Source organism: Bactrocera neohumeralis, chromosome 6, assembly GCF_024586455.1.
Source record: "Bactrocera neohumeralis isolate Rockhampton chromosome 6, APGP_CSIRO_Bneo_wtdbg2-racon-allhic-juicebox.fasta_v2, whole genome shotgun sequence".
NCBI lineage: Eukaryota > Metazoa > Arthropoda > Insecta > Diptera > Tephritidae > Bactrocera > Bactrocera neohumeralis.
The window spans coordinates 36038416-36182594 of record NC_065923.1 but is presented as its reverse complement, the minus strand read 5'-3'; the positions used below and the strand labels follow the sequence as shown (position 1 = coordinate 36182594).

The following is a 144179-nucleotide window of genomic DNA, read 5'->3' as shown; positions in this document are numbered from 1 at the left end:
CGTTGCTCATCTTCTATCGATACCGATCCTGTGCGCTTCGGAAATGAACGTCATTACCTTGTGCAATCATTCCTTTTAATTTTATGAAAATTCAATAAAGTTAACTCTAAAGGTGTTTACTATTTAATCAACAAATAATGTGTTTTCTTTGGCATAGTTAATGGTTCAATAAATACTAAAAATTAAGTGCTGGATGTTTCCCACTAAACTGGGCATCCAATTTATTCACGCATGATAAAGTGATAATCGAGATACTGTTATTAGCAACTTTTTTTGCGAGAGTATAAAAATGATGCCCTCTGAATTACATGAAAATGTCTGAGAGATTTACCGATATTTTCGGTGAAAAATTAGGTTATGTTAGGTTAGGCACTGAGTTCTTCGTGTTCGATATCAGGGACCTTGAAAAGTTATAGTCCGATCACGACAATTTTTCCACAAGGGTTACCTCAGCTCAAATACCATATTTGTGTAAAGTTTTATTCCGCTATCATCATTGGTTCCTAATGTACATATATTCGGTTAAGGCACTTTTAGTGATTTTCAACATTACCTTTGTATGGGAGGTGGGCGTAGTTATTATCCGATTTCTTCCATTTTTGAACTGTATATGGAAATGCCTGAAGGAAACGACTCTATAGATTTGGTTGACATAGCTATAGCAGTTTCCGAGATATGTACAAAAAACTTAGTAGAGTTTGGATGACATAGCTATAGTAGTTTCCGAGATATGTAAAAAAAATTGCGTCCAAAAAAAAATATGCCCCTTCCTAATGCGATCCTTTGTGCCAAATTTCACTTTAATATCTTTATTTATGGCTTAGTTATGACACTTTATAGGTTTTCGGTTTCCGCCATTTTGTGGGCGTGGCAGTGGGCCGATTTTGCCCATCTTCGAACTTAACCTTCTTATGGAGCCAAGAAATACGTGTACCAAGTTTCATCATGATATCTCAATTTTTACTCAAGTTACAGGTTGCACGGACGGACGGACGGACGGACAGACAGACAGACATCCGGATTTCAACTCTACTCGTCACCCTGATCACTTTGGTATACATAACCCTATATCTGACTCTTTTAGTTTTAGGACTTACAAACAACCGTTATGTGAACAAAACTCGGCCCACTGCCACGCCCACAAAATGGCGGAAACCGAAAACCTATAAAGTGTCATAACTAAGCCATAAATAAAGATATTAAAGTGAAATTTGGCACAAAGGATCGCATTAGGGAGTGGCATATTTGGAAGTAATTTTTTTGGAAAAGTGGGCGTGGCCCCACCCCCTACTAAGTTTTTTGTACACATCTCGGAAACTACTATAGCTATGTCAACCAAAGTCTACAGAGTCGTTTTCTTCAGGTATTTCCATATACAGTTCAAAAATGGAAGAAATCGGATAATAACCACGCCCACCTCCCATACAAAGGTTATGTTCAAAATCACTAAAAGTGCGTTAACCGACTAACAAAAAACGTCAGAAACACTAAATTTTACGGAAGAAGTGGCAGAAGGAAGCTGCACCCAGGCTTTTTTTAAAAATTGAAAATGGGCGTGGCGCCGCCCACTTATGGACCAAGAACCATATCTCAGGAGCTACTAGACCGATTTCAATGAAATTCGGTACATAATATTTTCTTAACACCCTGATGACATGTACGAAATATGGGTGAAATCGGTTCACAACCACGCCCTCTTCCAATATAAAGCTATTTTGAATTCCATCTGATGCCTTCTCTGTATAATACGAGTATAAACATTAGGAACCAATGATGATAGCGGAATAAAAGTTTACAAAAATACGGTATTTGAAAAATATGTTAATGACGTATTATGAAATTTCGATTATCATTTTACCATGCGAGAGTATAAAATGTTCGGTGACACCCGAACTTAGCCCTTCCTTACTTGTTATATTATACAATTGGATACGGTAGTGTGTTCAGATTTGGTTATAATTTTTTTTGGTTCATTCCAAATCTTAAGTGTAGTACGTAGGTTGCTATTTATATTTCTGACCTAATAATGTAAATAGGCATATTTATCAACGAAAATTTTTTTTTTTTTTTATTTTTTTTATTTTTATTTTTTTTTGTCGATTGCTGTTTTGTTTCGGGCTCATACGCATAGATCCATGATTCGCCACCTGTGACGATCTTATAAACGTCTTTTGAAGCACCGCGATCGTATTTTTTCAGCATTTCTTTACACCAATCCACACGAGCCTTTTTTTGAGCGATTGTCAAATTGTGCGGAATCCAACGAGAACAAACCTTTTTACGGCCAGGTGTTCATGCAATATCGAATGTATGCTGGTTGGAGAAATGCATAGGCATGCCTCTATCTGAAGGTATGTTACATGACGGTCTTGCATTATCAGTTCACGTACGGCATCGATGTTTTCTGGCACAACGGCTGTTTTTGGACGACCTTCACGGAATTCGTCTTTGAGCGAGCGTCGGCCACGATTGAATTCGTTGTACCAGTTTTTCACAGTGCTATAGGATGGTGCTTCATAGCCATATAAAGATTTTAGTTCATCGACGCACTCTTGTCGCGATAATCCATGTCGAAAGTTGTGAAAAATGATCGCACGAAAATGTTCACGAGTTAATTCCATTTTTTGGCCGAGATGAATTTTTTAATTCCCTGTAAATAAAACAATTCACGATTAAATGACGAAAAGTTTTGAGTGATGTTATGCTAAAAAATGTCAAACTTTCCAATGGAAATGTCAGATTGCACCTGGCAATACTTAGTGTTGCCCTAGGCCAGAATATATATAGCAGCCCTCGTAAATGGCATTTATCTAGTGTAGTCTAAATAATTATGCTAAGAGTGAGTGTTGAAGTAATAAAGAAACCTCCTTACAATGCGCACCACTATAGCAACTCTAAACTAGCCAATGGGTGTTATTGAGTTCATTACATACGGCAGTAAAGAATTACGAACAATCGGATATGTGTATATGGTTAATAAATCACTTACTGAAATGAATTCGCGAAAAGTTTGATATTCTCATAAATCATAGACTGTTATATTTGATTACATACGCACGCATGTATAACAAGAACGAGTTCAATCATGGCAAGAACCTCTGCAACATGCATAACTCGTAAAATATAAAATCAATATGACTAAGACTGATTTTATTTGTGGATTCATTCATTGTAACTATTATAGTTTATTTGTTTAGGAGTTGTTTGCCGATTCGAACTATGTACTTTATATTTATCTTTAATTCTTTAATTATAAGTGGATTACATAACTGACTTAAAAAAATTCAATATCTTTTTCCACTATTCCGATAATAGTTCCAAATTGTTTTTTCAGGCTGATGTCTTTACTGACTACAAAAATCATTATACATGTGTCGAGTAATCTATCAGGTAACTGTTGCATTTCAGGAGTTAGATTGATCTTTATATCAGCTTCTTTACCAGCTACACATTTTTCGTTTTGTCTAAGATAATAACTTTCAAAATTAAGTCACCATACTAGTTATTCATGTAACAGCAAACATAACTGAACTGAATTCACCTAAAAATTTCTCATGGCTTCTCATTACCGTAAATGATTACTTTAAAATCGACTTCTTCTCTACATTTGTTTTGGTAGAATTACGATAATTATGACCTACTTAATGTGTGTTAAGTGAGGTACATATAGTTACTTTCAAGAAGCTCCTTTTACCTTATATGGATATCGTTTACAGGCTATTTGCCTTGTTCTTTAAAGCTGTGACCACCGAGACTAGACTGCTAGACTTATACAATATTTTTTATCGAAAAACTTTAGGTTATAGCCTTCAAATTTACTTATTAATTAGGTCTATGCTGTGGTAAAATCAGTTCGTGATTGTTTCATATACACAAATTATATAAAAATACGCTTATTTATGGCTTGCAAATGCCTCGAGTTCCTCAGCATATAAAGTGCTTCCGGCCAAAACAACAAGTATTTCATTAGTTAGAATTAAACAAATGTTTCTAAATGACTTTTTTACCCCATGAAATTATAGAAATGTACTAACATGTATTCGCATACATAAAAACAGCGTAACAGCTTAAGTAGTAGACCTTTGTGCATAATTAAGTAACCAGAAACACGCAATGCCTTTTTCACTTTTTTTGAATGTTGTCTAATCACGAAAATGCTGAAGTCCTAAAATATGACCATAACTCATTGTAATGAGGGGGATGTCTACAATGGTCAATAACTACAGACATACATACATAAAAAATCTACCATACACTAATTGTAGTTTAATTCTTAAAATAGGTGAAGTCAGCCCTTGTATGTCTAATACAATATTATGAAAGAAATAAAATCGGTCTGAATTTATCTCCTCAATCTAATCCCCACAACCCTAATATAATTAGATCTCCTCACCTATCCAAAAGTTTCAACTTATGCCAAAATATTTGTATAAAAATTTCCGCCCATCTCTGCTCCAGGTTGCACACATACATATATGTATATATGGAAAATAAATATGAATGTTATTTATATCACATGTTACCTCATAGAGACATCTGCTTCATATTGGCGTGCATGTTTACCTTAACCTAAACGTGGTATAAATGATGAAGAGAACGCTCATAAATGTAGTATTATTAGTATTACGTACCGCTCACTATCAAAGCGTCATGAGAATACGTTTTGTCTGTTATGTAAATCAGTACCACTTGGTACAACAAACAAAGTCAAGTTTCAAAGTAAATAATGAACATTTCCTGGGTTACCAAAAGGTTACCAAAGGATTTTCGTACAACCCTCATCAATTTGTTGATCTTTCATGCTTTTCACTGAGCAGGATTTTAAGTAAAACGTTTTTATCTGTCACGTACTTGGGAAATGTTTTTGATTGTGTATTTTAAATTAGAACTCAAGTTTGTGATGAAAATAACACAGAGTGACGTCGGATGACAGCTTTTTTTATCCATGAAACTATGGCCGTTCCATAGTTTTATATGTATATTGTATATATTAGGGTGTACGTTGTGCCCAAAATTGATTTTTTTTACACACATCATGAATTTGCATTTTATGTCCAATAAAGGATCCAATATGAATAAACTTTTTCATTTCACTGTTCCCATATTTTTTGTATGGAATTTTTTAGGCTTTTGCAATAAATTTTTTTCTCCAAAGCACAACTTCCTTTCTCCAACCTACAACTTCGAAAAAATTATAAGCTGATATAAAATTTTCTGCTCCACAAAACAGATTCAAATGATTTTGACTAAAAAAATTTCTTCAAAAGTTGTACGCAGCTAAAGTTAAATATTAAATGACCTGATCATTCACACAAGTGTTGCTCATACGACATGGTGTACTGTGTTAATGCAATACATTCTGCGATGACTGGCCACATTAAGCTTAAGAGTTTTCGCCTTTGACAGATAAGGTCAGCAAGTAATGTCTTGTGCTATCTTCAGACTGACGTCCAGAGGCAGATTCGTGCATAAATACATATGTACATATATACATGAAGATAAAACGATAAGTGCTAAGCATACAACATACGTGCTTGCGAACGGACGAAAGCATGTGGTGGATTCGATGTGATGAGTGGCAGGTTAATACGTCAGGTGCACGGAATATAAATTTACACATGCAAGCTAGACTTAAGTGCAAAGGAAACAAGTAAGGAAGGAGTGAGTGGGAGTGAAACCGCACATTTATTACTTTGCAAGGATTAAACTAAATAACTTTCACTAAAATATCACACATACTCGTGTTGACCAATATGAACGTAGAGATAAGAAGAATAAACGAAGGTCTGGACAATGGCATTCGCTTTTAGCTTTTTAGCATATAGGGGAAATATAGAGTTAATTGCAAATTTTTAAATAATTATATTTAAATAATAATTTTTGGACACAACGATACACTCTTAAACGAGAGAGGCGCTTTCTGAAGTATATATCCAACTTTATCCATTTTTTTTCAGTTCACACTAATATCATAAAAAGATTCTCCTCATATGTGAATAAATTGTGTCACAGTTTAAATGATATTTTCGGTACAAAGTACGCTCTAGGATCCATATATTCGGTATTTGGTGTTTGAAAAGTCATTCTTCGATTTCGAAAATTTTTAGACGTAAGAGGCCATGCTCCAATGACATTCCTTAAACAAAAATTTTAATTATTTTATGTGCGAATAAGGCAAATTCTTTAGTTTTCACGATGTTACATAAAAATGTTTCGATACTGTTACATACCAGGGAGTTAACGCACTTTCAGTAGCTTTCAACAATATTTATACTTCTTGGAAGTGGGCCTGGTTATTATCATACACTCGTGGCCACGCAAACCTTACCACTATATTTTCTTAAATTTTTTTTCGATCTTTTTCGGTCTTTCAAGTCTTTATTCAGTTTAGCTTTTTTTATGTTTTTAGTAAGCAGAAGTAAACTAAATTATATTATCTAATTATTATTATAGGTTTCAATTTATTACGTTTAATGAGTAAAACACAAATTAGCTTTTCTGTGCTTATACAAAAGCGGCCGATTTTATTGATTTTATTGTGATACACAGACTAAACTTCGTATTTCAATCAAAAAAAAATAATAAAATAAAATATTAATTTTAAATAAAGTGTAAGTGAAATTAAGTTAAAAAAAATAAAAAATATCATTTTCAGTCTCTTATATTTCGAGCCTATTTTGTAAAGCTCACTATCTTTCAATTGATTTATCTATAGCTGAATGTGTTTTGTTTTTAATTTTTAATACTTTTGATTAATAACATGTCATTAACTTATTTCTAATTAAAAAATTTCTATACCGCAAAAAATACCGCTATAAAGTGTGGTCAAATATGCACAATACTTGAAAATTTTGAGTGGTAAGGTTTGTGTGGCCACGAGTGTACATGCCTATGGTATGTGCAAAGTTCACAGGAAATTTAAATTTTTTTTGTGTATATTGGAGCTAAGTGCAGTATTGGCGCAATTTTAGATAGTTTTAGCATTAATACATATTATTAACAGAAAAATAAGCTCTGTGATTCTCACTAAGATACCTCACATACCATCACCTCTATATAAGGAGTAAAAACAACCGCATATTTGAAAATTCTGATATTAGTTATATGGGGCTTAGGCAAGTTTTCACCTCATTTTATCCATACAAGTCAATCCATTCATACATACAAACAAGCACACTATTATTAGAAACGCATTCTTTCCAAATTTGAGTAATATATCTCAGAGCTTTATCATAATTTACGGTAAAAATTTAAAATTAGGTACTGAATACGAGAACGCCAATATTTTCTGAATTAGTTTTAGGTATTACAAACAATTCTTACTTGAATGAAACTATTATACTCTTTAGCTACATGTTCCGAGGGTATACAAGGATTGTTTATGTTAAAAGTCTTTAATGGCACAATTAGCCTCAGTGAGCATTGGAATGACTTCCTTCAGCGAATCAAATCATATTTGATGAACTTACAGTTACACGATTTTTCTTACCAGCCTAATTTGACTAAATATCCTGTCTTCAAGCTCCTACATCCTCCCTTAAAGTTGTTTATTTTTGCTGTTCTTTTGATTTCAAAAGTAATTAATTGCAATACATTCAATTTTACCACCCTCTTTCCTTCAAAGATCACGAATCAATTAAAACGTGACCAACTTGTTTTATGTCGCACCCTAAGTGTCGCCCTAGCTTTCCTTTATTTGACCTATGTATTTCGGTAGGTTTATTTTCTTTTTGCGGGTTTGTTAGAATAACTTTCGCCTAGTATTTGTTAAGACAAACAAAGAAAACACTTTTCAAAAGAAAGTTCCAAAAGCAGGTTGAAACTGATTGCCTGAAGCAAAACAGCAAAAGCCACCCACATAAATAAGTTTGTAAAGTTAACACATACAAAATTGCCGGCTCTTTACTTTGTGGCTTTCTAGGTGAGCAGCTAATCGATTGTACATAAAGCGGCACAGATTACTTTGTAGAAGCTACAAGCGTAGCTTTTTATTAAAAACCACAATATTTTGTGTTGTTGAAAAATAAGTAACTTAAGGTATGTATCAGTGATAGAAATAGATTCGGAAGCCAAGACCACGCAAAACGGTTACGCGTGCACACGCTGCAATGGTAAGAATGGTCAAAATGATGAACCAATATTTATCAATCATTGGGCTTAAAAATATCCTGCAGACTTGTCAACTCATACTTGGATTGGGTAAAGTTATTCGGGCATATTTTGAGGAAGAAACCAAAAATTTATTTTCTCTGGAGAGTATCAATATTTTGGATTTTCTCTGAAATGAATCCAATTAACAACTTATGAAATGACGTCAAGATTAAAAGAGCCATATTATTAACCATAAAAATGTTTGTATGGACTACAGTTACTTCAGTTTGTATATTATAGTAAAATTTGATATCTACATAGCTGTATGTACCAACATATTTGTAGAGTATGGCAAATCGAATTAGCTACTTATACTATATAATTTTACTAGCTTAATCAAATAGATATAATAAGAAAAGCGGTTATGCCAGACTTTGGATTGGTATTCTTATAAATTTCGAATAAAATTTTAATGAATAGCCCTGCTGCTACTGCTGTCATATGCTAGCTTGTTGATAAAATGAATATGTCCACTCAAGGCTGTGGAAGAATTATTATTTGCTCATTCAGAAATTTACTAAACATTTTTATAAGCCAGGTGCCATATTGTCTAGAAATAATGTCATTTTGGCACCAGTCACTTTGTAGATTACAAATCTATCTGCACTCCAAATGCAAAATATAACAAAGTTATATCAAACAAACGGAATATTTTGTACGTCCATTTACATATTTAAAGTAAAATTACGTCAAAATGCAAAATATACACAAAGTTATTATCAAACAAACGGAATATTTTGTACGTCGTTCATTTTTATAGTACAATTACACTATTATCTATTTACATATTTACAAGTATCGATTCCATTAGTCACTGCAACTACTTTACAATGTATTTCCTACATTCTTTGTGGGCAGTAAGCACTCAATTGTAACTCGCTTATACGAAATATATGTACTTACATATGTACTGTAGATTACAAATCTATCTGCACTCCAAATGCAAAATATACACAAAGTTATTATCAAACAAACGGAATATTTTTGTTTCCGAAGTCGTTCATTTTATAGTACAATTATCTTCAAAAAAGTAAATGTCATGAACCAATCTAACGTTTCAAATCAATGAGATTTTGCAAATTTTATGCGTTTTTTTTTTACAAAAAGTTATCAAGCTCTTAAAAAATCACCCGATATATATTTGGAGTAAAGTAATATGCAGAAAAATTTTATAAATACGTTGTACTCTTATACATAAATGTTTATTTTTACATTACTGGACAGTTTGGTTCAGGCATGAACAGTAATTCGATTCCTCTAGTTATCTTGCTCATTTATATTGCGTACATATTTTATATATTATATCTCTCTATCGATCAGTTATAGGTGTTATATAAAACCGTTAGTTAAAACAAAATTACTGTAATCTGTTGCAATATTGTTGCGAGAGTATAAAAATTGATGAATGGATTACAACTAATATTTGGTATCTCATTAACTTGCATTATAGGACGTTGACTTAGCTAATTTCTTTACTAAATTCTTTCATATCCGGGTAAATAGCAATTAAAATATACCCAAACTGAAATTAACCAAAATACTATACTCAAAATTTTATACCTTGTGAATGATGTACAAGTTAATCAGAGAATCAGAAATCAAAGAGATATAATTGTATCAATTTCATTCATATTCACATCTTAACCACCCATCTTCAAATCCAGCATTCATTACTGGATAATATTTGACCGAATAGACCACGTCCCGCACACAGTGAAAAAAATATAGCAGCCGTAACTGAGAGTGTACACGAAGACCGTGGAGAGTCGATTCGGCGCCGTTCGCTGCAACTCGCTCTGACGTATGGAACAACTTGGCGAAATTATCGAAGAAGTCGTCGAAAATTGGACTCAACCGATGGACCATCCGCTACCAACATTTGAAAGAGATAATCATAAAAAAATAAATGCCAAATAATGTTCTTTTGAAAGATTATAAACATTCACCATTAAATTTGAAGTTTCTGTATTTTTTCTTTAAATAGTAGGGAACCTCGAAATATATCACCTTTCTTTTTGGGAACAAGTTTCCACATGACTTTATGAAGATAACTCATAATGTGTAGTATATTGAAGCTGGACTAGTTCGTAGAGTGACTTCTCTTATTTTTGGCACTAAACTATGGTATATCCAAAACTATATACTCACCAAGTTTTGCTAAAATATCTAATAGATTAACTGAGATATATTGTTTCAGGTCAACCTTTAGTTTCAAAATCTACTCTTTTGGTGCTATATCTAAAATTAACGCAGTATTTAATTTCGTCAAAGTTAAAGCACTATTTCGGCCATATTTGGTCGAAATGCTTGAGGTGCTTTGTTCATCGTTTGGCGCTACAGCTCTTTGTGGCCTGTTGTATGAGTGACCTTCAAATATCTCGGTCACCTGTGATTTTTACCCAATATTTTTAACCAAGCTGTTTTCCTCTAATTTCTCATCCATCAAGACATTGGTCTTTATCTTTGTTTTGCATTGAACGTTTTCGGATGTGGAAAATTATATTATGTTCATGGCAATTTTAAACAGAAAAGGACGAAATATATATTTCCATGAAATTCATCATTTCAGAAAATTTAATTTTCTAATTTGCACACAAATCTGGCGAAATATTTATAACTGACTTACTTTGAATACTCGTATTACTTCCTTTTACACTTTTTTTATTCGATTTTATAACTGAAGCGAAACCAAACACTTCGCGTTTATTTTCTGCAAGAGACCTGGAGGTTAGTACAAAAGTAAAAACAGAAACAACCCAGTCTTGATTTGAAAGCGAATCACGCACACTCCGCAGCATTGGTGGCAAAATTACGCAAAAGTTCATCGAAGCATCGATTTTGTATCGAAATTATGACAATTTATAAACTTCAGTCGTTAAGATTATGCATGTAGGTGTATGTGAAAGTTCACACGAAGGACAATAAGGAATACACGGAAAGGATGTAAATAAGATGGGCTTATGTAATGTTAACACGATAATAAGCCACAAATTAGCATATAGGGATCCTAATACTTGTGATGCGTTAATAGAGATGAGTTTATGTGCAGGCTAACCAAACAAGAATTAATAGCCGCCCACAGGGAACACATTCCCTGTTTGTGCTTGCAATTTGTAGTATTAAAATCAACCCTGCGGGAATACTTTCGAGTGGTACATGGGATATAATTACACGTCCATACACCTTCATGCATTTGTATTTGTTTCTACGCGGAGGGTATTTGAAACATCGCTATGCCCAAAACATTTCGTTTAGAAATACATAAAAAGAGCTATAATTAAGCTCCAAATTAAACCCGTCTTTTAGTATAAAGTATGAAAATAGGTAAATCAGACTTGCACGAATAGTGAGATATGTAATTGAAATTCATAGAGAATCCTTTCAATACCTAAAAAAAAATTTTCGAACTTCCGGTTGACTTCATAACGCATATATCGGCCAATATATGTATTATCTTAATAAAATTCAGAGAGTTTGTTTTACTGACATTTTTGTACCTAAAATAGATAAAATTGGGTGAAAACTTGACCTAGCCCTCATATAACTAATATCAGATTTTCGAACATCCGGCGGACTTTACTCCATATGAATGGTTATTGTATGAGTGTTACCTTTATGAAACCCTGGAAGACTTGTATTAGGCTGCGGAATATTAATTGTACATCCAATATAAGTCAAGAAAACACCAAATTTGATTGTAATTTATTCACGGCTTCGTCGAATAATAGTAGTCTAATTCCTTCCTGAAGGAATTTCCCGGTCTTTGAACTTTGCAAGTTGCAAGTATAAAATGTTGGGACACACACCAACTTAGCCTTGGTACGTAAAATGGATAAAACTGGTCAATACTACAACCATAATATAAGTATTATTGATTTCGGATTTTCCATCTGACATTAAAGCGTGTGATAAGTGTGATATTTTAGTAAAACTGAGTTTCCGTATTTTCTGAAAAGTAATGTGAATCAGCGCTGAAAATGATTAAATAACGTGCATAGATCATACATTTTGGCGTTGGTGCCATTTTCTCATTGTTCGTGACTCAATTTGTACATATATGTATATGAATGGTAAATTATAAGAATTACATACTTATGACCTTAATTTCAGTATATATTATGTGATATTGGAATGAGTATATGTATGTGAGTATATAAGCTGATATAGGTAGATAATCGTGCTGTCAAAGGGCGCCGGAAACTCTGTTTCTTAGAAAAAAAACGCAGATTTTTGGATTACTTGTAGATGGACGCATCTTAACATGCTAATTATTTCATGAAATTAACTTCTAATATGTTAATATTCCCAGAATATACACCACTTAATGAAGACGTCAGTGACATAGGCAGCGAGCGAACATTCTTGTTAACTTAGGGTTGAATTAAAATTATGAAATGAAGTGGGCGGCGATGGGAAACAGTAATTTTTGTTAATAATAATATAAAATACTTGATAGAAACTGGCATCATGAACTTTGAATTTCTCTATAAAAATCAATAAAGGTAGTTAACCTTTATAAAATGTGCTCAGTAAAACTGCTTCGTAATCATTTTATACATACTTATTTAGTAAATTATTGCTAGAATCAATAGTTCGATAACGTCTCAGTCTCAGTATGCAACTATTAAAATGGAAAGATACCTTTATTTTTAAATATTGCAATTTTCTTCACTTTTCTGGTTAGTTGTACACCGATTTAAAAAACAAACTTTGCCATTTAAGCCAAAAGTGAAACAAATTATGTCACACGTGGAACTCAAACAACAAAATCAACACAATTTCGCTTCGAAAATAATTTCAACTTTGACATTTGTAAATGTAGGTATGTAAGGGACTGATGCTTAGATATGTTATTCATACTTCATTGATGGGGGCGCAGACGTCCAAAACCGCTGGCGGATAGAAACAGAATTGCAATTTCCCAATTTTCATTCGAAGAAAGCTATTCACATATGTACATAAGGGTGTCCATTAAAATTTTTCTATCAAATGGCCCCTGAAATTTTAGTTTTGTACGAAAAAGAATACAAAGTAAATAAGCTCTTTATTTTTTATTTATTTTATATGGGATTTTTTGACATTTCGTAATAAGACATTTCTCTCCAAAGCAAATAAATCTACAGGATTAAAAATGTGATACTCGATTACAAAATTGTATGCCCTACCAAAATTGTCTAATTGATTCTTTTCATACGTACACATGCATTCTTCCAAAAATTATGCGCAGTTAAAATTAAGTATCAAATGTAGGACAACATGTCGTATGAGCAACACTGAATGTATAAATTGCTTGTATAAATGCTCAGTTATTAGACGTATTACTTAAACTGCATGTAACTAATAAAAGAATGGTTTCTGAAATTTTTGATATAGATTGTTTGCGTGAGAATTTCATTATTTCAAGGTTTTAGGTTTCCTTGCTTCATGAAACGGAAAAGGAATATAACTTAAGCAGGGTTTAAATTGAAAACAAATTTTTCTTTACGATAGATCCTTAATTTTGGAGTAAAAACTGAAACTTGAAGGTACGTTTGCGAAATGATAAATAACTTGAGAAATAACGGACACCCTAATGTACATATGTACATATTTCGCATTGCAATGGAGAGAAGGGTGATAGGCAATCAACATTTCATCACAAAACTTGGAATGACTAAATAGAAAGTCTATCGCCTATTGCAATTAATAATAGCTGCATAGTTGAAATAACTTCTGCTGATGACTGCTAAGACGTAACGAATTAAATATTTAAAATATCAAATGAGTAAGTAATAATTAGAGAGCTACGAGTATATACCATGTGTGCGATATTGTCTATTCAATTACATTCTATAAATGTATAAAAAGCAAACTAAGAATGGCAGATTATTTGAGATGTAGGCCAGGATAGAAAATTTTTGAAAGAAAGCAAAATTGCGGTAGATTGAAACCCATTGAAAATTACGCCAATTAAAAGAAAAATAATTTACGTACGTTCTGAGCACTGGAGGAGGAAGGCTGAATTTTCTAAGGTTATAAACGGTTTAACTATCTCATTGGCAAGCTCATAGCCTTTACAGATTCCGGTGATTGCGCTGTGATCAAGCGCCCGCACAAGTCTAGCATGGTTCTTCTTTGATGCTAACGAGGTCATGACAAACGGCTATTGTAGTGACTGTCCACCTCTCTGAAGAAAACTAAACTTAGGAATAGTACATCAACTGATACTTTAAATTCAGCCACCTGAAAAACCCCTACCCTTCATCTTAACTTCTTTTCCAACTTACAAGTCGCTAAAAAAGCCGATTGCATTTGTTGAGCATAATTTGCTTCAAGCATATTGTGAGAAGATGTCGAGATCGAGATCGAATATGTATTCGAAGTATTCCAAACTTAAACGCGTTTTTCTCAAAATGGTGTTTTCAAGGTCGGTGACCAACATTATTCAAAAACGGCTATACTGATTAGTCTCAAAATTTAACACGAGCTTCTTGAATATATTTGTTAGTACCTAAACGAAAATTAAAATCACCGATCAATATTTTTTTATAAACAATTTAGGTCGAAATTTTGGTGAAAAATGGATTTTGTCAAAAAAATGTATATTGCTTATTGATTAGTTACTAGATTTAACATTATATTAACGAAATCTGTTTAGTTTTTTAATTTCAGCCGATCCAGCTCAAAGACATAGTGGACACCGCAAAACGTCTTTTATGAGAGGAGCTCACGGTAATCAGCTGTAGTTCCTTTCCAAACAAACATCTTACTAATACTAAGTCATAAAATACAGCTTAAAGATACCGTAATATGTGTGCAAATTAAGCAGACTTCTACGAATGCGCTTGCTAACATTTATTTTTGTCTGATTTGGTTCGAACCATGCGGCGATGACGACTTCTCCTTTTATACTTACGATTTTATTAATCTTGGACCCAAAAATTTAAATTTTGTTTTTCATTTTCGATATTGGGATTAAAAATTGAAAATCTAATTTCATTGAGAATTAAATTTAAAATTTCAATCTGGCTGTGGTCACATACAGTCATAAGGATCCGTTGATTCGTTTATATAGTTTTGTTTGAGGACTTAAATTATTTTCTATTCTAAGCATACAAAGATGATTAATGAAAACCCGATTTTAATTATGATGCCTGGTGGCACTCTTAAAGACAACTGTGGAAGAAATACCATATATAACACAGCAATTCTGTGTTAAATTCACCTAAAACAATTCTCAAGTGTTAAATATGCCAGCGGCTGTCTTAATATCGACATAAAAACTTAGAGAATGGACATAAATTACTACGTATGAAATTAAGAATATTCTGAATCTAATATTCTGCACCATCATTTTGCAGAATCTATGCTTATTTTCATAACTTTCATTAACTACTGTGTAGCTACAAATCTTAGATTAATTTCTAGTGTTATGCAAGCAAATACCAGTTTCTTCTCGTGTTGTCTTAAAAATGCTTAGGTAAGCAAAAGAGTTTATATACTTTCTCATGGCGACCTAAAAAAATAACCTTTTCACCCTTTCGTCTTACTTTTATGCCTTTTTCCCATTTATTTTTATAAGTTCATCCCCCCAAATAAATAAATAACAAAGGCTTCGCCGCCAGCGATTCAGCGAAAAAGATCTGAAAATCGATTTAGCAAAATGAAACGGTTAATATTTCATACAATAAAACCAAAATGAGTATAAGAAATGTACGTACAAAACTTGTTCAACGCCTCTTTGCTACAGAGGAAAAATTTGGCTTTGCCATAATAAAATAAATCCGCTTAATTTGCGCTGTTGACCACTGACCCGAGGTTTTCTCAGAATTTTCTCTTTTTCTCTTCGCTGAATTCCACAAATTATTAATAAAAAATATCCTCTCCAGTTTCGGTGTAGTCATTTTTTGGCTGCCAATACGCTATAAGCGCCAGTTTAAATCTAATTCAGTATGCCTTTTATGTACTTGCGTAACTTTTTTCCTTATTCGAAGGGATACCAGGGCAACAACGAAACTACTGTGAAATCAAGGATTTCTGAAAGGAAATTTAGTGAAACTTGCTTTGCTGATCCGAATTTCCTCAGTTTTTGCTTTCTTACTATCCAGACCAATATATTCAGCAATTTTTTTCTGAGCGTGAGAGTGTAAAATTTTGTGCAGAGGTTTTTTAGACATATTGTTTTCATGCGGAAATAATACTAAAAATGTAATGTTATGGAAAACTATTTAACTTAATTATAAAGAGAATGCCAAACGCATTATGTTTTTAATTTCATTCGAGAGGCCCGCTTGTTTTTACTTTCCCAAAAGTTTCCTTCAATAAATTGATTGCTGTCTTGGCTGTATGACAATCCATTTGAGTCTGAATAAGTCATTATTATTGGCTTCATAGCGTTCCAAATTGACTGTAACGTTAAGGGTAGGCATTAATTTTCATGAGATATACAGCAATGACACCCTCTGCTCATAGAGCACACCAGACATTGACTTTTTGAATATCAAAAGCACATAAAATGCGAAGTTTATTTTTTTAACGTATCCACTCTATAAAAGTGAGCGTCACCATTGAAAAAAGGATCTTATGAAAATTGGGATCGGTGGCCATCTCGTTTTGAGATCACTTAACGAACGAGTGACGCGCCAGATGGTCGATCGCTTTCAATACTTGCATGAGTAGGATTTTGTTAGCCCGTAAACCATGGCCTTTCCGTAAAATCTTCAAATTGTTGCACACGTTAGCCGATATGTTCATTCGGGTATTTTTCTCTACGTATCTCCGTAATGCATTGGAGTTAAAATGGTGCGAAATCGAAAGATGTTTACCGACTCTGCTCAGAGATTATGTCAACTGACTACTGGACGGAGCTGGCAAACGTTATTCCAGAGTAATTCTGTTCCTTATGAAATGACAAACTAAACTGAATATAAATCAAGTATCGGCTGTCAAAACGGCCAACTCCGAAGCAAGAATTGTTTCATTGAAAACCATTCTTTACCCGATTTTTTTCTGCGTGAAAATATAAATTTTTTGTCAACAAAATAACGAGTTTTTCAATAGGAACGCTACAGACCAATAGGGACAGGAAACAACGCCATATTTTTCCTTGATCTTTTGATATTTCTCTTCAGGTTTGCCATTTCATCATGGAAAAATATACGATCCAACCACTCTTCGAAATTAATAAAGTTTACTCTCGAAACTCGGAGTCAATGGCCTCAACTTTAAGAGCGCTACGTCCAATTTATGGTAGTCATAATCATCCTGTCAAATGAACAATTGAACGTCTAGTGAAAAAATTTTAATCCACAGGCACAGTACAAAATGTTCCCGTACTAGTGAATCAAGACAGTGCCAATAGTGTCCAAAATATTTCTACCGCTAGCGCATCAACTGAGGAAGTCCAAATCAGTCTCTCACACGTCCTTCTCAAGCGTCAATCTCTTAGTGTAGTGGTGGCGAGTTTTGCGAAAAGATTTTTGCCTACCACCAATCAATTTATCGCAAGAACTAAAGTCACTTGACCACCAGAATCGTCGTATGTTTGTGATTTAGGCTGAGCAACAACTTGAAAATATTCTGGATTTTCATCGAAAAATCATCTTCAGCGATGAGGCTCATTTCTGGCTGAATGGCTTCGTCAATAGTCATGAGTCACCATTGCATCCAATAAAACTAATACAGGGCGGTTATTTTCCGGCTATGTCGAGTATTGCTGAAAATGTGTACGGAAATGTTTGCACCGAAACTGGTTATTTTAGATTTTGCACTTTATGACCTACACAGTAGTAAAAATTATTTCCAACCGTACAGGGGAATTATTTAACTAATATTTACACTTGAAAATAAGATAATGATTATTTATAACAAAATAACGTTTATCAATAATTAATACTCTGAGTATGAGCATAAACATACGTGGCATTCGTAATTAAGGCAATGCGAATGAACATTTGAAGGCATGAATGAAATTTCAAAACAGCTGAGTGCTATTCAAATAATTGAGTGAGAGAGTGAGAGCAAACGCGCAAGGGAGAGTCAACACATTTCGAATTTGTCTCAATAAAAATGATGCTAACCATGAAATGCTACTTAAAAGCAATATGATTGAATTGTTGCAACTAAGCAGTGACGTCATAGTGAAAAGCACATGTCAACAGAGAAGAAATGCTGTAAAAAACATTAAGGTTCTTCAGTATACAAGGTGTGTTCAAAAAGTATCGCGAAAGTTTTGCTGACAGTTTTCTTCGATTACAGGGGCGTGGTGCAACATGAGTTCTTGCCACAGGGAAGAACGGTCAATAAGGAAGGAAGCAATCCGCCAGAAACGCCCGGATTTGTGGAAGAACAAAAATTGACTTTTGCACCACGATAACGCCCCCCTGCTCACACATCGTTGCTTGTGCGCGACTTTTTGGCCAAAAACAACACACTAATGATGCCGCAGCCACCGTATTCCCCAGATCTGGCCCACTATGACTTTTTCTTGTTCCCTAAACTGAAGAGGCCCATGAAAGGACGACGTTACGCTTCTCTTGACGAGATAAAGACGGCATCGAAGGAGGAGCTGAAGAAGATAAAAAAAAAGATGTTTTGAAGTGCTTCGAAGATTGGAAAAACCGTTGACACAAGTGTATAATATCTCATGGGGACTACTTTGAAGGGGACAAAATAAATATTCATGAATAAATCAATAATTTTTGAAAAAAACACAAAATTCGCAATACTTTTTGAACACTCTTCGTATGGCAGATACTTCTTTAGAATGACCGGAAAACTGCATACGAGGTGTGTTCAAAAACTAAGTGTAATTTTCAGTTCTTGAAAAAAAAAAGATGTTGTTGGCTTCAAAAAACACTCCATTCGATGGTAAGAACTTATAGTTAGTGCTAATTCCAATCGTTGAAACACTTCATAAACTCGTTTTTGGTAAAGTCTTTAGTCCTTTCAGCAGATATATCTTGTAAAACGATCATCTCTTTGAAGCTCTCTATATTTTTGGATATAGGAAAAAGTCACACGGAGCTAGTCTCAGCATGCGAACAGGCAAGATAGCAATATCAAGTTGAAAAAGAATATGAAGGCTTTCACATTTTTAAAAAATGTTTAAAAGAATTTCATAAGATTGTAATAAAAACAATTTTGAAGTAGGATAAAAAGGCGACAAAAACTTTCTGATGATTTTGATGTTAACATTAACGTTTTCCTGGCACATAGGTTTTCAAAAAAATTTGGTGGAATATTTCCAAAAGTTTATAATTGTTTCATTTATATATTTTCATTCATAGAAAGAAATCCTTTATTCGAAAGAGATGCTTGTTCGAAAACACGCTCGTACTCGCGCGTAATTTCTAGCTAGCGATGAAACCTCTATTGCGGTTGCGCTGTGCTCCAACAATGTTCGAGCAACAACACACATTCGTAGCTAAATGCCGGTGGTTAAGGATCTTCGAATTTGTATTTGTCATCAGTTGGCTTCCAACCTCCGACAGCGTCAGTTCGTTTGCGAACTGTGTGAAAAGCGAATTCGGACGCCACATTTTATTCGGAAATCTAAAAAAAGCACAAAAAGTTAAAAACGAAACGGAAAAGCGTCAACGAACCGAGTGCGAGCGGTAATGTGCGAAAGGCTACAAAGAAATTAATTATATTTTTGTGACTCGTGGTTTTACAGTCCGCGTTCGCTTGTGGTTTAACAGCACTGTGACATTTGGTACATGCTCGTATATAAGAGAAAATCGTAAAAATAAAACGAAATTGAGAAAAGTGATGCACCGCCGTAAGCAGCAAGCGTTAGTGTTTGTTGTGATGAGGGTTTATACAAATTTCGTGTGAAATGAGGAAAGGCCGTGATGGCGATCAGCTATGGCAGTTAATCCGCTCCTGAGTCAAGGGTACTCATTAGTTTTGTTTTGTGGCATGATTAATGTGTGGCGATGATAATATTGTTGCAAAGGTGTTGAGCGGTTGTTTGCACGCAAATAGAAAAAGGAAGATTGTTCCATATTATACTTAAATGTTCATAAATTTACACTTCAGTTTTTTAGCTTTCTGCTAAAATTATTTAGTGAAATTTTTATTAGTTAATTTTAAAAATTCTTTAATAGTTGCCATAAGGCTCTTATACTCGTACAACTAAAAAGAAACACGCCATAGTCTGCGGTATTGTGATATATGTATATATTTATTTTAATATAATATAGTACAGTATAATCTTGTGTTCATGGCATTGAGTGAGTTAATTAAAAAGCTACAAGAGAGTTCATCAGCTCTTCAACATACATACATACATATGTATGTATGTAGCATTGTTTGATGCATATAAGTGGATAAATATTTTTGAAGGAATATGTGCTCACACACACACCAGCATACTTAAATATACGCATAAAATTATCGCTGACAAATGTTGAAAAAATAAAAACGTGAAATGTCATGCGGCGTAAATAAGACAACAATAAACCTGAAATAAGACATAATAATTTTAAGCAGCGGCAGAAAATCAAATTAAATTAAATCTCATCCGAAAAGATATATTTACAATTATATATGTACATAGCATCTGCCCAAAGCATACATATTTACCATATATATTTAAAGTTTAAGTGTTACTATGCAAGTGTTCGAAATACAAAAAAAATATATAAATTTTTTTTAAACATATCTTAAATAAAAATATTTCGTATTTTAAGTTAAAATTCGAAAAATCCTATTTAACAAAATTTTTTGAATTTCGAAAATAAAACTTAGCCACAAGTGAATAAAATACTAAAAATAATGCAAAAATTTAAAAAAATGGCTGAAACAAAAATATTTCGTATTTTAAGTTAAAAATTCGAAAAGTCAATTTTTTAAATTTCGAAAAAAAAATTTAAGAAGTAATATAAAAGAATACAACAAACTTAAAAAAAAAAAAGCTAAAATAAAATTATTTCGTATTTTACATATGTTAAAAGTTAAAAAAAAATTTTTCAACAAAATTTTTTAAATTTTGAAAAAAAAATTGTCAGAAATATGTAATGAAACTGAAAGATAAACTAAAAAATTTTAAAAAATATGTAAAAAAAAATATTTCGTATTTTAAGTAAAAAGTTCGAAAAATCTTTATTAACACAGTTAAGTTTATTAACACAGTTAAGTTTCGAAAAACAAATTAAACACAAGTGTTTAATAACACTAAAAGACTTTACAAAAAAGAAAATAAAAAATATCTAAAATGTAAATATTTCGTACTTAAAGTTAAAAATTCGACAAATCTTTGTTAGCATAATTTTTTATATTTCGAAAAAAAACTATTTACAAATATGTTAATGAAAAGGTGTGAGTTAATACACTCATATTCAAGAGTACATAACTGCATGAGTGTTTGTTGTTTAAGCATGCAAAAAATAGTTGATCAGTGCAAATATTTGTTAATATATATCTACATATATGTACATAAAAGCAAACACACAACCTCAAAAAAATGTGTTTATAAATCACCACATCTCTATCTTGTAAACTACGCTAAAAAATTGTGTTTCTATTTATCAGTTCAAAATTTATGAAGCAAAAGCACACTAAAAACAAAACCAAAATAAATATAAACGAAATACTAAAAAATTACCGAAACAAATACAAAAAATCAGAGTGAATGTAGAGAACGCGCAACGGTGGAGCTTAGTGTATATTTTCTTTTTTTGTATTATACTACATACATTTCTATATATAAATATATATGTATATACATACATAAATTATGCAGTCTATATAATTACTAATGTTCTGAGTATATAATTAGGTAAATGTATACATATATGTATATACCTATACAATAAATTTATATTTTTATTCTGCTAACAGTGAACGGTGTTGAAAAGTGCTAAAGAAAGGCATTAGTACACTTGAATATACAAAACTACCAACACTTAAGAAAGTGTGCTAAAAGTGGCACACAAATAAATATATTAGTGATTGTGTTTCCTAAGCAAAAAACGAAATCAAACAACGAAAAAACGCGCGTGTAAAACAGAAACACAAGTTAAAAAAAAACGGTGAATCACCGTTAAGTGCTAATGACTTTCCTTGAGGCATTATTCTGTATCCTGCTTAATTTCATGTTGTTCTAATGGTGCTGTGAGGCCGCCATTGTGTTGGAGAGGCAAAAAATAATTGCAAGGTAGGCATAATAAATACCACCTCAAGTGCTGCATAATTACCTCCTGCTTCATTTGGAGCAGTTACTGGCAACTGCCGGACATTCATTTTTTACTATATTCGAAACGCAATACTTTCCGCCATATTTTGCCTCTTTCATACCACCATCTCAACGTCAACGCTTTCGTGGTGTGTTCAGTGGCAGCACCATATTGTTTCGGCGGCAAATTGCTTGTCATTGACAAGCTTATGCTGTCATTTCGAAAATACTTATGCACATTTGCAAACACAATTGCAGCTGTGATCAAGATATTATTCATTCTATCATTTCAATTTATTTGTCAGCGGAATATCTTTTTTGATTGTGAAAATCATATTAGGTTTCTATTTAATAATCAACTTTTTATGACATTATATTATATTTTTATATTTTTCCATTCGTAAAAGCAATCAATAGCTAAAACAGAAACAGGAAACCTTAACTATAATACCCTTCACAAATAGAAAATATTTATTTCAAGAACTTGATTATTACTTATAAGCTTTTGTGGCAGCTACATGAGACATAGTAACTACACTAGTTTATTTTAATTAATATAATATATAGAAGTCGCACGGGGCTAAATCAGATGAATATGGTTGTTGTGGCACAATATTGGATGAAAATTAATCGAAAAACTCACAAAGCATCAATGTAGTATGAGACGGTGCATTATCGTGGTGCAAAACCCAAGACTAGTCAGCCCATAATTCCGACCTCTTTTTTCGACTAGCCTCGCGCAAACGACGCATAATGCAAATAGTATTACTTAATGACAGTTTGGCTTTGATTTTTGACCTGCCTTGGCGTGATTTTTTCGTCTTCGGCTCACCTTTGCTACGATATTCGGTCAATTGATCACCTGTATACGGGTTGTAGATTTCAGGTTCTCATTGATCCTACCGATATCTCAACAATGCCAGTATGATCTCTGAATGTTAATTGTCGATTCTCAATTCCTTTACTTTATTGACATGTTGATCATCAGTTGACGTTTATGGCCGTCATGGATGTCGTTCATCGTCAACGCGTTTTCAACCCTCTTTGAATTATTTGTACCAATGAAAAACACTTGCTCGCACCAGAAATTTCATTCCACAGACAATATTTAACAGAACTTCTGTGTTGAATAATTTCAATCATCGTAAAAATCGCCGAATGCCTTTATGTACTTCAGAAAGACAAGCATATACTAAAAACTAATGCTTAAATATAATATATGAGTATAATATTTAGATGGAGATATATACTAGAAGGAGACTGAATTTCGTTTTTGTATTAAATTTTCTTGTGTTTTCTGTATTATTTATGCCGTTCTCTCGTTTTAATCAATAATAGTCATAAGAGAAAATTTGGAAAAAATATTTTCCTTATTTCATTCAACAAGAATTTAACAAAAATATTTTTCAAGTAATATCTGCTTTAAAAAAAACATTAATCAAAGCCAAAGAAATATTCAAGTGTTTAAAAACCTTTAAACTAAGCAAGGAACGAAAAACTAAGCTGGGGTGTAACCGGAGATTTTATTTTTCATTTTTCGAGATATCGATCTAAAATTTTGCACATATCTTTTTCTCCTTAAAAAGCTGTTAATTTATCGGGACTACCAGCATTGGACCACTACAGCATACTATAGCTGCCATATAAACTGATCCAGTCTTTGGCATAGACTGTTGTCCATGTCAACGATATACATAATATACTAAGAACGTGTTCAGATCAGATTTCTAAAGCATATAGCTCTCATACAAACTGACTAATCAAAATCAAGTTCTTATATGAAAACTTGTTCATTTATGAACAGTATTTTAGTTGCAATGCAACCGAAGTTAACGTTTTTCTTATTAATAGTTTCATAACCATTGAACAGTAAAATTGACTCCAAAGTTTTATATTACGGTTATTTGAGGCTTATTCCCGGTATACTGGCCCTTATTATGAGAAGCACCAATCCGTATTTTTTCATATATGTAAATATGTACCTGCATGTAATTGCCCACTTAAATATGATTGCATACATACATACACATTGTGAGTGTGTATTTTATCACACATATATACAACTACATGTAGGTAGTCGGACATATACACAAACATACATACATATATATATATACATATATATATATATATATATACATATATGTATATATATTTGCTTATGACATATGTCGCATGCTTTTATTTTACGCCCGATCGCCGCGAAACGGTGTGTCAACAGGCACACAAAAGCCAAAGTCTATTTATAACTAATTTCTGTGTTTCATATTCATGTATTTATTTGTGAATTTTTTTAAGTTATCTGCTCGATTATTTATGCTTCTCGCTTTTTCCCAAAACAAAAAGATAGACTGTAGGCAAGTGGCGGGTATATTTTTGGACAGAAGTGTGAGCCAATTTCGCGTTTATTTCAAGGAAACTAAAGTTTTCACATGCTAATATTTTATATTGTAATACCTATTGGCATAAATGCTCTGATAAGCTGCACTCACTTCGATTTGTGTACATATGGATTTACACTCGTGGCCACGCAAACCTTACCATACAAAATTTTGAAGTATTGTGCATATTTGACTACACTTTATAGCGGTACTTTTTGCGGTATAGAAATTTTTTGATTAGAAATAAGTAAATGACATATTATTTATCAGAAATATTAAAAAGTAAAAACAAAACACACATTGATAAATAATTGAAAAATAGTGAGCTTTACAAAATGAGCTCGAAATGTAAGAGACTCACATGCGATGAAAAAATTTTATTTTTTATTTTTTTTAATTTTATTTCATTTTCACTATAATAGAAATTAATATTTTATTATATTTTTTTTAATTGAAACAGGAAGTTTAGTCGGTGTATCACTTTAAAAACAATAAAAGCGGCCGCTTTTGTGTAAGCACGGAAAAGCTAATTTGTGTTTTACTCATTGAAGGTAATAAAACATAAAAAAAAATTGAAGAAAATCCCCAACGAACGAAAAAGTCCGAAAAAAATTTAAGAAATTATATTGGTAAGGTTTGCGTGGGCACGAGAGTATGAATTTGCAGTATATGTATTATATGTTCACACAGAGTAATAATTCTCAATTTTTTTTTAGCCATTTCATTCAGTTCTAAATGCATGTGCGATGGTGTGATTTTTCGCGTTCATGCAAAATTGTTTGTTTAATCGGTGCATAAATTGATGAGCAAAGAAGCTGTAAGTGCAATGTTTCCAATTGTTATGTGAGAAGTTCTGAGTTAAATCGAAACATGACGGAAAAGCAGCAATCAAAAGAAAAGTTCGATTGCACTTGTGCAGCTTTCATGCAATTTGCTTCTAATGGAAACTTCAAGACTTAATGTGAGAAGGCGAAACATCCCCTGCATAGGGTTGTGCGCTGGGCTTGGGACCCGCCACGTAAAAAACACCCCCAATGAAAAAGAAAACACAGCCTCGGATGAGAGACCCCCTTTTTACGAAAAGAAGAAACGACTGGCGCGCTGTTGTTAACTCGGCTATAAACGCGTAAGCGGTGTCTACGCCAATTAAGAAGAAGAAGAAGCATAAGTAAACTAAATTATATTATCTAATTATAATTATAGTTTTTAGTTTATTACGTTTAATGAGTAATACACAAATTAGCTTTTCCGTGCTTACACAAAAGCGGCCGATTTTATTGTTTTTAAAGTGATACACCTATTAAACTTCGTGTTTCAATAATAAAAAAAAAATTAAATTAAATTTTTGTTTCAGGTATAGTGTAAATGAAATTAAATTAAAAAAAAATTCAATTTTTCATCACATTTCGAGCTCATTTTGTAAGGCTCATTATCTTTCAATTGATTTATCTATAGCTGAATGTGGTTTGTTTTTAATTTATAATATTTTTGATTAATAACATGTCATTAACTTATTTATAAATAAAAAATCTATACCGAAAAATATACCGCTATAAAATATAATCACACAACTTGCAAATTTTTGGTGGTAAGGTTTGCGTGGCCACGAGTGTAGTGACATATCCGTGGCATCATAAGCATAAGCTATATGGAACTCAAAAAAACCTACTGAGGCATGATTTTTTTTAATTCGCGCTATATTCCAGCAAAATTCCCATTGCCAAAATTTCTTGATTCAGGTTATCTGGTGAGGTTTTTGACAATTCTTTGAATATAAAAAAAGATAAATAACTTCGGTGCATAAAACACTTCACAAATAAAAAAGTTTCTATTAAATAACTTGATTATGATTGGTCGGCTTGCATGCAATATGCCATATTTTTCCAATGTCGGTGGTTCCTGCAAATGCTGATCTTATTTCAATTTAAGTTAAAATATCTCTAACCTCAATCAAACACTCTTACTTTTAAAAATCACATTTATTTAAGAAGTGCGCTTTATGTCTGCTCGAATCATTTTTTCCTGTTAATATAGAAAATATTTACACTTACTATCGTAAACTTTCTCAGAAAATTCAAAAACAAGACTTCACTAAACTTTTCAAAGCTGCTTTTTAATTAATCTATCAATTATTTCGTAGTAGCAGCTCTTTAGATTTTAGTTTTTAGTATTTAGTTTAGTTATTTTATTTTATTTTATTTTATTTTATTTACTTTAGTTTTTAATATTTTGTATTGTACTTCATCAATTAACTACTTTTGTGGTCGTGATAATGGTCCGATTTTTCCATCTGCAATACGAACTCCCACAGAGTGCGAAGACAAAGACAATAATGAATTTTGACGCAGTTTATTGCTTCCACTGATAGACAAGCAGCTGTATACATACATAGAACTGTTATCTGCACGTAACTATTATAAAAGCAAAATGAGTGCAAAAATCAAACGCTTTTGCAGACTAAGAGGGCAACGAAAGAGAAAATAAATTAAATGCTTATTTTACTTAATCAAACCTTTTCAGATGAACATTAATTGAATTATGAAGTCAACAGGTAAAAAGATTGTTGCAAATTTGGTGCAACGAATTCATAAAGGTGGGACACCTTTGGTTTGAAAACATTTGAAAAGTGGACGTGCCCGCGTCAGAGACATTAAATTTTACATTTAGGATGTCACGGGCTTTGAGGATCTGGTGTCAAAATAGGGAGCGACACCACCCATTTTTAGTTGAAATCGCATATCTAAGGACCGGCATATAAGATCCACTAAAATTCTTATTCAATAATTCGCTGAGCAGCCATATACTCTATATAAAGTCTTTAGATCTTCCTGGTGACTTTATACTGAATACATATTTGAGTAATTACATAGAAAATTAAAGGGCGTTTATTACTTATATCATATATTTTCGAACATTTGGCTGACTTTACTTTATATGATTGGTATGTGGCATAGTTAATAGATAAAATCGGTTCGGTACTACCCTAACTCCCATATACTTCATATATGTAATGATTTTATTTGTTTACCTTATGCCGAATATATCGGTCAGTGTATGAGTTATATAGAGTATACGTATACATATGTATAATATATGTTTGGATTTCGATCTTCTGATTGACGTCAGGTATTTTCCTTGTTTTGATTTTTGCAAGTTGCGAGAGTATAAATTGTTGGGATGCACTCCAACTTAGCCTTCCGTACTTATTCTACTAACTGTTTTTGGCATCACAATGATGAAAGTTGGTATATGTATATTGACGCATCTTTTCAGAAAGGTGTATGATCAGAGATTGAACTGTGCCATAAGTATCTCCAACAGCTTGCCTGAGTTTAAGAAGCTTTAATATACTTATAATAAAGGGTGTTTTTTGTATGTGTATACTTTTCAAGAAGAAGGAAAAAAGAATTTGCAGCTATGCTTTCAAATTATTGCGGGCAAGTGACGGCAGCGGCTGGCTATAATAAATTACAGAGGGCAGGCTAAATTTTCGACCACTTTTTGCAGCCATTGTGGCTGTATTTCAGCGATAACGTGCCGAACTTTCTTTTCCGAAAATCGGAAAATGCGCTCTTCTCGGCTGCAAGCGTCTACTATGCGAGCACCCTAACAGATCAATTCCGAAAAGTATTGCCTCATTGAAAACACTTCTGAAAATTACATCCGATAATGTACGTTCACTTAGTTTTGCTAACACATCTTACTTGTTGACCGATATACAGGTACGTACACGCTATAAATTCTGGCGGAAGTTTAAAACTCGTAGATCACATATGGCCTAGGGTTATTATTGTCACAAATTTATTCATTTTAGGCATAACAACACACTGTTATTAGATTTATTCAGACATACCACATTTTGATCGGTTGATTCGATATAAAGTTAACAGAAAGTTCGAAAATCTTTAAATTAGGTATGTGGGAGCTTTGAGAAGTATTGAGTGAATATGAGTATTCACAGATATATACGTTATAAAGTCAAGCGAAAATTTGAAAATCTTTACATTAGTTATGTATATGTGAGGAAGTATTGTCTTGATTTTATTCAATTCCGACCCAAGGGTACACAATTATCAGAAAATCATTCCCTTTAAATAATAATATTTCTCGCAGGTTGACAGATATTTTCGCTACAAAGTCAGTTATAGGTATTAGGGTAACTGGGAGTGTGGTCGGTTTTCGACTATTTTTGGGTGAGAAATGGCATATTCTGAAAGCATTCTGATATTCAAGAAATAGGCGTGGCTACAGCCCGATTTTTTCCATATCCATAAGCAAACCTTAGAAAGTCGAGATAATTTTAGGCACAAAGTTTGGTTGAAGTTGGTCTTCTCGCTCTTGAGGTATAAGGTTTCACCATCAACCAATTTTCACACTAGCACCTATAAAACCACTACCTACCGTAAGTGATAAATATTGAATTTTGAAAATTGTATTCTGAAAAGTTCCGTAACTGTCAATAGGAATTCAAGAAATTAAAAAGTTTTCTGAGTTCACTGATAAAACAAAATCAATAGCTTTTGCATTGGATTAGCATTAAATTGAAAGATCTGCTGTGGGGCTCTTAATGAGGAGTAAAAGCTGGACAAATTAACAAGAAATGGCTGCAAAAATGATACACAAAACTAACTAAACATATAAGTATAAATTTACTATTAGAAAATTGAGTTGTTAATAATATTAATAAAATGTAGCCTCACCCAAACTTTTTAAGAGTAAATAAATGTTTTCGTATAACCGGATTTCGTATATATTACTTACTCGGTCAGCGAAAATGCTTACAAATTTACAGGCGTTTGGCTACTTAACATTCGAGTACCATAGCAACCAAAATTTTACCACAATAGTAAAATAGCGCTGTGAGGCAAAATGGTTTGCAATAGCGTATAGAGTGTCAACGCGATAAAAGAAACAGTAAGCTTTACGCGAAAATTTTGTCCCTACATTTGAAAAAGATAAAATTTATTATATGTGCTTTTATCATAGGTCTACTTACTAGAGGTAAATAAATATTACTGTTAATGCATTTATGAGCTTGCTGACACCTGAAACCTGGAGGCACTGTTGTCATGAATGAAATTAATTCCAAGTGCATGCACACATAACTGTCTAGTTAAAACAAATCTATGCCATAATTTTGTATTTGAATATTTATGAGCATAGGCTAATATGAGTGCTGCAGGTAAATAATTATAATGGAACGTTGTCAGCTCTCTAACTCGGAAATGATGTCACGACTTCTGATTGGAATCGATGAATGTGTGTATTGATTAATAATACCCAATGTAGATAAGTCAAAGTAAAACACAGTTTAGGAATTGAACAAACACATATGGCATAGAATACAGTGATGGAGAAGACCATACGTTGATATATGGTATCTGTTATTCCTGATGTTTGAAAGGTTTAAGCGAATAATGGTGTTGATATGAAGTAGATTAAAACCATTGTATGATTTGCTCCAAAACCTTTTGTTTCCTCGAATAAAACGTATTAACACTTAAAGCTTTTCAAGTCTCAAAACTTTTGAACGTAATGGTCATGATTGTTATTCTGTTCAGCTAAATAGCAGCGGTTATAGAGATTGTGGAGTTATATAATATACAAGGTCTGTCGCAAAAGAAACAGAACTTTTTAAACATAACTGTTTCTGGTGGCGCCACCTATTTGTGGGTATATGAAAGAAAAAGTTTGTTCTCTTGTTGGCATTTCGTAAAAATTTTAAGACAATTGGATAACTACAATCGATGTTATCGATCAAAAAGTGACAGCAGCTTTTGGTCATCGGTCGTAAAGTGCATTTTGAACAAAGAGCGAATATTAAATTTTGTTTTAAACTTGGGAAAACGTTTGCTGAAACATTTCAAATGATGAAACAAGTTTATGATGATCCGTGCCTATCCCGTAGTAATGTGTATGAGTGGGTTAAGCGATTCCAAGAAGATCATGAGGACCTCTCTGACGATCAGAAGTCGGTCGTCTTCAGAAGTCAAAAATAAAGACAATGCTGATTTGTTTTTACGATTCCGAGGGTATTGTACACCGAGAGTTCGTCCCACCTGGCCAAACGATTAATGCTGTGTTTTACCTTGGTGTTATGAAGCGTCTTTTGTCACGCATTCGTCGTGCTCGACCACAATACCGAGAGGCAGGGTCCTGGCGCCTGTTGCACGATAATGCGCCGTGTCATCGGTCGACGCCTGTCACTGATTTTTGGACAAAAAACTCCATATTAACCATTAATCACTCACCCTACTTACCTGATCTGGCACCCTGTGATTTTTACCTATTTGGAAAACTTCATTTGCCCATGAAAGGACACTGGTTTCAGGACATTTCAGCTATCCAAAAGGCGACGACCGACATTCTCAAGAGCATTCCGAAAAATGACCCTAACCACTCATTTGAAAAGCTAATTGACCGGGCTAAACGCTGTATCGAAGCACAAGGAAACTACTTTGAATAAAGAAATATAACTTTTGAAAAATATTAATGTTTTGTTGTTTTTTTCAACATTCCTGTTTCTTTTGCGACAGACCTTGTATAATATATTAAAATGATCAGTCGACACAACTAGTAATTTTAATCAATTTTATATAGGTATACAACTATTTGGTTGAACCAAAATATTGTCCGAAACTATGAAAAAGAAATCCGAAGCCTTTAGGAGACCCATTATGAAACCACCGACACAATATTCTCTTACTTTCTCATGCCCTCTCTAAACCTCCCTTTGCAAATATATCACTATGTCCTAGAACCCATTCCAGGTTTATCGTAAAATCTGAAGTTAGATCCCGAAATGCTTAATATTGGTTCCAGTGCCATATTTGTCAGCATAGCTTCCTCGCACATCCACTGGCTCTGGGAATATTTCCTTCACGATCTCCGTCATCCAGCCCACTAATGATAATTTGTTTCCAGGCAACATCAGTAAACGAATTAGTGGGCACACAACCTCTGTCTTCGAAATTTGGCTGACGGCTTAGCCTTTTCAGCAGACCCCTGTTACTTGGCTGCTCCTGCTGGTGATTTGAGCTTAAAATTAGGTAGAAACGCTTTTGCGCAATCAAAGCATTATTCGAAGTAAGTAGCCAGCACGAGGCTTCTCGGCTTACCTTGCTTTCGCTGGGTCATGGACCTTAGAAATTATTTGGCAGACGCACTACGAAACTTGTGACATCTCCTTGCCTTACCCGGTTTGTAAGCATACCTTGGCTACAACGTTTGGTTTCTGCTGCCGCTGGTTTTGTTGCCTTCCTGGAACTAAGCTTAGCTTCGGCCTAAGATTTTAGCCAGCCCTTGCCCATGGAGCGAGCTGAACTGTTGTATTTGTGCCGGCTGATTTCGAACTCATTACGAACGCTACCCTCTTATCTAATTTCTTTATCAGGAAAACCGATCCTCTTTAGTTCTTTTATATTGTTGTTGTTCTGTTTCATAGCTGGCCCAACGGGCGTAGGGAAAGAAGATCGGCTTTCCATAGTCCCTGTTACGTAAGTCAGACTATCTTATTTCGGAAATCGCCAGGTATTCGTTAGCACCGTTCGTAACTCCACTATTTAAGTGCTGAGTAAAAAGTCAAACCTGAGCTATGTATACTAAACACCTACCAACTGCAATATGAGTATGAGCATATGATATTTAAGGAGACAATAATCGAACACTAATCATATTGTACAAGATCGCAATCAAGATCTCTCCCGTTAGTTGAACAAAAATAAATAAAAACCCAAAAATATTCGTTGGCAGTGAAGAAGAAAAATACTTGGCGGCAATTACAATAAATATATATATTTTTTTAATTTAAAGTTATTTTGACATTTGACAAGTTTAAAAATTCTACCTATAAATATGTGCATTTGTAAGCTGATATATTAATATATATGTACACCGGGTCACAAAAAAGTAAATATCGTTGTACTGATTTGTATATAAACGCATACATATATTTTGAAATGTGTTGTATTGATCTGGGTTGCTGTCAGTTAATGTTCGGCTTGACGCTTGGAGCCGCAGGTAATTTTAAAAATATTATATTGAGTCAGATTCGCTAGCAAAGTTTAATATTTGTGATTTCTATCCGCGATTGTCTGATAATTTCTCGTTAGCATTTTCACCCGTCTGTTGTGAACAGCTCCAATGTTGTGATTTTTTTTCTTATGTAAATGGACCTGAACTCAGAATGATGATTTCATTGTTATTACTAGTGTATTTGATATACATATGTATGTATGAAAGTATAAAAATTGTCAATTGGAATATGGCAAAATATAACCAATAGAAAAGCATAACGCATCAAAAATTCCATAGGTATATAATTGGTACAAATCCAATTTGCTCGAACTAGTTCTAGTTAAATCGCTGCATGTGTCTTCTTATAATTATAAATCGCTCAATGTTGTCATAGTGATAGCGAACACCAAAGCGACTTTCGGCGACGTCAAAAGGGCAAGCAACAAACCAGGCTGTGCGGTGGTTTCTCGCTTGAAATATTTTTGTTATATACCCAATACTGCAGGTTGAAACCAATGGATTTATGAAGAAACTCTTTGTAAAGTCATGTGATACGCACAGACGAAATTTCTGTTTTAATCAGTCTACCATTCAAAAACAACAAACAATAATGAATATTGCTGTTTCCAAATGGTAATTCATTGGTTTCAACCTGTAGTATTGGGCAAACTAGGTAGGCAGAAGGCATTTCATGGTCTGGGAATGCAACTTTGTAGTAATAATGTTTATACAACTGTCTAAGCTTAGATCTCGCTTTTGGCTCTTCTTAAATTTTCCATGACAGCAATATTCTGAGTAACAACAACACAAAGGCAGAAAAAACAAGTAAGGAAGGGCTAAGTTCGGGTGTCACCGAACATTTTATACTCTCGCATGATAAAGTGATAATCGAGATTTCATTATACGTCATTTACATATTTTTCAAATACCGTATTTTTTAAAGTTTTATTCCGCTATCATCATAGTTCCTAATGTATATACTCGTATTATACAGAAAAGGCATCAGATGGAATTCAAAGTAGCGTTATATTGGAAGAAGGCGTGGTTGTGAACCGATTTCACCCATATTTCGTACATGTCATCAGGGTGTTAAGAAAATATTATATACCGAATTTCATTGAAATCGTTCTAGTAGTTCCTGAGATATGGTTTTTGGTCCATAAGTGGGCGAGGCCACGCCCATTTTCAATTAAAAAAACAAGCCTGGGTGCAGCTTCCTTCTGCAATTTCTTCCGTAAAATTTAGTGTTTCTGACGTTTTTTGTTAGTCGGTTAACGCACTTTAAGTGATTTTCAACATAACCTTTGTATGGGAGGTGGGCGTGGTTATTATCCGATTTCTTCCATTTTTGAACTGTATATAGAAATGCCTGAAGAAAACGACTCTGTAGAGTTTGGTTGACATAGCTATAGTAGTTTCTGAGATATGTACAAAAAACTTAGTAGGGGGCGGGGCCACGCCCACTTTTCCAAAACAATTGCGTCCAAATATGCCCCTCCCTAATGCGATTCTTTGTGCCAAATTTCACTTTAATATCTTTATTTATGGCTTAGTTATGACACTTTATAGCTTTTCGGTTTCCGCCATTTTGTGGGCGTGGCAGTGGGCCGATTTTGTCCATCTTCGAACTTAACCTATTTATGGAGCCAAGGAATACGTGTACCAAGTTTCATCATGATATCTCAATTTTTACTCAAATTACAGCTTGCACGGACGGACGTACGGACAGACGGACGGACGGACAGACAGACATCCGGATTTCGACTCTACTCGTCGCCCTGATCACTTTGGTATACATAACCCTATATCTGACTCTTTTAGTTTTAGGACTTACAAACAACCGTTATGTGAACAACGTTGTTGCGAGAGTATAAAATAAGCCAGATGCGTGATTCGTTTCACTTTTCTTTTATTGATATAGAGAGAATGAAGTGTCTCGGCTATAAGCAACACTTGATAGCTTTAGTCAAAGCATTGCAACACTGGGAAGCAGTAAAACATTTATCTCCCATGATTAAGTGAATTTCTATAACGCTAACGGAGAACTTAATTGCCTTGCTCTTGGATGGCGAAAAACGTTTCAGCGAACCTATTTCCAAAGTTAAATTAAACAATAAATCTAAGCGCCTCCTACTATGCTCCATGTGAAATACTTTTGGTCTTACTATCGCATGGGAGTGTACGAGTATATTGTCTTACTACTCGCTTTGATTACTGTTATATTACACTACGCGCTTTTACTCCATTTTTGCTTCGCCGAGGCATGTTTTATTTGTGTGCTTTTGGCGAGGTCAGACATTTAATGGCCAGTCGGCAGTCTCTTCACTCCAAGTCACATCGAATCATCTTGGCAACGCAATAATGGGATAAAAATCGGCTAAGCCGAGGCGCGTGCACTGTCGAATGAAGTATGAGAGTTTATATTTGTGTGTAATATTGAGCTTGAGTTCCATAACAATATTCATTTGCTCCACATATAATTGAAGAACATACCAGTGGTATCTTTGTGTTTTGGGGCTTTGTATCAAAATATCTAATTAAAAAGCAAACTTGTCTAAAATATTGGGCACCGTAAATACATGAGCGTTTGATTTGACACCATTGAGGATGGGATTTACTTGCATCAAATATTCATTGAAGAATAATTCGCAAAATTTCCCCAAAAGGACTACTGGCGACAACGATTAACAAGAAAGAATTCGAATTTCGGTTACTCAGAAGTCGGAATACTCTTTACAAAATTTTCTTTGGAAATTGGCACAGGCCATTTGGGTTTAGTTAGCTAGCGAACTACGATCCTTCGGCAAGATCTTCCATAGAGTGCATAGCATAGATCTATTTGTTGTATACGATGGTTGATGAACTTCTTCGGATCTTTTTCGATATTTTGCTCCACAGCAATAGCGTCTCTGATGATGCACATTTAACACTAGAGTAAACGTGGTTCGAAACCGATTATAACGGCAGAATGATGAACGCGAGTGCCTATGTCACACGAACCGAACCAAATTTTGGCAATACATTTGCACTATTTATGAGCGTCTAAAAAATCACCCGTTATATTAAAATCAGTAAAGTCCTCACTTCAGTTTTGCCCTATAAATTGAAAAGATGACGAGCTTCTGTTTATCCCTTAATTTCCTTGTTTTCATACGTATAACATATTATAAATATTTATATTTAACACTTTAAGCTTTGATATTATTTTAACTGTATGTCAATTATTATTAGAAATGAAATTCCGCATTTACAAATATAAATTTTCTCCTTCCAAGAGAACATTCCAGAAAAGACCATTTCCTGCTGGGTATATTTATACACACAGAGGTACTCGTATATTCACATATAGAAATTTGTGTGAAGTCACGTTTGTTGACTCATTGGCGACCATTGGCTGCGGAAATTGTGACAGTTGGTCTTTGTGGCGCCAATAAGGCTGGGCACCGTTTTTAGTAATTGCCTGCAATAGAAAGTCCGACACCAAATCGTCGCTATTTATAAGTTTAAGTAACACGCGAATACCCTTAACGTGTTCTTATTTTGCTGTTCTTGCAATTTAGAGGCAATTACTGTGAATTTACCAAACAATTGGGTTAAATTCGAACACATTTGCGAACGTAAATATGCCAAAATTGACGCTGCGCCTACACAAGGCATTCCGAGTTTAACGAAAAAGTTTTACGTCACTCTAAATTTTCGCTATACGAACGACAGAACGTAAGGTTTTTGTGCGACTGATTAACACAACTGGCGCCCACTCCATTTAAGTTCCTTCACATACTCAGGCGCGTCCTCACACATAGCACTTATTCACAAGCGATGTTATCATATAGATGTAGGCAAGTTCAAAACCGGCATTTCATTCATAAATTTGTCAACAGATATCCTTTTATGATATCAACACAAGTATGAATGTGTGCGGTCGTGGTACAGACACGGTGAACCAGAGGCTTTCTGCACCAAGCATTCGCACGAGAAATAATAGGCATAAACAAGAAACACGAGCTATAAACGGAATCACTTTATTTTTTTCTATCATAATAATGTGCTCTTGTGTTAAAAATTAATAAAAGTCGGGTCACTGATTCACCTAGATGCCATAAACATAATATAGATTTTCGAACTTCGGCTTAATTTTACACATATGTTTCGGTCATCTTACAGTGTATACACACGCTTAAAATTAATAAAAAGGATTGAATGCTTCCCATTCATTGTCTCCTTGCTCTTATATACTTAATATTATATAAGTATTTTCATGCGGCTGACACCCGGATAATATGTTCGATTTGTGAGATTTCTTAAGGGGTCAGTATGGTAATCTGACCTGTTTTTTGACATTTTTTTTCATAGAAATTTTTATCCTCCAATAGAACTTTTTTCACATGTCATGAGGTATATCGTGGAGTGTATAAACAAATTTTTTCGGAATTTTTTGATGACATCTGTCGGAGAAAGGGCTGTGTGCATGAGATGCATTTTTTCACTGGCGGACACGATTTCTCATGTTTGGTTCATCTGAAACACAAAAATCCAATTTTTTCTTAAAATCATGAAAAAATATTGATAAATGAAAAAGTAATAAATTTTTTTTCCCCCATGTTTTTCACATAAATTTTGTCATAACTTTGTCAATAAATTATAAAAAATTATGAATATAGTAGGGGCGATAGCCAAGCGTTTTGTGAAAAAATAAGCAAATCGGTTGAGTAGTTCGGCATGAATCATGTCCGCCAGTATGCTTTGAGAATGCACTTTGTTTATTTCAAAATGACAAGCAAATACTTAACACTATTAATATTTTGATGTGACATTTGGTACAGATGTCATTGACAATCATACTAACGTAGAAAAATAATATTTCGAAGAAGGATTTTTCACGCCAAATTCACATGAAAAAGTCTGACTGTTTTTTGGCCAGCGTAATAGACTGAATATTGAACATTAAATAACAGTAATGATTAATCAAAGCTGCCTTTTTGACTTCTTCTTCTTCTTTACTGTCGTAGACAACGCTAATAGCATTGACAGACGGCAGCGTTAAACCAGATTAATTGCATTTTTCGGGATTAATTCAGGAGTTACCACAGCTAACTCCGTTGCTGAATCCAAAAATAACTCTCAAAATTTTAGGGAGTTTGTGAGATTTTCGTTGGCAACATTGTTAAAAATGGCCAATTTTCATCTATTGTGAATGAAATACAAGTAACCCTGACAGCTGTTTATCAAATTCTCAATATAATATCAATAAAACTTCTATGTTATGATGCAGTTTTAAAAATAATGTGTTGATATGTTTTTGTAATAAAAAATGGTTTGGTAAAAATTGGTCGGCTAACAACCGTAATGTTTATCTTCTATCAATTTTCATTGAAAATATTATAAAAAGGACAATGAGCTGTTTATGAGAGTTTTAAACTCGCATAGCTGCCGTCTGTCACCTACAAATTTGGATCTGATTAAGTGCGCAGTTAATCCGGATTAACGCTGCCGTCTGTCAAGGCTATAAGATGGTTACAACCGAGTTAGCGCTGTTGCCAGTCATTTCTTTTTACAATGTGGCGCCAAATGGTAATACCGAGTGCAGCCCGGTCTTTCTCCACCTGATCTCTCCAACGGAGTGGAGGTTTTCCTTTTCCTCTGCTTCCCCGGCGGGTACTGTGTCGAAAACTTTCAGAGCTTGAGTATTTTCGTCCATTCGGACGACATGATCTAGCCAGCATAGCTTCAATGAACTACAAGTGTCATACAGCTCATCGCTCCATCGAATGCGATATTCGACGTGGCCAACGCGCAAAGGACCGCAGAACCTTTCTCTCGAAAACTCCTAACGTCGACTCATCAGATGTTGTCACCGTCCATACCATATAACAGGACGGGAATAATGAGTGACTTATAGAGTTTGGTTTTTGTTCGTCGAGAGAGGACTTTGCTTCTCAATAGCCTAGTCAGTCCGAAGTAGCACCTGTTGGCAAGAGTTATTATGCGTTGGATTTCGAGACTGACATTGTTGTTGGTGTTAATACTGGATTCAGGATAGACGAAATTATCTACGACCTCGAAGTTGTGACTGTCAAGAGTGACGTAGGAGCCCAGAGGACGACTATTTGTTTTATGACAGAAGATATTTCGTCTTGTCCTCGTTTACTACGAGACCCATTTGCTTTGCTTCCTTATCCATTCTTGAAAAAGTAGACTAACAAACTAAAATACTTTTCTTGACAGTTAAGCGAATTTGATGAAACCATTGCCTTTATTTCATGAGGCAGCCACAAAACAACCAACTGTTAACTCAAGCAGTGTTTTTGGCATGTGCCTAGAGGTATCAGAAGTCTCGTCTCGTAACTTTAATGTTGTGCTCTAGATTAAATTCTTTAACGGAAAATTGCTTAAAGGATATTGTTAGTTTAAGTTATTAATATTATAATTAAATTTGCTTTTAAAACCAAATAACTAAAAAATCACCTATTTTATTTTTTCTATATTACATTTAAAAATTGGCCATAATTTAACATTGAATTTTATCATATTTTTTATTGCAGCTCGCGCTAACATAAACCTTCAATTGCCAATCCAATCCACCAGCATACTTGTGATACTTAAGTGGTTGCAACTACAAGTTTTCAATGCAACATACTATTTGAGTGCAGTGCACCATTTGGATGACGACTGAACAACCGTGGCGACAAGCTTTCCGAAATGGGGAAAAACTATCAGATCATAAAAGGGAAACGGTAAACCAAACTGACGCTGCTGACAAGCAATGAAAACACTACAGACCCGGAGACAAGTGAGAGAAATGCTCACGAAGAGACGTTGACTAGCGTCATATCCTTACAGTAAACCAAACTACAAAAAGCAACGGAAGCTAAAATTAAACTAAGGAAATACATACTTACATATGTACGTATAAGCAGTTTTACAGGGCGATTTAGTAAAAATGCAGAATCTCCGCTTGAAATCAGCTTGAAACGCACATGCACAGCATAATACTGAATAAAATAAAACTAATGGAGCGCGCAGAACGAGATTTTTTGGCGCAAAGAGAGCTGTGGCTGTACCGGAACTACCAACTTGCAATCGCGGGATGCAATGAAGAATGCTTAATATTGGTAATGCATAAAATTTTGAAATGCCAGAGTCAGACATGAAATAGCAAAGCTTTTGTAAATATATATAACGGATTTATTAAACAGTGAATTCGTCCAAATTCTTATTTTTGCTTACGAGTGATTGTTAAAATATATTTTTCTGGAGGGTTGTGAATAACTTTGAGTGCTTTTTAATGCTTCATACTTTGCGGAAAAATCTTACTAAGAAGTAATAAGAGGATACAGCAAGAGATTGACGATAGAAATAACTAATTGAATATTTAACGTTGAATAATAATTAAAAATCAAAAAAAAAAGAGTATGTAATTAAAAAGCTTGATTAAAAGTAGTAAAAATTGCTATAAATAGTCTTAAACGCTCCAAAGAAGCAGCTGTTAAGCATATAAATATTGTTGCAACTTTTTTTGTTAAAGTATATAAAAATAAGTGAAGAACTATGTAAATAAGTTGCAACAATTTTAAGCGCGTTATTGATTAAATACTGTACTCTAGGTTAAGGCCAGTGTTTTGTGATATTTTCAAGCTTTACTTGTATGCAAAAGATTGAAGTTTTGTAAGCAAAATTACAAAAATTAAAGGAGCTTTAAATTATATTTACAAAAACAGAAAATTTAGAAAAAATTAATAACAATTAAAAAAGACAACTGAAAGCGAAAAGAAAAAAGGTTAAAGTCTGGCATTGCACAGAATATAGTGCTAAGAGTTAAGACGGAAGGCGGTGCTGATGAACAAGAAGAAATTATAACTTTGATTTGAATTTAAAATTATTTATTATATTAAACACTGCTTACCCACAAGCTTAGCTCTAGCATAATTTGTAAATACTTAGAGCTACGAGCTTTTTGGTTCAACGACTAATAGAACATCGATTTAAAATATATATACTTTTTTCTTGCATAATTTCGCCAGCAGTTACTTTCGTTGTAGTAACTGTTTCTGTGAATAAGTCAGAACTTAAAATTAGCAACACTAACTGCTTAGTACAGGCGCGACTCGTTGTTTTGCCCTACTTACATCGTTTTAAGTTAGAATACATTCGAGTACCCAGTGCGCTTGCGGCCCCGCTTCTTATCGCAGACCGATGACTGAACTCAATGCGACGCACGGATTCGACCCGCACATTTTTCATGCACTAAAGTCATCTCCACGCATACAGGATCTGCTACGCCAAGAGCCCGCTTTGCTACCGCCCGCTGATGTTGTTGTGGATAGTTCGACGCATGATTACGATGCGGCGCCAATCAATTTGCAAGATTTCATACAGAGTGTGTCGGACAGCAACGTCTTCGTTGAGTATATTGCACCCACAGATTCTACAATATACTCACTCGGCAAGAGCGCTACAGACGACGGCACACTCTTTCCCCAGTTGACAGAGAATTTCACCTTCCACAATTTCTACAGCAACCAGTCGAATGAAACACAGTGTAAGGATGTCTATCATCCGGATGACGACACCCGTCTAGAGTTTTGGGTTTGTGGCGTTGTATTGAATATTGTCGGCATATTCGGTATTATTGGCAATATCATCTCCATGATTATACTGTCACGTCCTCAAATGCGTTCCAGCATAAATTATTTGCTCATTGGCTTGGCACGTTGTGATACGACTTTGATCATCACATCCATGCTACTCTTTGGCATTCCCTGTGTCTATCCATATTCGGGTTATTTCTTCTATTATTACAACTATATTTATCCGTTTATATCACCGTCGATCTTCCCCATCGGTCTGACGGCGCAAACGGCGAGCATATACATGACGTTCACCGTGACTTTGGAGCGTTATGTGGCCGTTTGCCATCCGCTCAAGTCACGTGCGCTTTGTACTTATGGACGCGCCAAAATCTACTTCATTGTTTGTTGTACACTGTCGTTGCTGTACAACCTGCCACGCTTCTGGGAAGTTATGACGGTGAGTTACCAGCCTGAGGGTAGTGAGATAGTGTATCATTGCTTACGACCGTCGCCTTTACGAAAAAATCAAACATACATCAATATCTACATACATTGGTGTTATCTGATTATCAATTATATAATACCATTCCTCACGTTAGCCATACTCAATTGCCTGATCTATCGCAAAGTAAAGCGTGCGAATCGCGAACGCCAACGATTGTCGCGCTCCGAGAAGCGTGAAATTGGCTTAGCGACTATGCTGATCTTCATCGTAATTGTCTTCTTTCTCTTAAACTTTCTTGCGCTTGTCGTAAATATCGATGAGGCTTTCTATAATAAAATCGATCACTCCCTAACGAAAATCTCCAATTTGCTGGTGACGATCAATAGTAGCGCGAATTTCTTAATTTACGTCATTTTCGGCGAGAAGTTCAAACGTATTTTCTTGTTGATTTTTTTCAAACGCCGCCTCAGCCGCGACCAACCCGATCTTATTCACTACGAGAGTTCTATATCGAACAACGGTGACGGCACAATAAATCATCGTTCATCGGGCCGGTTTTCACGACACGGTACGCAGCGCAGTACAACAGGCACATACCTAGTTACCGGCGGCGGCTCGAACAACAGTACTTTGAAAAATGTGCGTTTGGTGCAGACCGGTTCGCCGGGTGTGGTGAAGATCAAACGCAATCGGGCGCCCTCGCCGGGACCGGTCGTGTACTACCCGGCACGCGACAGTCAACGTACAACTGTTGTGACGCCGGTGGCGTTAGCGTCGAACAACAACACGGCACTAAGCTGTGATTGGATTGACGCCAAGAATGGACAAATGACGTCGGGGATCTGAAAGCATGCGATCAATTCAGATACGGTTGGAGGCGGCGAGTGTGTATTTGTAGCGAAAGGGTATAGCTGTAAAAGAGGTTTAGTTGTACACGTATAGTTTGGTTAAATGTCATCCGCTTGACATATACCAACTGATATTTTGACCAAGCGGTGTTATTACGACAATAATATAATTACTTTTGCAAGATTCTTTTCAAACCACAGATTTCTTTCTTTTAAACGGTAGTACAAGGCAGTTAGCTTCTGTATTTGAGACTTCGATGTGGAATTTTGTCCTGAAGAAACTGCTCATGTGTCGTGAGGAGCAGTCATCGTTTAATATGCCTGCGCTTGACGCGAATTTTTATAGACTCTGTGGCCTCATAATCCACAGCTCCTCCAGTGAATCATACCGTTGGGATCCCAGATGTTTACAGCGTAATCTTGCCAATGCGGTACAAGCGCGCACAGAAGATGCTTCGTTGTCTCCGTGGTGCGTTACTCTAGACATATCCTACAGTCTTCTTGATCTATCGGCCCCAATCTGCGGGCATCTATCGCCACCAGTTAGTGACTAGTTAGTATTCCGATCATGTGCCTACAGTCTCTTTAGTTGAGTGCAAATAGTAATTTTGTGTACTTCCGATCTATCGTTTTGCAGATAACTTTTGTAGTTTTGCACCCAGGTAGCTCGTTCCTTCGGGTTATGATTTTCTTTACCATACTTCTGTCAAGAGCATCGTATAGACAATACATCGGTTTCTCAATGTTTATCACGTTTTCGGTTGTAGTCGTACACCATACTTGGCAGTCTTGTCCACTCTTTCATTGCCCTCGATGCATTTGTGGCTTGGCACTGACTAGAAGTGAAGTTACTTGCTTCTGGCAACACTTTCCACTGCTGCCCTGCTGCCCTGCTTCCCAAGACACTTCTATTCGATATGCGTTACGAGGTTACTGTCTTGATTGCTGCTTGGCTGTCTACGTGGGTGTTGACTTTTTTCTGCACAACTTTTATTGTTAATTCGATTTATGCCTTCCATATTAATTTATAATTTCTTAGTCACAATTTTTTCTCCGAAAGATACTCCACAATAAAAAGAATTAAAATAAAATAAAATGTAATAATATAGTACAGGCTGATTGCTGAACGAAGCTTTTTACAACAATTTCTTCAATGTTATATACCTCATCTGAGTATGTATCTATGTACATATATAGATGTGAAATGCTTACATTTTCAGCAACAACTAACTGTTAATAAAGTGACGAATTTTTTCAATTTATCCGTGTAATATCTGCGCTAGCCAAGCGCGAACATGTGCATATGTGTATATAAATGCAAGGCGCTCGTGCGTAATGCGTATTCGTATACAACCTATTTACAGTTAAACAGTTTCATGCTTTATACACACTTTCGCTACCTTTGAATTTATAAATGTATAAATATGTATTTATGTATTTAACTGTATCTATGTAAAGGAAAAAAAATTGTAAAATATTAGCCCAAAATCTTAGACGTAAAACTTAGTATAAATATTCTAGTTAAATATTTGAATAGTTCAATCTCCAAATGTGAAATAATTTTCTGAATACACACCTATAAATTTACATATGTATATAAAAATATGAAGGACAAATTCTAGGCTAAGTAAACGAATATCAAAATGTTCATGTAACTATTTGAATTTTATTCAAGCGATATATTTATGTGTATCTATTGTTACGCTGATAATATTTAATAAAGAAAAAATATTAAAGAATCAAATAATAATAAATGATTGGCTAACTACATACTATTTATAAAATACAAGGTCGTGCAACTCGAGCAACAAACAAATGTCATGTACACCAGTCACATAAATGGTGTTTTTTTAGACACGCGGTTTTCAAGAAAAACTGAAACGCATAAAATTTAATATTACAGAAACGTACCTTCATTTTGAAAATAAATATGCGCGTCTTACAAATATTTGTCCGGAGTTAGTCTGTGCACTATGGAATGGCCAACCAAATCAAGTATAAACCTAACAACAACTGTCAAAAGAATCAAATCCGAAAACATACATATTGCCCGATTGAAAACCAGGCGTCTGAAAAAACACCCACTACGATAGAATTGATATCTCTTTGGTCGAATAGAATTACAACACGGCTGGAATTTGAAACAGCAAGCCACATAATGTATTTTGGTACTAATTAGAACAATAATTGTTTGGAATAATTAAAGGATACAAAGAAATCAAAATTAAAAAGTTTTTAATCATTTCAACGAATTATTATTATACACTAGACTGATACGAGTTTTTATGTTTTTAATTTTTTTGTATAATATTTTTGCAACAATCAGAATGGAGAACCATTTACGTCACAATATTTCGAATGGCATGGCCTTGTATTTAATGGACATTGTTAAACACAGAATCTTTCAGAATCTTTGAAATCAAACAATAAAACCTATTTTAAAGAAACCATAGTGTGTACTTTATTTAATAATCGCAATTTGGGGTGAGTATTATACTAACCGAAAGTCGATATCGATACCAAACTGAACTGGAAAATGGATATCGGAAAACGCATGAATGTTTATTTTTTGTTCCACAAGTTCATTGCTTTCATAACTCAGTCGGAAAAAATCAATTTAAAAGAAGTTTACATTTGAAAACTTTGAATTCACATATAAGTTCAATAATCTAAACTATCTCTCAACAAATTTTCTTAATTACTAAAGTGAAATGGAAATACTTGTATCTTGTCCCTCGGCGCTATGAGAAACTCTAAATTATAAACGGGATGAATAGGACCAGTGCCAAGGCCACAAAGTGTCATTAATTGAAAAGTTTTAAAGCAAGATAAGTAAGTTACTTGGATTATCGTTCTTCCTGATAGTTAACTGTTAGTAACAGTTATGAAACAAACCTCAATATATATTAATGTACATTAGAGTGAACTTTGTTAGTCATTCACTCAAAGTTTGTATATTTTGGTAACGCATATTTTTGTATTTAATATGCTGACGATAAAAAATCTATTACGAAACCTTCTCATTTGCTTTACTATTCAAGTATGGATCTTATATGGGATTTGATCGTCTGTTTTTTAGTTAGTAGAATTAAATTTAACACGTACACGGTTTGTCCAGATCGTAATACGACGACTAAAAAAAAAAATTATTGAACCAATCGTTACAATTCTTCACAAAATTTCAAAATAGAATCCTTCTGCGTCGATGCAGTGCTGCCAACGTGATTTCCAAGCATTGAAGGCGTCACGGAAGGCATTTTCCGGAATAGCCTTGAGAGCCGACATGCATGCTGCTTGGATCCCCTCTGTCGTCTCAAAATGCTTGCCTTTCATCGGACTTTTCAGGCAATGACACAAAAAAGTCCGTGAGGGCCATTTCTGGACTGTTGGGTGGCTGCGGAAGCGTTGGAATAATGCCCTTTATTAGGTAGCTGTTCACAGCAAAGGCGGTGTGAGCCGGAGCGTTATCGTGGTGCAACTTCCAATGGAATGCGATGTCTTGCCGGACCCGATTGATTCTTCGTTTGAGTCTCTTGAGGACTTCCACGTAAAACTTGGCATTGACGGTTTGTCCAGAAGGAACAAATTCATGGTGGACGACGCCTTTGATGTCAAAAAAGACGATGGGCACCGTCTTCACTTTGAATTTGCTCATTCATGACCGACCTCTTCCCGGCCGCCAAAAAAACATGGTGCCACCGAAACACACCCGTTCTTGCTAAACCAACATCTGGGTAAGCCTGCTTGATCATATCTCTGTCGCAGATTTACCGAGTTTCACACAGAATTTAGTAGAGCGCTGCATTTTAGTCTTGAGCCACTCACAAAAACACGTTGCGCGAAAATGTTTGTTCTGACTCTCAAGGTGTTTGGAGACAACCAACCGCTGGTTTGTTAGCTGGGAACCCCCTCTACCGAATCCCTTTAGGAAAACTTTTGCATGACCGCATCATCATTAAAATAAAGAGTCAATTAAAAATTCCCCGGCCTACCACAGTAGAATACTTGCTTTTGCCAAATTTGTGTTTTTTACTCAACATTATTTCCTACAAGGATGATTGATAACTGCTTACAGAGACCCTCTGACTGCTTCAAAATTGACCTCAGTTACAGCGAACCTTAGCCTGATGTACTCATTCAGTTCGTATCCTTAGAGTGCCTGTGAACTCGAACAACTTCACTTTACGGTCATTCAAAATTATTTTCTGGACTTTTTTGATGTTTTCGTCGGTAAAAAACTTTTTTGGGCGTTCACTGGATTCAAACCTTTTAGTGCTTATTTCGATATGTCTAAACTTCACATACCTGTGACTGATGGTTGTTTCCTTGGGACAGTATTCGGAAACTTGTCATGAAGCCAAGTTTTTGTTTCAACTGTATTTGTGCCTTTCAAAAAGCAATATTTTATCAACACTCGAAATACTCTTTACAATTTTTTTTCACAACATTCTTCACTATAAATGATAAAATTCACAAACCTATGATCCGACAGCTGTCAAGTTTATAACTAAATCATATAGATTTAATTCTAAGACAGTCATGTATGTGCCAGGCCGGGGCCTTTTTAATTTACCCTTCATTTTCTCTGTCCCCGTCGACTACTTCTACGAGCTATTACTCCACTAAACACTTAACTGAAAATTCTTCATCTGTGTTTCGATGAGTTCAACCTACTCTTACAATACAGCTGATCAAGTCATGCTTTTAAAATCTATTTAAGCACAGAAAACTTATCTTTTGTGTGTTTTTAATAACTTCACTTCTCAGTTCTCAGTGCAGAGCATAATATTGACGAAATTGAATCATAGTTGGATTGCAAGGAGAAATTTCGTTTTTTAGTCTTCGCTTTTCCTTTGAATTTTTGGATAATATATTTTTCTGAATATCCTTTCGTTTAATTTTTTTCGGTCTCCAGATGATTCCTAGTGAATTTGGTGGATAAATACGATAATAAAACGTAGAGCTAATATTGTAAGTAGATATGTGTGTCACTGGTCGCTACGTGGCTATTTATCCATGAACGATCAGTCAAAGGATAGGTACTTCTGCTGAAATGACATTTCATAATTTTCCATTGTAGTTAAATATTCATTATATGTATATTATTCAGTTAAAAGGAAACCAATTAATGCTCGATAATTATGCATAATTTTAAGTGGAATCTGGTGAGATGTGTGTTTATATTTCTAAGAAATATGTACTTAAATTAAATACCGTTGCCAGAATAGTTAATGCGTATACTCAGGATGAGATTATAACTTTTGACAATTTAATATGCGAAAATGGTAGACAACGATTAACTATTCTCACACTTTAATATATGTATTTGCAAATATACATATGTATTGAGATGTAAAGTACGTATGCATAAATAAGTATGTATATGGTATTAGGGAGTTCCAATTTATTTGGGTTTTTTTTATGCAAAGGCCCCCAAAGTTTCAGTGTTTGCCCTAAAAACCAAGATTCAAAGAGAATAAGTTCTTTATTTTCTGTTTAAATTTGACCTAAATTATATTTATTTTCTCACGGGACTTTTTGATTTTGTATTAAGCAAGTAAATTTATAACTTGAAAAGAGGGACACTCCATTAAAGAAAGATATATTATTCATTCAAAAGTTATACGCAGTTAAACTAACATTTATAGCACATTCTTTGTTACTTATACGACACGGCGTATCAAGTGAATAAAGTACATACCATATATGATGCAAACATTTAACTGCGTACAACATTTAGCGGCTGGTTTTTGTGAAATTAAGGCAAATTTGTTTTTTATTTTTAACTTTATAACTCAATGACAAACCATTTTAAATTAAAATTTACACAATTTACTTCAGGAAAATTTCTGTTCTACAAAAATGGTCTACATAATTTTTCGGTAAGGTTTAAGAAAAAATCTTTTTGGATCTTTTTAGAAGTAAATTCAGTTTTAAACAAAATCCACGAAATATTTTCTTCAAAGAGTTGAAATCGAGATACAGATATTGTTATCTGATAATAAAGAAATATTTATGAAACCATTAGGTTACTGGTACCTGTTCTAATTTATAGCTCACACTTGCAAGGCCTTTTCTAGAGATGCCCATCAAAGAATTTACAGCATGGATCGAAAGAAAACATGCGGTGTTTTTTTGACCCACTCTAATGTATACTCTTCGCAGAGAGTTCAGCAGTCAGTGTACACTTTATAATTTATGCAAATTGCAGTCGATAAAATTAATTTATGTAGAACTCATTATCAGCATAGAGACGCAGTAATGGCCTCCCTCAGTGATGGCACGCAAAATTTGTGGGTCGTGACTGATACCAAATACCCGTAATGAGCGCCTCAATGTACACATTTCTGTTTTCTATTATCTTAAACGTGCCGAAACTCATTGAATAGTTACAGTTAAAAATCTATTTTCCATCACCTTCATCTCGCCCTTTGCAAACACACACTCAAGTAATAATACACACACATATATACATAAATGTTTGAAACTACGTCATCGAAAGTCAGGTCACAATGACTCAATCGCAGTATTTGGAGACGACGTTTTTTGTTGTAATTTACCAGGTTATCCTTTTGCGTCACGTACCAGCTGTCAAGTTTCGGTGAGATTCTGCTGCTTTTGGCGCAGTCGAAGCTGTAGCACACTAACAAAATGTTTGCTTTTCAGTTTTTTGCTTTCACTTTTGGCGCCACTATGCTTACCACAAACCCCTTAAATGTTTGGCACACAATAGAAATATATAGTACATATTTTTAAAGCCACATAAACGAATGTGTGTGCGAAAAGACTCAAGAGATAAGAAAAATTATTGTTATTGCTAAGAATTTAGCTTTATTTTAAGGATAAGGGTTTGTCATTATGTTTTAAAAATTATTTTTGGAATGTGACTGCCGAGACTGACTCGAATAAATTCCAGTCGCGAGGTCAAATTTTCGACCACTTCTTATAGCGTTGACTCATACATCTTGTGCTTATCTGTGTAGACAAGCGACTTCACAATAACCTCATAGAAACGATTTGTCCGAAAGTGAATCGCCCTTATTTTGGAAGCTACGACACAGGCCTTTGGGGCGAGATAATACACCCACCAAAAGTTTTCTTGAATAAATTGCTTATTTGGTCGGTTGTAAGGCATGTAGTGCCATCTTGTTGGAACTAAGAGTTGTTCACATCAACATCCTCAATTCAGGCAAGAAAAATTCATTAATCCTGGCTCTATAGCATTCCTTGTTGGTTGCATGAGTTGGATTTTGTAAGCCCGCAACCAAGATCTTTCAGCAAAATAGTGATTTAAGGATGCACCATAGTAAACATGCGAAACCGATCCATGGTTGCTAGAATTTCCTTCGTAATACTTCCATACCAAGGTGAACTATTGAAAGGATGAGGAAATGAGCTTCATAACTTGTGAAAGTATTTCAGTGGAATATATTTTGTCATCAGGCAAACTATTCTAGCCATATGTTTTCTTACCCAAGTCATCATCTCACCATCAGTGTAAATGATGCATGAATAAAAAAGTTACTTTGCGGAGATTCTATCTTAACTCTACGGAACAGGTCAGGTGGGAACAAGGTGTTTTGGCTTCGTTTCATTTACTTTGTAATTGTTTACTCGAACTACCACGAAGCGTTACAATAGTTAATGAAGCCACAAACTACTTACACACTTATATAAAACGAGACAAGAAACTTTTTTTGAAAGAAAGCGTGTATTTACTGCACTTAAATTGCCTTATTGAGGTGAACTTTTGTTGCTCACAGTTCCAAGTAAGTTTGATTTCCGACGCAAGAAAATTATTGCAGCATTTATTACTTTCAAGGCTGGACGAAGCCATTAACAAAACAAGATGGAAGTAAGTAAGAAAGGGCTAAGACCAGATGCAACCGAACATAGAAAATATTCTTGCAATTGGCCGTTGAAATTATTTAAGTTTTTTACAATGCCTTAAATCACACAAGTAAGAAAGCGCTTACTTTGGGTGCAACCCAAAATTTTTTTGTCTTGCAACTTACAAGAATGAACGCCAAGGAAATAATTTAAGGTGTAAAATGCCACCGGAGGGTTGACATCAAAAATCAATTATACAAGTAGGTACTAGGATCATAATATTCGGTACGCAGGGGCTCAAAAATGTTTTTTTGGATTTGAAAAATATTTAGTCATAATGTGGCATACTTCAAAAACTTTATTCGTCCAAAGATGTATCCCGTTACCTTAACTGCTTCTTGATTTGTGTAAATATTTATTTATTAATCTATCGAGCTTCAAGCAGTACCAATATATTGGGAATGGGCGGAGTTATCATCCACTTTCTCATCGTCGATAACAGTTTTTATGAGAATTGTCCTATGTGAATGAGAATGAGAATGAATGTTAAGCATAAATGACTGGACTAATCTATGAATTACGCCTTACGACAAGGAACATGTGTCCCAAAAACCAAACGGCAAATGTTGGGTAAACGAAAAATGCACAATAAACAAAAATTGCCGCTTTGGTTTCAATGCTCTCTGAGTATTTCTGCACCGTCGCCTTTGTCGCTCTCTTAATAACTAATTTAACACTTACAACTTTGTCATCCTTAGAAATTTGATGATGCGCTACGCAGTAAACGTTAAAATTTATAAACTTTATTTATCTGATTAATAGCACAGTTTGTTTACCGAAGAGTTGTCACTCATTTGCACAAATTCATGAATTTCTGTTTTTTGTATAATGTACTCCTGTCACAGCCACGTCTCTTATCTTACCTTGCACAATGAATCAGTTTACCAACAATTTTTGTTATTGAAAAATGTGTTTGTTATTGAAAAAACTACAGTACTAATTGTACAGTATTATTAAACAAATTTATTTGTCATGTGGCCACTATAACTACTTTGCCGAAAACCTATAACTTACCTTACCGAGAAGAAGTCTTTACAGCGTTTCCAATTTTATAGGCCATAAATACAGAATATACATATGTATGTATCCCGCCGAAGTTTTACCAGACATTTTTGTCAATCTCTGTGGTATAGAATTGAAATTCGGAGGGAAAATTTCTATGATAACAGCTCTTGTGTCAAAAACGGATCAAATCAGGTTAATAAGGGAAGTTGTCCCAATATACCTAATGTAAATATTTTTGATCTTCCGGTTAATTTTATACGGCTGACATGATTCAACATGTAACATATCTTAATAACATTCACAAGTAGTTTTTACCTGATAACAGTGCATGCTCGTGTCAAAAATATATAAATCGATTAAATACTTTCCCTAGCTCTTAAATACGTAACGTAAGGAATCTCAATCATATTATATATTGATCATTCTGTGAGGTATATGAATGAAATCCAGTGACTAGCTATTTCTGACAATCATGTATTATGATATACAAGACCTAGATAAAATCTGCTCAATATATGACCAATATATCTAATATAAGAATTTTAAACTTTATACCATATACTATATTGGTCTACTACATATGTAAGTATAATATATATGTATACACAAACGGAAATGAATGGAACACATTTTCATAAATGTTAATAGGAAAATTAGATCCATATCAAGGGGAATGGATGTAAGGAACAAAGTCAAAGCTTTACATGTCTCTCATTATTCACGTCCTGCTATTAGGTGCGAAGGCATGGACAATGACATCATCTGATGAGTCGGAGTTAGTAGTGTCCGAAAGAAAGGTTTTTTTTCTCTCGATTTTTGGTCATTTTCGCATTGGCAACGGTGAGTACCGCATTCGATGGAACGATGAGATGTACGAGTTTTACGACGACATTGATATAGGTCAGCGAATCGGGAGACAGCGACTGCGCTGGCAAGTTCACGTTGTCCAGCTGGTAGAGAACACTCCAGCTTTGAAGCTCAGCTATAACCGCTTTAGCGGTGTCTACGCCAGTAATGAAAACGATGATGCAAACGTTTTCTTCAGTAATAGGCGGTCAACGACTAATTTTTATAGATGGAAAAATTGTCATTGTTGAAGAAGTTTTTTAATAAGCAGAAAGACAAAAAAACAGTTGCCGCAATGCTTTTGTCAAAAGTCTTCTGCAAAGGTATTGGACCTCTTCATTTCTGTGAAATCATGTTTAGCAGGATGTCTAGAAGGCATAGTTAAGCAGATAAGCATACAAGCCAAAAGCCCTCATTAGCGAAAAAGCAAAATTCTGGTTCCATAGTTTGTAATGTTTAGTATTATGGTATATTTTAAATAAGTAAGAACTAAATTAGTGCAAATGAATACATAATTTACCAAAAAAAATGGTTTAAATCATATTTCCAAGTACCTAATTCATATATGTATAATTAGTACAATTAATCTCCTCACTTCTGGCTCTAGCTGAAATGGGAAAATATAATCAAAAGTCTATACGAAATACGCACACCCAAGTATCTCGTAAATATTATAATGAGTTATTTCGAAAATAGGAGATTGTTATTCGACACAGACTGGGGCACTCAGAACTACACTATCTCGAGTGGAGTACCGCAAAGCTCGGTCCTAGACGCTCTACTATGGAACTTGATATACAACGGGGTGTTAAGAATACATACATGAACCAAAAAACTTGAAAACAATCGCATATGTACATATATATGCATATAGTGTTAGCAGTGACTAAAAATGTGGATGATCTCCAGCTCAAATTCAGTTTTAGCAAATGTAAATGGTCTGAGTCGATGGTTTGTTACCATGAGTTTAGAGTTGACTGAGCAAAAAACGAAAGTCTTGCTCATAAGCACAAAGAAATTGGAGGAAAGGCTATCACTCACCATAGGGGAATGCGACATTATTCCACAGCCACAAGAAGTATCAGGGAGTAATATTGGACTCCAAATTAAAATTTAAGCAACACCTGACGTATACTTCGGGTAAAGCAAACAAAATATATATTGCTCTATCAAGAATGATGGCCAACAGGGGCTATGTGCATTCCAGCCGGCGAGCTATAATAGCAAAATCAATGAGTTACGCAATTTAGTATGCAGCACCAATATAGATGCAGGTACTGGATATACAAGCATATGCAAACAAATGACCGCTGTGCATAGGCTTACTGTTTACAAGTAACAAGTGCTTTCCGAACGATATCAAGCGATGCTTCTGATGTTCTAGCTAACATGCCGCCTACTGACATCTAGGGAGATTCATTCCGTCTGTATGCGTAAAAAGAGGAAGAAATCAAAAGCATCACAATTTGGCAGCAACGTTGGCAAACCTCAACTAAAGAACGGTGGACACACCGTGAATAAATAAACCAGATGGAAACCCAGACATCCATTTAACGCTAATACTGAGTGAACATGGATGCTTTAGAAGTAATCTGTTACGATTCCTTTACGACCGTAGTCCACACTGTCCGACATGTACAGAAATCAATGCCCTCGTTTTTTAAATATAAGGGAAAAGTTAAAAACGTCACTTGGCGGTAATTTTTCGATGTAAAATTTGACAGCACTCATGTGTCAGTCCTCTAGCAAATGGAAAGCTGTCAGTTCTAATTATGACAAATCTAAGCCATATACAGTATATTATTCATCAGTAAGTCCGCATGATAGATGAGACTTAAAGTCTTTTTCTCTCCCATGAAGTCATACTTAATCCGGTGGTTCCAGGGGAGAAACATGATTTGAGAGTAGGTTAGTTTTAGCGGATTAAAGTTCCGCACTCGGACTTTTGACGTTTACTCTTACTATAAAAAAAGCTTAATTTATTTCTGATTTGTTTCAATGAGTGTGTTTTGGTGTGATACATAGCGGAAGGGAACTTTCGGTTAGCTGCGTCGTACAATTTTCCTTTTGAGAAAATCAAACAAAGGTTGTCAATAATTTAACGGAAATTTATGGTCGCGTTTTGTTGTACTAAAGCCAAATTACTCATTTTTAAATTTAAAAACTATATCAGTTATAAGCTTCTAAGTTTATATAAAATATTGCAATACAGCATTTTTTCAAAACGGGAAATGTTTCACCGCTAATGGCATGCCTTAGATTCATTTTCCATTTACCATTTCGTCGAATAATGAATATTGAATTAATTTTTGAAATGATGTTATAAATGCAATGAAATTTTGATCTTTCCAAGTTGCTACAGTAAAAAATGTTCGTTTTACACTCCTCTCCACTCTTTACTTGTTAAGTACATTTTTATTTACGCGGATAATGTTGTTTGTTATTAGTGTTCCGTAACGGTGCAGGATGTTATTTGGATAGTGAAATTCTCAGCTGAAAGTAAATATTTTAGTACTTACTACTTCAAACAAGACTTTGTAGAAAGAGTCACCTCGTGGTTTCTTCTTGCTGATAGCTGCGCCTATGTAAAATATAAACAGACTTATTATATTAACTACTATACCTGGGCTTATAATTTTCCACCAGAACTCTTCAAAATTTAGTAATTTGCAGTGATCAACACACGCACACTTTAACGTGCACATATGTATGCATATACATACATATGTATGTATGCATGTAAGAAGCAATAATAGGACAATACTTTGTGGGCACACCTACTGCTAACGTACGCATACTCACCATACTTACAGGATGCAGCACTGACATCTTAAAAGCTTAAATATTTTATTGTAAAATTCTCATATAACCCTTCAAGGCAAATAGCTGAAACTTCAGGGGACGGTTGAAACAAAATCAACTAAGAAAATAAGGGACACTGAATGTACATACAGTGTGTTCCAATCTATACAGGACTTAAAAAAAAACAGAAAAAATGTTTATTTGGCAAAATCAATTTATTTTATTCAAAATGGTATCCTTCTGCTTCAATACAGCTTTTTGCACGGTCCAAAAACATGTCGAACGATTGTTTTAGCTCGTTGGCTGGTATGGCCGCCAGTATGTCGGTGCAAGCCTTTTGAATGGCCTCTACGTCTGCATAACGTTTTCCTTTCATGGACAAATGCATTTTTCCGACAAGGTGAATATGGTGAGTGGTCAATGGTTAAAATGTGATTTTTGGTCAAATAAACTTCTTTAATGATATCCTACGAATGTTGGATTTCATGATATTCTCACTGGACAATCAATAAAGATAGCAGATTCTAACGCACCAGTCGACATATAGATGGCGTCACCAGGGTGCGCTAGAATTCTGTTTACTTTGGAACGCACCTTGTATGTAATCTTGTTTTATTTAATATCATTCTTGGCCCGTGATTGTAGCTGTTGTCAAGGCGAATAATGAAGTCATTCATTTTGTATGGATCGTGGGGCATAAATAAACATAATATGGCATATTTTTACATTGCTCTTCTTTGTTTTATTTTGAGTGTTTGTACGAGTAACATATGAGTCCATACTACTAGGAACTTACTCAATGGTCGTCTTGCATGTTTTTGTTTTCACCACTAATTTCACTAGTAAATAACACGTATTGAAATTGTGCCCTTAATATCAACGATATGTAAAAGAACATCGACAGAACATTACAATTGTTTTGAGTTTGAAATATATCTACATTTTCTAAATAAAAAAGAGCTGAGTAACGATTGGATAATTTAGAATGCAAGCGAAGTGCAAAGCCTAGGTATATGCTTAGAGCGACTCTGATCACTTTTTAAACGATTTTAACCAAAAAATACAAAATGAAAGAATCTGATGGGATGCGAAATATACTTTTTGCGGCTAGTGAATTTTCATTTGTAAACTGTGCTAATGCGGATGGGGAATGTTGGTAAAGCCTAGTTTGAAAGATTTGAAATTTCACTTAACATGTGTCGGTAGTACACCCGTAATTCAATATTTAAGTGATTAGCGCGACTGATTTATAGCCTACACGTTACTTGCTTCCTCGTTGAGATTTCATAAATTTGGTTAAAAATAAACGATTGAAGTCAAATTCTTTGTACGATATTTTGATCCATTGTAAAAATTGCAACGCACTACTGAGATGTACCGACTTAAGCAGCTGCTTGACAAATCGCGCTCATATTTGGTATAGTAATTAAGAACAGCCCTACCAACTTAGCAAAGTAAATGTTTTTGAAATATCATTTAACCGCGGAATTTAATTACAATTTCCGGATGCTTTTTTGTCACAATGTACTTGAAATTAAAATAAAAACTGTTAATTTTTTGTGCAGTATCTTAGTGAAAAGGTGCTTCTGTGAGTGGTAATTTTTAACAAGTGATATATTTCGCCATTTAGTGGTTCAGTACGCACATGTCACAAACTTAACTATTTAAAGCTAGTTCAACATGAGGTATATATGTTTCACCACTAGTGACGAGACATGAGTTTATGAATATTATGTGGAAACTGTTCAACAATCAAGCGAATGGCGGTCAAAAACTTAGGCGAAACCGGAAAAATCAAAATTTGCTTAAGACTCTGAGGACAATCCCAGCCGCGGCTTATAACAAAATTAGTATCAAGTGCAGGGGTGCTTTTATTGGCTCAAAAGAAAGATGAAATCAGCTTATAACCATACACTTTTTCCATGTAACAGTTATGTTGAAAGCTAATAAAAGGTTGATAAATCCATAAATAGATGCGTCAGAAACATTTAAATTAGCAACCACCTACTAAATTTAAGCAATTTTGGTGCTTTACTTGAGAATATAATCACGTCCAAAAGTCGAACTATAGCTTCTCAAGTCCTCAGATATCGAACATGTGCACCTCATGGCCTATAGCTGATTTATACCGGAAATATTGCCAAAACTCCGAGGTCGAGGCTAATCTCGACTGTCACGTATTTTGGTTACTATGACTGCTTGAATAAACTTAGCAACAGTTATTTACCTAATCAGACGCTATTTATAAATAAGGTAAACAAATTGAATATAATAATATTCTGAAACCCTTAACGCCAAATTTGTAAAAAGCGAAATAATTAGCGAAATCAGTCTCGAACACAATGGCCCTGTCAAAAAGGCTACAATATAATAAGTGTTTACATGAAATGTATACACTATTTTATTTTCAAAGTCAATGCACTACTTGATAATACGCCCAAAAAGACTTACAACATGGAACGCGCCAGCTTAAAGTGGCAACAGCTAAGAAGAAGAAGGTAATAGGGAAAACGAAATAAGCACGTATGAAAGATTATCTCGCTAGTAGAAAGCAGGAAAGCACTTCAAAGGAAGACAAATTGTGTCAACGCCGTTGAGATTGTGTCAATGCTGGAAGAGAACAAAATTACATTTTATAGACGACGACAAGCACGTATTTTTATTTCCGCACACATACAAAACCGTTATTCTTATGCCAATGCAGTTTCATGCGTCTACATTTCCATAATTGCTTAGGTGGTAATTGGACCATAGACACATATTATATGAAAAATAGTTGATACCACGATGTGGATTTTTAATATCAACAATGAGCAGTGCGCCAAAGTACTGTTAAGATACTGTTTGACTTCTGCAAAATATTATCTTCGTCAGTCGAAAAAGTTAAGTGTTTGCCCCATCAACGAAGTTGAGACATATCTAGGTGATGCTCCTTTTTAGTCTTTTTCGTTTAAGCTGTTTGTATTTATATATAGTTCTACCGAGTCACTTCAATTTATTGATATTAACCTCAACTAACTCAAGCATGGACTCTTCACCAATTATGTAAGGAAATAATAAACAAAATATTTAACAGAAGATTTTACAGCAATGTAAATTAGCAATTCCTGTCACTTTTACAGCAGCTGAAAGGTGATTTAGCAAATTAAAAATAATATTTTTTTCTTTTAGAAATAATACGCACTAAACTCGACTCCGACATTTCTCGCTAATAGAAATTAAAAACAAAACCGCATCAAGCCTGGACTTAAACAAATTCATTGATATTATAAATATGTATAATTCCTGTTTAGTCAGTTGATAGACCCAACCTTTATATAATTAGCCCTTGAATCTTTTCTATTTCATTTTATTTGCCAAACCTACACTAAGTATTAATTGTAATTTATTTTGTGACTTTTTATTACTTGCCCTGCTGTGCACAAAAAAGAGCTTAAGTAGCTTAGTATTTTTATAATATTTGTAATGCATATTTTTATTGCATAAAACCTAATCTGTGTACATAGCAGTGGGCCTCCATTTTTTAATTTGCCCCAGGGCCTTTTGTTACCTAGCTACGCTACTGTTAATATTGCAGAGACAATGCTAGTATGTATTTACATGCACGTATTAAAAATGTATTGAATATGTATAGAATTTGAATTCCGAACTCCCAAAATGCTGAAAGATCTGTCACTCATCACTTTATATCTATTTTATCTTTTATTGTTTGAATCCTCCACACGTACGTTGTGTGCGTAGCGCTTATGTACTAAAGCGCTTGTACATGTTTATATGAGTAAATATTAGACTGTGCCAAATAAATAATTTTTTTTTTCGGTCCCATATCAAAATTTCGTTGAGAGTCACGAAAAAAAAATTGTGTCAAAATTTGAGCCCTTTATCTTCATTTTTCAGTTAGCGCTCGCAAAAATAAGAATTTTCGTCAAAAAATGTATTTTTTCATTCATTTTTTGGTTATAGATAATTTAAAATACCAAATATAAAGAAACCCGTGGTATGGTTTTGTAGGAAATTAAATTCTCTACAAAAATGATCATTTCTCGAATTTATAGAATCAACACCGTTTTTTTATTGCTCATTCAATTACAATTTGTTCTATGATTTTTATTTTCAATTATTGATAAACACTTATTAAACTTCTTTCCAAAGAAAAAAACAAACTAAATCAATTTTTCTAGGAATGTTTATGATCTAAACAAGTAGTAAAAGATAAAAATAATTTTATTAACAAATATAATGAAGACAAAAAGATTAATCTTTTTACAATTTTTATTTATAAGTCTCGCGGACTTATAAATTATTTATGATGTAAAATTTATAAGATATATCTTTTTTGGACCTTTTTATACGTCAAAGGATTCTGGTATAGAGCTTGTAACTTGAAACGGCAGTTATATAACCCCGCCAGTGTACAACTGCAAAGATGTCGTTGGTATAAGTATGTACATATGTGTCACAGCTGATTAGATGAAATTGGCTGCATTAGCTGACTAGTTTCTATTCTATAATTTGAGATCTGTGGATATTTATTGTTATTAGTTTTGTAAAGATATATTACTTATGTCGGAAAATAGTTCAAATTATGTTTAATTTTTTGGGTGCCGTTCATAATAATTTGCCATCACGCAAGCTGCCTAAAAATGGAGATGTTTTTATTTATTTCATGTTTAAGTACAAGATCTTAAAGAAAACAATTCGTGAATGTGCTGCCGAGGTTACAGAAGAAGTTCAAGAGATTTGGAGTGTTATGAACATACCACTTATAAAAAAACAACATGCTATCACAAAAATCGAAACGCTTTTTACAGAATGGATAAATTTAGATAAAAGTCGATTTAAAAAACATTCTGAGTTTCATCTGTTGAAAATAAAAAAATTTACCAATAAATTGGATGAATTATTTGATATAAGACTCAAAAAAGATAAATCTGATAACTCCTGTCCTGAAGAACTTTTTTTGTTAGTAAAAAAAAGTAAAGGCCGGTTAACACCTCTACCAGATGACGTAGAAGATGAGAGTTTTCCTCTTGAACCAATAGAAAATGATACTTATGAACATGGTAATTATTATAAACTTCGTATTTGCTGACAAGACATTAAAATCTAATTTTTCTGAAATATTATTATTTAAATATCTAATCACAATGATTTTTTTTCAGTCTTAAGTCAAGCTTTATCTGATACATCTGTTTCTTTTGGAGAATTGAGCGGGTCATCCTCTAGTTTTTGTTCAAGAGCACCTAAAAGAACAATTTATAATTTTGAAGACGAACTTCCCCAAACTTTGTATGAAAATAAAATAGATGTTATGACTCCGGAATTATCATCAGCTTTAGACAGATCAAATGTCTCTAGCAGAAATGCTGCCTATATTCTTATCTCTGTCGCAAAAAGTTTGGGTCATGATACTAAAAAAATTAATGTTAACCATTGGTCAATACACAGAGATCGTAATAAAATTAGAAAAATGTTGGCGATAGATATAAAAAATAATAATTCAGCTGTTCATAATGTAGTGTTACACTGGGACGGTAAATTACTCCCAGATTGTTGTGGTACCCAGAAAGTTGATAGGCTTCCAATAGTAATCTATGTGAGTAATATGTTTACTTGGATTTCATAATTGACTTTAAAGTCATTCGAGTAAAGATCTTATCAGCCTCTCTTATTACAAGATCAAAAATATGTTTAACATGATAATTTTATGTCAGAGGACATATGATCTTTTAGAGAAAAGATGTAAGATCTTAACAATTAATGAAACATGTGAATAAAAATAATAAAATACAATAGCTCATCATTTCTTTACTGTAATGCTTTTTATGATATTTTGTTTGTAGTAACTATCTATTTCTATAAACATACCAATGATTTTTCATAAAATTGAAGATTTGTGGAATTCTGACTCTAAACATGAATTTTACTAAGCTTTGACACAATAATAAGGACAAAAGCAAATAAAGATAAAATTAGCTTAAAATTTATTATTTCAAAAACAAAAAATATTAACAGCTTAAGAGTATTCACATTTATTAAAGTATAAAAACTACAACAGGCATTTGATAAAGTTTGGCATAGTGGCCTACTGTATAAACTCAAAAAGATCTTGCCCTCATCGTTTTATCTAATTCTAAAGTCTTATTTAACCCAAAGATCGTTCTATGTAAAAGTACGAGATGAAACATCAGATGTAACATATATCCAAGCAGGAGTACCACAGGGAAGCGTACTGGGCTCAGTTCTATATACCATTTTTACATCCGATATACCCGTAACTGAAAACGTGCTCATTGCCACATATGCTGATGACACTGCTCTACTTGCTTCAAATCATTCTCCAACTGAGGCATCAAATTTAGTTCAAAGAGAACTAAACGCAATACAGACTTGGTTAGACCGCTGAAAAATTAAAGTAAACACAAATAAATCTGTGCATATTTTATTTACACTAAGACGAGGTGATTGTCCCCCCCTTCGACTTAATGCCAATATCATTCCGAAATGTGATAGAGTTAAATACCTCGGCATGCACTTGGATAAACGTTTAACATGGAAATGTCATATTCAAGCCAAAAATAAGCAATTGAAAATAAAATCCAAGCAATTATATTGGTTGCTCGGACATAAATCCCCGCTATACCTTGAAACAAAACTACTTTTATACAAAGCTATATTAAAACCTATATGGACTTATGGGGTGCAACTTTGGGGTACTGCTTGTAATTTAAATTTAGAAATTTTACAAAGATACCAGTCAAAAACCTTAAGACTAATTACAAATGCTCCTTGGTTTATCTCTAATAAAGCCATTCATTCAGACCTTAACATACCATTTGTTAAAAACGAAGTAAATAGACTCAAACGATATCATGTATTAGACCTTCCGTTCAGGAAATAAATGTAAGAACAATGAACTATGAATTAAAAGATAACTTAATATTCTGAATATATATGCTTGAAAAACATAACGGTATATTATTATTGACCTCACTGGAGATCAATAATATAAGTTAAATTGTAAACAGGTTATTTAATTTGCTTATTATTTTTAAGATAGATTGCAAATAAACAAATTATTACAAAAAAAAAATTATTTGGCACAGTCTAGTACATATGTTCTCCATATACAAGTCTGAAGTTTACTAGTAAAGTGTATGTGTTAAAGACGATAATACTAATGCCCGGTTTCACAGTTCAAACATAAATTGTGCTTAAGATAAAACAGGAAAATTACAGTTCATACTTAAGGTATGCTTAAGTACTGAAAATTGGAGACTTAAGCAGTGCTTAAGTAACAGCTGATTTTTGTTTTGAATTGTTTTGAGTTTTCAGTTACTTTTTAAAAGAAGAATAAGAAATTAATTTTTGTTAATTTGCCATTTCCACCAGTTCCAATAGTAGCTCCGATTCGGTAGTGGTGAAATTCGGGGTCCTTTTGTTGCTTTTATCCGTTATCGGTATAACTTTCTTCGCAAATTTATGTACTGTCAATTATAATTTAAATATTTCAAACATATTTTATTTTTTTATTTTTTAATATATATTTATTTGCAATCTATCAATTGACAATCAGCAAATTTATTTTTATGGATGACATTTATAAAGCATATGTTGCCCATAACGTTGCCAGATATTTATCATAATAAAATTTTTTTTGAAATTAAGCAATTACTGTGAAACGCAAACGACTACTCAGTCTGCAACAATACTTAGATAAGATTTTATTTGGTCACAACTTAAGTATGGACTGTGAAACCGGGCATAAAGGTCAAGGCGGTGAGCCCTAGTAGAATATATTCAGCCTTTTACTTTTTAATTTTTTTGTCTCCTTTATGCAAGCTTGCATACCCATGAATAGCCGAATACCCGGCTTTTACGATCTTTAAAAGTCCTAACGCAAACATTTGCTTATTTGACTCGAGTTGTATTTCAAGACCCTTGGCCTCTTAACAGAGATAAATGTGCTAATGATAAAGGCGACTATCTGCCCGTAAAATGATAAATCCTCTTAATAGTGGATACCCTTAGCCAGGGCGGTAAGCTAGTCGGCAAAAGCCAAAGTTGTAGCAAGGGCTGAGGAGAAGACAGAACCAGTAGTACCAGCACAAAAGCCCCTGCTAGAATCACGGAGAGTTTGAGAGACCCAGAAAATGGGAAATTTCCTGACAGGCAGAAGGCGACGACAGCAATGAAGCAGAAGTCAAACCGTCGCGTGGTAATAACCAACATAGTTCGCTACGGTGGTAGGCAGACTGTTGAGGAATCTGCGCTGAAACCCTAATAGCATGTTATATACTGTCAGAAACTTTGAGATGTTCTTCCGGTTGCGCTAGATCACAGTACAATGCCAGATCTGACTAATTTTTGGACATGAGAAACCATACTTTAAAGGTTTAAATTACTATGTACTTAATATGAAAGAATCACTTAAAAAATTTTCGTCACACTCTAAGATGGAAATCTCTGGATAATGTCATGCACTAAATGTGATCTAAATTGATGGAGTAAGTTCTGAAATATGATGACAAAAAGGTAGGGGGTGTCACACCCATTGTCCAATTTCCACACCGGCTCCTGTGACGCTGCCTTGGGGCATGTATGGTTTGAATTTTTTATTTTTTAACATATTCACCATTATATACCTCCTTAGGATGTGTCAAATTAGCATTAAGACTCATATTAGAGAAGATTGCTAATGCATATTAAGGTTATTTCCTAGCTGCAGTGCGGCCCAGTTAAGAGGAGAAGCCTTCTCGAATTAATTCAAGTTTTGTAATACCTCTTATATGTGTCGTCTCTCACACTCGTATACACTATATGTCATAAACTTTAATATCGACTTATGTCAAGATTATTAAGCGCGCGAAAAGAGAGTTTTAATAGGTAGATTTCATTAGCAGCTGTTAGCATACATAATTATCATTGCGTCTCTTATGACACGTTTTTGTGGGGTGATTCGTCGTATACATAACCTATTGAGAGGAAATGATATTCTGATTTAGCTTGACAGGATTCACAAGTAAGGTACTATGAAATCGAAAGAAGCCAAAGAATAGCTGATAAGACAGCTGTCACAGTGTACATGTGCCTTCGTTTAGTGTATTGTGACAAATTGCCATGCAATGGTAGGCACCAGAATAACGTTTACAAAACTCAAAGAAGTTCATCTAGTAAAAGTTTTTATTAGAATGTCGCGAAAGAATTCGACATGCATTATTCGGGGAAAGAGTTAAAGAATTACAATTATTATTGTTTTCTTATTACCTTATATTGAAGGTCATTTACTCACCTAGTTTTATTAATATATTTTATTTCACGTCTGCGAAAATAATATTAAAACAAGATTCGACATCTTTACATTTCTGGGTATATGAGGAAATGGAGATAACTTTACTAATGATAAGTGGCTTAGGCCACAATCAAGACCGAATTAATTCATATTCAGCGCTTAACTACATTATGCATATGGAAGCTTAAAATGTCACATATATTGATATATTAATGGACTGACTGCTTTAGCTTGTGACATTAGTAAACACATTCGGAAACAATTTTACCCATTTCCCACATTAAACTATAATACTACTATCAGAAAAAAGAGTAAGACTTTATTGGTTGAAAATTTGTCGAAAAAAACTCACGAAGAATAAATGCAGCATGAGATAGTGCATTATTGTGGTGCAAAAACCACGAATTGTCGGTCCATAATTCCAGCCTTTTTTTACGAGTAGCTTCGCCCAAACGACGCATAACACTCATAACACTCAAATAGTATTCTATGTTGACAGCTTGGCTGGTCAGAAGGAATTCAGAGTGCATCACACCTCGATAATCGAAGAAAAATGTCAACATATTCTTGATTTTAACCTGCTTTGACGTGAGTTTTTTGGCTCAGCTTTGCCACGATATTCGTAACATTGAATACATTTCATGACATACTAGTAAACGAATAGCATTGTTTCCCAGACGTTAACGTCAATGACGTTAACGACACTGTTTTTCGATAAAAATTTACCCACTTTGGAATTAATCGTACTTTCACTTTTCTTAGGCCCAAATTATCTTTTAAAATGGTTTTCCTAAGCCTTCCGATATTTCAACGATAACAGTAGTATCTTCGACAATTTTCAAATCGTCGATTCTCAAGCACCAATTCCTTTATTTTACTGACGTGTTGATAAACAATTGATGTTGATGGCCGTTCTGGACGTGGTTCGTCGTCAAATGGTTTCATCAGACGTAATCACGCAATTTATAGAGTTAAAGTCTTCTTGGAGATATTTCAATAATTTTTTGCCAAAATTCTGCGTGAATAGGTGTTAGGAGTTATGCGTTGTAATAAGCGTCTGATAACTCCAAGTTGCGCTGATAATTTGCGATTTGAAATTTTTGGATTTTTCTGAATTGACGATGCAACAGCCTCGTTTGTTTCTTGAACACAAACATCTGGATCGCGATGATGTGATATTCTTAAAATACTTCCAGATTGTTTATCAACCTCATAACGGTGCATCTACTATTGGGAGTGCCGCCAAAATCCCGTTTGAAATCCCTTTGTACGGAACTTATGGATTTCAAAGCATAGTATCGCTGCACTATCCAAACCCTCTTTTCGGTCTTCCAGCATTATTTTTTAAAAAACTTAAATAATAACCTGACACTTAAAAAATATAAATTGATTACGGTTTATTTTCGTAGCACGAGTCGTACGCCGCCCTGTAATAAGGATTTGAGGGTTAAATTATAGTTTGGAAAGATAATAGCACCTAGTTCGACCAAATCGTCACCACCCCAGTCGAGTGATGAAGAAAAGACCATCCATGAAGCTCAACTATGAATGTACATATTATGACTCCTGATCTAATAAAAACCGTTTACTAATCTTATTTCACTTCAATCCCCGTGCGAGAACGATACGACAAGCTCTGACCGCCATATAACGGAAAATCATCACATCACTACTATGTTGGATAGATTGTAATGAACTTCAATAGCCGCGATAGCATATCAATAGAAACCTAACTAAACATCTGCTCAGATCTTCTGAACAGTGAAGGTTTCAACGTTTAACGTAAAAAGCGCGATCCTAGATATTATATGACGCTCCTTCTAAGGTCGATAATTGTACGATTTTTAGGTCGAACAATGGAATATATGGCATAAGTAATTGTTCAGGTAATATTTTTCGTACAGATGAACGTCATCAAAAACACGAGGTGGTTCAAAGAGAAGACAGCATACAGAGGGCACTTTAGTTTCAGTGGTATTATAATGGGACTCCTAAAGGCCTTGGTACATTGTTAGACAACCACTCTACCTATCTACAAAGCAATCCGCCGGCCGACTATAAATTACGCAGTATCGGTATGGTTCAGATGGATCAAAACGCTGCCTTTTCATGTTTTTCATCGAAGACTACCTCAATATTTGTACCTTTTAGTGTTAATTCTTATCAAAACTATTTAGCTCATATTCAAGACTGATTTAATACCTTTCTACGACTATTCTACAAATATTCCTTTCGAAAGCTATCAAGAATTTAAATCTTCTTCTTCTTAATTGGCGTAGACACCGCTTACGCGATTATAGCCGAGTTAACAACAGCGCGCCAGTCGTTTCTCCTTTTCGCTACGTGGCGCCAATTGGATATTCCAAGCGTAGCCAGGTCCTTCTCCACTTGGTCCTTCCAACGGAGTGGAGGTCTTCCTCTTCCTCTGCTTCCCCGGCGGGTACAGCGTCGAATACTTTCAGAGCTGGAGTGTTTTCGTCCATTCGGACAACATGACCTAGCCAGCGTAGCCGCTGTCTTTTAATTCGCTGAACTATGTCAATGTCGTCGTATATCTCGTACAGCTCATCGTTCCATCGAATGCGATATTCGCCGTGGCCAACGCGCAAAGGACCATAAATCTTTCGCAGAACTTTTCTCTCGAAAACTCGCAACGTCGACTCATCAGTTGTTGACATCGTCCAAGCCTCTGCACCATATAGCAGGACGGGAATTATGAGCGACTTATAAAGTTTGGCTTTTGTTCGTCGAGAGAGGACTTTACTTTTCAATTGCCTACTCAGTCCGAAGTAGCACCTGTTGGCAAGAGCAATCCTGCGTTGGATTTCCAGGCTGACATTGTTGGTGGTGTTAATACTGGTTCCTAAATAGACGAAATTATCTACAACTTCAAAGTTATGACTGTCAACAGTGACGTGAGTGCCAAGTCGCGAGTGCGACGACTGTTTGTTTGATGACAGGAGATATTTCGTCTTGCCCTCGTTCACTGCCAGACCCATTTGTTTTGCTTCCTTGTCTAGTCTGGAGAAAGCAGAACTAACGGCGCGGGTGTTAAGGCCGATGATATCAATATCATCAGCATACGCCAGCAGCTGTACACTCTTATAAAAGATGGTACCTTCTCTACTAAGTTCTGCAGCTCGAACTATTTTCTCCAGAAGCAGGTTGAAAAAGTCACACGATAGGGAATCGCCTTGTCTGAAACCTCGTTTGGTATCGAACGGCTCGGAGAGGTCCTTCCCGATTCTGACGGAGCTCTTCGTGTTGCTCAGCGTCAGTTTACACAGCCGTATTAGTTTTGCGGGGACACCAAATTCAGACATCGCGGCAAGAGGCAGTTCCTTTTCGTGCTGTCGAAAGCAGCTTTGAAATCGACGAAGAGGTGGTGTGTGTCGATTCTCCTTTCACGGGTCTTTTCCAAGATTTGGCGCATGGTGAATATCTGGTCGGTTGTTGATTTTCCAGGTCTAAAGCCACACTGATAAGGTCCAATCAGTTTGTTGACGGTGGGCTTTAATCTTTCACACAATACGCTAGATAGAACCTTATATGCGATGTTGAGGAGGCTAATCCCACGGTAGTTGGCGCAGATTGTGGGGTCTCCTTTTTTATGGATTGGGCATAGCACACTTAAATTCCAATCGTTGGGCATGCTTTCGTCCGACCATATTTTACAAAGAAGCTGATGCATGCTCCTTATCAGTTCTTCGCCGCCGTGTTTGAATAGCTCGGCCGGTAATCCATCGGCTCCCGCCGCTTTGTTGTTCTTCAGGCGGGTAATTGCTATTCGAACTTCTTCATGGTCGGGCAATGGGACGTCTGCTCCATCGTCATCGATTGGGGAATCGGGTTCGCCTTCTCCTGGCGTTGTGCATTCTCTGCCATTCAGCAGGCTGGAGAAGTGTTCCCTCCATAATTTAAGTATGCTCTGGGCATCGGTCACTAGATCACCTTTGGGGGTTCTACAAGAGTATGCTCCGGTCTTGAAACCTTCTGTAAGCCGCCGCATCTTTTCGTAGAATTTTCGAGCATTACCCCTGTCGGCCAGCTTATCAAGCTCTTCATACTCACGCATTTCGGCCTCTTTCTTTTTCTGTCTGCAGATGCGTCTCGCTTCCCTCTTCAATTCTCGGTATCTATCCCATCCCGCACGTGTTGTGGTCGATCGTAACGTTGCGAGGTAGGCAGCCTGTTTTCTCTCCGCTGCGGCGCGGCACTCCTCGTCGTACCAGTTGTTCTTTTGCACTTTCCGAAAACCAAGGGTTTCGGATGCAGCTGTACGTAAGGAGTTTGAAATGCCGTCCCACAGTTCCCTTATACCGAGTTGTTGATGAGTGCTCTCAGAGAGCAGGAGTGCAAGCCGAGTAGAAAATCGTTCGGCAGTCTGTTGTGATTGCAGCTTTTCGACGTGGAACCTTTCTTGTGTTTGTTGGCGTGCGTTTTTTGCTGCACAGAGGCGGGTGCGAATCTTGGCTGCAACAAGATAGTGGTCCGAGTCGATGTTAGGACCTCGGAGCGCACGCACATCTAAAACACTGGAGACGTGTCTTCCGTCTATCACAACATGATCGATCTGGTTGGTAGTTTTTCGATCCGGAGACAGCCAGGTAGCTTGATGAATCTTCTTATGCTGGAATCTAGTACTACAGATAACCATATTTCGGGCCCCGGCGAAGTCGATCAGCCTCAACCCATTTGGGGATGTTTCCTCGTGGAGGCTGAATTTACCGACCATAGTGCCAAAGATACCTTCTTTGCCCACCCTGGCGTTAAAGTCGCCAAGCACGATTTTGACATCGTGGCGGGGGCATCTCTCATAAGTGCGTTCCAAGCACTCATAAAAGGCATCTTTGGTCACATCGTCCTTCTCATCCGTCGGAGCGTGGGCGCAGATCAGCGATATGTTGAAGAACCTCGCTTTGATGCGGATTGTGGCTAGACGTTCATTCACCGGAGTGAATGATAGTACTCGGCGACGGAGTCTCTCTCCCACCACGAATCCCACACCAAACTTGCGCTCCTTTATATGGCCACTGTAGTAAATGTCACAAGGACCTACTCGTCTTTGTCCTTGTCCCGTCCATCGCATTTCTTGGACGGCGGTGATGTCAGCCTTTATTTTCACGAGGACATCAACCAGCTGGGCAGCGGCACCTTCCCAATTAAGGGACCGGACATTCCAGGTGCATGCCCTTAAATCGTAGAAGAGAATTTAAATACGTAAGTATTAAAAAAAGTCAAATTGTGAGCGGCGAACCGTTCCGCTGGGCTGCAGCATAATATGCAATGTAGCCGTCATTGGGTCACGTTAAGAAAGGGAGTCAATGTCATGAAATAAAGTGCAGCGCGGCTCACATGCCCGTTGATTGCCTGCGAAGCGGTTGTGTGCGAAACACAAATAATGTTAAAAGTTCGATGTCCACTTCTTAACGTCTATATGAGGTCCCTTCCCCCAAAGTGGAATAGAAAATGGCGTGATCTATTAGTTTATAAATACTTTAACAAAAAACTTACAGCTTTTTCTTTGGAGCATTTGAAATTATTTATAAAAATTTTACAATAAAAAGAAATTAACAAAAAAAAAAGGATTTAATTTTTAGTTTACTTTTTACTACTTTAAATCAAAAAGTTTAATAACGTTCTCTTTATCCTTTTTTATTTTTAATTACGTCAAAATATTTACATTCATTAATTCTATTAACGAACTGTTGTACATTCTTATTACTTATATCCAAATATTTCAACAGAAAAAGACACAAAGTGGTATTCACACCCCTCCAGCAAAGTGAATTTAATTGTTAAAATTTATTCGTGGGCAATTAGCACATTTTGTATAACGTCACTGATTAATATGTTCTACATTTATGATTACAAAAGCCAAGCACTCTTCATTGTATCCCGCAACCACAAGTTTGTAGATTTCACAAAATTACAGCTCTCCATCCGCCAAAAAATCGTGAAATTCCGTATTTCTGTTAAACTGCCTTCATCTCCCTGCAAAAATATTTAAATATAAAAGTTTATGTACGTATTTCTTCAGCTTTGCTTTCGTTACTTTTGTTGTAATCGTGCACAATGTTGCATCAAATTGTTTCAACTAATTGAATATCACAAGTATGCTGATGAATTGGAATGGCGTGTTAGTGCTTGTGTGAGCACGATCTGCAATAAAAAATATAATAAATTCAAAATTTATTTATTTGCAATTGTTCAATTTAATATAAAAAGAAGTAAGGAAGGGCTAAGTTCGGGTGCAACCGAAAATTTTATGTTCTTGCAACTTGCAAGAATCAAAACCAGGGAAATACTTTAAGGTGTAAAACGGCAACCAAAGGATCGGAATCTAAGCAATTTTATTGGTCATTTATGCCTTAAGCTCAGTCGTTGTTAAAGAACGTACATATGTGTTACAAACACCTTAGTTTATACCAGAAGCGGCTTACCAAAGTTCAGTTAAAAAAGTAATGAAAAAGCAGAATAAACAAGAGATTTTTGCTACAGAATAAAAATAGACGTTTCTTTGTGTGCTGGTATTTCCGCATTATGCTCGTGCGGTTGCTTTTTGTTGAAGGACAAAGGTGCCCCATGACCGCCATACACATACATACTTGAGCTGATATCATAGGGATATTCGTTTGAAATTTATGAATCAAATTCCGACCTTACACTTGCGTACAGTCATGTGATAACATTGCTTATAACTACATAGGTGTTAGGATGTGTATGCGGACGCGCCTGACTATGTGAAGGGACTCTAATATACATGGAAGCAGTTGTATAAATAACGGCTTAAATCGAGTAGGCGCCAGTTGCGTGAATCAGCCGAACAAAAGCTTTGTCGTTTGTGCAGCGACAATTTAGAGTGTCATAAAACTGCCATTCCACTCGTAATGCCTCGTGTAGGCGCAGTGTAGATTCAGGCCTATGTATGCTCGTAAATGTGTACGAATTTAATCCAATGGTTGAAAAAAAATGCTTCTAAATTGAAAGACCAACATAAGCATGAGGTTATAGCTATAATTTTGGCGACGCATTTAAATCTTACGGTAATTTTGGAACACCAACATATTTAGTTGTAATCTAGCGTTAATCTTGGAACACCCTGTGTTTAATTCGAATTTTGTATTAATTTTAAGACACCCTTTACTTATATGAATAACTATGTTTTAGTTTCGGACTTTCGATTTTCATACCAAAACCAAATGTTGCCTTTTCCGACAACATATGTAGCCAAAAAGAGTCAACAGACGTAACTATTGAGTCACCGAAGTCACCGCATCGATACAAATTCCTAAATCTGTATAAGTCAGTGCCCCTGTGTGCTCAAAGCTACCAAGCAGGAAACGATTTACTCAAAATATCCTTTCTCGCTGAAATGTGTAATTTTCAAAACTAGTACATAATAACGTAATATAACAGAAACTATTCTCTTGGACGGACAACATTTAAATTTGGAAATGATTTGTATTTAATTTCTTTTGTTTATCATCTTTATCTGATTTATTATTTGTGCGAAGTAAAACCTCATGTCGGACTATCATAAAATCAATCACAAATACGGACTTGGATGATAAACAAAATACTGTCGTCATCGTCTTTATATATTAAGTGATACTGAAGTAAGCACAGCACTAATTTGAATGCATAAGTTAACGCATAACAAGTTTATCGTTGATAGAAAATGTGAACAATGAGTCATGCTATTAAAGTTGCCACTCCTAGGCTCAAGCGTCAGCTGACACTTCTAGCGAATTTATAAATATGGAAAATGCTACTAAGATCACGAAAATTAACATCCTCACAAATTTCAAGATTATCGGGCATTTAGGAGCAGACTTGTAATGACTGTCAACGAATGCGGCTATGCTTGACTATAAAGTGAATACTAATAAAGAATAACGAAGTTTTAGTTTTTGCGTTAAAAGAGATAATCTAACTTAAACCAGCTCTTTATTTTCAATGGATTATCCTTCTATTCTTTTGATATTTTGCAAGAAGCAAGTGAATGTTCAACTTTGAAGAAATGTGATTCTAATGCGAAATTTCCCCTCTACAAAAACCTTCTGAATCATTTTTTTTAATGGAAATTCCTTTAAAATTTATAGGCAGTTAAAATACCTAATATTTGATGTATGAGCATTCATACAAGCGATTTACACATTTACGTTGCTCATACGACATGGCGTTCTATATGAATACAGTACAAAAGACTCCCAAAGCAAACATGCAAACGACATAGCTAAAAATAATATGTAAAGTGGTATGAGTGTTGCTATGTGCATTTTTTCTGTTGCGTCAATGCGAAATTAAATTAAGCCAAAGTCATGACAATGAGCACTAGTATGGATAGACGTCAATTAGCTATAACAAGCTCATAGCCAGTTTTTTGCTTTTTTCCAATCCTAATTAATACTATTTTTGGGTACGTTTTGCTCTTTCTTAATTCAATTTAGAAATTCGCGGAAAAAAATAATTAACCTCTTATGAGCTACAAGTTGCTTAGTATTTTTTTATCTCCCCACGTGCACAATTCACTCGAAATAGATATGACATCAGCTGTATTAAGGAACCGCCATTCCAGGCCTACTAATTTTTTTTCCTCCTCCAAAACAATTCCAGTATTCATTTTATTTTTATACCCTTTCATAATCTTATTTTCTCAACAAGAAGCTGCTTATTTGTCAGAATCGCTGTTATCGGACAACTAAATCATATATGTAGCTGTCATACCAACTGAATGATCAGAATCAAGTGTTTTTATGGAAAACTTTGTTATTTGAAGAGGTATCTTCATGAAATTTGGCATAAATTAACATCGAAAGCATTGCTACAATTTCCAAATATATTGGTCACTTTCTATTCTTTTATGCTATAAAAATGCACTCTTGAAAGGTATAATAGTTCTGTGCAACCGAAGTTAACGTGTTCAATGTTTTCATTTCATTTGTTTTATTTATTTCGTTTCGCTCATCAATTAGTAATCAGACGGCTGCCGGCTAATCAAGTTATCATAGAAAATAATTCTAGTTTACGCTTGAGTACACATCAAGCATCAGAGCAGCTACAAATATGATTTGCAATCATCATTACAAAATTTATAAAACTGTTATTTTAGCATTGCTATGCACCATTGGCCTTAATTAACTGCGTTGACTACTAGACGGCTGATAGAGTCAAGCTACTCATTGAGCAATATCTATCCTAATATAGTAATATTAACTCTAGCATATTAGTAACATAAAGTATTTTCAAGTAACTAATAATAATAGCAGTACCTAACTGCCCTTGAATCTTTTATGAACCAATAATAAATGCTCATATTACCATATGTGTTAAAGATCGACTCAGTAAAGATAACTTTAAGCCTTAGGGCATATAATTTAGGATATTATTCCACAGCAGACATTTTTTCTGGAGTTCTTCTCTCTGGGTACAGAGTTAAACTCCAGAAATGGCAAAGCTTCAACAATAACATCTGTCATCGGATCCTAAACAGTAACATCATCTTCATCTTATATAGAAGAAACAAACGGTTCTCTTTAACAATTCGAACCAGCAAAGTCTAAGGTGGAGATATATTCCTTGAAGAATCTGTTAAAGCTACAATCTCTTAACGCTGTCTTTATTTTATTTTGAAGCGTATTTGACGCGTAGAACAAATACGGGCGAATAGTTCACAGGCATACTGGTGTCATATTGGTCAGCCTTCCATGGAAAATTCTCACCAAAGATCAGACCGATCTTGAAGATTCGTTGAGGATCAACAAGTAGGCTTTTGCACAAACAGATCGTGTACCGATCATACAATCGCAATCGGCGTTATACTGGAGTTAATCACCGAATATCAAGCGAATATCCACATCTATTTTGTAGACCTTTACGCCACATTTTTAAATTAAGAAGAGATCAAAAACATCATCAAAGCCTTCTATGTTGGTTTTGAAAGCAAAGTCTTGGACAGTAAACTTCAATCAGACTTAATTTATTCAAAAACTGTCATAAAAAGGATGATATTGCACTCCTGACAGTAAAAAAACAAGAAAAGTTAACTTCGGCTGCACCGAAGCTAATATACCCTTCACAGATTACATTGGTGCCTTAGAAAATAATTTATACCAAATTTCGTAAATATATCTTGTCAAATGCAAAAGTTTTCCATACCAGCATTTGATTCCGATCATTCAGTTTGTATGGCAGCTATATGCTATAGTAAGCCGATCTTAACAATTTCTTCAGATATTACATTATTTTTACAAACAATAACTACAAATTTGGTGAAGATTTCTTCAAGATATTACATTATTTTTACAAACAATAACTCTTAGAAAATAATCTATACCAAATTTGGTGAAGATACATTGGCAAATGTGAAAGTTTTTCATACAAGAACTTGATTCCGATCGTTCAGTTTGTATGGCAGCTATATGTTATAGTGGTCCGATATCGGCCGTTCCGACAAATGAGCAGCTTCTTGAAGAGAAAATGACGTTTGCAAAATTTCAAAAGGATATCTTAAAAACTGAGGGACTAGTTCGTATATATACAGACAGACGGACGGACAGACAGACAGACGGACAAGGCTAAATCGACTCAGCTCGACATACTAATCATTTATATATATACTTTATAGGGTCTCCGAGGCTTCCTTCTGGGTGTTACAAACTTCGTGGCAAACTTGATATACCCTGTTCAGGGTATAAAAAAAGATTTTCAGAATAATCTAACTAAGCTTGGCGGGTGTGCTGACGGGATTTTCCTAAAAATTTACGTAGGTACTTGTATAACTGAATCTATCTTTAGCAACAAAAAATATCGTGCAAATTAGAATTCTGCTGAATCATAATTACCAACCCTAAAAAGTTTGCTGAGGACATTGTTAGTTACATAAACAAAGCGCGAGGTGCGTATGCTAAACATCATTTCTTCCTATAAAACAATCTCAGTCAGCACCAAACTTTTGACTCCAGCGTGAAAACAGTACTCTCATACGATTGCGAGTCCTGGGACTTAACAAAATCGCTGATAATCGAACTGCAGTCTTTTGCAACTCTGGTTTACCACAAAGATTTATGATCTGGTTGTCTGGAATCATTTCAATAAAAATCTATTGGAAACAAGAAACACATTAACATCGGTTGCACCGAATCTAGAATTCCCTTCAAAAGTGCAAGATATTCTTAGCAAGAACTTTTAATCGATTCGATCTTAACAATTTCTTCGGCGATTGCACTACTGACTTGTGCCATAAAGCCTGCCACATTTATTTAGATATCTCGTCAAATTAAAAATTTTCTATAGAAACGCTTAATTCCTATCGTTCACTTTGTATGGCAGCTGTATGCTATAGGGGTCCGATATTAGCGATCCTGAAAAATGAGCAGCTTCTTAGTAAGTAAAGGACGTGTGCGAAATTTCAGACCGATATTTCAGCAATTGAGAAATTGGCTCGTATACACACGGACACGGCTAGGCAAAAGAAAATGTTACAAACTTCGTTGCAAACTTTATATACCCTCTTTAGGGTACAAAATCCAGACCTAATGTTTTATGTGCTTGACACAGGAGAACAATAAAGTGCCTTCCCGAATTACTTGTACATATGAATGTTAACGTATGACGCTAAACCTTATATTGTGACATATATATGTATGTATAAAGAGTTGAACATCTGAAACGCCTGTTGTCAAAGTTGTCGGAAATATTTCAATAGCTTTGATCGATTTGCAATAAAACCATAAAAACCGTAAAAATCATGAGAGCGAATGGATCATTGTCAATCGTGTAATTCACAATTAAATTCATTTAAAATCCTTCTCCCTTTCCTCCTTTCGTTCATGACGTCACGAACTAATGTATTTCTCTGCCGAGCAGCCCCCAAATTCATTAATTCAACCATTCTTATCCGGTAGTAAGATGGTATATTATGAGGAGTCTGTGGTCCGCATCGGTATGGAACAGATATTTAATTGCGCCATGCTGACAAAAAATAAGCTTTGAAATTCAATAAGCATTGGATGGAGGTCACGCATTTCACCCACTTAGTAACGGCTCTACTGGTTTAACAACAAAATTAATATATTTAATATATTACATTTGATACACTCACAAACAAGCGAAATTCGTAATGAGAATTTTAATGTTGTCATACAATTTCAATTTTGGCAACTAACTAAATTAAACTTTGAAGCAAACACAGGTATATGTGTTTATAATATCCATACCAAAGAGAAATGGTTTTGTGGTTTGTAAGCAATTTGGTATCCGACAAACAAACCGAATAATTTCTAAATTAAACAAATAAGGAAGAACTAAGTGCGGGTGCAACCGAACATTTTATACTCTTGCAACCTGCAAAAATCAAAGCTACGGAAAAATTTTAAGGTATAAAACCAATCATATTGAGTAAAATCAGCCGGATGTTCGAGAATCCTGATATTAGTTATCTAGGGGCTAGTCCATGTTTTCGCTCAAATTTATCTACTTGAAGCACAAGAATACTCGTACACTCTTATCAATAAAACACACCCTTGTAATTTCATTGGGATAACTATGCAGTACAAAGTTACCCGGAAGTTCGAAATTTTTTATATTAGGTATGTCGGGGTTACGGGAAGTATTGATTTGATTCAACCCATTTTTGATATACAAGCATACCATTATAAGAGAAGGATTATCCCTTAATTTCAATTATATCTATCACATAATGACCGATACTTTGGATAGAGAGCTAACTATAGGTAATGGGGTCCAAATATTCGCTACCTAGGGGCTTGAGTAGTTTTTATTGGAATTGGACAATTTTTGATCACAAAGGGCTCCGCCTTACTTTTCTTCAAAGGAGCGTGTATTAAAAATTTCATTAAGATATCTCAATTTTTACTGAAGTTACAACTTGCGCAGATGGCTGTACAGACAGTCACCCGGATTTCAACTCGTCTCGTCATCCTGATCATTTATATATACATATATATATACCTATGTCTATCACAATTATTTTTAAATGATGCATACAATCGTTAGGTGAACAAAGCAACTATACTCTCTAGCCATATGTATGAAGAGTAGAAAAATGTGTAATCACGAAAGACACAATTGCTTTCATGCAGGGCTGTTACTGAAGCAAACAACTTTTTTATTCTGCTTGAGTAGTTGTGGCTTTCTGACTTTTAACGGTTTACTTATTTATGAGCATATTTTTAAGCTTTATACACCGGCCTACGGGTCAGAGTGTGTGCAATCAATAATTTAACAGGAAGCAAAATCGGACATATGTACATGAATATCTCAGCAGTTCACCTACATACGTGAGTACATCAATTTTATGCACTCGCGAGAACTGCGCGTTGACTGCTTTTATGCAAAGCTATTTTGTGTACATATGTATGTATTTAAGAAGATAATTCATTATCTTGCAGAATGTTATATCAAGCTTAACTTTTATAAATAAATTTGTCAGTTTAACATTCATAATATCTAAGCATAGTCCTAATCTACTTAAACAAACAACTGTTCAGAAACAGTCGCTTAGCATTGTTTTTGTACCCTGAAAGGGTATATTAAGTTTGCCATGAAGTTTGTAACACCCAGAAGGAAGTGTCGGAGACCCTATAAAGTATATATATAAATCATCTGTCCGTCCGTCTGGCGAACTAGTCCCTCAGTTTTTAAGATATCGTTTTGAAATTTTGCAAATTTCATTTTCTCTTGAAGAAGCTGCTCATTTGTCGGAACTGCCGATATCGGACCACTATAACATATAGCTGCCATACAAACTGAACAATCGGAAAAAATTCTTGTATGGAAAACTTTTGCATTTGACAAGATATATTCACGAAATTTGGTATGCAGAATATTTTCTAATTCAACAATGTAATCTCCAAAGAAATTGTTCAGATCGGTTACTATAGCATATAGTTGCCATACAAACCGAACGATCGGAATCAAGGGCTTGTATGGAAAACTTTCGCATTTGACGTGGTATCTTCACGAAATTTGACATGGATTACTGCTTAAGGTAATAATATAATCTCCGAAAAAATTGTTCAGATCGGATTACTATAGCATATAGCTTCCATATAAACTGAACACATAGTTACTAAAAGAAAGCACCTGTGAAGGGTATATTAGCTTCGGTGCAGCCGAATAAATGTTATAGTAGGGGGAAGTATTGGAAGTATCGAAAGCCGGAGTACGGAACTTTAATCCGCAAACTCTAACCTACTCCCAACTGTCGACTATCCCACTGTCTGGTCTGATGAAAATACAGGTTCCCATGTCCTCTGTCTATCCACGAGTGGAGGTCCGGTATAAGTCTTTGAGTCTAATGCCCTTTGGATGAGGAATACCACCGCAGCTGCCACATTTTGGTGCTCTTGTTCCTCTCCTCTGTCTTTGCCGATATTATTTTATGCGCTGATAGCTGACATAATCGTCATTGCATTTATTTCTTAGGTCGACTAATTGTTTAGCCACTGCTTGCACTATGAGACCGTCCGCATATGCTATTAGTTTCACGTCTGTTGTTTGCCGCCATATATAAGGTTCCTTAATATTAGGCTCAGTATTGAGCCTTAGGGCGTTTTTAGATGAAATCCTATATGTCAGAAACTACTTAAATTTTATGCGTGACATTCTTAAATTCGATATGATTTCTTAACTTTACTTAATATACTTTTTTTTTGCAATAAGACTTTGCATAGTGGCTATTTGAGTCTTAAGATATTTTATTAAACTCAGAGAAAATCATTTTCCGATAAAAATAGCTCAACACTTTTCTAAGCTGCAATATAACTACTGAAATAGTTAACTTTAATTTGAAGGGAAGGAAGTTGATTCGCACTTTATTGATCCGCTTTCATTCGCATTCCAATCCCCCAACGACGATTAACATTTCAGGTGCGTTTACTATTTAATTATATACTTTAGTACAAGAGCCCATTTTTATACCACAAAGTGACCGCTGACCTAATCTCCAATTGAAAGCGGAGGAAATGAATATTGTCACAACACATGCAAACAAACTTCAATATTCAACATAATAAACATGCAAATTTACACGGGAATATCACGTGAACACTCTGTAGGGCATTAATTACACTAAAATGCCCAATTTAATATGACAGCTTGTATGTCAATATTGAAACGGCAACTCATTTCCGGAGGACACCACCTGCGTTGCCATGTTTGAGGCAATTCGATGTGGATTGGAATAAAGGGCTGCCGGCTAATCATAAAACGTTTGCATTTCAGTCGCAGACCTCGCCCCAAGCACATACACAAACACACACACAACCACCAGCACAAAGGCAAGGGGGGAAACAATGGGGAAAACAGTTTCGATCGCTGTTTGCTGCGTTATTAAAAACCGCTTAATCAAGGAAGATAAAAGTTATATTGCCTCACAGTGTTGCAGTGTTTTGATTAATATACAAGCAAGTGTTGCATGTACCCGACACCATTCAATCTCTTTATATCATAGGCTTATCTCTTTTTCATTAGCATTGTTATTGCTAACCACACGAAATGAAACAAGTAACGGTAGGCTAAGCGCCGGTGTCACCAAATACCCTCTTGTGACACTCATATAGTGAGGTTAGGTACTCCAGCCAAGATATGAGTGACGACTTGAAATTCGCTACAATAGTGAAGAATATGAAAATTTTTTTGATGGATAGTCTTCAACAGTGGTTACTTGCACCAACATCTTTTCCAAGCCTGCACTCATTCGTAACGAAACTCACTGCCCTCTTCTTGAGGCATTGGTGTATAAGTTCGATATTTTATTTCTACACTAGTAAAACCAGTAAACTTTTACTTGAATTTATGTCAAGACCACTTACAGTCTCCTAGTTTGTTACACCATTGAGTTACCCGTTATCTCACAAATGCGACTTAGAAAGTTTTTCAATGTTCAATGTTCAAAATTCGACTTATTTCCGGAGATACAGCCGGTTTTGTGACGTGGCGTCTGTCTTCACAAGAATTGTCTCCTAAACTTTAAACGCGTTTTTCTCGAAACTACTTTTTTTGAAGTGGTGGACATGATATCTCAAGTTCTACTGAACTGATTCTTTTGAAATTTGGTACATATCTTCTCTATACAATGCTCTATCGTTTCTGCCTTGGATTTCGAAAAATTTTGATTTGAAGTATTTTTAAAAAATTCGATAAGGTCGCAAAAATCGGGTAAAAAAGTCGACACCATTTTGTTATTTTATTTTATTTTTTTGAAAATGGTGAACCCGATAACGACATCCTTACTAATGAAGAATCTTCTTGTTTTTTGTGTTTTAGATCTCTACAAGTGTTCAAATCTCGTTAACCAGGACGCACCGTTTTTTTTTAAGCACCCACTGCACCGGCCCGTATCTCGACGAATTTTTGTTTTTTTTTTTTCTTGCAATTTTTTTTTTATATTACTAAAATGTCAATAAAAAACATATAAAAAATTTGATAGTAAAAATGTTTTTCATTTTTTTTTATCTTAGTTTAAAAAAATGCCTCAAATTCATGCGTCTGGACCAGAATACCCCCTTAAGTTTGTCTAGCAGGTTGTTGAAGAGAAAACCATACCGCAAAGGGGGAGTGTTGCCCAGTTTGCAATTCTAAACTTAGTATAAAGATGAGGTTCTTTGGAAGTAGTCGCTTGAATATTTACATACGTGTTAGTTTTTCCCAGAGCTTTTTTATTGTAAAATTGTATATAGACTCTTGTCCTTCTTATCCACCCGAAATATTTCCTTGTGATCTTTAGCGCTTTTAATGGGCAGGGACTTTCCGTTTGCATGCAGAGCTGAAGCCTTCGAAATAGTCATTAATTGCGTTAGAAATTAACATAGGAGACCAGAACTTTATTAAGAAACGTCCCAACCTCTGTTTCTATGTTTCCTCCCCGGATTGCTAAGCTGTGATGTGATGTGCAAACTGACGCATCTGTACATATGCTCAGATAATGCGCGATCATAAAGAACCCTTCAATCCAAGGTTAAAGGTTCAATTGCCTTCAAGAGCAGGCTAGGGTCGAAGACATCTGCATTTAATGAGCAATCTTTCATCTGATACGCACGGTTTAAATTTCTGATTATTTCCATTAAATAGTCATGAATATTCAGAATGGACTTTCAAATAATATCGGCGACTACCGATTCATCTAAACACCCATCTGGTATTCCAGCAAGCTCTCAATGAATAAATTTTTATTTTCGTAAATTTAAATCGGTACAATGTAGTTTCTTATAACACACTCTCAGCGCTCTCTCTGTTAATTTAATTTAATACGAACATTTCGACCCACTATTCTAATTTAAGACCTTTCTACAAACATTTGGCAGAAGCCGCATTTTATGGTCAAACTTGTCGCCCAAATGCAGCCATCATTCACCTTTAATGTGTCAGTTCGTTGAAAAATCTATTTAATAAATTTCCATAAATTGCTCTTGTTAAAACTGATGGGCAATAAAAATAAATTCAAATTCTTCTTAATGGCTTTCACTGCTATATATTTACATCTGTACATAAGTATACATCAACACGGACTATTTATTTATGTAAATTCTGGGGTGTTTATTTGGCTGACAAATTGAATTCAAAAACTACAACAAACAATAAATTATTTAAATGTTGGCTTTTATTGACTTTATTTAATTTTTTATTTAAACAAAGTAATGAATTTATTTTTCAAGCAATCATGGCAATTTAGCGGATGTACTTCTCCGAAGTGCGACTTCTTTTACGGAGGTATACATATAGTATATCCATTTCGATAGCAGAGCAGCTATACATACGAGTATCTTGATGTCGCTGGCTGTGAGTGTGAAACTAGTCAAGGCCTGCGTGGCCTCTCTAGCTGTCGCGTCAAGCTACTTCCATTTTATACTTGTGGAACCTACAAAGCCGATGAGCTTGTAAGAAGAGCACGTTTACCCGAAGTCCATCCGGGACGAGCAGATGTTCCCCTATGTAATATGGGCCCTGGACTTATGAGCCTCTCACGAGCTCACTAAGCGGTGATCAGAAATAAACACTTGTGGCGTTATGAAAAGCCAGAGTTGACCACAGTGAACTGTTAACTCTAAGCAGATTAAGTATGAGAAAGCTTTAAGGGGTTAAAATTAGATGACAGTCTGGCACCGCTTACTTTTAAATATCGATCGATATGTGAGATATATAATTAAAATTCAGAGTCATCCTTTCCTAATAATAGTAACTCTGTATATCAAAAATGGTTTGTATCGTGTGAATATTTCTTTTAGCCCCATTTAACTAAATGCTTCAACAAAATTCTGTATGAGGAGAAAGGGAATCAGTTAACGATATACTTACCTCTTGTTATATTGCGTCCCAATAACTCATCGAAAATAACTTATCTATTAGTTATAATATCCCCGGATGTGTATTTTCATGATGGAATTAATAATTAATTATCTCAAGATACATATGTATATATAGCACTTGTACTAAATACGCGTAACAGCAAGAGTTCCCCATTAGAGATATTTTGAAACTTGTGAACCTAAGGACTGAAATTAAAAAATATATATTTTTATTTAGTAGTTCTTTTCCCGAGTTTTTTTTTATACATTTAGATAATCCGGACATTTTGATATTTTGGACTATGCATGGTGGTCAATTGTACGGATTATCGAGATTATACTGTATTAAAAAAACATATTCTATGAAGTTCATTAAAAAATCTCCAAGATTTATCGATACATATGATATAAAATCAACAGTAATTTAAAAATATCACAAAAATATATAATCTTCGGGTGATTTTTTAAGAGCTTGATAAATTTTATGAAAAAAAAAACCATAAAATTTCGACAAATCTCATTTTCTTTATTTCTAACGTTGGATTGGTTCATGACATTTACTTTTTGAAGATAATTTCATTTAAATGTTGACCGCGGCTGCGTCTTGGGTGGTGCATTCGGAAAGTCCAATTTTGGGCAACTTTTTCGAGCATTTCGGCCGGAACAGCCCGAATTTCTTCGGAAATGCATCTTATAGTTGCTGGAATAGTTGCTGGACTTACATTGGGCTACTCTCTTTTTGACTTGACGTAGCCCCACAAAAAATTTTTAAAGGCGTTAAATCGCATGATCTTGGTGGCCAACTTACTTGTCCATTTCTTGAGATGAATTGTTCTCCGAAGTTTTCCCTCAAAATAGCCATAGAATCGCGAGCTGTGTGGCATGTAGCGCCATCTTGTTGAAACCACATGTCAACCAAGTTCAGTTCTTCCATTTTTGGCAACAAAAAATTAGCATCGAACGATAACGTCGCCATTCACCGTAACGTTGCGTCCAACAGCATCTTTGAAAAAATACGGTCCAATGATTCCACCAGCGTACAAACCACACCAAACAGTGCATTTTTCGGGATGCGTTTGGCCACCAAGATCATGCGATTTAACGCCTTTAGACAATTTTTTGTCCGTCCGACCATAAAACGTTACACCATTTAGTCGAAGACCAATTAAAATATCTTTTAGCGAATCAAAGTCTTTGTTCAACATGTGTTTTAAGCAATAACGGCCGTTTTTATGGATCGGGGGCCCCCAAGTCATGATCACACAAATGCCGGCATTTAATTTAAATATTTATAGGTAAACTAAAGGCGCTCTTTATCTTCTGTAGCATGTCATGCAATGGAATCTGCCTTAGGCATTTGATAAATGAAGTTGATTTTGCAAATTTTATGCGTTTTTTATTAAAAAAGTTGATAGCATTACATAAATAAAAAGCTATAGTAATAGCATTGACACTGATTTTATGCATTTTTTAACGAGGGTGCATTATTATCAGAAAAATATTCCTTGTGTATTTCAACAATATTTCTTACAGATTGGCCAATTATGTTTCGCACAAAGTAAGCTATAGCCACCAAAGCCCACATATTCGGTATCTGGGAGCGTTATAGTTATAATCCGAGTATGAATAATTTTGGACTTGAGATAGCATAATGTAAAGGTTCGAAATTTCATTCCAATATATTCTCTCGTGCTTGATTTTTATAGGGAAAAAGTGGAAATTTGAATTGTTTTATATGGGAAATAGGCATCCATCTCGGAAGTAACATTTAATATTTCTAACGACATTTGTTTAATGATATGACCGTGAACTGTGAAAAAAAATAAGTCGAATTCTGAAAAATCTACTCTCACCTCACTTATAACGGTGCTCTTCAAAACTACATATATTTATAGTTGTAATTGTGATAGCTTAGAATCATGCGAAAAATGTCTAGTCTAATCTGTTAGAACGCTAATCGCCCATTTCGAAAAATGTAGGAGTGACAGTCCCTCTCTTATGGGAAATTTTATAACATACTATACAAATGTTTAAACAACATGTTTGATTACATATTATATTTATACATATTGACTTTCAGCATTTAATGAGGAAGTAAACACGCTATCGAAATTATTTATCGGTTGCTCAAATGAACAAATATTTTCCCTTTTATAAAAGCATGGCACATTTTATGGTCTCAGCTGCACTTGCTTTGCTTATGTACATAAGAATTTTCGAAAGGACAGCGTCAGCACATCCATGGAAAGCAATTTGCTGCCTCTGCGAAACAATATGGTGCGGCCCTTGAGCAAATCACGATAGTGTGGGCGATGAGAAAGTGATGTGAAAGAGAAACATGAAAAAATGGTGAATTTCAATTGCACCTTTCACAAGTGTATTTTTTATTATTTATTATCATTGCATAAAAGAGTATACAAAGATATTTTACTTGATTTTCAACAGTCAGTTTGTATGGCAGCTTAAGGTGTTTTTTTTTTTTTTTGAACTATTCAATTTTTTCAGTCACATCATGAATATTCCTTGTAAATAACCTAAAAAAATTCTTTGAAAATTTGAGCCCTTAATATTAACATTAAGGACTGGACCAAGGCATCTAAAAATGTTTCATTGAAAATACACGACAATCGTGATTTTTCATCTTTAAATTTCTATAGCACAGAGTTATTTTATGGAATCGCTTTGACTTTAGAGACATATTCCTCAGAATTGAACACTCTACAAAAGTTCCCATTGCGACAAAGTCGAAACTCTCACCTGCGAGGTAGTACGGTGCTCTAACCCTGATTTTTCCACGAAATTTACAGTTTTTTGTATATATCTCATAAATGACAAGAGCTATATAAAAAATGTACATGAAAAACTTGTAGGAAATTTTATTTGCTACCAAAAAGGTCAGAGGTCAAAATCGCTATCATTAATAATTCTCGAGATATTCGGCTTTTTAAGTAAGGCTTTATAGAATTTTCATTGATGATATGTGATAAATCTTCCTTGGTGAGATAAATACGTGTCTCCAATTTCAGATCGATATCTCGAAAACTACCTCGGTTTACCTTATGACCATATATTGTTCAAATCCAAAAATTTTCCTTCTGTTAGGTACCAAATATTTGGTCCCCTGTACCTATAGTTGACTTTTTAATACAAATGTCGGTCAATGTGTGAGACATATAATTGAAATTAAGACATAACCTTTGCCTGACAATGGTATACATATACTGGAATAAAATTGGGCAAAAACTTGACCGTAGCCCCCATATAAAAACATGGTATAACATCCGGGTGACCTTACTTTGTGAGGTAGAAACCTCAGGGAAAATTTTATTAGTATGTGGCATACTCCTGGTATGTAGTATATTCAACACAAGATAACATCGATCCTCTGGTTGACGTTTAAGGTATTTAAGTATAATATGTTCGGTTGCACCCATCGCATAGGAATCATAGGAATCATATAAGCTAGGCGATCGGAAACATGTATTTTGGACGGAAACTTTCTCATTTAACGAGTTATCTTCAAGAAATTTGGCATTGTTGTTGGCATTGCTATTAGGGCTGCACAAGAACTCAGACTTTTGCCGTTTGCTATACTAATGAACCAAAGGATCATGTAAGCAATTGTTATTTTCGTTTGACTTAAAGAAAAGCCATCATAGTCAAGTCCAAACACACGACGCTATATTCAAGCTTGTCTTCGGCCAACAGACCCATCTGACATGATACTAAATCGCCAGTGACAAAGTTTCCAAATTGGTTTGTATAGAAAGAGAAATTGCCCAAACCTGGCAAGGCAAAAATTAAAGAGAATTTGATAAAGGATAAGAGCATTGAAAAAAAACTTAATTATAATGAAAATCTCGCCTGAAAATGCGAGAAATGTCTAAAATGCCATAAATCGAAAAGTTACAAGGGCTTAATAATTGAATTTATAATAACACATAAAATTTAAGAATGTAATAGTATGTCCTTAAAAATACCTCCACTGGACTCTGGTCTGTATTTCTTTCCGGATATTTTGGGTGTTGGGAGTGACGAACGAGGAAAAAGATTCCATCAGGATATTTCCAGAATGGAGGAACGCTATCAAGAGATATGGAGCGCAATAATGCCAGCAGATTTTTGTAGGAGACTTAAAAATGTCCTGCCAGAAGCCAGATATTCACAAAACTTATAAAAAGCTGATGTTTGTACTTTTGAGGAAATATATGTTTCGTGGTATCAAGAAAACCTGATGAGTCAGTTTTTTTTATTTACTTGCTATTGTATAGTGGCCTGAGCAAATTCAAAATTTTATATGAGTTTTCATGTAACAAAAAAAGTTAAAAATTTTGTTAACCAATGTTATCACTTAAATTTCTTTAAAAAAAATCATAAATGCTATGGTATATTTTAATATGCCCTAGTTAACTTGAGAACAAACTTCCATAATCTATTTACCGTCCCGATCACATGTTCTTCATTCACATCAGCGACGATGTCAAAACCACACAAATTAATTCTAAAACAAACACAACACCAAAGTGTAGCGCTCAAATTGCCATGAACTGTCCAGCTCGGGCTTTCCTCATTTCACGTGAATTTGAATAATACCTGATTACAACCAACACTAACGGCCTTCTCACCGCGGTCTACCACATTTCTCAATTTCGTTTGGTTTTTACCCTTTTGACTTACCAAATGTCAGAGCATTGTAAAACCACGAGTCACCCAAATAAAATTAATTTCTTGGTGGCCTTTCGCTACTACTTCTACTCGCACATCTCTGGCATCAGTTTGTTGGCGCTTTTTCGTTTTTACATTTTGCTCCGTTTTTATATATTCGAATACAAATTTTCGTCCAATTTCGCAAACGAACCATTGCATTCGATGTTTGGAAACCAACTGATGCCAAAAACAAATTCGAAATTACTTAACAGCCGGCATTTAGCTACAAATGTGTGCTCTCCCATTTTTGGAGCACAGCGCAACCGCCATGTGGCTTTCAGTGGTGAGAGCAAGTATGAGAGGTTTTCGAACAAACAAATCGCTTTCCACTAAAAGATGTTTGTGAATCAAAATAAATACCGGACACGTTTGTGTATTTTCTTTAGTTTTTATTGTGATTTGTATTGCAAAACTCTGCGCGTTAAAGGTGAATTCTTAAGGTTGATTTAAGTTTCACAGTTCTGCTAGCTTAGCTCTTACTCATATATTGATGGACAATCACTACTAAGATTTATTTCCTTATAATGTTTTATTGTTGGTAACAAAGTTTATGCTGTTGTCATGGATATATCGGTCACTATACGTGAGTATATAATGAATGCCCTAACATTTTATAACACAGCGCCTTTTTACTAGGACGTCATTTTTGTGTTGCCACAATTTGTTTGTTTTGTGTTTAAGTGGATTCTCATGGTAAGCAAAATTTTCATTGAGTCAATTTCTACTCTCTCTTTGCTCTCTTTCTGAACAGCATTTAGCTATTTTGAAATTTCATTCATGATTCCATACACTACTTAATTATTCTAATTATGGGGAGTACGAATGTCCATACTCACACTAAGGTTGTTCATAATCGATGAAAGCTAAAACGTTAAAACAAAGAGTTATTTAATTGTTTATTTATTTAAAACTCTTAATCATACTTACCTCATAAAAACTCATCCGAAATTAAGATGTAAATATATTTCAATATTCATTTCAATGTTCCCTACTTTTATAAAGAAAGAACACAGAACCTATAAACCAAATGGGTAATGTTTATTACTATTCGAAAGAACATTCTTTGGCATTTATAATTGAAGACCATGGCTACGTATCAGGTAGTCCATTCGCTGAGTCCAATTTTCGATGACTCCATCGAGCATTTCGACTGCTAACTGGCGAATGACACACATGATGTTTTGCTCCCGGGTCTGAATCGAAAAGGGAATGCAACCATGGACTTTAAACTTTTCATATCCCCATAGGAAAAAGTCTAACGGTGTGATATCAAGCAATCTTGGTGGCCAATCGACCGGCCCAAAAGGTTAAATTATCTCCTCAACAAGGTGTTAACTCAATAAATCTATTAGTTGATGCGATGCGTGAGAAATGGCGCAGTATTGTTGAAACCAAATGTCGCATCAAATGTTCGGTTATGATTGCGCGACAACGATCGCCATTGACGGTTACGTGCTCTCTGGTAGAATTTATGAGGAAATATGGACCGATGATTCCACGGTCACACAAACCACACCAAACCGTTGTTTTTTCTGGATGGTATTGCAGCTCTTGAAGATTTTATGGCTCTTTTTCTCAAATGCAACAATTTTGGGTGTTTACATACCCATTGAGCCAGAAAGGGCCTCATCGCTGAACAAAGTTTGAAAACGTCTGATCTTCTTGGAAACAAAGGGCGAAGCGATGTCACTTGAGAAGGTCGAGCAGCTTCAGTTCTTGCACAAGCTGTATTTTGTACACTTTCAACTAGGATTTTGACGAAAAATGCACCAAATTGTTCTATATGCCAGTCCGAGTTGCTGCGAACACTCTCAGGTATGGCTGCTCTATTTTCTTCACTGCGTGCTGGACGTGGTCTATTCGGTCGTATATTATGCAATAATAAACCTCAAGTAAGCCGCTTATGTTAACCATAAATTAAGCGTAGCACGCGAAACACTTTCCTTACGGAACGTAAATTTTCGTAATAAATTTGAACAAATTGTAAACGTTGTTCAAAATTAAGTCTTTCTAATATGAAATGCCAAACAAAAATAACATAACAGCTCGACACGACTCACGTGTGATCTGTCAAAAAAGGCTATTGAAAAAAGTACCTTCACGTGGATCACCCGTTATGTATGGTTTTCAATAAGATAACACTTTTTCGGCTCTTTTTGACTCCTGTTTTATGACGCGTTGCTTCCAATATTCGGCCGGTATATAAATATAATCACCCATCGGAGACGGTAATTCAAGCAACCATGGATCGGTTTCGCACCACGTTTACGCTAGGGCGCACTGAAGGCGCTATTGTTGCTGTGGAGCAGAGTATCGAAGAGGACCCGAATAACTCCATCCGCTATCGTGGACTGCGTCTATTCACTTAGTTGAAGAGTTTAGGGGGTTGTGAAATCCAATTTTATATAATAATTTTATATAATGATTTTATGTAATTATATGCCTTTCTTTAGTTAATTATTAAATTATTAAAAAATTAAAGTACCAGAACACATTGAGCTCAATTTCAATATTTTCTACGATTATTGTAAAATAAAATAAAGGGTCGACCAACAAAACCATCCTGTTAAAATTAATTAAAACACTAAAATTCTGTCAAAATGGATTCTGCTGTTTTTTTTTTTTTTTTGTTGATATAATTTTATGAAAAATGGTCACCACGACTACGCTCGCTTGATTTTTGGCTTTAGTGCGCTGAATGTTGTCTTCGAGCTTTGTGAACTTTGCTGGTTGAATGGCGTAAGCTTTTGGTTTAACATATCTTCAGATAAAAAAGTCTTGAGTCGTTAAATCGCATAACCTGGGCGGCCATTTGACAGGGTCAATGTCTAGACGTGAAAGGTGAGGGGCGCACTGACTTATTGGAAATAGCGATAATTCACATTGGTAGAGAAAAGACGGTCAACATCATTGCTATTGATGGTAACGGCATTTCCTGCCTTACTTCGAAAGAAATAGAGCCCGTTGATGCCGTCATACCACATTTACCGCACCAAACAGTCAGTTTTTGTGGAAGCAGTTGGGTAGAGAAATGTGACATGATAAAATGGGGAACCTAACTGTACACTGAACTCATTCACAAAATTTGACGCAAATTCGTTAACAAAATATGGCCGCCATAAAAATCGCCACTGTAAAAGTCACGTCATCCCTATTGGTAGGGCACCTATATTTTAGGTAACTGCCAAGAACAAGTTTCGAATCTACCAAAAATTCGCACAATTGAAGCAATCTGGTCAATGGCCTTTCATTGTTTGAAATAAATAAGGGTTGCCTGTCTGCATTGTCATATTTATGGAAGATTATAATTTTATGCTCCTCCACGGCGTTGTAAAAGTTTTTAATTGTTTTCATCTTTTTTCGCATTCGTACTATCTTGTCGTCGTCTATTTAGCTGTTGGCAGTTTTTGTCGCTTTAAACTGAAGCTTTGGTTCCTTGTCCTTGGTGCCTAGGCACACTGGCTTGGAAAACTAATCAATTTCTTTGCCTGTCAGTTTCTGTTTTTATTATTGCCTCATAAAAAAGCAACTTTTATTTCAAACGTCTTTCGTTGCAAGTGATTTATTACTTAAAGCATTCTAAAAACTGCTTCACATGTGCTGTGCTAGAGAAATAATTTCGTTATTGATTGCAGTCTTAGTTTACTTCATCCGTCATATCGCGAAGAATCAAGAAATATGAAAAGCTGGCTTTTAATATCTGCAAATAGAAATAATCAAAAATAACAACTTTCTTAAAATTTTTATTAAATTTGTCGAACTTTAAAAAATGGTTTAAATGTCTACATGTTTCTGTAGTATTTGGAAGATTTTTGATTTGATGAGAAATCTATGATTAATACTTACACCCATTAATGTGGTCAAGGACATAACACCGAACCAGGAGATTTGAAATTGGAAATCATTATTGGAACGCATAATTATCATGATCAATGTTTTCTTGAAATCCTTTGATTCATTAAACCAATCGCAGCTGTAGCAAACAAAGGGAATCTTTTCCAACTAAAATAATGGAATAATGAATGGAAACAGTTTTTAAGTGAGCTATAAATATGTAACTGTGAGAACGAAATATTAAGATAGTAACATATTTCTATATCTCTAAAAAAGTTTACATTAAAATGCTTACATTTTGGGAATAAATCATAATTAGACATATGTATATGTATATATACCTCTGTGGCCAAAAGTTGTCCATTCACGTAATACATGGAATCGACGGTGAGGGCAGCTCCAATGTACATAACCATGCGAACAAATGTTGTTTTATTTGTTTCCTAAAATTATATAATATTATAATATGTGCATTGATCTTCCATTAAAACAAAAAAAGATTTCGCCCACAAAGCAAAGTAGATCCGGAAAACTTAGGGATTTTTAAACTCTCGCTATATGTTGTTGTCTTGTTCACCTCAAGGGTGTTTTGTATAAGCTTAAACTAATCGCGATAGATATATATATATAAAATGTGATCAGAATGGCGAGATAAGTTGAAATCCGGCTGACCGTCTTTTCGACTGTATGCCCGTCTTTCCTAGCGATAACTTCAATTAAATTTGTGATATCTTGACGAAATTGGTACTAATGTCACCATAAGAAAAAATAAAAGACAATACGATAGCAACAACTGTAGATTTTTTACAACAGTACAACGGTACAACAGAGTGTAAATGACGTGTCGTAGTTGATCTGGGCATCCAGGCACAGTTGAGCTATCATACTCAATCCATATTTTCGCATTCCCGTCAAACAGCCCGGATAACGTGAACAGCCAATAACTGACAGTCTTGAGTGAAATGCAGTAACCAATCCGTGGCACACTCAGGATCTTATATCCGTACTTGTAGAGAGAGAGAGAGAGAGAGAGAGAGAGGGAACCTTGATGAGGCCACTCCGGAATAAACGATTTAAAAGCTCAACACTCTTAACACTCTTATGGAACTGGAAAAGCGCAAGTTTTTTTTTTTTTTTTTTTAAATTGAAAAGGTAATTTAATTACAATTACAATTTATATATATAGCACTAGCGGTTAAGCCATCAGCTTAAAAGCGCAAGTTCCAGCTGCTAAACATGCTATAAGTGTACTCTACCCGATTCTCGCTGTCTGCGCTTATTATCGCGGGATCAGTCTGCTTAACATTGGGTTAAGGTTCTTTCGTCAGTATTGTGTGAAAGACTTAAACATTTTGCAAAGAAACCGATTGGACCTTATCAGTGTAGCTTTGGACCTAGCAATTTCACAGACCACATTTTCGCTATACGTTAAGTCCTAGAGAAGATTATTGGCAAACAGTAAGATACACATGATTTTTTTGTCGATTTTAAAGCCATTTTCGACAGTCAAAATTTGACATCCCTGCGAAAGTGACATTGTTATATAAAATGACGTTAAGCACAATCATCAGCTACGTAAAAATTGTGTAGGACCATTTCGAGCCGTTCGATACCAGACGAGACGGGGTGAATTACTCTCGTTCGTCTTCTAAACAGAAAATGTTACTAAGGTACGCAGATGAGCCTAACATCATAGGCATAAACAAAGAAGCCGTCGAACATTATTTTCTAGTCTAGAAGAATAAGCGAATATGTTTAAAAATAGCCAGACAAAATACCTGGAGCCACACACAAAGATTCCTCTCGTCTTGGGAACTACGACACTGTTGGGAGCTATATATTCGAAAAAGTTGAGGACTTTGTTTATCTTGGAACTACATAGTCGAAGTACTACTTTGGGATCAGTAGACAACTAAGAGGGATCAACGGCTTCCCTCTGTCTATGAAGAAAAATTACGCTCTATAAGTATATCATTATTTCTGTCCTATTATACTGAGCAAACACCTGGGCGATGATGAACCGTGATAAGAAAGCATTTGGAGCATTCGAGAGAACGGTCTTCAAAAGATTTTTTGAGCCGTCTGCGTGAGCTATGAATATGGAAGCAGAAGAGACTACAGACTGTACAAGCTCTACGGCAACACGGAAAAGCATAAATATCAAACGAATTCGCTGGTTAGGCCATGTTATTCTTATGAAAGAGAATGCTTTAGCGATAAAAACTTCGAAACCAGAGCCATGGGTGGACAACCGAAAGGGCCAAGAGCGTAGTCTGTTTGCACCTTCTGAACCTGCATAAAAATGGAAAAAATCGGATTATAACCCTTGGCAACTTTTCATATAACCATTATGATGAAAATCACTAAAAACGCGGTAACTTAATATAAAAACTGGTCAATGGATGTAACACCGCCTACGTTTAGGTGATTAATAGCATATCAAACATGATCGAATAATTAATGTTCAATTTTTTACTCACTTATATACAGTTTTGCCGACAACATTAATTAACATTAACACAATATTCAACAAATTATATTCGATAATACTCACTAGCCCAAAATTCATTTCAAAAAGCACAAGTCCATAAATCGCCAAACTATGAAGGAAATGTGAAAGGGTAATGTGCCTAAAGAGCTCATTGATGTCATTTATAAACCTGAAAAGATTCAGTAGAATTAATTATCAAAATATTTTGTATGCGCAAAGTTAAAAGCTATTTTTTCCTGGAAGTAATCAGTAATCTACCGAAATAAAAAAATTACATTCCTAAATAATAGAAATTTATTGAAAGTGTCTATATTTTAAAAATTTATTTTTTTTTAAATTATATATTTCCCAAATAAGTTTAACTCAGCTGGAATATATATCTAATATATAAAATTCTCGTGTCACGGTGTACGTTATTGAACTCCTCTGAAACCGCTCGACCGATTTTCGTGAATCTTAGCGTGCATATCGGAATCATTCAATTTCGGTCGCATGCTTTTTTTATTCCGGCTATTCAAAAGAAAAATTATTGAAAATTATTCAGTGAAAACGTTATGTTTCACATAAAGTGATCAATTACAGATTGAAATGTCTTACGAAGCCACGTAGAGGTCGCGCTAATATCGGTCGGCGTTCCGTTTGCCATCAACGTATGGCAGCCCAAGACACATGAACGACTACTCCCAGGATGCGATGACATACATGTGGAATTATGGAACTCGGTCAATCAGCAAGCGATCGTCACGATGTCACAGCTCGACTTTTCAAACAACAGCAGCGATGTTTGATGGACTTTATCTTGAAGCAACATATGGTACATATATGTATATGGTGCTTAGGGTGATTCAAACAAAATTTTTTTTTTTTTTTTTTCAATTGGTACTCGCAAAAATAGGTTCCTAGACACCTCTAAGAAAGAATCTCCAGATATGAGTTTTTAATTGTAACGGGAAGGTCCTCCGCCTAACCGTTTTCTATTTTTTTCTTATTATCAGATAGAAAAATTTATATCACGCTTCCAACTACTTGAAAAAATATTTTGTTAATTAGGTTTTGTAGGAAATTGAATGCCCTACAATATGGTCTCTTATGATTTTTTCGTAAACCCAACCGTTTGAAAGATATTGAAGGTTGAAATTTGACTATTTTTGGGAAAATTTTTTATTTCTTATGAATTTTATAAGATGGTCCAAGAGGAAAACTCCTATCTTCTACTCATCTGGTAGAGGTGTTAACCGGCCTTTACTTTTTTTTACTAACAAAAAAAGTTCTTCAGGACAGGAGTTATCAGATATCTTTTTTCAGTCTTATATCAAATAATTCATCCAATTTATTGGTAAATTTTTATATCCTGAACAGGGTATATTAAGTTTGTCACGAAGTTTGTAACACCCAGAAGGAATCGTCGGAAACCCTATAAAGTATATATATAAATGATCAGTACGTCGAGCTGAGTCGATTTAGCCATGTCCATCTATCTGTCCGTCTGTCTGTCGATATATATACGAACTAGTCCCTCAGTTTTTAAGATAACGTTTTGAAATTTTGCAAACTTCATTTGCTCTTCAAGAAGCTGCTCATTTGTCGGAACGGCCGATATCGGACCACTATAACATATAGCTGCCATACAAACTGAACGATCGGAATCAAATGCTTGCATGGGAAACTTCTTCATTTAACGACATGCATATCTTCACGAAATTTGGTATGAGTTATTGCTCATAGAAATAATGTAATATCGGTAGAAATTGTTCAGATCGGCTCACTATAGCATATAGCTATCAGACAAACCGAACGATCGAAATCAAGGGCTTGTGTGGAAAATTTTCGCATTTGACGTAGTATCTTCACGAAATTGGACATATATTACTGCTTAGGGTAATAATATAATCTCCGATCCTGTAAAAGGTATATTAGCTTCGGTGCAGCCGAAATTAACGTTTTCTATTGTTTTATTTTCAACAGATGAAACTCAGAATGTTTTTTAAATCGACTTTTGTCTAAATTTCTCCATTCTGTAAAAAGCGTTTCGATTTTTGTGATAGCATGTTGTTTTTTATAAGTGTTATGTTCATAACACTCCAAATCTCTTGAACTTCTTCTGTAACCTCGGCAGCACATTCACGAATTGTTTTCTTTAAGATCTTGTACTTAAGCATGAAATAATTAAAAACATCTCCATTTTTAGGCAGCTTGCGTGATGGCAAATTATTATGAACGGCACCCAAAAAATTAAACATAATTTGAACTATTTTCCGACATACATAAGTAATATATCTTTACAAAACTAATAATAATAAATATCCACAGATCTCAAATTATAGAATAGAAACTAGTCAGCTAATGCAGCCAATTTCATCTAATCAGCTGTGACACATTCATACTTATACTAACGACATCTATGAGGTCATTTTTGCAGTTATACCCTGGCGGGGTTATATAACTGCCGTTTCAAGTTACAAGCTCTATTCTGGTATAGACGTACATATAAAAAGATCCAAAAAAAGATATATCTTATAAATTTTACATCATAAATAATTTATAAGTCCGCGTGACTTATAAATAAAAATTGTAAAAAGATTAATCTTTTTGTCTTCATTATATTTGTTAATAAAATTATTTTTATCTTTTACTACTTGTTTAGATCATAAACATTCCTAGAAAAATTGATTTAGTTTGTTTTCTTCTTTGGAAATAAGTTTAATAAGTGTTTATCAATAATTGAAAATAAAAATCATAGAACAAATTGTAATTGAATGCGCAATAAAAAAAACGGTGTTGATTCTATAAATTCGAGAAAGGATCATTTTTGTAGAGAATTTAATTTCCTACAAAACCATACCACGGGTTTCTTTATATTTGGTATTTTAAATTATCTATAACCAAAAAATGAATGAAAAAATACATTTTTTGACGAAAATTCTTATTTTTGCGAGCGCTAACTGAAAAATGAAGATAAAGGGCTCAAATTTTTACACAATTTTTTTTTCGTGACTCTCAACGAAATTTTGATATGGGACCGAAAAAAAAAATTATTTTATTTATTTGGCACAGTCTAATATATATATATTTATATCTAAAGAATATCTTTAACTTGCCGCAAAGTCTGTTGATGTTGGATAACGCAGTAACGCAAATATTCTTCACGTCGATGTGCTGGCACTTCGGGTGAAGTGGATTGTAGCAGCATAGCGCAAAGCACCCTAACTAGTCCGCAAGCATGTTTGCTGAGGATCATAAAAATGCAATGAAAGCTGACGGAACCTGAAATTGTCATTAAAACATAACGTTTTCATTCGATACAAATGAATAATTGTACGCTTACACATGCCACTGGTGAGAAGTGCACCGCCGCCGATGAACATTTCCACTGCATAATAAGGCGAGGCCATGCCTTTCTCCAGAAACATGGGGTAACCAGTGAAAGCTTTGGTTTATTATGGAATGAGTATAGTAGTTGTATTTATTTAAATTCTAATTACAATTCTTGCAGATGAATTAAGAGCCTTAAAATGGCACATTTAGATATACAATACATAATAGATCATACATTACACCAATGATCGAGAGAGGTAGCAACAGATAATAATGATCGAGTATTAGCCGAACTTGCCAGTAAATTGGGAAAATCTAGTAGTAACCATCATATAAAAGAATTTTTTTGATAAAGAAACTGTCGGGGCAGAAGACTTTTAGGAGAAGATAATACGTAAAGTTCATGTGAATTCGTATAACAATTGGAAATGGCTCGACAATCGGCGTTTTGTTTCGGCAAATCTCAATATAATTTGGTGCATAACGTTAATTGGCAACCAATAACGTCTGATATCTTTACGGTGTATAGTATAAAACAATCACTAGAAGAAATATTGAAAGATAAACATAAAGCTGTGTTAATTCTCATCTAAATAGTTCAATTATAATCAGACTATAAATTTTCAAAGATTTAGATACACAATATGATGAGCTCATGTTCCTAACTGAAACAGATTAAAGTCAAAGCATCTCGGTTTCCATACATTCTACAAATCCGCGAATAGGCGGAATTCCGAGCATATTCCAAGCAACAATTTTTGCTTAAAGTCAGTGTATAGAAATAAATATTCAACTCAACAATTGCAATAATCGTCTTGTATTGGTGTGTCGGTATTGGTGCAGGAGTATATAGAACGACGCTTTGTACTCGAGCTCGCCTCATCTGAGTACCCGGTTGACTACCTTGCCCGCTCTGCAGCTTTAAGGATGATGGGATTGGAAACCTGAATCGCATACCCCCATACCATAAAGGAGCTACTCCGCATGAAAAATGTGGCAAGGAAAGACATCGTCCACAAGTTACAGGAATGTCCTAAGCAAAGTTGCTATTAGGTGGTTACAAAAACCTATAAAAAATTCCCCAAAGATGCATATGTACTTGTATATACCTGTTTATCATGGGTATAGGCCTCCTGAGCAAACTACCTATTATGCGAATGCGAGCACAAACTTGTAAGCCCCTGATTCTACACTGCACAGCAACAGGTAGATGCTGACTCAATGCCCTTGAATTTATATACTCGGTCAAGTCGCAAAAAATAATATAAAAACTATGTGAGTGTATGTATCTACATTCGTATTCAACAATATTTACGTAATATGTGCACATAGTTCGGCGTCCTCTTTATTTGATGATACAAGTTAGTGAAGAAGGCGTAGAGGAAATAGTTGCTAAGAATACACGAACAAGTTATGAGACAGCTTAAAAGCTGTCGCCTTGTTTCCTTCCATATAGTTGCCATAATTGCATTAATCTCCGCTTTCAACTCAGCTTTGATGTCCATATCTGAAAGTTTTTGAAATGTAAAGAAGTTCCAATTGTTGAAATTGTACTTACCAGTCTCGAAGATTTTAATTCCTTGAAGTAGTTCATAGTCTTCAGCCTTCTTAAGCAATGCACGACACTGACCTTGCATGAACAGGTAAAATGTCATTTTGACCATAGTTGTAGTTGTTTGTAACATGGTAGTGATGGTCTGCAAAGTAATGCCATTTGGAAAGTGAGTTCTTAAAATTTATGGAACTGTTATTGACATATAAACACTTCTGTGGTGCAATAGCAAACCATCATAACCAGAAACTAAACATTATGATAGCTCAAAGACGTAAGCTATTCTAAATACTCAATGTATCTAAATGGAAAATCTGCATCGATCGTAATGCCATAATTGCTATAATTCCATCAATATTCATTTCAAGTTTTAGTACTACTCTAAAGTAGACACTAAGTGGAACAGATTCCTCTGTTTTTAATCTGCAATTATATAAAAGCTACAACAATCTTTTATATAGAGTATTCGGCCGACATTGCAAATTTCACGGTAAACACCTGATCCGTCAAATCGAACAATATCTTTTTTTTTTAATTATTATTTTTTCCCTAAAATACTAAGAACAAACCGACGATTATAAAACTCCATATCCTGTTGGTTTTCCAAAATCTTTTGTTTAATAAAAAATAAAAAATATCAACTGTAAGGATAAGGGATTGCCATTCTGTTTTAAAAATGATTATGGACAAGTAACCGCCGCGGCTGGCTGAAAAAAATTCCAGACGAGAGGCCAAATTTTCGACCATTTGCCTCTTTCTAAATTTCTCTCCCAAAGCATCAATCGTCACGGGTTTATCGTAGACAAGTGATTTTGCATAACCCCACACAAAAGAGTCTAGCGGTGTCTTGGAGGCCACACCAAAGGCCCACTACGCAAGATTATTGCGCTCACCAAAAGTTTCCTGCAATAAATTGATGGCTCCTTTTTTGAACCAAAGGTCGTCCATATTAATATCCTTTGGACTTTGGCTTCATTTTTGAATAAATATGAAGTAATGATTCCCTCTAACTAACTAACAACGGTACCAAACTTTTTTTGTGTATTTAGTATATGAAAGGCGGAAATAGAAAACAGGGGATGTGGTGGCTAGTCAGGATAGGTTTATCCATATTTAACGCTAAGTCTTTTTGTGCTGAGAAAAACATGCCATAATTTCACTAAAACACTTATAACACTTATTCAGCGCCATATTAAAGGGCGATCCAAGTATATATACACTTTTCAATAGCCCTTTGTTTATAAATAACACCTGAGTCTTGTCAAGCTGTCATGTTACTTTTATTAACTATGGTTTGGCATTTCATCAAGGAAAGACTTACGTCCGAACAACGTTCACAAATCGTTCAATTTTATTATGAAAATTCGCCTGCTGTAAAGAATGCGTTTTGCGCGCTTCGCTCACTTCGTGGTCAACATAATCGGCCCACTGAGCGTATTATTCGCAACACCATCACCCATCTTGAAAAGAAACAAGAAAAAACGTTAACTTCGGCTGCACCGAAGCTAATATACCCTTCACAGGTGTATTTCTTTTAGTAACTAAGAGTCCAGTTTGTAAGGAAGCTACATTTTATAGTAATCCGATCTGAAAAACTTTTTCGGAGATTATGTTATTACCTTAAGCAGTAATTTGTGTCAAATTTCGTGAAGATACCACATCAAATGCGAAAGTTTTCCATACAAGCCCTTGATTCCGATCATTCGGTTTGTATGGCAGCTATATGCAATAGTGAGCCGATCTGAACAATTTCTTCCGAAATTACATTATTTCTATAAACAATAACTAATACCAAATTTGAAAATATAACGTTAAATGAGGAAGTTTCCCATGCAAACATTTGATTCCGATCATTCAGTTTGTATGGCAGCTATATGTTATAGTGGTCCGATATCAGCCGTTCCGACAAATGAACAGCTTCTTGAAGAGAAAATGACGTTTACATAATTTCAAAACGTTATTTTCAAAACTGAGGGACTAGTTCGTATATATACAGACGTACGGACTGACGGACAGACAGACAGACGGACATGGCTAAATCGACTCAGCTCAACATACTGATCATTTATATATATACTTTATAGAGTCTCCGACGCTTCCTTCTGGAAGCAAACAAACTTAATATACCCTGTTCAGGGTAAGTATAAATATAGCAGCCGTAGCTGAGGGTATATACGAACACCGTGGAGAGTCGATTCGGCGCCATTCGCAGCAACTCGAACTGACGTATGAAAGGACTTGGCGCAGTTTACCTCGAGTTAATTGAAAGCATACAAAATACAGCTTGTGAAGAACTGAAGTCGCTCGACCATATATTTCCAAGCGACTTCGCTTCGCTCTATGGGCTCTTGAAAAGTTCCAAGAAGATCTGACATTTTCGGGCCAAATTTTGTTCAGCGATGAAGCCGATTTCCATAACCGTCATTGAAAAAGTCTTTCGTTTGGGAAAGTCAAAATAGATCACCCAAAAGATTACCCATAACATTTGATATTTTGGTGCTTTATAAAATTCTAGATCGATCTCAGTTAATTTTTGAATAAATTATGCTAACGAACCTAGTATATACATCAACTTTTGTTAAGATAACTCGCCTAATGCTTGGTATATTCGCTTTATAAAGTCCATTAGAATAACGGAACGTATTTACCTCATAAAGGGTTTGTCCGGAAAGTAAAAAGACTGAATCGATTTAAAAAAAATTATTGAACCAATCGTTACAATTTTTTAAAAACTTTCAAAATAGACTCCATCTGCGTCGATGCGGCGCTGCCAGCACGATTTAAAAGCATTGAAGGCGTCACGGAAGGCATTCTACGGAATAACCTTGAGAGCAGAGGTGCAAGCTGCTTGGATCCCCTCTATCGTCTCAAAATGTTTGCCCTTCATTGGCCTTTTCAGGCGAAGAAACATAAAAAGTCCGTAGAGGCCATATCTGGGCTGTACGATGACTGCGGAAGCGTTGGAATGCCAGCTTCTGTTAAATAGCTGTTCACAAGAAAGGCGGTGTGAACCGGGGCGTTCTCGCGGTGAAACTTCCAATCGGCTGCGATGTCTTGGCGGACCCGATTGACCCTTCGTTTTAGTCTTCAAATTTGACGTCGATGGTTTGTCCAAGAGGAACAAATGCATGGTGGACAATGCCTTTGTTGTCAAAAAAGACGATGAGCATCGTTCCTCTTCCCGTCCTCCAAAAAAGGCCTGGTGCCACCGACACACGCCATTTCTTGCTAAAGCAACATTTGGGTAAGCCTGCTTGATCATATGATTCGTCTCTGTCGCAGGTTTACCGAGTTTCACACAGAATTTAATCGCGTACCTTACAGCAAAGGTACGTGAGCTGCATTTTCAGCTTGCACCATTCACAGAAACATGTCGCGCGAAAATGTTTGTCCTGACTCTCCAGGTGCTCGGAGACAACTGATCAGCCGCTCGTTTGTTAGCTAGGAACGCCCTATACCGAATCCAGTCGGTGCACGCACTCTCCGAAGTACAGTCGCGGCGGAAGAAAATCAGTCCTATTACTTTCCGGACAAACCTTGTGGTTACATAGCGACCGACTTATTCGAAAAAAAGCAACTGTTTAAAAATCCTTATAATGAGGTTATATTTATCGCTCGATGGTTCCGTCCAAAACGGAGCAACTAGTTCAGCTATATACAGAATGATTTGACCAAATTGACTCAGCTTGTCATGCTGATCATTTATTTGTACTATATTTTGTGGGTTTTCCGACGTTTTTTTAGGTGTTAAAAATTTTGTGGCAAACTTAATATACCCTAATCAGGGCATACAAATCGGAAGTATCCAAATATCATTTTAAAAACTCACATAATAAAGAGCAGTGCTCGTGACAAGTGGCAAGAGGACGAGACATTTAGTTATTCTAATGTACATACCTCTGCAATAAGCGGTACATTGCCATCAGCCCTTTCCAGCATCAACCATCGGGGATACAATGAAATGCCACAAATGATGATAAGGAACAGATTAAGCCTAAGAAAAGTTCAATTATCTTTCTGCTTTTTTTTACAATTTGTATTTTTAAATTTTGTAAAAATTTATATCGAATCAAATCCTACAACAGAATGGATTTGAATATAACAAGTACTCATACATTTTTTTTAACTCACACTCGAAGAAATCTTTTCAATGACGTTTCCGTGCCATAGTTTATGCCTATAATGTAGGACACCTTTGTAAGTTCTCTTATTTTGAAGCTATTGCTGTTTTTCACATCTGCAAACTCTTTTGCGTTGTACATGTCGAGAAGGCGCAAAGCTCTTGGTTTCGTAATATGCGATAGACTAGTGCAAGAAATTATTATTTACCGTTTTTATTCAAAATATTTACATTTAACTATGATTGCAAGTAACTAATCCAGTAAGTAACCTTAGCTGAACGAATCAAAATCGTATACGTGGTATCCAATTTAAAAAAATTATATATCAATGAAGGTGCAAATTACATGTCTGCAGTAAATATAAGAACTTACATACATATATATACATAAATACTTAATGCTAATATCTGGTTGCGAAAACCGTAAATGTTCGGTTTCCACATTTCGCTGGTTGTATAGCATGACATAAGCATACTAACAAACTATAATTGAAATTAAGTAAGCAATTTATGGTCTATTGGTTTCGCCCTCATTTACTACGGTTCATCTTGTTGCGCCGTCTGCAATGTAAGGTCGCAGAAGTGAAAAATTTGCGTCAACTTAGTGCATTCGATATCGATGCAAGTGGTTTCAATTTGTCTTTGGCTGTTAGTGTAACCTTCATAAAATGTGTGAACTTTTTCAGCCTGTATTTTTACAGAAAAATTCCGACACTTGTAGCCAATACCGTGCATTATCATTATTTCTTCAAACAAGTACACTCGTGGCCACGCAAACCGTACCACTATACTTTCTTAATTTTTTTTCGGACTTTTTCGTTCGTTCGAGATTTTCTTCAATTTCGTTTTTTTTATGTGTTTGGTTAGCACAAATAAATTTAATTCTTTTATCTAATTAAAATTATAGTTTTTAATTTATTACGTTTAATGAGTAATACACAAAATTGCTTTTCTGTGCTTAAACAAAAGTGGCCGATTTTATTGTTTTTAAAGTGATACACCTATTAAACTTCGTATTTCAATAAAAAAAATAAAATAAAATTTTAATTCCAATTATAGTGTAAGTGACATTTAATTTAAAAAATAAAAAAAAAATTCATTTTTTCTTCCCATATCAGTCTCTTACATTTCGAGCTCATTTTGTAAAGCCTCTAACTTTCAACTGATTTATCTATAGCTGAATGTGTTTTGTTTTTAATTTTTTATATTTTTGATTAATAACATGTCATTAACTTATTTCTAAATAAAAAATTTCCATACCGCAAAAAGTACCGCTATAAAATGTAGTCAAATATGCACAATACTGGAAAATTTTAAGTTTGCGTGGCCACGAGTGTACGAGGTTTGACAATTAAGTAATGAGACTGATTTTATTGCCGCGCTTGTGGGAAACCTGTGACCTTGAAATTCCCTTTCTCTTTTTCCGGCATTTCTCCCCTCTCCATTGATATATGTACCATCGCTCTAGCTTGTTAAGTTCGCCTGCTGCGTCAAGTTGAGTAGACGTGTGTTTGTAGTGCTCATCACGAAAATGGAAAAACGAAATCAAGAGCAACGCGTCGCGATAAAATTTGGAACAAGTGGAAAACCATCCCACGCTGCTTGATCGAGTTATTACAGGCGATGAGAGCTGGTTTTTCTAATACGACCCGGAAACCAAACGCCAAAGCTCACAATGGTTGTCTCCGCGTGCCCCCGCCCGAAAAAAGCTGACATGAGCAAGTCGAAGGTGAAAACGATGATTATTACCATTTTTGATAGCCGTGAAATCGTCCGCAAAGAATTCGTTCCACCGGAGAAAACTGTGAATCAAGTCTACTATTGCCAAGTACTTAAAAGATTGCGAAAACGAGTTAACAGGGTGCCCCCAGACATCGCTCGTAGCTGGATGCTTCATCACGACAACGCGCCGTGACACACTGCCCTCAGCGTGTCCCAGTATTTGGCCTCTGAAGGGATCGCCGTGTTGCAACAGCCGCCTTATTCGCCCGACATGTCACCCTGTGACTTTTTTTTGTTTCCTAAAACAAAATCGGTGGTCAAAGGAACCCATTTTGAGTCGATTACGGACATCCAGGCGGCCGTGACGAGGGTACTCGCGTACATTCCAGTCGAAGCGTTCCAGAAATGTTACGAAGCATGGAAAACGTGCTGGAGTCGCTGTATAGCTGCCCAAGGGTAGTACTTTGAAGGGGATGGCAGAGTTGTAGAGTAAGTTTTAAATATACGGTTTTTATGGAATCAGTCTCATTACTTAATTGTCATACCTCGTATGTGTTCGGGAGTTTGTCATCGTTTGACTTTATCACCATATTTTGCTCATTTACCATATTTTTGCTCATTTTGATGGTGTCGGGCTTAGTAGTTTGTGAGATATTTTAATTAAACGTATTTTGTTGAGAAATGTGTGAAAATTTAAAAACTTTTCAGCCTACAGTCGTCACTTGCTATTGCAGTGATTCTATCTGTAATGTTCGGTTACACTTAACGAACTTAGCCCTTCCTTACTTGTTCATCTTTGCTGTTATCAGTTTTTCTCCTTTATTTCAAGGTTTTGGTGTATTAAAACGTGGCGTATGGTTTGGAAAACTTTGCCTGTCAGTGTCAACTTTCATTTTTGCAGCCTTTGTAAATATTTAAGCTAAAAAGCAAGTTTATTCATTGTCAATGACTTATCGCTTAATTAAATATTAACAACTTTTTGACAAGGGTTTGCTGTGTTCGAAAATGTTTTAGTTGATTATTTGGTTAAGCCTTTCAAAAGCTGGGAACTCTTTTACCTTCATTAAAATAACCATTCGGCTTTCAAAATACTTACTTTGTCTATAAATAACGTTCGCGCAGACAAACACATAACTTTTGCTAAGTTTATTTAATCAGTCAATTTCAATAAAGTGCGTGGCGTATGACATTGGCGCATTTTTTTCGAGTTGAGAGGTATAATAATCGATTCAGTAAAATATGCCTGCGCTTACAATGTATAATATGTATTATTTGAGCCATTTCATAACGAACAGAAGTCCAAAATAACTTTTGCGAAATGGTCAAATTCACTACCAAATTAATACAAGAATTTCGATCCAATATCCGATCGATATAATCACCCAACAGTGTCGCTAGTTCGATCATTAACAATCAAAGATCTTACTGGCATTGTTGGTATAACAGAAGGATGAGTGAAAACCATTTTGAAAGATCAGTTGGTCTTAGGAAAAGTAAAAGATCGATTGGATCCATACTCACTTAATTTTTTGAAAACAGCGTCTGATTAACGTCTGTAAAACAATGTCTTCCTGTCACGAAACGTATTACGAGTACTACTGGTGATAAGTCTTGGATCTATGCTTACAACCAGGAAACAGGCGATCAATCAGTCGGAAATTGTGGCAAAAGTGAGCCGAGCCGAAAAACCACTTAAAGCAGTTAAAAAATCAAGGTTATGTTTACAGTTTTTTTCGGTTATCGAGGTGCAGTGCACTCAAAATTCCTTCGGACTAATTTCTGATTATTCAGCAAACTCAAAAGATCGCTCCAAGGAAACCGTTTTAAGTCAATTGAAGACATTAAACGTCAATCGCTACGCATTGAAGGCTATTCCGGACTTTAACAACTGTTTCGAGGATTGGAAAAAACATTGACCAATACACTTGTGCCAAGGGGAATTACTTTCAAGGGGGACGACATAAATTTTGAGGTATAAATTAAGAATTTTAAAGTTACGAACAAAGTCTTACCATTTTTGGCATAGAAGTATACTATATGCTATAATGTACACCATTCTTTATATTAAAAATGTATAGAAAGAAACGTTAACTCGGTTTTCATAGTAATTTGGTTAAATGTCAATCATTGGAACTCATGTCCAGATATTCGTTATGTAGGAGCTTGTTAAAGTATGATTCATTGTCCATTTTTAGTCCGATTACTAAAAAATAAAGAAGTGAGGAAAGTGTTATGTACCGAATTTGGTCATCTGAGTCATTATGTCAGTTATCTTCTTTCAATCAGTTCAGATTTTATGATCCTTAAAACATCGATTATGAATGTATTCTTACATCATTTTTTTAATTTAAAGCTTAATCAACATCTGTACGCATTTCAAAAGCAAATTGGAAGAACATTTGCAATGTTCTGTTACACCTGAAGTTAGCGCTTCCTTACTTACTGCTGTCTCCTTTTTTAATGGCTTTGCTCAACTTATAAAGTAGCAAATGTTGCAATAATTTTCTTGCGTCGGAAATCAAACTTACTTGGAACTGTGAGCAACAAAAGTTTACTTCCATAAAGGCAATTTTGTTGCAGTAAATGCACGTTTTCATTCAAAACAGTTTCTTGTTTTATTTTATAAAATTGTGAAGGTAAAATGTGGCTTCTTTAACTTTTGTAACACTTCCTGGTAGTTCGAGTAAACAATTACGAAGTAAGTAAAACCAGGACAAACACCTTGCCCCATTTGAACTGCTGAATAGAGTTGAGACAAAGTCTTCACAAAGTAGCTTTTTTATTAAGGTGGCATTTAAATTGAAGCAGAGATGATGATCGGCGTGACAAAATGTAAGATTGCAGTTGTGTGCTTAACGACAGAAAAGATTTCGCTGAAAATCTCGCCTCAGGAAAAATTTATCAAGCTCATTTTCTCAACCTTTCCATAATTCACGCCGATATTTTTGCTAGGATGCTGTTTTTATATGAGCGGTTCTCAAATAGGCAATACTTGTTTCACTTTTATGACAGCTGATATTTGATTTTTACTAAATTTGGTTTGTCATTTCATTATGAACATACTCACTGCGGAGCAACGCTTGCGAATTGTGCAAATTACCAAAGTAATAGTTTGGTTCTCACGCCACATCGCACGCTGCTTTCAACATTCGGTAGATATAATCGGCCAGCAGAGACGGTAATTCAAGCAATCATCGATCGGTTTCGCACCACGTTTACACTAGTGGAAAGCGCGTCCTCAGGAACGACATATAGAGCGCACCAAAATATATATGGCTGCTGTGGAGAAAAGTATCGAAGAAGACCTGAATGTGTCCTTCCACTGTCGCACGCACCACCTATACTATGTTCATTCATTTTATTGATAATTTTACAGAAGGTTTACGGGCTGACAATATCCATTCATGAGATAATTTAAAACGAAAAATCATAAATAGCATCACATATTCGGTTAATGAGCTCCACAACGATTTCGCTACGAATTCCAATTTTCACAAAAAAGTTTTGTTCTTCAATTAATATCACTTTCGGTTGAAAGGATACGTTAATAACACTATTTCCGCATTTGCTTCATGACAATTTATAAGCCATCGCTGATATTCGGAGATTACATCCTCAAAAAGTTGCTGCTTGGTCTGCTCTATAGGCAGAGGAATTTCCTTCATCAAAAAAGAAACCCGCAAAGATTTTAAACCCAAATGGGAAACCATCAGTAATGACTTTTTCGTGCCTCTTGTGGAGAATTTCGATGCGCCATATAGCCAACGAAACAATTAATTTATTAAAATTTACATATTTCATAATGACAAACCCTTATCTTTATAATTAAGTTAAATTCTTAGCAATTACATTAATTTATATGCATTTTATTTCTTCCACATCTCTTTATAATATTTATCATCTACAGTGATAAGTTAAACACATTCGTTCATGTAGCCTTATAAATATATATATTTCTACTGTGTGCCAATAATTTTGGGGGTTTGCGGTAAGAATAGTGACGCCAAAGGAGAAAGCAGAAAACTGCGAAACAAATATTTTATTAGTGTGCTCTGGTTGCGAAAAAAGCAGCAGAATCTCCCCGAAACGTGAAAGACGGAATGTGACGCAAAAGGATGTCCTGGTAAATTACAACAAAAAACGCCGTCGCCAAATGCTGCGATTGAGTCATTGTGACCTGACTTTCGATGACGTAGTTGCAAACATATACGAGTATACATATATGTGTGGGTATTATTACTGTGTGTTAGCTGAAGGCGAGATGTAGGTGATGGCAAATAGAATTTTAACTTTAACCATTCAATGAGTTTCGGCACGTCAAAGATAATAGAAAACAGAAATGTGCACATTGAGGCGCACATTTTGGAAATTTCGCATCAGTCACGTCCCACAAATTTTGCATGCCGTCACTGAGCGAAGTTATTACCGCGTCTCTATACTTATAATAAATTCTACATAAATTAATTTAATCGACTTGAAGATTAAAAGCAATTTACATGAATTATAAAGTGTATGCTGATAGCTGTGATCTATTACGAAGGGTATACGTTAGCGTGGGTCAAAAAAAACGGAATTTTTTTCACGTTATACTCTAAAACGTTAGTCGATACTATCAACTTGATAGGCACCTCTAGGAAAAACTTTCCAAGTATGAGCTTTTTATTGTAACGGGAAGAACATTAGCCCAACGGTTTTCTATTTTTTTTTGTATCTCGCTTTCAACAACTTAAAAAAATATTTCGTTTTCAGAGTTTTGTAGAAAACTGATTGCTCTTCCAAACAGTTCTCAAACGATATTTTCTTAATCTTAACCATTTAAAAGATATTAATGGTTAAAGTTTGATTAATATAAAACAAAACAAATTCTTTTGAATTTTATAACTCAATGAAAAAAAAATTATTATAATTCAGTTAACTTCTTGTTTTGTAGGAAATTTTAGTCCTACAAAAATTAACACTATTTTTTTTATTTTATTGTTATTTTGTTAAATAAATATTATTGTTATTTTTGTTTTTCTTTCGTTGATGTTTGTCGACGAATATCTCGTAAACGCTTAACCTGATCGAAAAATTATGTACATAGGTCTTTATTGTAGAACAGAAAATTTACTAAAAGACTGTAAATTTTTCTTATTAAAACTTATAGAAAAAACCTGCCTTATTTTCACAAAAAACATGTCTTTAAATGTAAAATGCAGTTAAATTTTAGCAAATTTTTACCATATGCACTGTATTCATATGGTACGCCTTGTCGTATAAGTAACACAGAATATACAATAAACACTTATTTAACACCTTTCAAATGTATCTTTTTAGCAGAGCGAGAAATTTTGTGACATAGTATCACTCTTTTCAAGTTGTAATTTTACTTTCTTCATGCAAAATTAAAAAAAAAACCATGTTGTATACCCGAGAAAATAAATATAATTTATGTTCTTTGTAAACAGAAAATAAAGACCTTGTTTACATTGGATCCTGGTTTTAGGGCAAGTACTGAAACTTTGGGGGCGTTTACACAAAGTAAATAAATTGGAATACCCTAATACCATATAGATACTTTATTATACATACGTACTTTACATCTCGATACATATGTATATTCGGAAATATTTGGTAGTGTGAGAATCGTTCATTGTTGCCTACCATTTTCGCATATTGAATCGTCAAAAGTTATAATCTCATCTTGAGTATATGTACTTGTATTACCTACTCAGACAACATTATTTATATTAATTAAGTTTTTCTTGGAAATAGAAATACGTATCTCACTAGGTTCCACTTAACTTTATACATATTTATCGAGCGTTAAGGGGCTATACCAGTGTGACGCATGAAAAATTAGGCGATTTTCGTAAATTTTTTTAAAAGAAAGTACTACATAGAATGTTTCGACGTTCTATGGACGTAATAAAGTATATTTTTAGCTATATTAAATTTTGTTTTTACAAAAATATTGAAAAATAACGGAGTTATGTACTGTCTGCGGAAGTGCCTCAACTGCTGGCATGATTCCGGTCGAATAAGTGGCTGAAACAAAAAAATCAAAATGTTTATTAAATTTAAATATATTTCCTATACAATGAACTGCGATCTTTGAACAATATCAAAAATTAAGAAAATGGCCTAATTTTGAAAAAAAAAATCGTTTTTTAATGCCAAATTGACAATTTTCAACCAATCAAAAAGATCGTAGTCCATTGTATAGCAATTAAATTCAACTTTATTCAGTTTTAATTTGAAGTCGATTGGTCAATTTTTCGTTGAGTTATGATGTCAGCAATTTTGAAAAATGTCGTTTCGAGAAAAACGCGTTTAAAGTTTCACTTATATATGTTTGCCCCTCTGAGCGGTCGTTATTTAGAACGCTGCCATTTAAAAACTATTCAAGATACGACCTTGCCGATTTCACAGGATATTTTTTAATATATAAGCTATCGAAAAAGCAAAAAATTTTTTTTTTTGAAAGTGTCACACTGGTATAGCCCCTTAAGTGGTTTCAGTTTTACTGAATAATGCATGATTAATATTTAAATGTAAGGGAGAATTATGAATTCTTATTTCAGCAGAAGAATCGTCTGATTGGTAAGATGTCTAATGAATTTCACCGATTTTTGGTGAAAGCTATCTGCATGCAAAAATTGTATAAGTAGCCTTGAATCGAGCACTGATCCATATCCAAATATCTACTTACACTATTAGCATTACGTTTTATTATCGCGTTTATCCATCACTTTAGCGAAGAATCATCTGGAGATCAAAAGGGTAAAATTGTATCACTTAGAGTGAAAATTTTTTTATTATAGAATACTTAAAAAGGGTGAATACATTTGAAGCAAAACTTGGCATTATAACGAATTTCCACACATTGTTCCAAGAAAGTCAACCATAAAAGATTGGCAGGCTAAGTTGAAGACTGTGAACAAAATGGACCTCCAAAAGAGTTCTTACCGACGAAAACATCAAAACAGTCCGGAAAATAGTTTTGATTGACCGTAAAGTCAAAAATAGATTCATTTGAAGAAGAGGAGTGTTTCATTGACACAATACACCGTGGCACAAGTCATTGGAAACGATAGAAAAAATTCATGTATTTCGCTTCGAATTGCTTCCGTATCCACCGCATTCTCAACATTTGGCTCCCAGCGTCCATTTCCTATTCTCAGACCTCAAAATAATGCTCGCTGGAAAAAAACTTTAGAGTGAAAAGATGATCACAAAAATTGAGGCCTGTTTTGAGGCAAATGGTAATCGAAAAGTTGGGGGATCTCTATAATCACTATATCATCCTTGAAGGCAACAATGTTGAGTAAAAAAAACAAGTTTGCCAAAAATATATATTGAAGTGTGGTAGACTGAGGAGTTCTTAATAGACCTGTTATTTTACTGATCATCTGCTTTTGAAAAAGCTAAGCTTTTGAGCATTTCTAAGGATTTATTTAAACGAAATTCATAAATAAAATAAATTTTAAAGTAATTGGTAGTATTGGAAGAAATTTCTGCAAAATTAAAGACAGTATACTTCAAAATAAAATTCATTACATTTTTCCGATCTCAAAAAATAAAAAAATTAACATGTGTATTAAATTGAGGGGATCATCTCAGAGTGACCGTCTGAAAAATCACTGATTTTCGCCATTTTTTTATGATGAAATTAACTAATCGGTCCTATTTTTTCATAAATAAATACATTCTTGACAAATACAAAATTATTTCTTTTATGTTTATTTATTGGGTATATAATAGTTAAATAAATTGTTGAAATCACACGTAAAGAAAAGGTACTGTACGATGTCCACTATTGTGGCCGCAATGTTGATCTTAAACGAAAATTTTATATCGATTATTAATTAACAGAAAAGTCGTTATCGCGCTTTGGAAGATTTTATGTTTTTGGAAATTTGACCAAATGGTCGCGGTTTAAACAAAAAGTCTCAAATTTGGCCCTTTTTTCGACAGTTTTTCATAGAAAACAAGAAAAAACGTTAACTTCGGCTGCACCGAAGCTAATATACAATTCACAGGTGCATTGCTTTTAGTAACTATGTGTTCAGTTTGTGTAGAAGCTATATGCTATAGTATTTCGATGTGAACAATTTTTTCGGAGATTATATTGTTACCTTAAGCAGTAATCCATGTCAAATTTCGTGAAGATAGCACGTCAAATGCGAAATTTTTCCATACAAGCCCTTGATTCCGATCGTTCGGTTTATATGGTAGCTATATGCTATAGTGAGCCGATCTGAATAATTTCCTCAGAGATTACATTGTTGCACTAGAAAATAACCTGTGACAACTTTTGTGAAAATACATTGTCACATGTGAAAGTTTTCCATACTATAACTTGATTCCGATCGTTCAGTGTGTATGGCAGCTATATGTTATAGTGGTCCGATATCGGCAGTTCCAACAAATGAGCAGCTTATTGAAGAGAAAATGACGTTTGCAAAATTTCAAAACGATATCTTAGAAACTGAGCGACTAGTTCGTATATATATACAGACGGACAGACAGACAGACGGACATGGCTAAATCGACTCAGCTCAACATACTGATTATTTATATATATAGTACACTTTAGCGAATTAAAGGACAGCGGCTACGCTGGCTAGGTCATGTTGTCCGGATGGACGAAAACACTCCAGCTCTGAAAGTATTCGACGCAGTACCCGCCGGGGGAAGCAGAGGAAGAGGAAGACCTCCACTCCGTTGGACGGACCAAGTGCAGAGGGACCTGGCTTCGCTTGGAATATCCAATAGGCGCCACGAAGCGAAAAGAAGAAACGACTGGCGCGCTGTTGTTAACTCGGCTATAATCGCGTAAGCGGTGTCTACGCCAATTAATAATAATAATAATACATTTTATAGGGTCCTCGACGCTTCCTTCTGGGTGTTACTAACTTCGTGACAAACTTAATATACCCTGTTCAGGGTATAATAAAAGCTCCAATAGCGCGATAGAAAATGATGTTAAAAATGTTCGTTCCAAATTGGAACTATATATGTATCTTCAAAATTCTTCCTTTGGTAGTGGAAACCGTTTTAAAAAGCACCATTCTGAGTGCTTAATTTGCTGCCAAAATTTGCACACCTTTAACACCACTTTAACAATTATTTAACAAAAATGCACATGGATTAAAATTTACAATCATTTAATAAACTTAATGTATTCACAATCATTTAATGTAATTAAATTCTTATAAAAAATTATAAATTATATGTGGACGACGAATGTATGTATGTAGGTGTACGGAGCGGGGTGGATGTAAGTTGCACACCGGACCGCTGAGGTATCGCAGGAGGGATTTACGTAGCGCCGCGTATGAAAAATAACGAATGTAGATAACGAATGTTGATAGCGAAAGTAAGCACGGATGCGTATAATAAATATGTATGTATGAATCTGCCATTCCGTTGTTCATCCTTTTTGTTGAGTGGGATGGTGTACAGGTGTGATGAGTTGAGTTGGTGTTGTGTTATGGTATCATCGGCTGTGGTGTATTAAGCTGTCTTGCTAGGGTGCGCCAGTTTTTCCCAGGTAGAGTGGGGGGGAGGCTTAACTCATGTAAACACTGAGAAAAACGCGTTTAAAGATTGGAGTCGCTATGTTCTTCACTTTGCTCCCTTTCTATAAGAAACGCTGTTGCGACCGTAATAATCTCAAAATTTGAGAGAACGCTTATTACAGTGTATACATACTATCCGATAATGCAAAAATAGATTTGTCGAAAATTTCACACTGAGATGATCTCTTAATTTAGATATATAAAAAATGGACGAACAAATGTCTGTAATCCCCAAAATCTAACATTGCCTTAAAAATGGATGGTTCGAAACCAGTGTTAGATCCATAGTTTCATAGCAAAGCAGTTGAAAAGGATTTGTAAGAGATTTTTTCTAGTTTTACCCAAAAATATTTTATTACAAAATTACAAAGCTAAATGTATCTGCAAATGTATTTTTCTCATACTATATGTATATTAAACACATACACATACATATGAGTTATCAAAAATATACAAAGATTGCGTGAATGACTAAGATACTTTACACTAACGTACAGTTTTGTTTAAATTTTTTTCATAGCTGGTAGTAACTGTTAACTATTATTGACGCTTTGTGGCCATGGCAGAGGACCTATTCATCCCATCAACATTTCAGAACTTCTCATAGCGCCCAGGAACAAGATATATAATATTAATTTTTACTTAAATAATTACGAAAAATTGTTGAAATATAATTTAGGTCATTGAAATAATTTGAACATAAAGTTTCCAAGTTTTTTTCTTAATTAAGTTATAACAATGAATTTGTGGAACAAAAAATGTCTGTCCAGTTCGAAATATAAACGCAGGGTGAACTTTTGAGGATCTAAACCACCGATATATGAATGTTCAGACTCCAGCAGCTGCCAAGTATGCTCTTGCACATATAATATGCCATATAAGCTTTTTTAATTCATTGGCCGATAACCATTTTCCAGGGTTTTCGGTTTGTAATCGATCTCAAATTTCTTTTAGTATAATACTCACCCGAAATTGCGGTTGTTAAATAAAGTACACATATTCGTTTCCTTATGATATGGTTTATTGTTTGATTTCAAAAATTTTGTGTTTAACAATGTTCATTAATGACAAAGCCATGCCATTCGCAATATTGTGACGTAAATGGAGAAATTCTGATTGTTGCAAACTTATGAAAAAAATTCAAAAACCTAGAAAAATGTTGTAGCCTAGCGTACAATTATATTGCGTTCAAATGATAAAAAAAAATTATTGCAATTTATTTATAACTTTTAATTATTCTTATCTATTATCAATATAATTAGTACCAAAATACATTAAGTAGCCAACTGCTGCTTCAAATTTCAGAGTTCAATTTTATAGTAATGGCTGCTTTTTGTATGCATTTCTAAAATAAAGCACTCCAAATTGATTCCCGCAATAACGAGTTAATAGACTTCGCACAGCCACAGCTCTTAGTCCTCTACAGTAATTAGGTTTTTCAAGTTGACTTCAAGCGGAAATTCCGCATTTTTACTAAACCACGCTGGAAAAATGTTTGTACATACATACATATGTATGTTCAGTTTTGCTTTCGTTGCTTTCTGTAGCTTTGTTTACTGTAAGGATATAACACTAGTCAACGTCCCTTCGCGAGCATATCTCTCACTTGTCTGTGGGTTTGCAGCGTTTTCAATTGCTTGGCAACAGCGTCAATTTGGTTTACCGTCTCCCTTTTATGACTTGATAGCTTTCCCGCATTTCGCAAAGTTTGTCGCCATGGTTGTTGAGTCGTCATCCAAATGATGCACTTAACTATGTAATATGTTGTATAAAACACTTGCAGCTGCAACTAATTTAATATACACGTATGCTAGTGAATTGGATTGGCACGTGATGACTTGAAAAATCGCAACCTGCAATAAAAATATAATAAAATTCAAAGTTAGATTATTTGCAAATATTAAATTCAGTCATTTATTAAGTTATTTACATTTAAAATAGGATTTACAATACTAATCAGTGGTGGATCTGGAAAATGTTTCAGATTTTGCTGTTCTACAGAAAAAATTCGTCTTCCTATTTAATCTTAGTTTAGATATTACTTCGCAAATTTTTTAAATTTTCCACGCTCTGATTTAGATATTACCATTGTACACACATTAATACACAACGAACTTATTGGCGCCGCAAAGACTGAAAAGTGTCATTTCCGGCAACTAATAGTCGCCAATGAGTCAACAGCCATCATCAGTGATATCACACATATTTCTATATGTGAACGTGGGAGTGGCTTCTGTGTACGAATGACCCAGCAGGAAACGACTTTTTCTAAAATGTTCTGTTAGAAGAAGAGCATTTAAATCAGTAAATTATGGATTTGATTTCTAACTGTAATTCCTATTAAGTTTAAATAATCTGAAAGCTTGAAGTAATATCGTAAAAGTACCGTCATCATTTTTTTGCAGTGCGATACTGTATCACATTTGGAGTGATAATCCACAAGTCATTGTTAAAACGCTACTACATTCTCAAAAAGTGTGCTCGGTGAAAGGGAATCATAGGTTATATTCCTTCTAAAATGATGCCGGCCATAATTTTACGCTTCAGAGTCAGAATTGAAGGCCTTTTCGTGCCTGAATTTCAGAATGTTGATGTAGACGACTTTTGGTTCCAATTAAAGAGCACTACAGGCCATAAAGCCAACGAACACTTAATTTATTGAATTTTAGAAATTTATTCGAGCCATCCGCGACATTCATATACTGTAATACTACAGGGTGGCTGATGAATTTTGCTACATTAGGAAACTCAAAAAAATTTTTTTTTTCAGTGTATGGAATTCATTTTTTTTATTCATATTAAAGCTCATTCAACTTTATTAAATATAGCTGAATTAGTTTTAAAAATAATGGAATTTAAATGCCCCCCCGTGCGCGCCTATACTCTCTTTGAACCGAAACTACGGACTCCAGTGCGTGATAGCGGCGGACAATCCAAATTCTTGTTTCAGTGCCCCAGTTATCCATTTTTGTTAAGTTTAAAAGACAATCTGCAAAATAAAAAAAAATTAACCAGATTCATTAAATAGAAAAAAAGTTATTTAATTTTTATATTGGTAGCGGCTTTCATCAGCCACCTTATACATACTATATTCTAGCTTTGGCGCAACCGATATTTGCATTTGTTTAATCATTGAAAATTCTTTAATAATACTTTCGATACGGTTATTATCATAACCGAGTCAATAGACGTCTTTTTTAGGAAATTATGCTAATTATTCTTGAACGAATATTTAATGCAACTGATACTTGACACCAATGGCACCAAATCAAATGCTTATGCATTTTCGGCGCCTAATTTTTTGACAAGTTTGCTATTTGCTAGGAGGATGGAGTCAGGTGTGAAAGTTCACGCAAGTGAAGAAAGTTCTCTGATCGCCATTCACTTGGGAGTGGCCAGAAACGATTCTTTTACATATGGCTCAAGCAACTCGCGACTTTTTGATACTGGTTGATGTCCTCGTTAGAGTGAAGGCTGCCATCATCGCCGTTCAGAGACGAGTAGGTCCTTGTGGCATTTGCTACAGTGGCCATATAGAGGAGCGAACGTTTGGTGTGGGATTCGTGGTGGGAGAGAGACGAGTGGATGGTAGCCACAATCTGCATCAAAGCTTGTGGTTCTTCAACATTCGCTGATTTGCGCCCACGCCACGACGGAAGAGAAGGACGATGTGACCAAAAATGCATTTCATGAGCGCTTGAAGCGCACCTATGAGAACTGCCCATCGTCACGATGTCAAAATCATGCTTGGCGAATTTAACGCCAGGGTGGGCAAGGAAAGTATCTTTGGCGCAACAGTCGATAAATTCAGCCTCCACGAGGAAACATCTCCAAATGAGTCTGACGGTGAACGTGGGCAAGACGCAGGATAACTCTTACCAACGGGTGTTACTTCGGACTGAGTAGGCAATTGAGAAATAAAGTCTTCTCTCGACGAACAACAACCAAACCTATAAGTCACTCATTATTCCCGTCTTGCTATATGGTGCAAAGGCTTGGACGATGAAAAAAAAGTTCTGCGAAAGATTTATGGTCCTTTGAGCATTGGCCACGGCGAATATCGCATTCGATGGAACGATGAGCTGTATGAGATATATGACGACATTGACATAGTTCAGCGAATTAAAAGACAGCGTCTACGCTGGCTAGGTCATGTTGTCCGAATGGACGAAAACACTCCAGCTCTGAAAGTATTCGACGCAGTACCCGCCAGGGGAAGCTGAGGAAGATGAAAACCTCTACTCCGTTGAAAGGACCAAGTGGAGAAGAACCTGGCTTCGCTTGGAATATCCAATTGGCGCCACGTAGCGAAAAGAAGAAACAACTGGCGCGCTGTTGTCAACCCGACTATAATCGCGTAAGCGGTTAATAAAGAAGAAGAAGCTATTTCATTAGAAACTTTGACCTAAGGCCTTAATATTATACCACAAAGTGACCGCTGGTATGTTCGTCACTTAAATGCGGAGTAAATAAATATAGTTTTGTAACTCAAGCTCAATTTTGCACACTTATATAAACTCACATACTTCATTCGATAATGCACGCGCCTCGGCTTATGCGAATCAAGTAATATCCCATTATTGCGTTGCCAAGGTGGTTTGATGTGGCTTAGAGTGAGGAGGCTGCCGACTGGCCATTAAATGTCTGACCTCGCCAAAAGCACACAAATAAAACATGCCTCGGCGAAGCAAAAGTGAAGTAAAAGCGCGTAGTGGAATATAAAAGTAGTCAAAGCAATATACTCGTACACACCCATGTTCTAGTAAGACCAAAAGCATTTCACATAGAGCATAGTAGGAGGTGCTTAGATTTATTGTTTAATATAACTTTGGAAATAGGTTCGCTGAAACGTTCTTCAGCATCCATAAACAAAGCAATTGAGTTCTCTGTTAGCGCTATAAAAATCTACTTAATCAAAGGAGATTTATGTTTTACTACTTTAGAGTGTTGCAATCCTTTGACTAAAGCTATCAAGTGCTGCTTGTAGCCGACGCACTTCATTCTCTCTATATTAACAAAGCAAATGTGAAACAATTCACGCTGATAATATTCCTGCTATGTGGAAATATAAAATTTAAGAAAGTCATGCTTAACAGAAACGAGAAGAGCCTAGACTGTTGTATAAGTCGAACAGTATTACTACAGACCTCTGCACTCCCAGACCATGAAATGCATTCTGTCTACCTAATTTACCTAATACTGCAGATTGAAACCAATGGATTTATGAAGAAACTCTTTGTAAAGTCTTATGAAACGCACAGAAAACATTTTTGTTTTAATAAATTTACCATTCAAAACAACAAACACTAAAAAAAAGCAAAAAGATTTAAAGCGAGAAACCACTACACAACCTGGTTTGCCGCTTTATCCTCTTGTGGTCGCCGAAAGTCCCATTGGTTTTCGTTCTCACCATGGCGACTTTGAGCGATTTATATAAGAAGGCACATGTAGCGATTTATGGCTAAAAGTAGCGCTATCTTATAGCACCGCTTCTCGCTTCCATTCTGACATTAACCTTACTATTAGTATAATACATAAACATTGCAACACTGCTTCCAAACTTTACCATCCATCTTTCCATAAACATTTGGAACCAGCCACAATTTATGATCAATGACGGCACTCAAATGCAACCATCATTCACCATTAATGTCTCGGTTAGTTGAATAATTTATTTAATAAATTTCCATAAATTTCTCTTACTAAACATTATGGGCAATAAACATAAATTCAAATCCCAGGTTATGGCTTTTACAATTTTTACATGTACCTATTTGTCATTGGTTATGTAATTTCGTTGGCCTATCTCTTGTGATACATTATTAATCATAACAACAATGTTATTGGTTAAAATGCCGGGTATAATAATATTATCAATAAAAAATGGTTTATTGATTTTAAATAATTCATCAATTTAATTTGTTTACATAATTCTGAGTCCGCTTTCAAATTAGCTAATTAGCATATTAAGCTAAATTTTATAATAGAACGACAGATGGCAATTGCCCGAATATTATTATTGTTGTATTCTTTTAAGAAAATAATATTTATGTAATGTGACAGTGGCGAACTGATAAATATGATCATATGATATCAACTGTCCGTTGTGACACGCAGAACTCCTTGTTCGCAGATCCAACATACTGTCGCATATTTATAAAGCCTAAGGTCAATTAAAGATTTATTATGCCATCTTATGTCTACTCCAGCCAATTCTCCGGGTTCGTAGAAAGTATGGCAATCTATATGCTTCAACCTTAGTCTATCGAAAGTTGGAAGCTGTTTCTGTATAACCAATTTGAATTTCGAAAGTAAGTCTTTGTGTCAAGAAAATATCGGGTATTCTTCATTTCTCACTCCCCGCTCCTCATCTCCCGCTTATATGGAAGACAGGTAAATTTATTTGCCTAGGTTGGTACAACTGTCCTTAATTTTGATGCCAAAAATTAGCGCAATCTGTTAACTAGTGTGTTTACAGCAGCTGTTTATGTCAGTCGACCTCAGAGTGTTTGTCGAATTTTAAAATTTAAATCAACGTATTTGTGTTATATTTTGGCCAAACACTCAACAAATATCATTGAGCAAGCACCGTATCCACCTGGTATGGCCCCCTGTGAGTTTTATCTTTCTCCACACTGAAATATCCACTTCGTTCCCACGCTTCGACTCAATTGAAGACAGCAAAATAACTTCGACACGAGAGCTAAAGACCATCCCGGAAAGTGCCTATAAAAAATGTTTTGACGATTGGAAGAAGCGTTGCCACATGTGCATCGCTTTAAATGGATGTTACTTTGAAGTCAGTAAAATAAATATTGATGATGATAAAACCATTTTCGTTTTATTTTTAAATTCTCGATCATTTCTTGACGGGGGTATCGAAACTTTGAAACAACAGAACAGATTTGTTTCCAATGTGTGTTTAGTGAGGATTTTGTTAATCTTTAAGGGATCAGCTCGCAACCGAAATTGATGCGCTGGAAGTATTGCTTTTCATTCCATAATTTTATTGAGATTTTATTTCCAAAAAGCTTTTACATCATCGGTAGATGTGATATGGGTCAATTAGTACACTAAACTTAAAAGGACTGGTCCGATAAAACCAGTATTGGTTTCAATTATAAAGAGCAATACATTTCGAGGTTTCCTACTTTTTTAAAGAAAAACTCAGAAACTTCAAATTTAATGGGAAATGTTTAATATCATTCCAAAGAACATTCTTTGAAACATATTTTTTGAAGATTATCACTTTCAAATGTTGGTTGCAGCTACGTCTCAGATTATCCAACCTTTGAGTTCAATTCTCATTGACTCGATCGAGCATTTCGACTAGTAACTGGCCCAGTAGTGCTTAGTACTTCATACTTATTTTTTTGTGAAATACCTTACTTATAATTTTTAATCAATTACTAAACTACTACATACTGTTTCGTAAAAATTTACTATTAGGTCTACAACTTTGCCTCCGCTGTTTTCCAATAGATGTTCTCAAGATCGATTAAATTACTAATGTCAAACGTACTTTTAAAGCAAACTTATCATACATTGTTTCGACAAAATTTTACTATAATTCCGCTTTACTTAAATGTACATAGATAATACTATTCAGTACTCATGTATTATTTTTGTGAAAATATATGACGCATTTTGTGAATTGCTTTTTGAGGGAATAAGGGAAAACAAGTTTTTATACAATTAAGCCTTAAATATACAAAAAAAAATAACAGACCTAATATAATGAGCACTTACTATCATCAGTTTTTGTAACGGCAATGGCATTTTGAGGTCATGTCCATTTAACAACTTACAAAAACAAAATAGAATAGAATAAAATCAGCTGACTATGGCATTTGCATAATTCACAGCATTGGAGCAGTCACAGCAGACTGGTGCAAAATGCTAATGATAAACTGTCAGTCACTCGCGCATAGAAATCACAAATAATAAACTTGCTTGCGACATTGTTCTGATTCAACATACAGAAAAACAAAAGTAAATCAAAGTTTTAAAATAACCTGCGGCTCCACGCGTCAATAGAAACATTGACTGACAGTAACCGCTAACAATGCAACATATTTCAAAATATATGCGTTTAAGTACAAATAAGTACAACGATTTTTACTCTTTGTGATCAACCAGCTCGTACGCAGTGCATGTACATATGTGTTTACTATATACATATATTGCCGTACATAAGCGCACTTTTATTTGTAGAATTTTTATACTTGTCAAAATGTCAGAATATCTGTTCAATTTATAAAAATGTTAGAACTGTTAACCAATGAAGCATTTGCCGTCAATCAGTCCATTTCGTAAAGTATTTTTCTTCCATACAGCTAACGATTTTTCTTATGTTTTTATTTTGTTTCGTGACATTAGTCGGGATAGATACATATATAAAGTGGGAAAATTTATCATAGTAATATAAATATATTTTATATCAAAAGAAAAAAGAAGAACAGATTTTAATAAACATAACTTATACTGACTTCGAAAAAATCTGATATTTTAACATGAGAAAGTTTGCTTAAAAATTAGGATTTTTTCGAGCCTAAGTCAAAAAAAGATTTCCTCTAGAGCTTTTCTGATTATGTGAAAACCGATTATTCCAATATCCAGTTTGTAATATTTCGTAAGAATATTAACCGATTTATACTAATTTACTATAGTTGGTCTAATGCGACTATTGCTTATGGATACCTGGCGCCCAGTGTACTTTACAATTGATAGCGTTTAAAATTGATAGCTTCACGAAAATTGGAAATTTCATAGCTCACAAGCTACATGACAGATTTAAAATCTTTATAGAGGTTATATCGGTTAATATGTTTTATATTTTAATAAAACTTTGTGGGCATATTTTCACTTCATAGACAAATAAGATTTGTTCATATTTTCCCCTCACTCCGGTATATACGCAATAAAGTGATATTGGCGCTTCTGGTTGATTGTACTCATTTCAGAATTGGTAAATTTCGTTAATGGGCATAAGTTTCTAGTAGAAATTTTTTTTAGCTAGAAATATATCCTCGTCTTTGTTTGTTCAAAGTTTCAAGCTTATAAAATATTTGGCAGAACAGAATAACAATCACGACCATTCGGTTCAGACGTTTAGAGACCTGAAAAGCATGTTAATAGCTTTCGTTCGAGAAAACAAGAGTCTTACTTTAGAGTGAAAGTTGTCTAAAAATTGTTGATAATTCGTTTTGCTTGTATATTTCGGAAACAGCTAATCTTACATATTTCTAATTATTGTACTTTGAAATGAACAACAGTAAAGTGTTTAGATTATTTTGTTTTTAAAATCATACATTGGTTTTTATATACTTCATATCAATACCGTTATTCGCATAAACCTTTCAAATATCAGGAATAACAGATATATAGCAACGTTTTGCCTACTCCATCACTATATTCTACGCCATATGTGTTTGTTCGATTCCTAAACACGTTAGCGAAAATTTGCTAAGCGCGTTACTGTATTTTGTTTTGGTTTATATTGGGTTTTATTAATCAATACACGCATTTGTCGATTCTAATCAGAAGTCGTGGCATCATTTCCGAAATAGCGAGTCCCCAACGTGCCATTCTATTTACCTGCAGCACTTATTTTAGCATATGCTCATAAATATGCAAATAAAAAAATTATAAGGATTTTTTTTAACTAGACCTTTACGTGTGCAGGCTCGGAGTTAATTTCATCCATGACAACAGTGCCTCCAGGTTTCAATTGTCAGCAAGCTCATAAATGCATTAACAAGTAATAGATAACTCTATTTATTTATATTTAATTAATAGAGCTGTGATAAAAAGACAACACATACAATAAATTTTATCATTTTCATATCATATTTCATGCAAAGCTTGCTGTTGCTCTTATCTCTTTGACACCCTATACGTTATTTCAAGCCATTTTGCCTCTCATCGCTATTTTACTATTTAGCTGAAATTTCGGTTGCTATGACACTCGAGTGTTAAGTACCCAGTCATTAATGTGTTTTAGACAAGCGGCTGTAAATATGTAAGCATTATGAAAGCAAACCGAGTAATTTATACATACAAAATACGGCGATACAAATCCGATCACTGTAACACGTTTTATAAAGCATTTAATAAAGAGCAAAAAAGCAGAAGGGAGATATCGGAATCCAAGCAATTGTATGTAGATATATATATATATGTATATTAGGGAGTTTTTTTTTTTTGAACTATTAATTTTTTTCAATCCCGTCACGAAATTTTCTTACCCTAATAAAAATTTCCTGAAAATTTTAGCCCTTAATATTAACATTAAAAACTGGACCAAAGTATTTTCTATTGAAAATACACTGCAATCGTGATTTTTTATCTTTAAATTCCTATTTTTTTTATTTTATGGTATCGCCTTGACTTTAGGCGCATATTTCTCAGATTTGTTCACTCTACAAAAGTGCCCAGTGCAATAAAGGCGTAACTCACACCGGCGAGATAGTACGGCGCTCTAAACCTGATTTTTCCATGAAATTCGCATTTTTTTGTATTTATCTCGTAAATGACAAGAGCTATAGAAAAAATGTACATGACAAACTTGTAGGAAATTTTATTTGCTACAAAAAAGGTCCGAGGTCAAAATCGCTATCATTAATACTTCTCGAGATATTCGGCTTTTTAAGTAAGGCTTTATAGAATTTTCATAGATGGTACGTAATAAAAAATCTATGAAAATCCCATACAGCCTTACTTAAAAAGCCGAATATCTCGAGAAGTGTTAATGATAGCGGTTTTGACCTCGGACCTTATATCAATTGTATCAAGTGCACTCATATATATTTATTTATTAAATTTGACTTCACCTAAAGTGCTTAATATGTCAATGTCGCAAAGATTGATAACACAATTTAAACAGTAAAAGGATAATTACCTTTGTGATAGCTTGTACATACGAACACCACTAAAGGAGCTTAGCTTTCAACATAACATTCATAATTTTAAAGAATTAAATTGTGAAACACCCGTACTGTCTAGACAAAATGCGTTAAGAGACAAGAAAAGTTGGCGTCAAATTTACAACAACATTTGTAACAGTTGTACATATTATTTACAACAATTTAACTATATAAGTAGTAATGTTTAAACCTGCACTGCTACACAAGAGCGTTATTATGAAAGCTTGGGGGAACTGGCATCAGACTAGGCTGACTAGGCGACTGCTGAGACCGGTTGTTAGGGGCAACATTAACAAAATTTAAATAATTACCGTGGTTATGTAATATACTTTTGACCTGCTGATTTCATAATTAAATCAGTGTTAAAGCGAATAGTTTGTAGGTTTGATTTAGTAAAATAAGCATTTAATTTATTGTCCTCTCCCTGATATCTCTTTGGTTGCGCTCTAAGTCATTGATCCGTATGACAAATTAATGCTGAGGCATTTATACATATATACCTGTTCGTGTAAGTGTTTTTGCTTTTTACCACTAATAATTCTGTTGTTATGATAGCACCGAACAGCTCGGTTCTTAGCGTCGAAATTCATTATTGTTTTTGTCTTCGCTCCCTTTGGGGGTTTGTATTACAGATGGGAAAAATCGGACCATTGTCACAATCACAAAAGTCATTAATCGATGAAATCATTAATCATAAGTATTACTAAAACAAAGTCACAAAAAGACGAAATAATTGTTAGATGACTGTGCAAAACAGAATTTTTAAACACGATATCGGACAATATGGAGGCATATAGCAATAAAAACCGATCCATAAAATATTTCATGTTTTTAGTAGTAAACCTTATTTAAGAAAGCTGTATTTATTGCAACCGAAGTTATCACTGTATCTTGGTCTTTTTTTATATTCAAGTAATAGTGAGAAACCTCATCAGATTTCCTGGATCAAAACGGAAATGGAAATCTAACAGGAATATAGCGCAAAATTTCTAAAAATTTAAATTTTTAAAATCATCCTTCAAAAGATAGTTCCATAATGAAAATGTCCATGATACCTCGGTTACTTTGGTGACTAGTTGTTAACTCAACTAAGTATGTCCTTATTCTGATGCTTGCATTACAGAGTTTTTACTCATATTGCGTTGTTGTTTCCCGAGTGAATTTGTTTTATTGGTAACTGTTAGTATTGGCCATTAGTTTGTTGTACCTTAGTTGCAAAAACATGAATATGTTCATAAAATACAAATAATAGTACTAAGAAAATTTTTTCGGTAAATTAGATATATAATAGATAAAAGATGCTTCTTTCAGCCAAATTACGATTCGACGTATATAATATCTTTATTAATTCGATTTTACGATAAAAGGGAATATATATATTTTGTTTGATCGGTCACTGCGTATGACAACTAAATATGGCATATAACTTGTCCAATTGAACGGTATTTCTTCGGATAGTGATCGTTGCTTTGGATAAAATTCACTGAGTGTTGTTGTAGTGATAACCTATTTGTTGTTTTCCATGTAACGACTTGAGTTTGATCGGCCGGTTTATTCTCGGCTATAAGCTATAAGCAGCAATCGATATCGGTTTCGACATATGTGAGCTTCTTTGGCTGAAAAGTGATGTGCTATTGAAAATTTACATTATCAATCCGAAGATCTACCATATAGTGGTCAAATAACAGCAAAAACATCAGATAAATTTATGTATATATGCTAAATAAATATGTAAGCGGGTCATCAATGTTGTTCTCAACCAGTGATTTCTTTCCGGCTGCCCTTCGGTCGTAAATAGAGATCTCTTTAATCAAACCAAACATGTAAATTAGGAAAACAATCGATTTTTTGAGCCCATTACATGGGATGACCCTATTAATTCGTCAAGCTGGTCATTTATTATATATACAAACTCAACGATCGGAATCAAGTGCGTAACATGCAACTTATAGTTCGACTTATTTATCAGGCCTTCAATTCTTGTAGATTGCAACAGTGAATGCCCTTTACGCCCTTTAAAATTCATTCACGTTTAATTTATAATTTATATTACCGACGCATTAAAGCAGCATCAATTTATGCACCGATTAAAAAAGCTTTCGCATGAACGCCAAAAACCACCGCACATACATTTATAATTAATTGAAATGGCTAAAAAAAAAAGAATGTTGAAAAATGACTAGCGATTATAATTTTTTTAACATACACATACTGCATATGCACATATATGAACATAAATCAAAGCGAGCGCAGCTTATCAGAGCATTTGTAGATATGTATTTATGCAAATAGTTATTACAATAAAAAATATTAGCTTGTGAAAATTTTAGTTTTCTTCAAGTAAATGCGAAATTCTGTTCAAAAGTATGGCCGTTGCTCGGTTTCAGTATATTTTCGCTATTCTTTTGTTTTATAGAAAAAGCGAGAAGCATAAATAATCGAGCAGATAACTTAAAAAAATTCACATATCAATAAATGAATATGAAACACAGAAATTATTTATAAATAGACTTTGGCTTTTGAGTGCTTGTTGACACACCGGGTCGCGGCGCTTGGATTTAAAATGAAAGCTGTGACATACATACAGATGTGTTATTTACATTTACATATGCATGTATAATAAAACACACACTCGCAATATGTATGTATATAGTTGCAGTGAAGTGGGTAATTAAGAACAGGTACACATTGTATTTATATGAAAAAATACAGATTGGTCCTTCTCGGTATAAAGACCAGTATACCGAGTATAAGCCTCAATAACCGGAATATAAAACTTGTACTTTGGAGTCGATTTTACTGATCAATGGTTATGACACTATAAAAAAGAAAAACGTTAATTTCGGTTGCCCCGAAACTACATAAAAGCACTTGATTTTGATCGGTCAGTTTGTTTGACAGCTATATGTTATAGAAATCTGATCTGAATAATTTCTTAGCAGATTATAACGTTGTCTTTGGCAACAATCTGTGCCAAATTTTAGGAAGATACTTTGTCAAATAAAAAAGTTTTCCATACCAGGAGTGGTTTTTGGCAATCAGTTTATATGACAGCTATGAGCTATAAATCTCCGATATCGGCGGTTCCGATAAATTAACAGCTTTTAAAAAGAAAAGAATATATGCAAAATTTCAGATCGATAGCTCAAAAAGGGATTAGTTTGCGTGCATACAGACAGACAGACGAACAGACGAACCTGGTTTAAATAACTCAGCTCATCACTCTAATAATTAATATAAAATTTGTATTTGTGTATTTGTAAAACTATGTCAGAAACAGAATAATCCTATAACTTGGGAACTGCACCACCACCTTCATTGAAATTTAGAAAATAATATTCTGATTGATTTCAATATCCATATCTTGTAATATTGGATATATTATGGTTTAAGACCGGAAATGTGTTCCAAGATTATGAACCAGGGGCGGATCCACGGGGGGGTAACTGCAAAGAGTTCCTACCCCAAAAGTTCAAAATTATACATTATTTTTATTATCAACTAGCTGACCCGCAGCCGTTGTCCTGCGTGAAATTATGTGTTTTGAAATGAAAAAAAGTTGAAATTATATTGGGTCGAAAATGATTTGTTTTCGATTTTTCTAAATTTTTTTTTAATGTAGCGCAACTTAATAAACATAATTTTTTGATTTCTGTTCTGGTGCGCAAATATACAGAGAAGATGGGTTTCCAACTCGTCAACACGCCACATATATCTGGCCATGTGAAAAACATAGCTTTTCCCGATTTCCTTGTGTCCTGTTGATTGTCAACGCAAAGCCAATTTTCCCTGGTAATTGAATACGTTTGAACGGAAATGGCTGTCCCTTGTATTCGATAACTGCGTCATAATCAGTCGGGTTCCATTACACAGTTTCGGCGCATGAAGATTGTGAAACATAATAATGACAGATCTAACTTTGAAACGCAAAAGATGCTGAGGCATACCAAGCCTCTCCAAAGAATTTGGAAATTCCACTGGATAATTTACGTTTTCAAACAAAAATTGAAAAAAATGTGTATGGAAAATGTTACTTTTTGGAATTGTCCAATTTTCCGACTTCTCCTCATGAAAAGTATAAGGTATTTGTTTCTAAACCTTTCCCGATCCACAACAAATAACACTTAAAAATTTCATCAAGATTGGTTCAACCATCCTCTTAGTGTTACCAACAAACAGACATTCATTTTTATATACATACATACATATGCTGGTATGTATGTAACGTTTGTATGGGGAAAAGAAAAGGGCTGTTTTTAGGGGTTTTCCGGAAATTATTCGAATTTTTCTCGCCGTAAAAACCATATTTGAACTTCAACGAACATTTAAGAAAAAGAATTGGCAAAATTGGTCCAGGCGTTATTGAGTTATGAGCGTACATACATTTTGACGATCCATTTTTATTTATATATGTACATAGATAGATGGCATTCTGCGAAGAAAAGTATTTGAGTTGTAAGTAAAAAGTTTTATAGTTACACTCGAATGTTTTTCGTCGTCTTTGATAAACATGCCATACATATTAACGCAGATATTACTGGAACACATTTTTTTGTCAGATTCTTGTTGAATGAAATTGGAAAAATATTTTCTCTTATGACTTGACTGAAGATGACTGATTGATTGAAATGAGAGAAAGGCATAAGTAACACAAAAAAACAAAAGGAAATGCCGAAACGAAATAGACTCGCTCTCTATATCCTCTATAACCAATTAGATTTTGGAGGATATGGCAACAAATCATTCTGCTAATATTATACTTGAATATTATATTGAAGTATGTACGTGAGGCACTCAAAACTATGTAAATATCAGCATTACGAGCTGAGTCGATTCATCCGATATCGAAACACTATAGCATAAAAGCAGCTGCCTTACAAGCTCACGAATTAAAATCAAGTCCTTGGAAAGATTTGCTTTTCGTGAAGGATATTATAGTTTGAGTGCAACCGAAGTTAACGTTTCTTGCTTTAGCTATTGATTGTTCTTAATCAATAAACATATTTCGCTGACAAATAAATAAGGAAAGAAAGAATAATATCATGAACATAGCTACACTTGTTTTTGCAAATGTGCATGAAATGACAGCATAAGCTGCTCAATGACATGCAATTTGCCGGCAAAACAATATGGTGCTGCCACTGAACACACTAGCAAACCAATGACGATGAGATGATGGTATGAAAGAGAAAAAATATGGCGGAAAGTATTGCGTTTCGAATACAGTAAAAAATGAATGTCCGCAAGTTGCTAAGATCTGCAGTACTAATATATGCAGCACTTGAGGTGGTATTTATTACGCCTACCTTGCAATTATTTCACGCCTCTCGAACACAATAGCAGTCTCACAGCGCCATTAGAACAACATGAAATCAAGCAGGATGCCGATTAATGTCTCAAGGGAAATCATTAGCACTTAACAGTTATTCACCGTTCTTGTGTTTTTTCTTTATTTCTGCTTTCCACGCGCGTTTTTTCATTGTAGTTTTTTTGGCTTGGGAAACCCAATCACTAAAATATCTATTTGTGTGCTGCTTTTAGCACACTTTCTTAAATGTAGGTATGTTTGTATATGCAAGTGTACAAATGCTTTTCTTTAGCACTTTTCAACACCGTTCACTGTGAGCCGAATAAAATTATAAATATATCGTATATATGTATATACATATTTATATTTTTACCTAAATTATATAGAACATTAGAAATTATATGGAAGGCATAATGCATGTATATAATAAAAAATTATACACATTCGCTCTGATTTTTTATTTGTTTCGATAATTTTTTTAGTATTTCGTTTATATATATATTTTGTTTTGGTTTTCGGTGCAAAAGTTTTGAACTAATAATCACAGACACATTTTTTTGCGTAATATACAAGATAGAGATGTGGTGCTTGATAAACACATTTTTTTGACGTTGTGTGTTTGCTTCTATGTATATATACATATGTATATTGACAAATATTTACATTGATCAATTCTTTTTATGTTTAATTGTATCGCACACTCATGCAGTTATGTACTCTTGAATAAATATGAGTGTATTAACTCAACACTTTTTCATTAATATAAATTTTTTTTTATTTTTTTTTCGAAATATAAAAAATTATGTTAATAAAGATTTTTCGAATTTTTAATTTAAATTAAGAACTTTTTTATTTAAAATATTTTTTAAATTTTTTGTATATTATTTTGAAGTAACATTATGCACTTGTGTCTAAATTTTATTTTCGAAATTAAAATATTGTGCTAATAATATTTTTTGAGTTTTTAACATTTTAGTTAAGATATTTTTAATTTTTGTTTTGTATTATTTTTTGGCATTATTACACATGTGTCTATTTTTTCGAATTTCAAAAAAATGTGTTAACATTTTTTTCGAATTTTGAACTTAAAATATGATATATTTTTATTTTCGATATTCTTTTAATTTTGTTTGTAATATTTTTTAGTATTATTATATATTTGCGGTAAATTTTTTTTCGAAATTTAAAAAATTTTGCTAACAAAATTCTTTTGAACTTTTAAATTATAATAGGAAGAATTTTTATTTAAAATATTTTTTAATTTAAAGTATTATTTTTTAGTTTTATTGTACACTTGTGGCTAATTTTTTTCGAAATTCAAAAAATTGTGTTAAAAAAGTTTCGAAGTTTCAACTTAAAATACGAAATATTTATATTTTAGATATTTTATAATAGTTTTTTCATATTTTTTTTGTATTTTACACACTTGCATAGAAACACTTTAACTTTTAATATATACAAGATGGGTTTCAAAGTAAGCAGGACTTTAAAAAAAAAAACAGAAAACATGTTTTCTTTGGCAAAATCAATTTATTTTATTCAAAATAATCTCCTTCTGCTTCAATACAGCTTTTTGCACGGTCCAAAAGCATGTCGAACGAGTGTTCTAGCTCAGTATGCCGATGCAAGCCTTTTAAATGGCCTCTACGTCTGCATAACGATTTCCTTTCATGGTCGAATGCATTTTTCCGAAAAGGAAGAAGTCGGGAAGAAGAATACGGGAAGTTGTTAATGGTTAAAATGTGATTTTTTGTCAAATAATCGGTCACAAGCGTCGATCGTTGAGACGGATTTTGAGCAATTTTTGATCGTCAGTCAATTTGTGCGGAACAAACCATACACACACCTTCCATAAGCCCAAATGTTCAGTGAAAACGCGATAAATCGATGTTTCGGAAATGTTCAATTCCATTTCGATGAATTTCAATGATGATTTCGGCTGATTTTTGATGAGTTCACGCACAGTTTCGATGTACATAATTTCCGGTGTTGCGGATTTTGAGTGGCCCACATGTCGATCGTCATTTATGTCCTCACGACCACTTTGAAAACGTTGAAGCCACTCGTGCACTCTGCTACCGGATAGGCAATCACCGCCGTAAACTTGTTTCATCAATAAAAACATTTCGGTAAAAGTTTTACCAATTTTAAAACAAATTTGAATGTTGGCTCTTTGTTCGAAGCTCATTTTCGCACCGATAACACAAACATACTGACGCTTAAAACGCAATAACTTCACTTCCAATCAATGAAATGTTATAAAATTCTCACTGGATAATCGATAAAGATAGCAAATTCTTACGCACCAGTCGACATATAGATAGCGCAATCGGGGGCACTAGATTCCCAGAGTCCTGTTTACTTTGGAACGCACCTTGTATGGAACATATGTATGTTTATTTGCAGATACTATGTATAAAATTGCAAGTGTATCTGTTAGGATGAGATTTAATTTAATTTGAGTTTCTGCCGCTGCTTAAAATTATTATGTCTTATTTCAGGTTTATTGTTGTCTTATTTACGCCGCATGACATTTCATATTTTTATTTTTTTCAGCATTTGTCAGCGATAATTTTATGTGTATATGTAAGCATGCTGGTGTGTGTGAGCACATATTCCTACAAAAATATTTATCCACTTATATGCACGAAACAATGCGACACACATACATATGTACATACATAGTATGTATGTACGTATGTAGCTTTTATCTTTTTAATTAACTCACTCAATGCTATGAACGCAAGATTATACTGTATTATTTTATATTAAAATAAATATAGATCAAAATTCCGCAGACTATAGCGTGTTTTTTGTTTTTTTTTTGCTTTATAGGAACCTTATGGCAACTTTTAAAGAAGTTTTAATAATAATAATTTTCACAAAAGTATTTTAGCAGAAAGCCAAAAAATTGAAGTGTAAATTTAAATACATTCAAGTTTACTGTAAACAATTTTCCATGATATATTTGCGAGCAAGCAACCGCTAAACACCTTTGCAACAATATCAAACTCACAACATATTATTCATAAAACAAAGATAATGAGTGCCGTTGACTTAAGCACAAAATAATTATGGTAAGCTTGTCACCAGCTCGGTATTTCCACATTACAAAAAACAATAACAGCTTGCTCACCGCGACGCACCACTCAATTTTGTTTTATTTCGTTTAATTTTTACGATTTTATCTTATATACGAGTCTGTACGAAATGTCACAGCACTGTAAAAGCACAAGCGAACGCGGACTGTAAACGCGAGTCACAAAAATATAATTAATTTCTTTGTAGCCTTTCGCACATTATCGCTCGCACTCGGTTCGTTGACGCTTTTCCGTTTCGTTTTTCACTTTCTTGTGCTTTTTTTAAATTTCCGAATAAAATGGGGCGTCCGAATTCACTTTTCACACAGTTCGCAAACGAACTGACGCTGTCGGAGGTTGGAAGCCAACTGATGACAAATACAAATTCGAAGATCCTTAACCACCGGCATTTAGCTACGAATGTGTGTTATTTGCTCGAATATTGTTGGAGCACAGCGCAACCGCAATAGAGGTTTCATCGCTAGCTAGAAATTACACGCGAGTGCGAGCGTGTTTTCGAACAAGCATTTCGCATTCGAATAAAGAATTTTTGTTAATGAATGAAGAAATATATAACGAATACCTTTTTTGTTGTAGATATATGGTAACATAAGAAGAAGAATAAAGTCCAAGAAAATAAAACGGGAAATGCGTTTATATTTCATAATAAAACAGTTATAAGCTTTTAAACATAAATAAAAGGTATTTTTAAAAAGCACCTAGAAAACATTGAAATCATGAGAAATTTTATGCCGCCCTTCTATCCCAATTTAAAATTGTTTTTATTACACTCTTACGAAATTTATGAGAAGATTTTTTTAAAGTATTAATACTTACATATTCTTTTACATTTGATATTCCTATCTTGCCTAATCTTATGCTGAGCTTGAATCCGTGTGACTTTTTCCTATTTAGAACTTTAAAGGGTCATCCAAAGCGAGTTTTGAAATGTTTCGACGATTGGAAGAAGCCATGGCATGAGTACATCATATTTATTTTAGTTATTTTATTTATATTATATGTATATTTATACTATTTATTTTGAATAACATTAATACCGATAAATTCATTTTTTTTTTTTCGGAAAACGAAAATTCCCGTCAGTTCTTGAACACATCTCGTATGCAGTTGGCCAGCCATTCTAAACATGTACATATGTATATTGTAGAATGAATCTCCTTAAATATTTTTTATAGCATTTCTTCTCTGTTGACATGTGCTTTTCACTATGACGTCATATCTCAATTGCAACAGCTCATTCATGTTGCTTTTGAGTAGCATTTCATGGTTAGCAACATATTCATTGAGACAAATCCGAAATGAGTTGACTCTCTCTTGCTCGTTTTCACTCGCTCTCTCACTCAATTACTTGAATAGCATTCAGTTGTTTTGAAATTTCATTCATGCTTTCAAACCTTCATTCGCATTGCCTTAATTACGAATACTACGATTGTTTATGCTCATACTCAGAGTATTTATTATCGATAAACGTTACTATGATATAAACAATCGTTACTTTACTTTCAAGTGTAAAATTTATATCGTATATCTTTCCATGATGAAATGGCAAACTTCACTGAAGAGAAATATCAAAAGAACGGTAAAAATTGTGCGTGGTTTCCTGCCCATATTGGCCAGCTTTTGTAGCGTCCTTGTGGAAAAATCCTTATTTTGTTGACAAAACTTTATATTCTCACACAGATAAAAGTCGGTGAAATAACGAGATTTTAGACATATGGTATTCAATGAAACAATTATTACTGCAGAGTTGGTCTTTTTGACAGCTGTACTTGATTTATATCCAGTTTAGTTTGTCATTTCATAAGGAACAGAACTACGCTGGAATAACGTTTGCCGGCTCCGTCCAGTATTCAGTTAACATAATCTCTGAGCAGAGTCAGTAATTTGAGTAAACATCTTTTGATTTCGCACCGCTTTAACTCTAATGCATTATGGAGATACGTATAGAAGAATATCCGAAGGAACCCATCCGCCAACGGATGCAACAATTTGAAGATTTTACGGAAAGGCCATGGTTTACGGGCTAACAAAATCCTACTCATGCAAGTATTATAAAGCGATCGACTATCTGGCGCGTCACTCGTTCGTTAAGTGATCTCAAAACGAGATGGCCACCGATCCCAATTTTCATAAGATCCTTTTTTCAATGGTGACGCTCACTTTTGTAGAATGAATACGTTAGAAAAAATAAATTTCGCATTTTAAGTGCTTTTGATACTTAAAAAGTTATTGTCTGGTGTGCTCTATGAGCAGAGGAAGTCATTGTTGAATATTTCTTCAAAATTGATGCCTACCATAGCGTTACAGTCAATTTGGAATGCTGTGGAGCCAAGACTAATGACTTATTCGGACCCAAAAGGATTGCCATACAGCCAAGGAAGCAAGGAAACTTTTGGGAAAGTGAAAACCATCGGGCCTCTTGAATGAAATTTGTTCAAACCTGCCGGGGAGGTCACTTGCCCAAAATGAACTTCAAAACATAATGCCAAACCCTTATCTATATAATTAAACTTAACTCTTTTCCATTACATTAAATTGTTAGCATTATTTCCGCATGAAAATAGCATGTCTAAAAAACTTCTGCACAAAATTTTACACTCTCACAGTCACAAGAAAATTTCTAAAGATATTGGGGCTGGATAGTAAGAAGACAAAAGCAGTAGCAGTTCACATCAACCAAGCAAGTTTCACTAATTTCCTTTCAGTAATCGTTAAATTCACAGTAATTTCGATTGAGCTTGGTATCCCTTGGAATAAGGAAAAAAGTATACGCAAGTTCATAAAAGGCATACCGAATTAAATTTAAACTGGCGCTTAAAGCGAATTGGCAGTCAAAAAAAGACAACAGCGTAACTGGATATGATACTTTTCATTAATAATTTGTGGAATTCAGTGCATCTCTTCAAATTCTGAGAAAACCTCGGGTCAGTGGTCAACAGTGCAAATTAAGCGGATTTATTTTATTATGGCAAAGCCAAATTTTTCCACTATATCAAAGGGGCGGTGAACAAGTTTTACACGTACATTCTTATACTCATTTGGGTTTTACTGTTTATTAACCGTTTCATTTTGCTAAATCGATTTTCACTTCTTTTTCGCTGAATCGCTGGCGGCGAAGCCTTTGTAATTTATTTAATTGGGCGGATGAAATTATAAAAATAAATGGAAAAAGTCATGAAAATAAGACGAAAGGGAGAAAAGGTTATTTTTTTAGGTCGCCATGAGAAAGCATACAAACTTTTCTGCTTACCTAAGCGTTTTTAAGACAAAACGAGAAGAAACTGGTATTTGTTGCATAACACTAAAAATTAATCTAAGATTTGTAGCTACACAGTAGTTAATGAAAGTTATGAGAATAAGCTTAGATTCTGCAAAATGATGGTGCAGAATATTAGATTCAGAATATTTTTAATTTCATACCCAGAAATTTATGTCCATTCTCTAAGCTTTTACGTCGATATTAAGATGTCATATTGCTTTGTAAACATGCTTTTTCTGCATTTTGATCAGCCGCTGGCACATTTAGCATTTAAGCAGTATTTTACGTTAACTTAAATCAGAACTGCTGTGTTATGTATGGTGTTTCTTGCTAGGACTGTAGTTGTCTCTAACAGCACCACCAGTCATCATAATTAGAATCGGGTTTTCATTAATCATCTTTATAAGCATTAGTGTAGAGAATATTAACTAATAATGAATATTAATTTAAGTCCTCAAACAAAACTATATAAACGAATCAGCGGATCCTATGACTGTATATGACCACAGCCAGATTGAAATTTTAAATTTTGTTCCCAATGAAATCAGATTTTCAATTTTTAGTCCCAATATCGAAATTGAAAAATATAAGTTTAATTTTTGGGTCCAAGATAAATAAAATCGTATGTAAAAAAGAAGATGTCGTCACCCCCGCAGGATTCGAACTATAACAGACAAGAAGACAAGTAAGGAAGGGCTAAGTTCGGGTGTCACCGAACATTTTATACTCTCGCATGATAAAGTGATAATCGAGATTTCATTATCAGTCATTTACATATTTTTCAAATACCGTATTTGTGTAAAGTTTTATTCCGCTATCATCATTGGTTCTAATATATATTATACAGAGAAGGCATCAGATGGAATTCAAAATAGCGTTATATTGGCAGAAGGCGTGGTTGTGAACCGATTTCAGCCATATTTCGTACATGTTATCAGGGTGTTAAGAAAATATTACATATATACCGAATTTCATTGAAATCGGTTTAGTAGTTCCTGAGATCTGGTTTTTGGTCCATAAGTGGGCGACGTCACGCCCATTTTCAATTTTTAAAAAAGCCTGGGTGCAGCTTCCTTCTGCCATTTCTTCCGTAAAATTGAGTGTTTCTGACGTTTTTTGTTAGTCCGTTAACGCACTTTTAGTGATTTTCAACGTAACCTTTGTATGGGAGGTGGGCGTGGTTATTATCCGATTTCTTCTATTTTTGAACTGTATATGGCAATACCTAAAGGAAACGACTCTATAGAGTTTGGTTGACATAGCTATTGTAGTTTCCGAGATATGTACAAAAAACTTAGTATGGGGCGGGGCCACACCCATATGCCCCTCCCTAAAGCGATCCTTTGTGCCAAATTTCACTTTAATATCTTTATTTATGGCTTAGTTTCATCATGATACATTTTTTTTATAGGTTCTTATGGAGCCAGACAACATCCGGTACCAAGTTTCATCATGATATCTCAATCTTTTAGTTTTAGGAAAAAAAAAAAAAAAAAAAAAGTTACAGAATTTTTGATGGACGGACGGACAGACAGACATCTTATGGATTCCAATTTGCTCAAGGTCAACTCTGATCACATTTACTAGATATATTTACTGAATATCTATATGTAGATAGATTCTTTTAGTTTAAAAAGGAGTTATAAACAACCGTTATGTGAACAAAACTATAATGCTCTCCTTGGCAACTTTGTTGCGAGAGTATACAAACTGTTAGCAAACGCATTCGCTGAAGTCTCCGTAGAGCACAGAAACTTAAGTCAATGAAATTTGATGTATTGAGTAGATCAATGTCAAGACTAATTCGCAGTGATCCCCAAATTGAAGAATACCGCTGGTCAAATGAACAGCTTCTGACAATACACATTAAGCAAATTAGGCTTAATAAATACAAGCAACTTCTTTAGGGGCTTTTCGTAACAGAAATGGACCCGAATTATGACGCTACAATAACAACAACAACAGGTCAGGAATGCATGACCTCGTTCGCGAGGTTCTTCTATATTACACTTGTAAGGGTGTCTGGTACAAAAAAAATCGCCGGAAACTACAAAGTCGATGAGCTTGTCAGGGAGGGTGTTAAACCGTTTATAACCCTAAACAAAACGTCTGTAAAATATTTTGGCGTAATTTCCATTCGTATGAACCTACTACAAAAAGTTTCTACCTTGCCATTCTTAACTGGCTTGATATATTATATATATTTCTAGAATCAGAGTTTATCCCATTTTCCATCGTTTTTAGTTATAATATAAAACATGTGATCACCTTATACATATACACTAATTCGGTAAATATGATTGCATCTACCAATAACACCAAGTTGTAATTTAAAAGACAATCTCGCACTCATGTCACATACTCGTAGCTCTCTATATATCACAAATGCATTTAACATTTTAAAGACTTCTCAATGATATTTATAAACCGTCACGTCTTAGCAGTCATCAGTAGAATTTATTTCACCTATGCAGCCATCCATAATTGCAATAGACCATGCAATTTCAATTTAGTCATTCGAAGTTTCGAGCCGTGATGAAATGATGATTGTCAATTACCCTTCGCTCTATTGCAATGTAACGTATGCAAATATATACACATATACATTAGGGTGTCAGTTATTTTCCAAATCGGTTGTTTTTTGGCGAACGCCACCTGAAGTTTCAATTTTTGTTCTTAAAACAACGATCCAATACAAACAAGCTCCTTATTTTCAATTTAAAGTATTCCTTAATCTTACCATACAGTTTCTTTTCCCATGCATGAAGCATAAACATAAATCAAAAATCATTATTTTAAAAGTTACAGGCACAGTAATACGTCAAATAACTGAGCATTTATACAAACAATTTAAAGTGCTATACCAGTGTGACACTTTTAAATTAAAACCGAGTATTGTTGAATATATTTTCTATACAATGACCTACGATCTTTTTGATTGGTTGAAAATTGTCAATTTGGCATTAATAAAACTACCATTTTTTACCTAAAAAAAAATAAAAGTTACGCCATTTTGATAATTTTTGAATTTTTTAAAGATTGTAGGTCGTTATATAGAAAATATTTTTAAGTTTCATAAACTTCTTGAATTTTTTTGTTTCAGCTACTCATTCGGAGGGAATCATGTCAGCAGTTGAGGCACTTTTTTTCAGCATTTTTGTAAAAAAATTTTTTTTTTAATATAGCGGAAGATATACCTTATTGCGTTCAAAGAAGTTCAAAATATTCAATTGCATACTTTCTCTTAAAAAAATTCACGAAAATCGCCAAATTGTTCATGCGTTACACTGGTATAGCCCCTTATGTTGCTCATACGACGTAGTGTACTAAATTTGAGGCAAAATTAACTGCGCAAAATTTTTGGAAGAATGCATTTATACGTATGGAAATTAGACAATTTTGGTAGGGCACACAATTTGTACTCGAGTATTACTTTTTTAATCCAGTAAATTTATTTGCTTTGGATGCAAAAGACTTATTACAAAAGATCAAAAAATCCCATATAAAATATATGGGAAAAGTAGTATGACTTAGATCCGAGTTAAATAAAAAATAAAAAGGTTATTTACGTAATATCGCTTTTTAGTGCAAAACTAAAATTTCAGAGGCCGTTTGAAAAAAAATCAACTTGGAAAATAACGAACACCGTAATGTACATATGTGAATAGCTTTCTTCGAATGAAAATTTTGAAATTGCAATTTTGTTTCTATCCGCCAGCGGTTTTCGACGACTGTGTCCCCATCAATGACATACAACAACATATGAATATTATTCCTACGTACCAACCTACATAGTTACTTACATTACATTACAAATTGCACTGTAGAAATAAAGATGCGTAGTTTTGTTTTCGAAGCGAAATTGTGTTTATTTTGTTGTTTGAGTTCCACGTTTGACGTAATTGTTTCACTTTTAGCATGGAAAAGGCAGAGTTGTTTTCTAACTCGGTGTGGAAGTAAATAAAAACACTGGCGAAACGGAATTGTGCCTAACTTATTTTAAAATTAAAGGTAAACTGTAGATGCATACTGAGACGAGCTTGATCGGCTAAACAACTTTGAAATTTTAGACAATAAGGGTATAATATCAGTGTGTTTTCTATTAAACCTTTTCTTTTCTAAAGCGGTCTAAAGCAAGGTATTCGTTATGGAATTATCACAGATGTGATCTGTGGATGAAGTGAATTTAAAATAACTGAACTTGGAAGAAATATAAAAACACAACAATATTAATGAATGATGATAAAGGATGATGGTCGTCTTCATTATGTGATGTACTATATATTCTTGGAATATTAAGATATTAAAAGCTAATTGCATAACCCAATTTGCCTTGTTCAGTTACGTCGTTATAAATAATCAAAAATCTGCGTTCCATCTTCTGACAGCAAAAGGCAAAAAGGAATGTTTTCTAAGAAACAGAATTTCCGACGCTCTTTAACAGCAAATTAGTAAAAGTTCATTTAGGATGGAAAAATGAAATCATGACTTTGTTCTCTCTGCTGACCAATTATTTTGCTGGGCGATGATGTAAAGTTGGAGAATATATTTACAAAAACTCAAAATTAATTTAGCCAATATGCAATGAAACAGAAAAAAACAGCCGCCCACGAATCGTATTCACGACAATAAATTCAGAAGTTTTTATTACATTCGTGGACGACTTCACTTGAACCACATAAAAACATATGATGAAAGTCAAGAAAGGATAGGGATAAGGTCGAGTGTAATCGTACATTTTATATTATTGCAATTTATATGATGAAATTTGGAGAATTTGTTTTCAAGTGAAGGCTAATTTTGTATTAAAACATATTACACGGTTTAAAGTCGGGTAGAAAATCCGAATCCGACTTGTATGATGGGGAAGAGTATTGACCAAGTTTTTTCCACTTTCAGCATCAGGACATATACATAACTAGTAAAAGAGGCTAAGATCGCGTGTATCCGAACATTTTATACTCGTGTAACTTGCAAAGATCAAAGACAGGGAAATTTCTTCAGGAAAAATTTATTTATTCGATGAAATTGTGAATATATTACTCTCAAATTTAGTATTTTCTTGGCTTATTTATTTTATAATGAAAGTATAATTAATATTCCGCAGCCTAATAAAATACTGCCACAGTTTCATTGAGGTACCACACATACAAAACCAATCGAACAGAGTAAAGTCAACCGGATGTTCGAAAATCCTAATATTAGTTTTATAGGGGCTAGGCCAAGTATTCGTTAAAATATATCTGTTCTAGGCACAAGGATACACTGCTATGATTAAAACACTCTTCTCTTTCTCTTATTGTCATTGAGATAATTCACGTATTGGCCGATATTAACGATGCAAAGTTTTTCGGAAGTTCGAAAATTTGTGAATTAGAATATGGGGGGTCAAGGAAGTATTGTCCCGATTCAACCCTTTTTTGACACACAGATATTCTTTTATCAGAAAAGGAATCTATATGAATTTCAATTATATATCCCACTATTCGTACAAAGTCTTATACCGATACAATCATTGGTGCTTGATTTGTATACCGGAAAGTGAAAAAATCAAATGAAGTTTGAAATTGTGTTATCTGAGAAGTAGATGTGATTGTAGTAAAAAAAAGGCGGCGCCACGCAAAACGTCTAATTTTCAAACCGGCTCCCATTAAACCTTTTTTTAATGGCTCTGGCGTATTTAGTTATTAATGAATAGCGCTTTTAGTAGTTTTTATCAGTATTATGGTACATGGGGACTGAGATGACTTATGATTTCATTTAATCATTTTCACACTGTCGGCAGGGGTTCTTATAAGATTTATATTGAGCGAATTTGGTTATTGATTATCGCTTGCGCAGAAAGGCAGACGGACGGGACAATTTATGCAATATTTTATTCCAATGTCTTTATTTGTGCTTGATTTATATGTTGCAAAGTGCAAATTACGCAATGAATTCAACTGTAAATTTCATGGTACTTCAGTGGCATATATATGTATATATCGACCAAAAACAAAAATTTTTAAAATTAGTCCCTATAAGCCCGCGAAATTTTAAATTTCTCGTTAATTTCTGAACACATTTTTTCTGTATAGCCTTAATGGAACCGAATTAAATATTTTAAAGAGTATGTAAAGCTGTCCCTTAGCCCCCTTAGCACAATAGGCAGAATAGTCTTAGCAAAATTAAGTGAACCAGCAATATCGGATAATATATATATATATCTATATGTATATATCACCCTATTGAATTTATATTACATATATCTCGTTTGACTTAATTTGTGGATCTTAATTTCAATACTCCGGATATAAAGCAAATTGTAATGTTGCAACAAAATAATTCTACGACCTATAATACAGGGTTTGTCTGGAAAGTAGTAGAGCAGAGTCGATTTAAAAAAAATTGTTTGAATCAGTCGTTACAATTCTGTAAAAATTTTCTAATTAGACTCCTCCTGCGTAGATTCAGCGCTGCCAGCGCGATTTCCAAGCACTGTGCGTCACGGAAGGGATTTTCTGGAATAGCCTTGAGAGCAGAGGTGCATGCTGCTTAGATTCCTTCTGTCGTCTCAAAATGCTTGGCTTTCATCGGCCTTTTCAGGAAAGGAATCAAAAATAAGTCCGGGGAGCCAGATCTGGGCTGTAGCGCGGCTTCGGAAGCGTTGTGAGATCGGCCTTGATTTCGCGGTGTGCGCCGTTACGTTGTCATGGTACAACTTTCAATCGGCTGCGATACATTGTCGGACCCCATTGACCCTTATTTCAGTTATAAAAACATCCGCGTAACACTTGTCGTTGACGGTTTGTTCAGGTCAAACAAATTCATGGTGGACGATGCCTTTGATGTCAAAAACGACAATAAGCATCGGGTTCACTTTGGATTTTCGGGATAATATTCAAAGATGCATGATTCGTCATATGTGATTACGTTGCTCAAAAATTGGGGGTCACTTTCACACTTGTTCAGATTTTCTTGGCACTTGCGTACCTCTGCTCTAACGAACGCTGCATTTTCGTTTGCGCTACTCACAAAAACATGTCGCGCGAAAATGTTTGTCCTGACTCTCCAGATGCTCAGAGACTGACTGACCAGCCGCTCGTTCGTTAGCCAGGAACGCCCTCTATAAAATCAGTCCTATTACTTTCCTGACAAACCCATTATATGGTACATAAATTATTAGAATACCCAATTTGATTGCAATCCATTCGAGTTTTTCGAATAATGCCTATTGTTTGACAAAATTTTAACTTAGTTTTTCTCCTCCTTATGAAATGCGAGATCTTCTGTTATATCCGACTTACCCTTCCTTACTTCTTTTATTTTCTTCTGAGACCAACTACTTACTGTTTATTAGGGTGCCTGCAGAGTGGAACTCCAAAATCGACCGCAGCGTAAATGTGGTTTCTTTCAGTGCTGATCTATTTTCGGTACCGCAGAGTGTAAGCGATATTCAGCGCTGAACTCAGCAAGTACTTTGCTATTACATTAGGGGTATTCTCTTGCTCTTGCAAAACCCTTGCATGGTGCAAGAATTGTATATATTTCCTCTTGGTGCACCGGCACAACAACAAACACACGCAGAAAA

The 144179-nt window shown here is 34.7% G+C and overlaps 2 protein-coding genes and 2 long non-coding RNA genes across 9 annotated transcripts; 1 reads left to right on the top strand and 3 right to left on the bottom strand.

Annotated features, from left to right (window-relative positions):
- The first annotated feature begins 19611 nt into the window (after positions 1 to 19611).
- On the top strand, positions 19612 to 45007 carry LOC126763004 (FMRFamide receptor-like). Of its 3 annotated transcripts, none has more exons than XM_050480160.1 (3): positions 19612 to 19745; positions 21973 to 22288; positions 39246 to 45007. In XM_050480160.1, exon 3 carries the CDS (start codon positions 40897 to 40899, stop codon positions 42562 to 42564), a length of 1668 nt encoding a protein of 555 aa, XP_050336117.1. In that variant the 5' UTR covers positions 19612 to 19745; positions 21973 to 22288; positions 39246 to 40896; the 3' UTR covers positions 42565 to 45007. The 3 variants fall into 3 exon arrangements, with proteins under 3 accessions (XP_050336117.1, XP_050336116.1, XP_050336115.1); XM_050480159.1 differs by having other exon boundaries at positions 19612 to 19843; XM_050480158.1 differs by having other exon boundaries at positions 19612 to 20024.
- A 25041-nt stretch (positions 45008 to 70048) lies between these two features.
- Positions 70049 to 87580, bottom strand: LOC126763027 (uncharacterized). Its single transcript, XR_007667547.1, has 3 exons — positions 87390 to 87580; positions 70457 to 70563; positions 70049 to 70395 (listed from the first exon to the last, which is right to left on the bottom strand). It is a non-coding gene; the product is annotated as an uncharacterized LOC126763027 (long non-coding RNA).
- A 3385-nt stretch (positions 87581 to 90965) lies between these two features.
- LOC126763025 (odorant receptor 63a-like) lies at positions 90966 to 102905 on the bottom strand. The gene is made up of 10 exons (XM_050480196.1): positions 102743 to 102905; positions 102509 to 102605; positions 98618 to 98756; positions 98375 to 98566; positions 97070 to 97171; positions 96843 to 97008; positions 93808 to 93913; positions 91595 to 91696; positions 91266 to 91421; positions 90966 to 91119 (listed from the first exon to the last, which is right to left on the bottom strand). The coding sequence occupies exons 1-10, from the start codon at positions 102871 to 102873 to the stop codon at positions 91057 to 91059; spliced, it is 1254 nt and encodes a 417-aa protein (XP_050336153.1). The 5' UTR covers positions 102874 to 102905; the 3' UTR covers positions 90966 to 91056.
- A 12110-nt stretch (positions 102906 to 115015) lies between these two features.
- Positions 115016 to 133683, bottom strand: LOC126763026 (uncharacterized). Of its 4 annotated transcripts, none has more exons than XR_007667546.1 (3): positions 132978 to 133683; positions 130248 to 130560; positions 115016 to 115869 (listed from the first exon to the last, which is right to left on the bottom strand). It is a non-coding gene; the product is annotated as an uncharacterized LOC126763026 (long non-coding RNA). The 4 variants fall into 4 exon arrangements; XR_007667543.1 differs by having other exon boundaries at positions 130248 to 130622; positions 133266 to 133683; XR_007667545.1 differs by having other exon boundaries at positions 130248 to 130622; positions 133362 to 133683.
- Positions 133684 to 144179: the final 10496 nt, after the last annotated feature.

Excerpts from the sequence above, each read along its gene's own strand:
- LOC126763025 (XM_050480196.1), bottom strand. The coding sequence starts at position 102,873 with ATGTACAACGCAAAAGAGTTTGCAGATGTGAAAAACAGCAATAGCTTC. Across the intron at positions 91,697-93,807 it reads TTGAAATGAATTTTGGGCTA|GAAACAAATAAAACAACATT; the intron begins GTGAGTATTATC and ends ATATAATTTTAG. Across the intron at positions 91,120-91,265 it reads CCTTGACCACATTAATGGGT|ATATTAAAAGCCAGCTTTTC; the intron begins GTAAGTATTAAT and ends TTCTATTTGCAG.
- LOC126763004 (XM_050480160.1), top strand. The coding sequence starts at position 40,897 with ATGACTGAACTCAATGCGACGCACGGATTCGACCCGCACATTTTTCAT.